Source organism: Dermacentor variabilis, chromosome 6, assembly GCF_050947875.1.
Source record: "Dermacentor variabilis isolate Ectoservices chromosome 6, ASM5094787v1, whole genome shotgun sequence".
NCBI classification, from domain to species: domain Eukaryota; kingdom Metazoa; phylum Arthropoda; class Arachnida; order Ixodida; family Ixodidae; genus Dermacentor; species Dermacentor variabilis.
The window spans coordinates 29,780,288-29,886,997 of record NC_134573.1 but is presented as its reverse complement, the minus strand read 5'-3'; the positions used below and the strand labels follow the sequence as shown (position 1 = coordinate 29,886,997).

The window sequence follows — 106,710 nt, the reverse complement described above, 5'->3', positions numbered from 1 at the left end:
GATTGGAATGTTCTCAAGTGCTTGCAAGTAGTACTTGCCCTGTTCTTTCCAAATATAAAATCGAACCCACCGCCGGTTCTCCTAGACAACCGGTAAAACTTAGTAGGTGTTTGACATAAGGTTTTTAAACAGAATGAAAACGGGGGCATAAGAAGTTTGATATAGCTCCTATTAACCCAGGCTTCAAAATTTCTTTGTATGTCACGCCAAACATCTTCCGTACTTCCGCTAAATAATAATAGGGCAATGAAGTAGATTTTTACTGCGCTATGAAAACCCTCATATAACGGTTTCAGCGCTTGCAGTAGCAATGGCAGCTTCAGTATAAATGCTACGATGGCCTGTACTATGCCGGAATATCATCCATGAAAACGCACACGGTAAATGCCGTCGCCTGGCATTTACACCCGAGTGTCTCACGAAAGTCAAATGACACAATTAAACCGAGCACATGTTCTCGTGCGCTTCTCTTCGCTGACATATTGACTCAGACGCATGTGTTCTTATCTTGGTCAAACCCTGCGTATATGTAAAGCGGAGGGAGCGGAAATTTATTAGGTATTTCAACTTACAGCACATTCTGCCAGCTATAACTTCCATGTCCGTGGTATTTGTCTGTGAAATGCTTTCATAAATGAAGTAAGCAGAAAGTGCCGCTTCAACATTTGGCATTGCTGTGCAGCAGTTTAGCCAACACCTGCTAGCTGTTAAATGGAATGGATATCAGTTCCCAATAGCTACATCTAACATACGATAGCCGTCTTGTGCACAATGCAGCGAATCAATGGTTTTGCCTTTGGCTTTGCCTTTACATTAGGGACTCTTGTACTAGCCAATATTTCTATTTACAAGAGCAAGATCGATGGATGGACGGTAAGTGAGAATTGTCCTATTAAAATATTAAACGTCGTCTTTGTCATTGTGCAAATATTACTGATCTTACTTCCAGCTATTACTTCGCGAGTATCTCTTGGTCTTCTATTGCACAAAAATTGAAATATTGAGGATCCGTTCGCACGTAACATTATGGCAAAAACTTTTACGTTGAGGCACTACATAAAGTGCTCTCAGGTCGATATGTCAGCGCTTGAGACACACACAGGACGAAAATCGGACGCGGAATAAGAACCACCCACTTTTCTGTTTGCCTTCGCTCGACCTACTGCTTGTGTTAAGCATTGACGTTTTGAAGATACTGTACAAACCAGCCTGCGAGTCTCCTAAGATTTCAGGTAACACATTCGTCTGCAGCTAATACAAACAGGTTTCTAAACATTCGTAGGAAACTAATCAATTTTAGCATTGTCTTCTCTGCTAAGCCTAGTACAAAGGCGCAGAGCTAACTAGTGGAGTATATTCTATGGCTACATGTAAGCATAGTTTCAGTGCGTAAGCAATGCAGTACAGAAAAGTATTTTAGGACGCTGAAGCCGGTAAGGTATCGTAATTGCATGCTGTATCATAATTAGTTAAGGTTAACGTAAACCATAAGTAAGGAGCGCTGGACGAGTTGGCTTGGCTCCATTATAAAGCAGCTCTAAGAAGAACGCACTTGGAAGCGATCACAGGAAGGAGCGCTCACTTTCAAAGTCGTCATCATCATCAACATCCTCAGCCTATTTGTGTGTCCACTGCAGGATGAAGGCGTCTCCCTGCTATCTCAAATTACCCCTGTCTTGCGCTAGCTGATTCCAACATGGGCCGGCAAATTTCCTAGTTTCGTCACCTCACCTAGTTTTTTTTTTCGTCCTTCACTGTGGTTCCCTTCCTTTGGCACCCATTCTGTAACTCTAATGGCCCACCGATTATCTTGCCTTAGTTTACACGGCCTGCCCAGCTCAATTCTTTTTCTTTTTATATCAATTAGAATAACTGCAATCACCGCTTGCTATCTGATCCACACAGCTTTCGTCTTGTCTCCTCATGTTACACCCAACATTTTTCGTTCGATCGTGCTTTCAGCTGAAGTTAAATAGGGAAAACTACATATAAACTTCAATCCTTAAAGGGACACTAAAGGTTACCAGAAAGTCAAGTTAAAGTGATAAAGCAATGCTCTAGAACGTCTAAGGCGTCAATATAATCGCGAACAGAGCTTTAGTAACCGAGAAATTGAGGTAAATGCATAACACGATTTGAGACCCCCCCAGCGACATTCCGGTACTAGCCCGATGACGAAAGCACTCCTCATCATAATTTATGTCACTAGTACTCAACTACTAGTATTAAAAAGATAATTTCATTAGATTATAAGACGGAAGAAAATGCTACTTGTCAACTTCTATTCGATTCTAAGAAAAAATAACATTTTGACGTTACCTCAGAGTAGTATGGGTTATGTAAAGGTTTCGTTTTCGCTCGACTCTGCGCGCTCGACCTTGCGCCGCGCGCGTTGGAGTTTCAGTTGTTTCTTTATCGCGTCGTGCTGCGGTTGTCCTGCTGGATCGCGAAACTTGCATTTGGAACAAGCAGCGAGAATGCCACGTCCATGTGGCATTCCAAGGGCAGTTGCAGCGGCGAATCCAACGTTATTTATCACTGTCTGCCAACGAGTGAACCTCACCGTTCGAAGTGGTTAAGTGCCATACCTCTGACACAGCGCGCTGGCAAAGAGCCGAAAAATGACGTAGGGTGCTCGCTGCACTTTCGTCCAGAGGATTACGAGTGTAACGCTGACTTACTGAAGTCGCGTGAAGTGTCTTTCAAAGCAGACCGTCGTCGTAGTAGTACGCAACGACGCCGCCAGGGCGAGCCCTCAACAGCAGGTCATGTTCATCAGTGCCTAAATCGCTGAACTCGAGCCCAGCATCGCGAGCTAATGTGTCGTTCTCAGGGTCATCCATTGCAACGAGCGTCGAAGCTGGCGTCATAAAATAATGAACCAGCGTATCGTCGTGCGCTTTCCCTTCCGCTAGCCACCATAGTTCCGCTTTCGCGCTGCTGTCGGCGCTGTCTTGGCTCTTTCTAGCCGCGCGTTTGCGTTTTGTGCAGAAAAGCCGCAGCGCCGTCTGCAGGAGCCGTTTTACTCACCGACGGCGCTACGTCACTATGAGACCATGACGTCAATACTCCTCGATCGGAGGGCAGGTGATTTGAACTGCGCTAGAGGTACGCGGACGCTTCAGAACGCATTTTCTCTTAAAATAAGTCTCTTCTTCGCACGAAACAAGCGTTTCGAGGTTTCTGGGATGGTATTTCAACAGTCCCCGTTGCCTTAATATTAACCTTTAGTGTCCCTTTAACTCATGATGCTTTGTGGAGAACAACAAACTTAACGTGACATTGAAAGCAAGTGGTGGCAAATTATCAAACAAAGCAAAGTAGTCGAAGCAAGCGGGAAGCAATCCAGCAGCATTCATCATCACTTGCCATCGAGATCGGCCCGCGCCAATGGAAAGATAATCCATTCCTACATAACTATTTCGGCGCATGTCACAGCCGGCTGGTTCCTATAGTCATATTGACGGTTAAAGATATGAAACGCTTCAATACTATCAGGTATCTTCATCTGAGTAGCACGCGAAAATAAATGTGCGAGAGGAAACAGGCGTATGGCCTCACTTTCTGCAACAGTGCGCTGGGCGAGTCAACTCTGGTAACATTAGTCCCGAAGCACATGTGCCAATTTGGGCGCCGTTTCAATGCAGCATTGCTTAGAGATGTCCGGTTTCAGGTTTAGAGACCAAGGCTGTTTCAATCTTCCCTGATGGTGCTTAGGTATCTGAGAGAAAAGAATATCGATATCTGGTGGTGACGTTCAGCTCGGTTAGTGGTCTGCCTGCTGCGCAAGAGACGAACATCTGTCAAGCGTCATGTAGAGCGCTAAATGTACTATGCCAGAGGAGTCGCTGACGTTGCAACCGTTTGCTATGACTAGTCTGTGAAATAACAATAAAAAATATGCAGATCCTTCAATGTAAGTGAAGCTTTGTCTGCTGTTTGCGTTCATTGGCGTTATTTGGCGGTGATATATTGACGGCATACGACAGTCGTGGCAAGGTGTGAAATCTTACCTTGCCTGCTCCGCTTGCGTTTGTTGTTCATGTTCCGCTCGACGTTTTATGCGAGCCTTCATTTCCTCGGCACTGAGTGCACGCTTCGGGGCCATTCTGGGTTGTAGCGTTGTAGCTCACAAAACTGCCCTCTCTCAATCTCTATTTCCTCCGTGATATTCTCCCCACCTCCTCCCTCCACGGTCGATTCTGTTGCGTGTGGGCACGGAAACAAGCGCTGCAGCTCCTGCACTGCATTTGTGGAGAGACACGCCTAGTTACGGCGTCCAGATGGCATTGTACACATGCGACGCGGCGCACATGTTGACACAATCTTCTCGGGTCGTCTTTCCTTTGTGCCGCACACTCCTGTCATGTACAAGCGCGATAGCGTTAAGGGCCACGCGTCGCGTAAAATCCGGTGTCGACGCCGCACGCATCGCTTTGCGAAGAATAATATTGAACCACGAGCGCGCAGACCCTCCACGTGGCGCATACCTTGTCTTACATAATTTACAACGTTATTCCTCGCAATTTTGCGAATGACAGCTCAACAACAAATCTCATGAAACGAAACACAGATAGCGCAAGCCTTTTTGTTACGTTTTTGTGGCATGGCCACGTCTCAACTACGGCCCGACGCGTCCGGTGTTAGCGTTGTGGAAGACCCCAGCAGCAGCAGCGGGAAGCTCGAAGAGGCCAAGAAAGCTTCGTTTTAAAATGTGTGGTCACGTCCCAGGTCTCGTATTCGCAAACTATCTGCTTTCCCTGATGCCCAACGCGTGGTAGTGACTTGAACAGCGCCAAAGCAATGTGGACTGACTACCTTTTGGCCGCCACGGGCTGGTAGCCGTTGAGGAAGTTCAAGGGCGTCTGGGCTGGGCCACTTAAGAAGTTTGTGACACAAAGAGCAAGCTGACATGCGAGGGCCGTTCACGCCTAAGGCACGACGAGAAATAGGCACGACGGTTTTCCAGGTGTACTACATGCCGCAAGACAACTTCGTTTAAGGACTTAGTGGAGCAACCCATGCACACCCTTCGCAGGAAGGGTTCTCTTACAAAACCAGCAAGCCAAGTTGATGAAATAATGGGCAAAAACTACTCAAGCCCAGGTATTCGAAGACTAGACTGTGCAGTGGCGGAATGCGATGGACCGCAAGTCGGCCCTTTGTGTCTATCGCAAAGCGAGAGTGGCATTTCTATGAAATGGCAGCACAATAATGACAGTTAAACTCGTGTGGTCCTTGAAGCACAGGCGGTGTACCGTCACTGCTTCAATGCATCTGCTGACGCCGTGGTGGCGCTGTGCAGGATCTCTGGGAAGGAGTGGAAGACAATCGATCATCTGGTGCTCAGCTGTGAAGCTTCGTGTCCACGGCATCCAAAGAGTACCGCCGCAATGGGGCCGCTGGGCTTTGCCGTCCATACTAAACATGTCACGAAGACGCATGGAGACACCGTGGCAGTGCCCCACATAACGAAGGGCAAGATTATAGCAGTGCTGTTATACGATACGTCGGTATCCAGTGCGGAAAGTGTGTATGATAGTCGAACAGCTGCAGAACATTGACTAAGGCTGCCGTATCGTGTTTTTCTTTTATTTATTTATATTTACTCCGCTATGCCAATTGCAATTTATGTGCTTGAAACAAATGGTACAGCAAAGGGTACAGTTTGCCACAGTATTGTCGCGTATACCCTGCTGGAGTATACACGCCGAATGAAGATCCATGTGGTTGCACTTTACGCAAACGTAAGCGGCGATGCGCGATGCCGAGACAAACTTCGTTCTCCTCTTCTTCAGTCCGTTTGCTGTGCCACACCATATGGCAACTCCCTCTTCAAAGAAAAAAGAAAGAAAACATACATAGGCTCGACGTGAGAGCGCCGAGATAGCGTAGAACGAACACATAGGCTATAGTCACAATCACTGTGGTGTGCGATATAGTCACAAGGCACTGAGGGACGAGCAACAACAAAAACTAACCGAAGCGGCTGAAAACATCGAATATTAGGGGCTATAGTACGGTTTCAACCGCACAACGTGCACAATGTCGGATTGCGGTTGTCGACGTCGGGGAGGCTGGCTTCCGTCATGAAGGGCTTCGTAGATCACATCACTAATTCGCTGCAACACTCTGCATCATCCGAAGTATCGAGTCAAAAGCTTCTCGGATAGTCCTTTTCGGCGCTCGGGAATCCAGACCAAAACTTGATCACTAGGTTGGAACTCGACTTCTCGATGGCGGAGATTGTAACGGTGCGCGCCGTTGCTCTGTTGTTTCTTTATGCGCACTCGGGCAAGCTGACGGGCCTCTCCCGTGCGTTGCACGAAAAGCTCTGCATGTTGGGCGAAGTCGAGATGATCGATGTTCTCGCACGGCAGCATTGCTTCTAACATAGTCTGCACTTCACGGCTGTAAACGAGGTAAAACGGCGTGAAGCGTGTCGTTTCTTGCGTAGCAGTATTATAGACAAACGTTACGTAAGGGAGTATCTCGACCCACGTCTTGTGCTGTACGTCTACGTACATAGAGAGCATGTCGCTCATCGTTTGGTTCAGTCGTTCGGTCAAGCCGTTTGTCTGCGAATGATAGGCAGTTGTCCTTCGATGGGTCGTGCAGCTGAGTTTAAAAACGTCTTCAATGAACTGTGCTGTAAAGGCTTTGCCTCGGTCTGTGATGACGTGCGATGAGGCGCCATGCCGTAGGACGATGCTCTTTGTGAAAAACTGGGCAACCTCGGAAGCTGTGCCTTGAGGCAGCGCCATTGTCTCAGAATACCGCGTTAAATAGTCCGTGGCAACGATTATCCACCTGTTGCCAGAAGATGACAGTGATAACGGGCCCAGAAGATCCATGCCGACCTGGTCGAAAGGTTTGCCAGGTGGGTCACTCGGAATCAGCAGTCCCGCAGGCTTCACAGCTGGCGACTTTTGGCGCTGACATTCATGGCAGGCTTGGACGTATCGCTTAACAGACTCGGCAAGTTTCGGCCAGTAGTGCGACTTGCGCACTCTATCAACCGTTCGCGTAAATGCCAAATGGCCAGACGGAGGCTCGTCATGGCAGGCGAACAAAACTTCGGCACGGAGGTCTGCTTGAACGACCAAAAGGTAGGTCTTGTTGATGGCAACGGAGTTCTTGCACAAGACGCCATGTCGTAAACAAAAAGACGACAATCCTCGAGCGATACGCCGCGGTATTGATGGGTTCCGCCCATCCAGATGTTCGAATATAGGCCATAGTGCGTCGTCTACGCGCTGCCGTGTGGGCAACTCATTAACGCTTACGGCCCGAAGGAAAGCGCAAGCGTTCTGAATGTCTCAGTCGGTAATGTCGATAGGGGTGCGCGAGTGTGTGTCAGCGTCTTCATGTATGCGGCCCGACTTATACACGATGGTCACGTCGCACTCCTGCAAACGTAGGCTCCACCGTGTCAGTCATCCAGAAGGGTCTCGGAGATTTGCAAGTCAGCATAACGAGTGATGATCGGTTATAACTTTGAATGGGCGGCCGGAGGTCGGAATTTTGCCAGCGCCCATACAACGGCAAGACACTCTTTCTCCGTTGTGGTGTAGATGGTATATGCACGTGATAGTGTGCGACTTGCGTAGGCGATCACTCTTTCAATACCCTCCTGCCGTTGTACAGGCACCGCACCAAGACCAACATTACAGGCGTCTGTATGAACTGTGTCCGCCTCCTCGTCAAAGTAGGCTAAAACTGATACTGACACCAGACGCTGTCGAAGCTCCTTGAAAGCAGTCACCTTCTTTGAGGCCCAGAGGAACGATACATCGTCCCTCGTGAGGCGAGTCAGCGGCTCCGCCATCTTCAAAAAATTTTCGATGAAACGCCGGTAGTATGCGCAAAGGCCCAGGAAGCGTCGGACATCTTTCTCGTCGGTCGGGGTTGGAAACGAGGCTACAGCGGCAGTTTTCGCAGGATCGAGGCTAAAGCCTTCCGCGCTGACCACGTGTACCAGAAACATCAGCTTCTTGTAGCCGAAATGACACTTCTGAGGCTTAAGGGTGAGGTTAGCCGATCGGATGGCTTCGAGAACTTGCCGCAGTCGTTTCAGGTTGTCGTCAAATGTCGCTGAAAAAACAACCACGTCGTCGAGGTAGACTAGGCAGCTTTGCCACTTCAGACCAGCGAGAACGGTGTCCATCATTCGCTGGAAAGTTGCTGGTGCCAAACAGAAAACGAAGGGAAGTACTCTGAATTCGTAAAGGCCATATGGAGTGACGAAAGCAGTTTTTTCGCGGTCTCGTTCATCTGCCTCAATTTGCCAGTAACCGCTCTATAGATCGAGAGACGAAAAATACTAAGCTCGCCGCAACCTGTCTAAAGAGTCATCGATACGTGGTAGTGGGTACACGTGCTTCTTGGTAACATCGTTGAGGAGTCGATAATGAACACATAAACGAAGCGGTCAGTCTTTTTTCTTCACTAGAACGACCGGGGAGGACGACGGACTGTGCGAAGGCTGAATGACACAATCATCTAGCCTCTCCGTCACTTGGGCTTGAATTGCCTCACGTTCTGCCAGTGAGACATGATAAAGCTGTTGTTTGATGGGGCGTGCGTCGGCGGATGTCGTTATTCAGTGCTGTGTGATTGGTGCTTGGCCCACCTCAGCAGCCCGAGCGAAGCACGCCGGAATTCGTTCAAGAGTTCCTGCACTGCGCTCTTTTGGTCGTCCATAAGCTCGGAATTTACATTGATGTCTCTGAGCGAACCGTCGTCTGTGTCCACCCACTTCAGAAGCAAAGCACACGACGATGTCCGTTGATGGCTCGGCGTAGGCGATGGCAATGCCACGAAAAATGCGCCGATTCTCAAAGGTAAAGTTCGTAACGAGGCCTGTTGTGGGGCTATCACGATGTTCCACAAGGCTTCGCGCTACACAAATACCTTGGGTCAGCATTATAGAAATGTTGCCTTCGACAATGGCTTCACCCTCTTGTAGCTCGTCGGAGTTAACCAGAACCATAACACTCGCACGCGGCGGTATCGTGATGCTGTCGTCCAAAACGCGAAGTGCGGATTTGTGTCCAATGGCGTCGGTCTGTGTTGTTGCCCTTTGTGTCGAGAAAGTGATGCAGCGCTCGCGGAGGTCAATAATGGCGCCATATTTCCGGAAAAAAGTCCATCCGAAAAAATTAAATCGCGGGAACACTTACGTAGAACCAAACAAGTGGCGAGAAAAGCAGCACCGCGAATTTCTACTCTGGCCGTGCATAGGCCAAGCGGTGTGACGACGTGGCCAACTGCCGTACGAACTGGGGCCACATTACAGGGCAATGTAATTATTTTTCAGAACGCTCGCTATTTTGCCACTAAGAATAATCGGCGCCGGTATCAACAACTGCACTCATTTTGCTGCCGTCGATCAACACAGGTATGTCCAGTGAAATCTTATTCGCGGGAGCTGGTTCTGGCGTCATCGTGTTTTCGTTGTTCGGCGGTTGGCACGATACGAGGTCTTCAGCGCGTCGAGTATCAGCGGCCCCGCCTCGGAAGGTCGCTGACGTCAGTATTCCGGGTGTGGATTTTGTGATCTCCCTTGCGTCGTCCTCGAGGTGGTATCACGAGCATGAAACGATCGTCGCGGTGAGGCTGAGTTTGAATGCCGCTTCGATGTGCCCGGCCTGCGCTGCTGTTCTAGGAATTCTGCAATGTCGGGTGGCCTTTGGCTGAACCTATGTCGAGGCGAATCGATAGAAAAACGCCGCAGTCCGAGTCGTCGGTAGGGGCACTCCTGATACCAATGACCAGCTTCGCCGCAGTGGTAGCGCAGCGGTCGTCGATCGGGTGCTCGCCAAGCCTCTGATTTCCTCGGGGGTGTTCGGCGGTCGTCCAAGTACGCTAGCGCAGCTGTCGGAGCGGCTTGAGCCGATTGCAACGCGACTGGCGGCGCAACATAAGTGTGGTGTTCTTCCAGGCAAGCAGGAACCAGGCGGTTGCAGGGAAAGTACGCAAAAGGAATTGCTTTATTCCATTGACAAGGTGACTGGCGAGCGCCAGCACAGCTGGGAAGAAGTGCGCCGGCTACGCTCGGCGCCGCGGTAGATAAGCTCTTATCAAAGGGGCGTGTCGCAGTAGCGCACGTGTAGGTTATCGGTAGACATGCCGCCACTACAATAAGTAGGTGCGAAAGCTTGGGCGGAGCTCAGTAATGTTTCTGCGTAAGTCTTGCGCCGGGACTCGCTTGGCAGAGGTGGTGCTTCACTGCTGGAAAGAGATTCCTGTAGTGCCTGCTGTACTTCGTTGCGTACGACGCTGGGGAGGGAGCCGACTGGAGGTGGCGGCGTACTGTGGTGCTTCTGCAGCTCGTCGCGAACCACTGAGCGAATCAGCTCGAAAGGCAAAGCGACGTCGCACCCGAAGCCTACCGGCGTATCCGGAGTGCAGGCTGCACTTACTTGTTGGTTGTGCATGTTCGACCGTCGCTGAACGGTCTTCTCCATCGCGGTGGCTTCGGTGAGGAGCTCCGGAACAGTCTTGGGCGTATTCTGAACCAGACCGCCAAAGAGCTGTTCCTTTACGCCTCTCATCTGATGACGCACCGTCTTCTCTTCCGAAACGCTCGGATCGATGTAGAAATGGAGAAAATCCGGCGGTGTCGTGCCGGGAAGAATTATAAGCAAATCTGACATAAGGAAGGGAAATGTCCCAGTCGTGGTGGTCCTTCGAAACGTACTTAGACAGCATGTCGGTAAGAGTACGGTTTAACCGCTCTGCCAGGCCATTGGTTTGAGGATGGTATGAGGTAGTCAGCTTGTGTTGAATAGAGCAGGAACGCACAATGTCGGCGATAACTTTCGAGAGGAAGTTAAGACCACCGTCAGTAAGCAGCTGTCGCGGGGCGCCATGCACTAAGATAATGTCACGCAAGAAAAAGTCCGCGACGTCAGTGGCGCAACTGGTAGGGAGAGCCCGCGTGATAGCGTATCGGGTGGCGTAATCAGTTGCGACGGCTACCCATTTGTTCCCAGAGGATGACGTGGGAAAGGGACCGAGGAGGTCTAATCCAACACGAAAGAACGGTTCCACAGGGACGGTGATCGGCTGGAGATGACCGGAAGGTAGCACCTGAGGTGTTTTCCGACGCTGGCAGGGATCACAGGCAGCAACATAGCGTGGGACGGAGCGAGCGAGACCAGGCCAATAGAAGCGGCGGCGGACGCGGTCGTACGTGCGGGTTACCCCAAGATGTCCTGCAGTGGGTGCGTCATGCATCTCAAAGAGCACAGTCTGTCGTAGATGTTTTGGCACGACAAGAAGAAGATCAGGGCCATCACGATGTCCTCCACGTAGTACATCGTGACGCTTTCGTTGGGCTTTTGAACGCGGGACTGAAGGGCCTGCTCCGCTTTTTCCCGGTGATTGGCGCTGGAGTAAGTCTTCAGTAGCTTGCGCTGTAACTATGGCAAGTATTACAGGGCACTTTCGCGGTTCATAAACCACGTGCGAGCACCATCCTGGAGGCTGAAGTAGACGTTCCTGAGTTTGGCGTGGTTGTCCCACTCGTTAAACGCAGCCACACGCTCGAACTCCGCCAGCCAGTCTTCCACGTCTTCAAATGTGTCGCCATGAAAAGCCGTCGGCACTTGGGGGTTCAGCAGCGTTAGGTAAGTCGGTGTCACCCTTTCCGTAGAAGTCGCAGTGGTCGCAGTCATCAGTTTTTCCTGGAGGTTTACAAATTGTGGGGCGAGGCCTCGGATTCGCCGGCTTGTGTGGTGAACTGGAGTCAACTCCAATTGTGGGGCGAGGTTTTTGCGGCCCATTGCATAAGTTGAGCGTACCCAGCAAGCTCCACCAAATTGTCGCGTATACCCTGCTGGATTATACACGCTGAATGAAGATCCAGGTGGTTGCACTTTACGAAAACGTAAGCGGCGACGTGTGATGCTAAGACGAACCTTGTTCTCCTCTTCGTCAGTCCCCTTGCTGTGCCACACCATGTGGCATACTACCTAGGGAGAAATCTGGCGCCACCGTCTATGGCAGTTTGCAAACGGGCGCTGTGCCGTTAAGTGAACGACAGTCTGTCGGTGTCGGTCTGTAGGCTTTTGTTGACTTCACTAGAGCGAAACCTCACCTAAAGCGTAGATATGGCTGCACCAGATTAAGTATTCCGTAGATAAATATTTTATAAAAGGTTTTCGTTGCTCCGTAGTACATCTTTCAATGAAGTTTACCGACATGGATTGCGCAATCAAGCGAACAAAACGAAGAACAGACGGGAAGCTATCGCAAAGCGGGCGTGGATCTTGTCTGTCCACTAATTTTAGCAGTCCGTCGATAGTTCTTACGTTTCATATTATTGCGATATCATCGAGCGATGTTCAAGGAACGAGCCGCCGCGAGAACGACGACGAAGTCTGTGCCCTTGGCGCGGGCGAGTGTCGGCCTGGTGGTCTGGCTCCAGTGTAAATACCTTGTATATAGCCTCTCATCTGTGCTTTTCCACACGTAACATTCTGGTGGAGGTCAGCGATTCCCGTCCTCACCATGCAACTCCAGAGTGGTCAGTACATCGAGCTCGTCACCATGCCTCCCGGTGACCAGACAGCCTCTGCAACGGCTTCGGCTTGTGCGACTGCTCCAATCATCACGGTTACCCAACATCGCGACCCTGGTGTGTTCTCTGGCCTGGAGGGAGAGGACGTTGACGAATGGATCAAGCTGTATGAACACGCCAGCGCTAATAACAGGTGGGATCCAACGATCATGCTCGCGAATGTCATCTTTTATCTCGGCGGCGCCCCACGCGTGTGGCACCAAACACATGACGACGAGATGAATAGTTGGGAGAGTTTCAAAGAAAAACTCAGGGAACTGCTCGGCGACCCCATTGGGCGCAAAGCTGCCGCAAGAAAGGCTCTTGCGTCTCCTGTTCAGACACCTATAGAGCCGTACGTTTCATGCATCCTCGACGTCTTGGCTCTATGCCGCAAAGCTGACGATGCTATGTCCGAAGGAGATAAAGTGTCACATCGTCTAAAAGGCATCGCCGACGACGCCTTCAATTTGCTTGTTTTCGGCCACGTCTCGACTATCGACGCCATCATCAAAGAATGCCGTCGCCTTGAACAAGCTAAGAGCCGCCGTATCGCATATCACATCACGCGGCTACCCAACACTGCTGCTACGTCGACATGTGAAGGTCGACCGCGTCAGACCACCCCCTGTGACGATGTAACCCGTATTGTTCGCCGCGAGCTCGAGGCCGCTAGTTTGCCAGCTTTCTCCGCGACGCCTCCCGATCCACCAGCAACCATGTTTGCGCTCATTCAGGCCGTCCTCTGACAGGGATTTGAGAACATGGATCTCAACTCCGTGTGCTCATCGTCTCCACCCACGGTTCCCCAGTTCTCAAGCAGCCCTCCTCGTCCCGGGCAGTCCTTTTCTGCCACATCTCGCCGCAACCCGTCCGAATGGCGTTCCCTATGCCACCCGCCATGAACCTATTGCCGCTGATGCTCCTGCCCCGAACCTTCGCTATAGCCGCTCTCCCTCACCTCGATGCCATCAGTCTCGTTCGCCCCAACTCCGTCGCTTCTCTCCGCCGCCTATCGCCTCCCTGATCCAGCCGGAAAACTAGGTACTGCAGCTTCTGGAGGTGAAGCTGCGTTGTCCACACTGCCCTCAAATCCTCTCCTAACGTTACACACGAACCAAAACGTTCTTCACGTTGACTTTGATGACTATCCTGTCACGGCACTCATCGATACAGGTGCGCATCTTTCTATTGTGAGTGCTGCCTTCCGACGACGACTGAAGAAGCTCCTCACCCCAACGTCGGCACGCGTCGTCCGCGTTGCGGATGGCGGTACTGGGCCTATCATCGGCACGTGTACGGCACGTGTCAGCATCGCCGGCCGCCACACTCCTGTCCTCTTCACCGTGATTGCTCATTGCCCCCACGACCTCATTCTCGGCCTCGATTTTCTCTCCGCGCGTTCTGCTCTTATTGACTGAGTTGCCGATTCTCGCAGAACCTTCCGACGCACCCCAGTGCCGCCTACACCTCACCGGCTTTATTCGCCTGCCGCCAACATCAATAGCCTATATTGAACTCTTGTCTTCCCCACCAGTCCCTGATGGCGAGTACCTCGTCACTCCTCTGCCCGATATTCCACTACAGTATGACGTTACCGTGCCTCACAGTATACTTACTATTACTGCGAAGCGCACTTTCATGCCTATGTTTAACTTTGGATTGGCAAAGGAAACTCTACCGCAAGGTATTTGCCTTGCCAACGTTGATTGTCTCGGCGGCCATCACGTGGCAACATTATCGACCGATGCTTCTTGCGAGCTTAGCAGGCCCATCGGGCCAGCCTCGGCCGCCGATACCAAAATACAGAAAATGGTTGCGACGGACCTGTCTTCTGCGCAGGCTGAAGACCTTTAGCAAGTATTATCGTCCTACAGAGATATTTTCGACTTCGGCGATCGCCCGTTAGGCCAGACGCTCGTGGTCAAGCATAGGATTCTTACTGGCGATGCTACTCTTATTCACCGACGACCGTATAGAGTTTCTGCGTCGGAACGCCGAGTAATGCGAAGTTAAGTCAACAAAATGCTAGACAAAAATATCATTGAGCCTTCTTCGAGTCCCTGCGCGTCACCTGTAGTGTTGGTCAAGAAGAAAGATGGCACGTGGCGCTTCTGTGTAGACTACCGCCATCTGAACAACATTACTAAGAAGGACGTCTACCCGCATCCACGTATAGACGACGCCCTTAACTGCCTCCACGGTTCCAGCGATTTCTCTTCTATTGATCTTCATTCGGGGTACTGGCAGATTACTGTTGATAATATGGAATAGAATAGAATAGCTTTATTTCCATCTACTTGATGTAGGAGGCTGCAAGTAAAAGCTGCTGCAGTAGAGGCAGCTTGACGAGGCCCGCAGCCCCCCCTACAGAATATTCGGCAACTGCATAGATGCATACATATATGCATCATATATATATATATATATATATATATATATATATATATATATATATATATATATATATATACTCTCATGAACCCACATTCTCGCATATGCACATGCACACCCATATCCATACAGAGCCACTGGTGACCAAATCAAAAATACCTAGGGCAGCTTGTGTGGTTCTCGTGGTGAATACAAATGAAACAAGACGCCGCTGAACATTATATACATATATATATATATGCACATGCATTCATATACCCGTATATGCATACACACTCGCATGCATACCTACATATATACATACACATATACATAAGAATAATACGCACTTTATATACATACTAGCCGAGAGGATGTACACTTAACCAGTAATTTAAAAATCCTGCATATACAAGTCTCTCAGTTGTTGGGCCGTTATTTGGGTGATATCAACGCCTAGATTATTATATTTATTCAGAAGCATCGGCATTGTGTGTGACAGCTTTTCCCTTAAATAATTTGTTCTGGGTGTGACCACCCGCCATATCTCTTTATGACGGGTAAGATAAAATTTGTCATTAAGTTCAAGGTTACAAAGTTCTCGTAGAAAGGAGCAGTTCTCTTTTACTTACCGCCTAAATGCAGTTGTTAATTTGTAGTGGTATAACTTTAACACAGAAATTCTGTTGGCTTCCTGAAATAAGTTTCTAGTATGCGATTTGTAGGGGACATTAAAGAGCAGCCGAACAAAATTCTTTTGCAAGACAAGTAGTTTATGCAAATTAGCAAAAGTAGTTGTACCCCATACCAATAAGCAATAATAGAGATGCGAATAAAAAAGCGAGTTATAAATTAGAAGTTTAACTTTAAACGGCAATAGTGATTTACGTTTCCTCGTCATGCCAATGACCCTAGATAATTAGATTGTGACTGCGTCAATGTGTTCGTCCCAAAGCATATTACTAGAAAACGTTACGCCAAGAGTTCTCATACTAGTAACCATTTCTATCGTTTTTCCCCGTACATAACGTTAATATTTGAATTCACTGGCTTATTTTTAGGCCTAAATAGCGCAGCTTTCGTTTTGTAAGTATTTATTTCTAATTGGTTCATTATTGACCAGTCCCTCAGCTTAGAGAGCATGAGGTTCGTTTCATACTCTATATCTGAACAGTTTGTTCCTGAAACAAATATACTGGCGTCATCAGCATACAAGACATATTTCGCGTTTAAGTAAATATTCGTTACATCATTGATATAGGCGTTAAAAAGAAGGGGCCCCAAAATACTTCCCTGCGGAACTCCTTTTGAAATAGGCTTCATACTTGAACAATGCATATCTATCTGAACAAATTGCTGTCTGCTTGCTAGGTAAGATTTAATTAGTTCTAAAGAATGACCTCGAATGCCATAGCTATGAAGTTTTTCAATCAATGTTAAATGGTGAATATTATCAAATGTTTTGCTAAAATCCGCATAGACGCCAAGCACAAGTCTTCTTTCTTCGAACTGGGATAAGATGAATTCCTTTTGTTCCAACAGTGCATATTCGGTGGACTTAAGCTTTCTGAAGCCGAATTGGGCAGGTGATATTATATTGACAGAGAAAAAACCGCGTTCATCACACCTGATGGCCTATACCAAATTAAAGTAATGCCGTTTGGATTATGCAACGCCCCTGCCACCTTTGAGCGTATGATGGACTCCTTGTTCCGTGGTTTCAAATGGTCCACATGTCTCTGCTACCTCGATGACGTCATCGTCTTCTCGCCCACGTTCGACACTCACCTTGAGCGTCTAACAGCTATATTTGATGTATCTCGAAAGGCGAAGCTGCAACTTAACTCGTCGAAATGTCGTTTCGGCCGCCGACAAATTACTGTTCTGGGCCACCTCGTTGACGCTTCCGGAGTACAGCCTCATCCCGACAAAACTCGCGCTGTCCGAGACTTTCCGGTTCTGAAGACAGCCGCAGTAGTTCGAAGTTTTGTCGGGCTATGCTCGTACTTTCGTCGTTTTGTTCAAGATTTCGCGGCAATTGCTAGACCCCTCACTAATCTTTTGAAGGAAGGCGTACAATCCCCATAGGGTACTGCAGAAGCCGCCGCCTTCTCTCATCTCTTCACTCTTCTAACCTCCCCACCCATTCTCGCCCACTTCGACCCTGATGCCCCTACATAATTGCGTACAGATACCAGCGGTCATGGCGTAGGTGCCGTCTTAGCCCAGCGTCAGCGTGGCCAGGATCGCGTTATTCCTTACGCGAGCCGCCTCCTAGCACCATCGGAGCGCAACTATTCCATTACGGAACGAGAATGCCTTGCTGTTGTCTAGGCGGTTGCGAAGTTCCGTCCTTACCTCTATGGTCGCCCTTTTTCCGTAGTCACTGACCATCATGCTTTCTGCAGGCTCTCATCCATAAAAGATCCTACAGGCCGGCTTGGTCAATAGGCTTTGAGACTACAAGAATTTTCGTATTCCATGTTCTACAAGCCTGGCCGCCTGCACCTATACGCTGACAGCTTGTCGCGTTAGCCTGTTGACGACCCTGACTCCTGCAATATTACCAGTGCTGCTTGTGCATTCTCTCTGTCGCAGCTGCTTCATTTCGCCGACGAGCAACGTCGTGACGCCTACATCAGAGCACTCGCCGACCGTTTTCAACACTCTCCGGCCGACGCCAATCTACGCCTCTTCGTCCTCCGCGATGGTACTCTGTACCGTCGTAACCTTCATCCGCACGGCTCTGAGTTCCTACTTGTCATACCTAAACACCTCCGCTCAACCGTTCTAGAAGAGCTCCACAACGCACCAACGGCTGGACACCTCGGCGTATCTCGAACCTGGCCGGGCCTTGCCCGTTCCGTACGACGTCACGTCGCCGCTTGTGAACTTTGCCAACGACGCAAGAAGCCTTCCCAGCTCCCCGCTGGTTACCTGCAGCCGCTTGACATCCCTGCCGAGCCCTTCCATCGTGTAGGCTTGGACCATCTCGGCCCATTTCCGGAATCTACTTCAGGAAACATGTTGGTTGCCGTCGCGGCGGACTACGCGACCCGCTACGCCGCAACCCGCGCTCTTCCGACCAGTTGCGCAACTGACGTTGCGGACTTCCTTCTACATGATATCGTTTTGATGTATTGTGCTCCGCGTCAATTGCTAACAGACCGTGGCCGTACGTTCTTAGCCAAAGTCATTCACGACATCATGCGTGCCTGCTCAATACAGCATAAATATACCACCTCCTACCACCTTCAAACGAACGGCCTCACTGAGCATTTGAACCGCACCCTTAAAACATGCTATCTAAATACGTTTCAGACGACCGCCATGACTGGGACCAGGCTCTACCGTACATTACATTTGCGTATAACTCTTCCCGTCTCGAAACTGCTGGCTTTTCGCCTTTTTACCTCTTGTATGGCCGTGAACCGACGCTACCACTGGACACTGTGCTCCCGTCCACCACAGCTTCAACTAGCGCTTACGCTCGTGATGCTATCGCCAGTGCTGACCATGCTCGCCAACTTGCGCGCACTCGTCTCTCAAGGCAAACAAAAGCAACGCTACGACCTCCGTCACCGTGATGTCCATTTCGTGCCCGGCACCCTCGTGTTGCTTTGGTCACCATCGCGTAAAGTTGGCCTTTGTGAAAAACGGCTTTCCTGCTACACATGCCCATAACGCGTGCTTCGCCAAGTAACCGATGTCACCTACGAAATCGCTCTAGCCACGCCCACTACGTCCCCCGCTGCGACAACCAGTGACATTGTCCACGTCGGCCGACTCAAACCCTACAACTCTCCACGCGCCTTGGATATTTAGCAGCACCGTGACGGCGCTTTTGCCGCCGTGGGGTAGTATTACGATATAATCGAGCGATGCTCAAGGGACGAGCCACCGCGAGAACGACGACGAAGTGGGTCTGTGCCCTCGGCGCCGGCGAGTGTCGGCCTGGTGGTCTGGCTCCAGTGTAAATACCCTGTATATAGCCCCTTTCGTCTGTGAATTTTTTCCACAAGTAACAATATAGTTGTACATCGAAGCAAAAATTCTCACAGTTAAATAAAACATGTTTTAATGCGGATCATTATATGGAATACCGGTCGAAAAGTTCCGTGTGAGTCCAGGAAATCTCTTTGCCAATACTGGGCGAGAATGCACAATTTAAGCCCATTGCGCGGGTGGTAAATGTAATGTGTAATAAGTAATACAATATGCAATACCCTCACAGTGAGGCCTTTAAGGTTATAAAGTGAAAGTGAAAGTAAATAACTACCATTCGCCGTACAGCAACAAATGACCCAGTGTCCGCGATAACAATAGGCACGCTGCCGCAAAGCATTCTACGAACCCGCCCATTTTCCTCCTTCCCCACACCCAATACATAGAAAGGAGGCGTTAAACCTAGACCAGAAATGCCTAAGCCTAAACCAAGAGGATGGCAAGCAGTCTGGACGCTCTGGTAAACACCCGAACAATGAGAATGGAAGAACTGGCACCGAAACGGGAGCATGCGCCACTCGTGCATTAATTACGCACGTGCGCGCAGCCATCTCCCCTCCACTGGTTGTGACGGCACTAATGCGTTGGTAATGCCGCGCTGTCCATCGGGCAAACAAATTGAACGAAACGTCCCTCAACGGGAACTGTCCAACATATGCGTAGCATCATATGCCAGTCGGCGTGGTTGTGAATTGTATATATTCGGCAATGTAAGCATGTGCATCTCACTGCTCGAACTCGGCACGCATGCATAAACAAGTAACGCATGGTACATCAGCATAACCCCCCGCCCCCAGGTACTTACCACGCAGAACACATTCCGTACCAGGCCGACAGCTATATAATTCCACAGATATCTTGGACAGTTCACTTCCCAATAAGAAAGGTTGTGATTAACTGATGCGCATAAAAAAAAGGTAAAACAGTTTTTACGTGCTGCTTTAGTCGGAAGTGAATCATTGTGACAGATGGAACGGTGTTAGCCGCGCAAATCGTCAGGTTATCTTGGCTCTCCGAGGACGATGCCAATTCGAAGCCTCCTGATGCTGTCACTCCCGCGCATTCTACAAGGTAGCAGCGCCAGATTTTCCTCTACGTGATATAGTGAAAAACTAAGCTGGAACAGCCTCATATCATCGTCATCCTCATCATAATTACTGAAACTAGATGACGAATACCTGTGCTCATTTAATGTCACATCACCACATCTGCCACAGTAACTGGATTAACATTGCCCTGCGGCAACGAGGGCTCGAAAGCAACAGCTAATATGCACGAAACAAATGACCTTATGGAACGAACGAAAGCTGAAGCCGGCCAGTCAACAATCTCTAGATCACTATTCGCAACCTTTAATACTTTTGACAGCTTCACCGCCAAACAAATTATTTTTGAATCTTATTTACGTGTGAAGCATTCTTGAATATCTCCGACAATTTGCGCACATAGGTGATTACAAGGGGCTCAATTACATAAATACACTCTTCCTTTCTTCTCTCTCTCCTTCTCTCTCTGTCTCTCTCTTTCTCTCTCTCTCTCTCTCTCTCTCTATATATATATATATATATATATATATATATATATATATATATATATATATATACTCTAAGCACTATTAACGTACTTCGTCGTTTTCATTTGTGCATAGCCATCATCTTCCCTGTTCTACTTCGCGCGTGAGCTCGGGCTTTCCCTTCAGAATAAAAAGCGCTGGACAGCTTGGTCGGTCTCGGCATTATAATGTGGTGGAGGTACGTCAAGACCCCGACGTCCTCTCGCATTCCCGTCCTCCCTGGAGCTACGTTCCGGTCGCCGCCTGCGCCCGGCTACCCCTACAACGATGGACACGTCCAAACCCGGCTCTTCCGGTGCCTCTAACCCTACCACACAGACGGCTCCGCCTGCGGCGCCCTATTGGACTGTGACCAGCCCTTAACGCGATCCCCCTGTCTTTGAGGGACTCCGCGGTGATGACGTCGACGACTGGATCGACCACTACGACCGCGCGAGTTCTTGCAACAAGTGAACGACACCCAGAAATTGAGGCACGTCGCATTCTACTTGACCGGTGTTGCAAAGACGTGGTATTTCTACCACGAATCCGACATCTCGGATTGGTCCATGTTTACCTCCAAGCTGCGGCAAATCTTCGCTTGCTCGTCTGGTCGTGCTGAAGTCGCCAAACAGAAGCTGGGCGCGCGCCTCCAACTTCGACAAGGGTCTTACACCTCATACATTGAGGATGTCTTGGCTCTGTGCCGCCGTGCGAACCCTAGCATGACGGAATCTGAACGCGTTCGACACATATTAGAAGGCTTGGGTCTGTCGCGTTCAACGCCTTAATCGTACCAAATCCGGCTTCTGTCCAAGACATCACTTCCACGTGTCAGCTCCTAGACGAGCTGCAGTCTCTTCGTCTTCAACATGACAGCAGCGATCCTGAGGTTCCCCATTCTCCAGATCTACGTGCTCTTATCCGCACCGTCATACTCGAAAAGCTTCAAATACAAGACCTCAGGCGTTCACCTGCTGTGCCGCAACCCCCACCTTCGACTTGCACGAGGTCGTAAAGCAAGAGTTGACAGGGATGACTACACCCACGATTCATCTTGCTCCGGTAGCGCACCCCACACGTACCTACGGGGATGCTGCTTCGCTACCCAACCCTACCGTGACCTCCGTGGCTACTGACGTTACCTATGACCATGTGGCTTCGATGGGAACCAAAGCACTTGCTGTGCCATCCTACCCTCAGTGGCGTCCACCCCGTCCAATTTGGTTTTACCGTGGTATACGCGGCCATATATGTCGGTTCTGCCACAGTCGCCAGCAGGATGAAAGACGAGGCTATGCTGAGCACAAGAGAGACCGCACTCGTCGACCAGACGCCTACTATCCCGGATCGTACTCGTTCCCTCAACAGCGTTCTCCGTCTCCTCCAGCTGCTCCCAATCTGCCTCATAGTTCCCGTTCGGCCAGACGTCGTTCGCCATCGCCTTACCGGCGCTCTACATCACCGCTTCGCCCCACATCCCGTCTTGTCGACCAGCACTCGGAATGCAGTTTTCGGAAGGGAAACTGCTTCCTATCGGTCTTCAAAAATTCCTCCTGTTCGTCTGGCCAGCATCCTTTCTGTAACTGTTGAAGGTGTTGCCGCGTCAGCTCTCATCGATACCGGTGCCGCCGTTTCTGTTCCTCGTAGTGATCTGGGGTCACGGCTCCGGAAAGTAAAAGCGCCTTATCTTGAACCTATTTTGCGTGGTGCTAATAATACATTTATTCACCCCGACGGACAGTGTACTGCTCGTGCTCTCATCGACGGCATACGCCACGACATTGAGTTTATCATCCTTCCAACGTGTATCCATGAAATTATACTGGGTTGTACTTTACATTCTGCTTCAGCCGTCATTTTATGTAGAGAGGAAGTTGTCCATATTACGGATACAGCGCTTGCAACTGTTGCGAACTCTTCACCTTCATGCATGAACTTGGCCATCGCTGTCGACTATGTCCTGCGTCCTGGTCACGATGACGTTGTAGCCGTAACATCCAGTCAGATCGCCGATGGAGACGCCCTAGTCGCCCCTTCTTCCCACTGTACTTCTCGTGGAATTCTCAGTGCCGCCTGTCTCGTCCGGTTTTCACGTCGCCGCGCCCTGCTGTCTGCTTGCACACGACCCCAGACCTGTGATGCTGGCCAAAGGGGTGACTGCGGCAACCCTCGCCGACACTCTACCTATCTCTATAGTCATGCTTTGCCCTTCTTCATCGCCAGCACCACCCTCAGGTTTGGATGATTATTTCCCTCTTCCAGCCGTTCTTGGTTCTGACCTAACAGCTGCACAGACCGAAGCCATACTGGTGGTATTGGCGAAGCACAAAGCCTGTTTCGATAGCTGTTCCTCTGTGTTGAGCCGAACTCCTGCGGCTACACACCACATCGAAACCAATGGTTCCGCTATAATACGACGACGCCCCTATCGTGTATTGCTGTCCGAACGAAAAGTCATTGAACAACGGGTTGCTGACATGCTTGCGCGGAAGATAATACGGCCTTCATCTAGAATCCGGGCTTCTCCCGTGGTTCTGGTAAAGAAAAGAGATGGCTCCGTTCGCTTTTCCGTCGATTATCGAGCGTTCAAAAATATCACACGCAAGGACGTATAGCCTATACCTCGAATTGACGACGCTTAGGACACACTACAGGGGGCGAAGTATTTCTCCAACCTTGATCTTCGATCAGTATAGTGGCAAATTCAGATGAACGAGACTGGCAAAGAAAAGATCGCATTCGCTACACCAGACGAACTTTATGAATTTAACGTGATGACTTTTGGCACTTGTAATGCTCCCGCCACATTTGAGCGCATGATAGACAACGTACTTTGTGGTCTAAAATGGAAGACCTGCCTTTGTTGTCTGGACGATATTGTCATCTTTTCGTCTGACATCAGCCAACATCTTCATTGATTAGACAAATTTCTCAAATGCCTTGCAAATACTGGTCTTCAGATCAATACAAAAAATGCAAATTTGCAAGCAAGACAATAAAAGTATTGGGCCACGTCGTCTAAAAAGATGGCATTGAGCCAGACCCCGAAGAGATTAGTGCTGTTCTCCAGTTTCCTCGCCCTCAGCAACAGAAAGATCTACGTAGTTTCCTCGGCTTGGCGTCATATTTTCGTCGATTTATGCGCAACTTCGCTGCAATAGCAGCTCCTCTACACAAGCTACTGGTTACCGGTGCCTCTTTCACATGGGCTAACGACTGCGAGTCGGCTTTTCAAGCTCTTAAGCAATAGCTTACTTCCGGACCAGTGCTTCGCCACTTCGATAATCGAGCCCTCACCATACTCCATACCGGCGCAAGCGCACAACTTATTAGCGCAGTACTTCTGCAACGTAATGCAGCCTCTAAAGAGCAAGTCATAGCATATGCCAGCCGAACACTTTCTCCAGCTGAGCGGAACTATACCATGACAGTACAAGAGTACCTGGCTATTGTTTGGTCGATTCAGACTTTCGCCTATGCCTTTACGGCCGCTACTTCACCATCGTCACCGACTATCATTCTCTGTCTTGGCTGTCATCAATGAAAAGCATGTCAGGACGCTTCGGACGCTGGATACTCCGCTTGCAGGAATATGACTTTACAATAACGTACAATTAAGTCTGGAAAAAGTCATCATGATGCAGGTGCGTTGTCTCGCTGCCCACTCTAGCTCTCTCCCTGTAACGCACCGTCGTCTTCCCCACCACGTCGTTTTGGTGCTACTCCTGCCTCACACCAGCTCTCAATAACGCCCCTGGACCAAGTTACGCTTTCATCATGATCTGATTTCCTCTTGTTCAGCGGGTTGGCTCCTACTGTCGAACTCTCATGGATCGCCCTAGTAGGTTCGCCGAACCACCCAACAGCCGCTTGCGACGCCAACTTTGACAATTCCGCCTTCAAGGTGGCGTGCTGCACCGCTACATATACCACCCAACAGGTCACCGGTGGGTCCCAGTTCTACCTCGCTGCCTTCGCCTGCCAGTATTAGAGGCACTTCACGACGACATATCGGCTGGCCACTTAGGCTTCCACAAGACTTACGACCGCATCAAGACCCGCTGCTTCTGACCTGGCCTATCCACAACGGTGGCCAAATAAGTAGCCTCTTGTGTGTCATGTCGGCACCACAAACGCTCGACATCCCCTCCTGCCTGTTTACTACAACTTCTCCCTTGGCCGGACGCACCTTCTGAATTTGTTGGTATTGATTTATATGGTCCCTTGCCATTGACAACCTCCGGTCGCCGTTGGATTGTCACTTCGGTCGACCATTTATCAAGATATGCCGAAACTGTCCCTCTGCGATCCGGTACCGTTTCTGAGGTCGCCGACTTCTTCTTGCGCGTCATCGTCTTGCGCTACGGGGCTCCTCGCGTTCTTCTCAGTGACCGTGTTAACGGGTTCGTTTCCCAAGTTCTCGATGAAGTTCTTCGGGCCGCTGATACCGTCCTCAAATCTACTTCTACCTATCATCCGCAAACCAGTGGTCTTACTGAGCGCTTCCACCGTACGCTGTCTGAAATGATTTCCATATACATCCGTCCTCACATTTGAATAGGCCGCTTTGGAGTTGGGCACCAGCTAAAGCTTCCTCTTAAGAGGAAGCTTTAGCTCAGGCATAACTCCGACGCGGCCTATTCAAATACATGTAAAACGCAAAAACGTTTTTCTGAGATAACCACTCGACCAAGTTTTATGAAATTTGTTGCATTTGAGAAAGAAAGTTAAATTCTAGTGACTGTTGGTAGCGGAATATTGATTTAGGTCCCGAATTTCGTTATAAAGATTTCCAAAAATTTGACAGTTTGAAAAAAATAGGAGCACGATGTTTACAGATTCATAGCTCTGCGCAAAAAACAGATATTGCGGTTCTGTAAACGGAATCCAATAGATCATTGAAAGCGGACAAATTTGATAGGTTATCTTATATCTTACATTAATTTGTTACGTTGGTTTCAAGGGTTCTGCAAAAGCTGTATTTCCATATTATAAAATTTTTTGACATTCATGCGTAACATATCAATTTTGTCCGCTTTGGATGTACTATTAGATGCAATTCACGCAACTGTATTATCAATTTTGGTTGTTGAGCTACGGAGTTGTAAACTTGATAGTTTCGTTTCTGGAAAATTTTCGATTTTTACCAATTTTTAATAAAAAATTTATGACCTAAATTAAAAATCCGAAACCAACAGTCACTAGATTTTAAACTTTTCTTTTAAATGCAACAAATCCTGTCAAATGTGATGCTGTGGTTGCCGAGAAAAACGAATTCTCTTTTTACATGTAATTAGATAGGAGCAACCGAGCTAAAGCTTCCTCTTAAGGAGAGGCCTTTAAACTAAACAGCACGACAGACAGGACATGGCTGGTAGCGAATGGACCACAGGTTGACCGATATATAAGCATTCATGACGAGTAGTTTAAGCCACTGCGGACGTCTTCTGTAGTTTCTACTACTGAAGTTTCTATTGTTTTTTTGCCTATAGTCACTTATCAAGATAACAGTCAGGCTGCAAACAAAAGAGAAAAACAGAACAGAAACTCTTAGGAAGCTCACAGGTGATCAAAACCATGCGAACAAAAACTACAAGTATGATTTGCTAGGAAAAGCAAAACTGTAAATAAAGTGTAAATACAGGAATACACACCGAAGTGTTACACATAAATTAGCACTATCTATCACTAAAATGCCTCCAATGCAATCAAAAATTTAAAACAAGTACTAAAAAGCAACATGCAGCACCAGCGAACCAACACGAGAAACTGCTTATCTGATAGAAGAGTACAAAAAAGGAAACGAGTTTCCAGATATGTCTTCCTAAAGCATGCCGAAAATGTGTTCATGCTGTTGTTATTTGAGAGCTTCCAAGCATGCATACGTATTTTGTTAAATAAGTAAGTATAACAAGCGTTAGAAAGTGTAACAAAGAAAGCGGAAGAACAAACAGCCTCAGTAAAGGCGCCAGTTTCCTTTTTAGATTGTTAGCTATGTCTCAATTTTTTTTTGTCAGAATAAAAGAAAACCTTCTGGCGGTGACTAGTGCATGTTCTGTTTTGCTTCCCTATTTTAACCTTTCAGCTTTTCTGGTAAAGTACCTTCTACAAGCTTACAACTGTTTCAGCAGGAATTCCAGATCATACTTCTATACAGTCAGGCCAATATAATGATAATGGTGTGCACGCATCTTTCACCATCGTGCTTAGCAGTTGTCACAGGTATAGTCATCCGGCTGAATTAGAGAGAAAACACGTTTTCTCAAAAGCTTAAAAATCCGCTCGTACCCACATCACGCGCTTGCATATCATGTGTGGCCTTGACTATTTCTCGTGGTGGCTTCGTTAATACTTGTTTAACGTTGTTTTGGTAAGTAGCCACATCGATTACAATGTGGCCGCCTGTATGTTATGTAGTCAAACGACAAGCAATCTTTCCTGTAGCCTTGGCCACTTCTCGCTTTTAGTCACGTTCTTGCGTGTCATCAACATCATTGAGAAGGAGACTGTGATCTGAAAGCTCAGTGTGTTAAGCTATTCTAGCTGATCCTTAGGACCGTCCTTACGTCGACCACTCTAAATAATTGTACTTGTAAGAGTGCATTGCACAACATTCAAGACACTGCGGCACGATACCTCGCTCCTTATTAACTCAGATTTAAGAGCCCCTCCCCAGGCCCCATAGCAAATTTTGGTTATACGCCGGAAGTTGTTACGTGTCCTCTAGGGAGCGTTGTGCCTCGAAAATTTATGAAATCGGCTCATTATTAGCCGAGATGCAAATATTTAAGTACCGCGAACCCACGATTTCTGCAAGCGGGCTCCACTGCGAAGCAAGACGCTCCCGCCACTCTCACCGTCTTGCCTTCGCAAGCGAAATTCCTTCCCTGCGTTCTCCCATACCGGACCTCGAGGATCGCGTGATGCATACGTCAAAGGCCCCGCCTTCATTTTATTTCTCTTCGCTTTTCCATCGGCGCTACACACTTCCACTGACGGCGTCGTGCGCGAGCTGTTGTCTCATCGCTCAGCGCACGATTTTGCGCGCTGTGTTCAAGGAAACATGACTAGCGGTATAATTCAGTGCTGCGCGAATACTAAGGAAGAACAAGCGGATCGCAGAGCATGATCACGGGCTCGAGCACGGTAGAAAATGGCATAGTTTCGGTACCTACGCACGTGACCGCACGACCGTTGGAACAAGCAGACGAAGCGGAAATATATCTCTGTTGCTTCGGTGCGAAGTAAAACAAAAACACGCAGACTTTCCGTTTCTGTGTTTTGTTATTTCTCTAAACTTCAATTCATCAATTCAGGCAACAGATCACACAAATGACAGATCTTGTCTTGATTAATTATTGGACACCAGTACGTAGGCGCAGGCACACGAGTACGTCATCCACCGGCTAGGAGCGTGGCGGCCGCGAGAAGGAAAAACGGCGTTAGCTTTGAGATTACTTATCTTTCCGCGGCACGTAGCGATGTGATACTTTGCAGACACGATCGTTATCCCTCAATGTATGCTCTGCGCTTGTCAGCTCAAAATGGCCAGATCTGGTGAGGGGACCTTTAAGGCGAAAGCCTTAGACAGTCCACGGGACGAAAAATACAATGTCCGGCGTTGTGGCACCAATATTTACAGGGAATCGAACTCTCGACCTTTGGACGGAGTTGAACCCACGAGCACTGGCGGGAGTCGAAGCCACCACTATTGGTGGGAGAAAACAAGTTAGGAAGCAACAACGCATTCGAATGCGAATGTCAAGTAAATTAATTAATCTGTCAGGAGTGCGCAAGCTTTCGCCTTCACCCTCTTTAGCTTACACTAATATGACTGCCAGCTTTTTCTGGCTTTCATTCCAGGTAGTTAAGGTAACTGTGCATTTCCGAAAATATGCAGGTATACTTCCTCAAATCCTCTCAGCCTCTGTAGCAAATGGCACTTCCACTTGATCAAACAGATTTTCGTAATATGCGAGGACGACATAGAGGCGTAGGTTAGGAGTATTCTGAAGCATCATTTGAAAAGGAAAAGAAGATTGCTAAAGTCTGGGCACGTTTGAAGCATCGAAACACGATCTGTTTGTTTTTTGCATGAAAACATTTATTATGCCGTGGGCACCAGAACAAGTGCCATTTAATTCTCTGCGATGAAAATCAATCGTGAACAGCATCTCAAGCTGCTGACCGCTCTACGTAGTACGTCTGTTGTCCTTCGAGATAGTCTTTAGGTCGACTGGGGAACCAGGCGTCCGCTTCTACAGAGAAGGGAGATCATTGAATGTCATGTCGAGTGCTAGAAATCGAGCGGTCAAAGCGATGCGTGAATGTTTAGCGACTTGTCGCAGTGCGTTGACCACCCCGTAACTTCTTTCATACCACGGAACGTGATGAGGTGGTGTATCACTCAGCAGTAAAAAAAAAAGAAACAATAATCGTCATCGTACACTCACATCATATCGTGTTATACACTTTATAATACGATAACTACATTCTGCTAATGCGCAACTTTCGCTTAGTGGTTACGTGACGGCCTGAGGTGTCCTGTTAATATGCGGCTTTGATGGCACGAGAGTGAACTTACTTTGACTCACAGATACACCGTGGGCGTTTTTTTTTACTTGCTACTGGCAAAATGAAAGCTAAAATATATGACTATCATCTGCGACAGCAGCCTCTAGACAGAGGACGTCATAACACAGAGTTGAAAGGCGGATGATGTAATTTAATTTCACTCTTCATTGTGGACTTGTTAGAGTGACCGAGAACAGCTGCGAGTTTTAACTGAAACTACCTTAAGATTTCATGCCGCCTAATGTCACGCACTCATGTTCTACATGGCATCTCAGCTAACCTTAGCCAGAGTTTTAAAATATATGAATTCCACGTAGCTGGATAGAACCAAGCTAATGTTGGTTGCCGTCGGTTGGAGATACTGAAATAAATTTTTTTCACTCGAATTGCTGATATTATCCGTCTTAAATAATTATTTAGCTCGAATATTATAATTAGTATAAAAATGTCAAAGAGAAACTTGTAGAGTGACATGAGAAACCCCAGGTTTAAATTTCTGTTGCTGAATACGTGCCACAATAAGGTGGTTTTCCCAGGGCAAAAAAGGCCCGCAAATGCACGCAAAATTGCCGCGCAACTGGCCGCTCAAGGCACTTTGCGCGTATTCGCGGGCTTCTTTCACGCTCGGAAGAATACTTTTATGTAGCACGTATTAAACATCAGAAAACTTTATCCAGTGTTTACTGTTGCTCTACGATATTACAATCGGCACTTTCCATTTAATTATAATACTTGAGATGTTTAAGACGAAATCTGCAATTAAACGAAATGCAAAAAATAATCTGAGTATCTCCAAGTGACCTCAAACAACATTACCTTGGTTCCGTTCAGCTACGCGGCATTGAAATATTTTTAAACTCTGACTAAAGTTAGCTGGGATACTCTATATAACATGAATGAGGCAATATTGTGACACCTACTCAGAAATCGCCTCCAATTTCTTAACAACACATGTCAAAGCAATCTCTTTTTTTTTTTTACCATGAGTTACATAAAGAAGCCGGAGTGCCACATCGGGACTGTAGAGCGTATGTGATCGTTGTGATGCTCCGCGAATAGTAAAAAAAACGCCGTTGCTTTGACATGGAACAAAACATGGAACAAGGCGTAGCTAACATATTGGAGGCGATTTTTAGGAATTTGGCATAGTGTGACTTCCCTCATGTTATCTAGGCTTGTTGGTAATTATGGAACGCCTGCATTTCACTTCCTGGGTTGCACATTAAAAAGCGGCAGTTTTGCCGGAAAGGCGAAGCATCGATTGCAATACCAAATCAGTGGACAGCTAGCTACATGAGGGGCACATCAAGAAGAACTGCTCGCAACATGGGTGCTGGCCGCTTTACAATGATACCACAGTTTTATCGCACTATAAGGATCAGCTAACCAAGGAGATAATCGAAGCCTTTCATATTCACAAGAGGGGAGAGGGTTGTATCTGTCAGCCGTCTGTACATCTAAGCCAGGGTGATGTTGCCTTCTTGGAAGTACACTAAAAGAAGAAAAAAATCTAAAGGAAATTGTGTAATAAAAGTGGTTGTTAGGGTTGCAAGAAATACGATAGGATTGCACACCATGATAAACAGGTGCCATATCTTTGTCGCCCGAGTATGCGCCGGCAAATGATTTTTAAAAAATTCCTTTAATCTTGCCTTGTTTTTCTTTGACGCCTGAGGGTGCGCAGGTATATAAATATGAAGTATGTGTTCTGAGATAACATAGTTGCGAGTGCAGCGAGTGTCGTCTTGTGTGTCTTCACTGTGTCCGTGTCAGTGCGCTGCTTCACCAGCAAGGTGTGATGATAGCTATATGACGTAATGATAGCAGTTTTATCGGCCGTGTAAACTTGTAAGCATAGGCACACTAATTAAATTAATAAGCGTAGGGCCACGCGTGCACAAGCAAATCTGAACACATATCACTCGATGACCGCAGAGACTCGCTGTCAAAACGCTGAAGCGAGGAAGCGCGGCCGCAGCAGCGAGCGAATTGTCCTTCGTGCCGCGTCTCGTAACAACGCAAACTAAGCCGTGAAAACACAGTGCGCTGCGGACTCTGTCCCAGGCGCAGGTGGCTTTCAAGATACAGCGGCCCAGGCTGGCGCGCGTTGCCGCCCCGCCCACCCAGAGTGGAACGCGCTCGCCTCCTCACCCTCCCGTCGGGTCCTAGTGCGCGAAGGAAGACGGGGCGCTCCTCCCGCTTTCCTCGCTTGTGTGGGCAAGATTGAGCCCCGATCGCCGGCTCCGCTCGGAAGCTTTCACTCGCACACATAGCACACGGCGTGGGGCTACGATTTTATCGCCCTTGGACTTTAGACGGAACCTAACGACGACAGTGACGCCGACGGCAGAAATGCTCCTGCGGTATCCATATAATTGCAATAAAAGGCATAAACGGGCTGATGAATAACATTTAAGAAGTAAGGAATTCGTAGCACCAGTTTTAGTGCTATTGAACAAGCCATGTATATCTATTGGTAAAAAGACCATCGTTTACCTTCTTCGTACGACTGTCAGCTTACGAAAGATATTGTACAGCAGTTTGAAATATGTCAACACAAATTTGTTGGGAGCAATATACGTCTGTGCATGGAAATAATGAGTAGTGACTGTTCACCGAATCTACAATATATTTTACATAATTTCAGTTTTTCAACCGGCCGCTCGACTTTGAAATGATAAAGCGGAATTACAATCCCCATTCGGGGCTCAATCAAACGCAATGCATAACAGCTGCTTTCAAGCCTAGCCAAATTGGTGCGCATGAAATAATGAAGGTATTTTTCTACAGAAATCTTTCTTCCACGGATTGGTAAGTCGCTATGCTTTTTATAACATAAACTTACGAAATATTACTTTCGTAGCGAAGAAGAAGAAAACGCTCCTGCGGCTGTCGCTGCGCGCGCGTAACGATCAGCATGCTACCGCAGATAAGAGGCAAAGCACACAGCATCATAACAAACATTTACAGCCCTCCCAAAAGCAAAGGTCTAGACCTACCCCAAATCTTATCGGACACTAAGACCATAGCGGGCACCAAAGACCAGATAGTGATATTGGATGATTCCAACGCGCCACATACTATGTGGGGCTACGCGTCCACATCCCCTAAAGGAGCCGAACTTGAGCAACCGGTTGAGAACCTCGGCATGCAGAAAGCAAACCACATAGGCACGCCCACACGCACAGGTAACAGCGTGAACAGGGACACAACACCCGATCACGCATACACGCTAAACATCAAAGACGCACAGTGGGCATCGCTAAGCGAAAACTTGGGGAGTTATCATGACCTGACTCGCATTTCACTCTCCACCCCCAAATTACGTAGAATGATTGGCACAACGAAATTAACCAACTGGTCAGAATACAGGGAGCTCCAGCGGAACCTCGACAGAGCGGACTCCCGACAACATACAAGAATGGACAAAACTCATCCGGTCAACACACAAGGACACTACCAAAACAATAAAGCGCACGTCGGAGGGCCCCGCGGTAGATTCCCACCTAGTAAACTTTTGGGACGAAAGACATAGATTAGTTAAACGATGGAAAAAACAACGCCTCAACAAACAGCTACGTGCCCGCATAGCACTTCTGGCGGAGCAAGCGCAACAACACGCAGACGAATCAGCGAAAAACGAGCGCGCTACGTTCTGCGGGTCCCTCTTGGGGACCTTGGGAATGGCTGGCCCGTCGTGCATCCTTCGCGGGATGCTTGACCCGGATAGCACACGCACGCAATACAACAAACGACTCCAAATCATATCGGACAGTTTCCCAGGTACAGACGCGGAACTACTAGAGAAACTGAAAAAACGATACATTGGACCACCATTAAACACAGGCACCCCAAACGAGACGCGACCATACCTTGGAATCATCATCATCATCATCATCATCATCATCATCAGCCTGGTCACGCCCACTGCAGGGCAAAGGCCTCTCCCATACTTCTCCAACAACCCCGGTCATGTACTAATTGCGTCCATGCCGTCCCTGCAAACTTCTTAATCTCATCCGCCCACCTAACTTTCTGCCGCCCCCTGCTACGCTTCCCTTCCCTTGGGATCCAGTCCGTAACCCTTAATGACCATCGGTTATCTTCCCTCCTTATTACATGTCCTGCCCATGCCCATTTCTTTTTCTTGATTTTAACTAGGATGTCATTAACTCGCGTTTGTTCCCTCACCCAATCTGCTCTTTTCTTATCCCTTAACGCTACACCTATCATTCTTCTTTCCATAGCTCGTTGTGTCGTCCTCAATTTGAGTAGAACCCTTTTAGTAAGCCTCCACGTTTCTGCCCCTTAGGTGAGTACTGGTAAGACACAGCTATTATATACTTTTCTCTTGAGGGATAATGGCAACCTGCTGTTCATGATTTGGGAATGCCTGCCAAACGCACCCCAGCCCATTATTATTCTTCTGATTATTTCCGTCTCATGATCCGGATCCGCCGTCACTACCTGCACTAAGTAGATGTATTCCCTTACGACTTCCAGTGCCTCGCTGCCTATTGTAAATTGCTGTTCTCTTCCGAGACTGTTAAGCATTACTTTAGTTTTCTGCAGATTAATTTTTAGACCCACTCTTCTGCTTTGCCTCTCCAGGTCAGTGAGCATGCATTGCAATTGGTCCCCTGAGTTACTAAGCAAGGCAATATCATCAGCGAATCGCAAGTTACTAAGGTATTCTCCATTAACTTTTATCCCCAATTCTTCCCAATCCAGGTCTCTGAATACCTCCGGTACACACGCTGTGAATAGCATTGGAGATATCGTATCTCCCTGCCTGACGCCTTTCTTTATTGGGATTTTGTTGCTTGCTTTATGGAGGACTACGGTGGCTGTGGAGCCGCTATATATATCTTCCAGTATTTTTACATATGGCTCATCTACACCCTGATTCCGTAATGCATCCATGACTGCTGAGGTTTCGACTGAATCAAACGCTTTCTCGTAATCAATGAAAGCTATATATAAGGGTTGGTTATATTCTGCACATTTCTCTATCACTTGATTGATAGTGTGAATATGGTCTATTGTTGAGTAGCCTTTACGGAATCCTGCCTGGTCCTTTGGTTGACAGAAGTCTAAGGTGTTCCTGATTCTATTTGCAATTACATTAGTAAATACTTTGTAGGCAACGGACAGTAAGCTGATCGGTCTATAATTTTTCAAGTCTTTGGCGTCCCCTTTCTTATGGATTAGGAGTATGTTAGCGTTCTTCCAAGATTCCGGTACGCTCGAGGTCATGAGGCATTGCGTATACAGGGTGGCCAGTTTCTCTAGAACAATCTGTCCACCATCCTTCAACAAATCTGCTGTTACCTGATCCTCCCCAGCTGCCTTCCCCCTTTGCATATTTCCTAAGGCTTTCTTTACTTCTTCCGGCGTTACCTTCGGGATTTCGAATTCCTCTAGACTATTTTCTCTTCCAGTATCGTCGTGGATGCCACTGGTACTGTATAAATCTCTATAGAACTCCTCAGCCACTTGAACTATCTCATCCATATTAGTAATGATATTGCCGGCTTTGTCTCTTAACGCATACATCTGATTCTTGCCAATTCCTAGTTTCTTCTGCACTGTTTTTAGGCTTCCTCCGTTCCTGAGAGCATGTTCAATTCTATCCATATTATACTTCCTTATGTCAGCTGTCTTACGCTTGTTGATTAACTTCGAAAGTTCTGCAAGTTCTATTCTAGCTGTAGAGTTAGATGCTTTCATACATTGGCGTTTCTTGATCAGATCTTTCGTCTCCTGCGATAGTTTGCTGGTATCCTGCCTAACGGAGTTACCACCGACTTCCATTGCACACTCCTTAATGATGCCCACAAGATTGTCGTTTATTGCTTCAACACTAAGGTCCTCTTTCTGAGTTAAAGCTGAATACCTGTTCTGTAGCTTGATCTGGAATTCCTCTATTTTCCCTCTTACCGCAAACTCATTGATCGGCTTCTTATGTACTAGTTTGGGAATGGCCAATTCCAAATACGGTGAACCTTTCACATATGCAGAAGTCTTTGACGCAGCTCAAGCAGCCACCAAAAACTCGGCTCCTGGCCCTGATGCCATCACGAACGCGATGCTTCGGAACCTGGACGCTAGATCCCTGACTAAAATCACAGAACTGTTCAATGGCGAGAATTGGCTCAAAGGCCAATTGCCCTCGGAATGGAAACACGTTAAAATTATCATGATCCACAAAGCTAAAAAGAGCCCCTCAATAGGCGCTCTGAGGCCCATTTCTCTGATGTCTTGCGTGCTTAAACTGTACGATCGAGTAGTACAAATGAGACTGCAGCGGTACCTTGAAGAAATAAGATGGTTTCCAAACACCATGATAAGGTTCCGTACGGGGCTATCCTGTCAAGACGCATTCTTACTGATCAGAGAAGTTACAGCTAACATCGCCTGCGGAGAGAAAAGACTAGTGCTCGCACTAGACCTCAAGTGAGCATTTGATAACGTTTCACACAAAACAATATCGGAGGACTCTAATTGACCGGATGCGGAGAACAAACGTACAACTATGTGCGGGCTTTTCTCGCCAACCGCACAGCCACAATTAGAATCGGGCAAATCACTTCCCAAAAGTTCAAGATGACCAGTAGAGGAACACCGCAAGGGGCAATAATCTCACCTTTGCTGTTCAATATAGCGGTGTGTCACCTGGCACGACAGCTGGACTAAATCCCCGATTTGGGTTACACACTGTACGCGGACGACATAATGCTGTGGGCAGCAAGAGGCCCTCTGGGACACAAGAACAAGTACTACAACAAGCAGCCGAGGCAGTAGACAAATTCTCAAGGAGCAGTGGCCTCAAATGTGCCCCCGAAAAATGGCAGGTCATTCGGGTACACTCGAGGGGCTACATATCCAACGGACCTATCAGCATCGTTGTGGAAGGATACACGGTCCAAGAAGTTAAGGCTATGCGGATCATGTGTTTCTGGCTCCAAAGTAGCGGGAATGCATACCACACCATCAAAACACTGAGAACCATTGCAAATAACATTGCACAAATGATCCGTCGCGTAACTTATCAGAAAGCGGGCATGTAAGAACACGACACGCTGAGGCTTGTTCGAGCACTACTGATAAGCCGAGTCACGTACGGCCTGCCCTACCACTTCCTTAGTCGTGAGGAGGAGGGGCAGGTCGACATCATAAGAGCAGCATACAAAGCGGCCCTCTAACTACCCAAGGGGTCGTCCACAGATCGCCTGCTAGTCTTAGGAGTACACAACACACTCGAAGAGCTAAAACAAGCCACACTAATCTCCCAGAGGGAACGCTTGAGCTACACTCACGCAGGACAAGCCCTACTGACACGGGCACGTATTTCCCCACACCCACAATTTATCAGCGAACACGTATTAACCCTACCGACCTCAACACGACTTCGAATAACAGTGGCCCCCGTACCCAGAAACATGCACCCTGTATACGATAAAGCAAGGCGAAAAGCACGGGCGCAACAGCTTAGAAGAATGTATGAAAATAATCCGATGTACAACACAATATATGCGGACGTAGCCACGTATTCGAACGTACACTCGAACGCCAGTGATGTAGAACAGAACATCCCGGGATGCACAGTGGCAATTGTCGACACGAAAGCACAGTAACAATTTATGGCATCCGTCAGGGTGGGTACTCCGGCGGCTGCCGAACCTTTCGCCGTGGCACTGGGCCTCGCTCACGCGGAACGCACGCGAAAGAGCGTCACCATAATAACAGGCTTACAAGAAGCATGTCGCCTGCTTCTCAGGGGCCATGTGACCAAAACATGTCACTAAATAATACCAACGAAATTCGCCCGTCATCACCGGATCGTATGGTGCCCAGGTCACACAGGCCTTGAGGGGAACGAACTGGCCCATTCGCTAGCCGGAAGTATTAACCGGGCCGACTCGACTGGGATGGTCCCAGGTAGCCATTGTAAAAACCCCGATCCAACGAATGCCCGGGAGATTCTCGCTCATCAGCGTGAAATGAGAAAAAAATACCCACCCTCACCCACAACTCAGTGGACAGGAAGCCGCCAGCTGGCGCAAAATTTAGACAAGGGTATTCCCCCACTTTATATTACAAAATGCCATGTTCCCCACACGCTACATGGCAGACTGCCCATGGTGCGGCGGCATACCAACGCTTCAACACATTACATGGGATTGTGAATCACACCCGTTTGCTAAAACATACCCCACAATGGAGCAATGGGAGGCACAGCTCACCTGCTCAGACGTAGCCGGACAACAGTCCTTCATAAGACAGGTCAAGCGGGCGGCCGAGGCCAACGGAGCCTTGGACTAAAGGGGCTCCGTCCATTGTACGTAAATAGTCTAAGACAACAAATGTTTCTCTCTCTCCCTATAAATACAGTAATAGCCACACATGCTTTTGTCAGTGAAGAGAAGGCAGGAGTGGGCATTTTTTCACCATCATTAGGTTGGTCTTTCTCTCTTCAACTGCCCGATTTCGCACCAATATTTCAGGCAGAGTTATTGCCTATCATTTTAGCTCCCCTAAAACTTCCCTCATCTGTTTATTCAGCCGTAATAATAACCCACACCTTATCCATTTGTACTCCTCTAACAGTGCCAAATTCATCTGCTATTCTCCAAGAATTATATTCATCTTGCCCCCAACATTTACGCCTCGTCCATTTGGCATGGGTACCAGTACACATGGCAGTCACTTTAGATGAGTCAGCGGGCGCACTAGCGGCGGTATCTCTTAGAGGCCCTGTACTGAGGATCCTGAAACCTTCGGCTTACATCACGGCTGAAAGATTTAGAAGATATTGTGTTCAAAAAGAACATGACAAATCATGTGTATTGACTAACATCGATTTCTAGCACTTTATATTCCCTTGGCACAGCAGCTGGTGTTCAACGAGAAAATTTGAAGTTTCATTCACGAGAATGCATTATTGAATACCAATGCTTAATTTTTATCCTCGTGGGTCTGGTGCTGCACGTTCCCCTCATTGTTTCTATTGCAATCAACCTGAAACTATGGAACATTTCTTTATAGAGTGTCGTAGGTTCAAGGTGCACACAAACCGACTTCTAGAAGGTCCCTTTCGCCAACTTGGATTGGGCATTACGCTCCCTGTGATAGTGTCTCTTGGGGCGTCGGCACTAGGACACTACAATAGGAACGTATTTGATGCCATATTTAATCTTGCAAGTGAATCAGAGATTATCATGTTAAATTCATTGTTTTACTTTCCTCAATATGAACACAATAATATTAACTTCAAATTTTAAAATAATACCGCCTGAAAAATTGATAACAACGATTGGTATTCATTTTATATGATTTATAAATTACAAATTTATATTTATAACTTATAATTTATAATTTTTTTTATAATTTATAATTATAATTTATAATTTATAAATTACAAATTTATATTCCATTAATTCTTCGTTTCTTTATTTCATTTATTAAGCACAAGTAATTTCCCCTATGTTGTCCTTGGTGTCAATGTTTGTTGGCTTCTTATGATATGACTAATAAAATCGGGACCCTCGGTTAACCACCTTTCTTCTCGTTTATTACATAACGAGGGTCTCGAATCCGGCTACATTGATGCCTTCAGGTAGCATATGTGGGTTTATTGACCAGTTGCCTTCACCCAAAAAGATCACGTTCTCGTGACGCCTGCGGCAAAAAGGACGTCCCACGTCCGCCGCCAAGGTCTGTGTGTGGTGGCGCTGGCTAACACTCCCATGGTTCTACTAGGACACATAAATACCCAAGAAAGTGGATGGGAAAACAGCGCCGCGGTAGCTCAATTGGTAGAGCATCGCACGCGAAATGCGAAGGTTGTGGGTTCGGTTCCCACCTGCGGCAAGTTGTTTTGTCATCCACTTTAATTTCCATTAATTCTTCGTTTCTTTATTTCATTTATTAAGCACAAGTAATTTCCCCTATGTTGTCCTTCGTGTCAATGTTTGTTGGCTTCTTATGATATGACTAATAAATCGGGACCCTCGGTTAACCCCCTTTCTTCAAATTTATATTTAGCTATTCTTCCTTTCTTACCTACTGCCACCGGATTCATGGCCTTTCCCCTGTAGTGGGTTGAACCATATCCGTAGGCACCAAACCTAGTTCGTGTACTGCCGGTGCGACTGCTATTGTGGGAGACATTAGTGTCTTATAATAAATCGTCATACTACATTTCGTAGAAGGTGCTGCAATCCCCGACTTCACCCTGGAACATCGCCGCCTAGGTCTGCCAGCCGCTCCAGCCGCTACCATGATCGACGCTACCAAACAATCCGCCTGGAGCATCCGCCGCTCCTATCATTTGCGGCACAGTCCAGCGGCGGCGGGACCTACCTCTCTTTAGCAGATCAAGTGAGACTGACGTGCATGATTGGCTCTCTACCTATGAGCGCGTCAGTGATCAAGTGGATGACCCGACGAAGCTACGTACCGTCATCTTCTATCTTGCTGACGTTGCGAACCTCCGGTTCCACAATAGTGAGCGGTAACTACAAACCTGGGGCGCTATAACGTAAAACTATGCCAAACTTTTCTATTCCAACTCTGCAAACAGCTCTCCGCGATTGGTCAAAAACTTTTTTGGACCAGCCCCACTTCACCTGTCTGTCACGCGTCGTCACGAAAACCGCGATAGCTCCCCATCTGATATGATGTGTACACATTGATTACACATAATTTGACCCAACGAAAGAAAAATATTATTGCTCATTCGACGCCTTTTCGCCATTAGCCCTCGGCTATTGGTCAAAAGTTTTCGGGCTGCGACCACTTCACCTGCCGGTGACACGACGTCACAAAACCGCAAAGACTCACGGCGTCAAAGTGACATGTACGAGTTAAAGGTGCATTAATATTCCGAACAAAACCGAATTTTCTTCTGAATAGCCGCAGGCTGCCCCGTTTCGACAGGAATAAAAGATGGCTGCTGCCAATCGCTGAGGCACTGGCTACTCACACCTGCCGGAGAGCATGGTTTTATTTACGTGTAATAAAATTTTTGCGCGGCCGTGTAACGTTTTGGAGAACTTTCGACACGTTTACGACCTCGTTCTGTGAACTCTTATTTGCTGAGGATCCGTTTTAGCGCCATTCCTAAGCTTCCATTGCATGCCGCCGCGATTGTCGACAAACCACCGCAAGCTAAGTAAGCGAAAGCGGACCAATCGCAGACGGCGGCACCGCCCTCTCCATCAGTTTATCTATTTTAAGTGCACTGGCTCGGCCATATCGAATCCCTCTACACTTGAGCATGCTCCTCGCCTCTTGTGGGCCAATTAGATCAGATAAGCCACTCAGTGTAGGCAATGTTATTCGTTTTTCAAGCAAACAAAAGTGACCTCCTATGAACGAGGAGAGCGTTTGATTGGTTTGTTCAGGCAACCCTTCGGGTGACTGCCCAATGCTTGCGTCGGTGGTTACGCAAATTTGATGTCAGGAGATTGGAACAAAACATAATGGAATAGTTTTACGTTATACGGCCCCAGGTACGCTTTCAAGACAGCATTCGCGGATGTCTTCAGCCGCCCGGCCTTGCGAAAACTGCGTGCTGAAGAGCGTGTACTCCAGAACGCTCAACAGCCCGGTGAGACTTACACAAGGTGGAGGATGTCGTTGATATTAGCGCCTGAGTCCATTCCGCCATGAATGAAGAGGTAAAGCATATTCTCGAGGGCATCGAGGACGACGCATTTCAAATGCTTCTTGCAGGAAACTCTACCTATGTCGCTGCTGTCGTCGCTCATTGCCAGAGCTTCGATGAGCTGCGTCGACAAAGGGTCCTAGCGCGCAGCGCCGTTTCACCTGGCAACTCTCTGTTGGGCTTCCTGCTTCCCTCGAACTCCACGCCCGCATAATCGCTCTCTGCTCAGATTAAGGATTTTATTCGCGAGGTGGTGGCGCGCCACCTGTCTATGCTGCCTCTTAGTGATCTCTCCAACCTGACACCTTTCCGGCTGCTCCCATTAGGTGGGCCATTGACGAGGAACTTGCTGAGTCGCTACCTTTGGCTCAACCATGTCCTCCCGTGGCTGCACCTCTGACCTATGCCGCAGTCGTAGCGCAACCTGCGCCTCCGACATTCGCGTTCCCTGCGTCAATTCGACCTCAAGCTGTGCCACTTCCCGCTTCGCCTCCAATTACGTCTCAAAGCCGAGTTCAGAACCCTTGGCGCACACGCAACAACCGGCCCATAGGTTTCGCTTGCGGTTTCGCCGGCCATGCCGTGCGCTTCTGCAATCGTCGCATGCCACCTGTTAACCCTGCTGTCGCAACGCCTGGATATGGCTGTTTCCATGACGCTACCTGGCATGCCACGCATCCCAACCCAGAGTTTTCGCCGCCTCCTCGACGCCCTGTCGGCACCCATCATTCTCCGTCACCACGTCGTCACTCGCTTTCCTCCTTACGTCTCCGCCAGTCACATACTAGCGAAACTAGTGGCTGCCATTCCTCCGACACGAACGGCAAGCTTCGCGACTTCTAAAAGGCCTGCACAGTCATCACGCAACATATTGGACATTCTGGTCGAAGGAACCGTCGCAACTGTGCTTATTGATACTGGGGCTGCCGTTTCGTTCATAGACTAGAAACTTTGTCGTAACCACCACAAGGTCACAACGCCGTTGTCTGGTATGCTTCTACGCACCGCGACTGCGCAGAATATAGCACCGCTTCGTCAACGTAACACAAGGGCGGTCATTGACAACACTGTATGTGTTAACTTTCTTTGTACTGTCTTCATGTTCACATGACAGCATTCTCGGCTGGGACTTCTTGTCTGACCATTGTGCCATCATCGACTTTGCCCGGGCCGAAGTGGCGCTTCTCCCTCTTGCCGATGCCCCACTGCCTGACCGTTCTGCAAATAAAGCCACCAAGCTCACCGTTGTATCTCATACGGGCACACCACTCGAAATGTCCGTTTTTGTGCCCGTCTCTTGGTCCACCACGCTAGACGCTACAGTACTTTTTACACCGTCGCCTATATTTGTACGTCGCAACGCTCTACCACTGCTGTTTGCTGTCCTCAACATTGTATCTGGATTATCCGCTATGCTTGTGTGTTACCCGTCTCAATGCCCTGTGACCTTACTGCGAGGAGAATCACTAGGTCGTGCTCAGCCCCTTGATCCGCTTCACATTCTCGATACTTCCAACTACACGGCCTGTTATCAGCTCGTCGCCCTCACTTTTGCCGTGCTGTGCCCATCGTCATGATCATCATCACTGTCACCCTCGTCATCAGGAACCTTCTTGAATCTGCCTTGGACGCCGATCTGCCACCCGCGTATTGCCAGCAAGTCCTCGCGCTTCTTCAGAATTTTTGCGCATTGTTTGATTGCGACCAACCATCCCTAGGGCGTACGGCAACCGTCACACACAGGTTCCACACTGGGACCCATCCTCGTTATGCCAGTGACACTACCACGTGTCGGTGGCTGAGTGACAGATAATTAACGAGCAAGTCGACGATATGGTGCACCGTGGCGTTATTCGCCATTTCCACAGTCCTTCGGCGTCTCCGGTGGTATTAGTACGCAAAAAGGACGGGTCAGTACGCCTCTGCGTGGATTACCGTCGACTCAGTAAGTTCACTCGTAAAGATGTCTATCCGCTGCCTAGGACAGATGGCACTCTCGACTAGTTACAAGGCGCGGACTACTTTTCATCTTTGGGTCTTCCATACGGCTATTGGCACGTGCCGATGGCCGAAGATAACTGTGAGAAGGCAGCTTTCGTCGCGCGCGACGGCTTGTACGAATTTAACGTAATACCATTCGGGCTCTGCAATGCGCCCTCTACTTTCGACCGTATGACGGGCACCATCTTTCGTAACTACAGGAAGAAAAAGATGTCTGTGCTACCTTGATGACATCGTCGTGTCTTCGCCAGATTCCGTCGAGCCGTTGGTCTTCAGCTCTCCACCTAATACCAAAGCGTAACCAGGGAAGTTGCGCCCGTGCAGCGACTACCGTTCCCTGCACGTGCTCACCGTCCCTGATAGCCGTCTATTCCCTCACATTCATGACTTCGCAGCCAACGTAGCTAGAACGGTCATATTCAGCAAGATAGATTTAGTGAAGGTCTATCGTCACATGCCTGTTGATTCAGCGGAGATCAAGGACTACAAATACGACACCATTGGGGCTACTATCTATATATATATTTTTTGTAAATACAATTTCCTATCCCTTTTGGCTGCTCTCATCCCCGTGGCATTTTGGTTGAGGTGATTTGGTGGAGATGGAGGTGAGGAATAATGATTTACCCGCTAAACTTTCTTCAAACATTCGCCTTTTTAAGCTCGCCGCTAGGGGGCCAAGCCGACAAGACGGGATACACATGGGCTCCGAAAACTTTCCATGATTGTAGCGAAAAAAGGCAGTTCTCGACTCTACAACTGCCACACCTAACACCGGAAGGTCGACGGACTACGCAGACATCGGGATTATCCAAGGTGGGCGATATGTTGAGCAACCAAAGCAGCCTTAACACACTGCCACGCCGGCGGCCTGGCTAACCCTAACTAGCTAGGTCTACGACGCCACTGTTCCCACCACTTCGGCGGGAGCGAGGCCTGACTCGGGTGCGGTCGGGCCGTCTCTTCGCCGCGAGACGCGAAGATGGACGTCGTAAAAGTGGAAGGGGAGACAATTTCCCCGGAAGAATATGACGACCAAGGCTGGATTGCGGCTCACGAACGCCGTAGTAACGCCAAGAGACGCCCAGACCTCGATGAACGATCCAAGAACATCGGAGACTCGTCGCTTTTAACGGCGTGGAAAACCATGAACGCTCGAATTCTACAGCGACCAAATGGCCCCGAGGAAACCGCAGCTACCGGAGGATGACTTCAAGATCGCGATCCGCCCGAGAGGTGGGCTCTACATGGCCCAACAACGCATTTGCGTACATAAAGGATGGCGTTCTGCTGGCAGCCGCACTGACACCAGAAAATGCCGGAGAAGATACGCTACGAATCAATCCAAGCCAAAACACCATGACCATGAGCACGCCGAAACTGGAGAATGCGAAACGCTACAGCAAGATACGGGACATCCAACTCGGATCGAACACCTACAGAACGGCCGATTACATTACTGCGCCGGAGAACACCTCCAAGGGATTCATAAACGGTACACCAGAATACGACACGCCCGAAGACGTTGAACTGCAGAAACCCGACTATACCACACGCAAGACGCATGGGATGCACCGATTCGGTTATAATAGAGTTTAAAGGTACATACGTACCACACTACGTGTACTACCGCGGAGCTGAATACCGATGCCTACCATATCGTAAGCAGCACGAAACATGTACCACCTGTGGCCGCCTCGGCCACCGAGCGGATGTCTGCCCGACACCGAACAGCAAAAAATGTCATGGGTGCGGAACTCTCAATCCACCCGAAGAGCATCAGTGCGAGACAAGATGCTTCATGAGAGGGAAGGGACACCTCACGGGAGGCAAAAAGTGCCGTGAACGATTCAAGACCCCATGTCTTCTTAGAAAGAAGCAGTGGAAGCAACAACGAAATGAACATCAACCGCAGAAAGCTATGGCGGACAATCGCCCGAGTCGGTCCAGGGAGCGGTCGGGCAGCACCGAATCGCACAAGGGATCGACATGGACCAAGAGCCACGGCAGCAGACGCCGCGACAGGAGCCGCTCTAGCTCCTTCCCGAGACTCCCCGGTGGAGGCGGTGGCGGCCGATCCAACGCCAAGTCTCGGTCCAGGTCCCGGCCCAGGTCCGAATCGAGATCGAGAGGATCGCCATTACACGGAACCCCTGAGGGCTCTGGTGGGGATGACAGCAGCAAAACGCAGGTGAGCTCGGCAGACACGGTTTCCGGCGCTGCTTCTCCGTCTAATATAACGCCTAAAATAGAAGGGTCTGCCCTGGAGCAGGAAATAATCCAAATTCGAAAATTACTAGCCCAAATTATTCTTGAAAACGGATAGCAGAGGGAGGAAATTCAACAATTAAGGCAAGAAAACGCTAGGCTTCAGCAGAATAGGACACACGAGCCAAGTCACACGCCTACCGCCAGTACGGCACAGACTTGGATACATCATTTGTGCGAGAGCCGCGAGTCAACGCCCGCTCTCGCACAAATGACAGGGACGCCGCCCCACAAAAGAAAAGCTGAACACGCTCCAGACGCGCAAAGCAACGTCTCAACGCAGTTAGAAAAGCAAGTAGAGGGAATGTTTGTGCAGTTAACTAAGACGCTATAACAACAATATGGCTGGGTTACAGGTACAGTTCGTGGAAATTCTACAAAGAATAGAAGGCATTGAAACCCGATTAACAGTTGTTGAAAACGCGCAAAAAGACTTGAAGCCCTCTGGAGTGGGACCCGTAAGAGCGACCACCAAACCATATAATCGACCCGTAGTGACAGAAACCAGTAAAGTCACCGGTGAGAATCAAACAATAAACATGGCTCCGCGTAATAAATACATAATATGGCAATGGAACTGTCGCGTGTATCGCCGGAAACGGGGACACCTACAGCAGTTCATAAGTAACAAGGAGACCCCAGACGTCATCGCCCTGCAAGAAACGAAGGGACTGGCTAAATTATGATGTTACAAAGCATACGGTGCTTCCGCCGAGAAGGCATCCGTTACAACTCTCGTAAATAGAAACCTTACGGTCATAGAACACAACACTGGCGTGACCGGTGTAGACCACGTCCTGATTGAAATCATTCCGACGCGCAAGGGAGAAAGAAGCCCTTTCATCTTCAATGAATACAGTAGCCTTCGACACAAGATGAAATTCGGCCCGCTTTTTCGTAAATCCTTAAATTTAGCAGAAAGACATGCAATGGTAATTGTAGGGGACTTTAATGCACCCCACGCGCCTTGGGGATACCGTTTGGAGAACGTCAAGGGTCCTAATCTATGGTTAGACGCTCAGCAGGAGGGCCATACTCTTGTAACGGATCCACAGGCGCCCACTAGAATGGGTAACAGTGTGAGCAATGACACGATAGCAGACCTAGCTTTTACAATGAACACACCTGATGCAAAATGGATAAACAAACAAGGAAATCTGGGTAGTGATCACTTCATTGTAACAACAACTGTACACGCAGGCCCATCAAGAAAGAAAGGCAGGAAAATAACGATTATCGAATGGGACTCCTTCCGCAAAATCCGGGAGGAGGAAGCTGATGAAGTCATACATGACATCGAGATTTGGGCTTCATAAAAGTGTGAAACGAGCCACTAAGACTATACCGAAAAAAGCGCGGATAGGGGAGGCGGACAGCAAATACTCCTACATATGTGGGAGGCAAAAAGCAGCATGCAGAAACGCTGGAAACAGAAATAACTTAATAGAAACCTGAGAAGGAAAATCGCCATGCTCAATAAGGAAATAGAGCACTATGCGCATAGATTAAGCCGTCAAAATTGGGAGGCCACGTGCAACGCCATGGAGGGACAGATAGGGCTACCTAAAACTTCGAATCTTCTTCGTTATCTTTTAGACCCGGAAAACAGCAAGTCCACAAAACGACACTGCCTGCACAAAATAACTCACAGAAACAAAGGCACAGAAGAAGAACTTTTACAGGAACTACAAAGGCTATACGTAGGAAATACAACCAAAAAACAACAACATCAGTTTAATGTTAAGGAAAACCCGGATCTTGACAGCCCCATAAACGAGGCTGAAGTTCGAGCGGAGCTCCGCAGGCTCAACACGAACTCCACGCAAGGCCCGGATGGAATCACCAACAAGATCCTGAGAAATCTCGATGATGAATTTATCTCTGCCCTCACCAAGTATATTAACAACTAATGGGAACAGGGTAATATTCCACGCCAATGGAAAACCGCCTAGGTTATAATGATTCCAAAGCCGGCAAAGAAACTTCAACTTGAGAACCTCAGGTCTATATCGTTAACGCCGTGTGCTGGCAAGCTCCTGGGGCACGTCATCCTCAAACGTCTAATTACATGGACGATAATGGCCTTTTCCCGCACACCATGATCGGGCTTAGACCAAAACTGTCTACACAAGACATTATGTTGGAAATAAAACACCAAATAATACATGCGGGACCTCAAACAATAGATACCAAAGCTATCCTTGGTCTTGGTCTTGGTCTTACGAAGGCCTTTGATAATATCACCCACAGGGCTATTTTAGAAAACTTACAAGGCCTAGGAATGGGGCAACGAACCCATGCATATGTTAAAGACTTTCTCTCTGACCGTATTGCGCAAATCGCAATCGGTGAAGTGAAATCCAAAGAGGTAAAACTCGAAAGCCGGGGCGCACCACGAGGATAAGTCTTATCTCCCTTTCTTTTCAATGTAGCTATGATTGGCCTGCCAGCAGAACTAGAAAATATAGAACGATTACAGCATAGCCTGTACGCCGATGATATCACCGTTTGGGTAACAGGTGGAAGTGATGGGCAGATTGAGGAAATTCTCCAAGCAGCCATACATACGGTTGAGAAATATGTCCTGGATAAAGGATTGAGATGCTCGCCGCAAAAATCAGAATTACTTCTATACCGACCGACACGCAGGGGCCGTGAGAGTTCTACGGATAAGCCAAAACATCGCGCTTTTTGTAAATGGCAACCAAATACCTATTGTCGACAGCATTAGAATCCTCGGACTCCACGTATCAGCGAACGGTCACAACGGGGAAACAATTAGAATACTAGAAAATAGCGCACAACAATGAGACTAATTAAGAGGATAGCTAATCGCCATTATGGAATGAAAGAGAACAATCTGGTACGACTAGTCCAGGCTTTTGTCATTAGCCGCATATTATATGTAACCCTTTACCTAAATCTCCAAGTAGCAGAAAAGACAAAAATCGAAGGCATCATTAGACGGTCATTCAAACAAGCCATAGGTTTGCCGATAAACACATCGAATGACAGGCTCCTAGCCTTAGGTGTACACAACACGCTCGAAGAACTCATAGAAGCACATACGATAGCGCAATACGAAAGACTCACACAAACACCTACTGGCAGACACATGCTTAACAAGCTTAGAGTAACATACGCATCACAGTATGGCACTAAAGTAGACATTCCCCGCGGCATAAGGAAGCAGCTTATTATCCCACCGCTACCCTAAAACATGCATCCCGAACACCACAAAGAAAGGGGGGAGGAAAGGGCAAGGGCTATACAGAGGAGATTCCAACGCTCTCAGGACGTGGTGTACGGCGACGCGGCAGAGTACGCGACTAATCAGAATATGTCTATCGTTGCAGTGAACTCGGAAGGTGACCTTAAGGTCAGGGGATCTATTAAAACCAACAGAGCCGAGGAGGCTGAGGCGCCTGCACATTCCTCCCTCCCCGGCAATGAGGCGGCCGACACCGTGGCTCGAGGACTCACAAGCCGAGCCACCGGGGCGCCGCGGCTGGGGCTCACAGGGGATGGTTGGTTACAGGGAGATAACTAACCATTACAGATTGGGGAGGGTGTATTTTCCTCCCGCACACCCATCACTTAATAAGCAGCGGGTGGTGGCGTGGCGCCTCCTTCAAAGAAATACATATGCAAATCCAGTGACATATAGTCATTATTACCCAGACCAATATTCGGCCAAATGTAAATTTTGTCAAGAAAGGGCGGACCTGGATCACATTATGTTGGCCTGCCCTCAGGCGCACCGACAGGGCCAAAAAATTAAGGATAGGAAGCAGTGGGAGACCGTGTTGCTCAGCTCGGCCCCCGAAGACCAACTTTTGGCCGTCCGGCAGGCCGAGGATGCCGCTAGAACTCAAGGGCTTCTGGCCGCCATCTAGGCGGGGTTGCCCCTCCCACCCCCCACCAATCTGCCGGCTATATAAGTAAAAGTTATTTCTCTCTCTTCGCCTTTTTGCTGACGATTGTGTCATATATCGCCCAATCCTTACTGGTACCAACAACCGCACGTTGCAAGATGATCTTGACAAAGTTACCACTTTGTGCAGTATGTGGCTATTGTCACTGAACTCTACAAAGACTTCACTAGTACCTTTTCATCGGCGAAAACTTCACCGTACTCCGAAGTGCGTTCTCTGCAACTTGGAAATATTCTCTCTGGAGTCATGCAAGTACCTTGGCCTTACACTTTCAAATAACCTTTCTTGACTTCTCATATGACAAACATCACTAACGAAGCCAATCGGACACCTAGTTAATCCCACCGTAACTTGCGCTTCGTACCGCCATCCTTGAAAATAGTAACTTATCAAACATTTGTCAGACCTAAGCTACAATACGCATGCTCTGTCTGGGATGCCCTACAAGCCACGCTTTATAAAACTCTAAAAGCAGTTCAAAGTCGTGTAGCTCGTTTTATTTATTCTGATTATTCATACCAAACTAGGGTCTCTTCGCTAAAATCAAAAGCAGGAATTTCCAATCTAGATATAAGGCGTCATGACTTTAGACTTGCCTTTATCCCAAATGTTATCATTCTGCTCCTAGTACTTCAGCATCATTCCAGCGCACCGTCATTCTTCCTGATTACGTCACGAAAAATCTGTCCACCCTCCACCTGCCCGGACCACTGCGCACATTCGTTCCTTTTTTGTGAACGCTGCCCGGGATCGAAATGACCTTTCCTCGGATTCCGTGCACCACTCCAATGCACATGATTTCAAGGCCGCCATTGAGTCGACGTTTCACTGAAGTTATTACCTATGCCTCATGTAATACCCAACATCGGGGCCTTTGAGATAATAATAATAATAATAATAATAATAATAATAATAATAATAATAATAATAATAATAATAACAATAATAATAATAATAATAATAAAAAACTTGCAAAGCAACTCCTATACTTGATCCGATTTCTTACATGTAAAACAAGAAAAAATGTTCCAAAAGCCAGGGGAACTGATACTTCAATATGTTGTTATCATTAGCGTTCCTCAACAGTAAAATATGACAAAAACATAGACGTTTCGCCACCTATTCGGGTGGCATCGTCAGTACGCAAATCAGCAGTACGGCAGTATCATACATAAATAGGATGCATTTTCTCATTTGTTGCCATTTGCGTACTGATGATGCCACCCGCGTAGGTGGCGAAACGTCTATGTTTTTCTTATATTTTATTGTTGAGTAAAGCCAGTATTAACAACACGTTAAACTATGAGTTCCCCTGGCTTTTGGAACATTTTTTCACGTATCCGATACATTTACAGATGTACCCTTCTTGGCCCTTTGAGGAAATACATCGACCACTCTACGAACACCGCACGCCCTGAATGCCACCTGTGTTTCAACTACAAGTGTCTAAACAGTAACGTTATTCCCAAAAGCCTTTACTGCTGGACACTGGTCAACACGCACTACACTATTAAAATTTTCGCACCTTTACGGGTGTAATGCGGGTGTATTTATCTTTTCACCTTATTGATAGCCTAGCGCTTTATTATAGCACTGAGCCCGGATGTGGTCACTATTTACGAAACGTGTCTCCACTCTAACGTCTCGGATAATGAAGTCGTTCCACCAGGTTATGCTATTCTACGCAAAGATCTAGAGGGATGATTTATCTTTAAAAAAAAGCATGCCTATGCCTGATGTACCGAACGTCGAAAGTATTTGGTGCAAATTAAACATAGAAGGATACGTCCTGCACGTAGGCGCAGTCTATAGGCCAAAACGCTGATCCAGAGTACCTGGTTCTCTTACTCGATTACATGCACCGGCACATATCAGGTGACAAAATTATTTTGGGTGGAGACTTTAATATTTCGGAATCGGACTGGAGCTCTCAAATCCCGAGATCAGTTTATGATAATATTCTCTCGGACATTATATTTGCATTTAACTTGAATCAACTTGTCCATACACCTATTCGCATTCAAGGGTCGTCTAGCTCGATACTCGATTTGATTTTCGTTATTGATTATTTTTCATCAACCGCAATAGACACTGAAATACAAGAAGGTTTGTCAGACACCATAAGCTTGTGTTCTGCACTCTGCCTTTCTCTGTTGCTGTGGCTGTCAAAAAAGTTAGTTCGCCGATATTAGCATTTGGAAAGTCAAATGATGAAGCCATTATAACTTATCTTGTTCATGAATACGCCAATTTTCTTGAACTGTGTATCGATGATTCGTCAACCATTGATCAGGTATGGGCATTTTTTAAAGTTAAAGTCAGGCATTGCATTGACAATTTTATTCCCACTGTAACAATATGCACAAAGAAAAAGAATCCACGGATAACACGTGATGCCATTCACCTCAAGCGTAACATCAAAAGACTGAGAAAATCAAACAAAATACTCCCGGTTCCAAACTCCCTTACTCGCCTTCACTCTCTAACTAGCCTATTAAAAAGTAAAATTAAGAGTGCTAAACAGACTTATTGTAATAGCGCACTTAACGGCTTCATTAAATCAGCACCCAGCAAATTCTGAAGATACCTAAGTTCCCAACGCACAAACAGCAAGACAAAATCAACCGAAGGGATTGACGCTCACACCTTTAAAACTCACTTTCAGTCAGTGTTCACACACGACAACGACTGCTCTGACCTTGCCCTCGAATTCTAATGTGAGACCACGCTGACAGGTACTCCATTAATATCCGAGGCGGGAGTGCTTATGATGTTGTTAAACATGGACGATAAGAAATGTGATGGACCAGATGGAATCCCGAACAAAGTTCTCAAACGGTATGCCGAGCCTATAAGTAAATACCTCTGCCTGATATATCAAAAATCAATCGGTGAGTGTAGCCTTCCTACTGAGTGGAAACAAGCGAAAACAATTCCGGTGTATAAATCTGGCAATGTTTTAACGGCAGCTAATTATCGACCAATATCATTCACATGTACATGCTGCAAATTACTGGAGCATATCATTTTGAAATTCCTGACAAATTTTGTCGAAGTCAATAACATACTCAACAGAAGCCAACATGAATTTCTTAGTGGCTTGTCAACCGTTACGCAACTAGTAGAAATTATGCATGATTTTGCAGAAAGCCTCGACAATCAGTCGCAAATCGATGCCCTTTTTCTGGGTCTATCGAAGGCTATTGAACGAGTCTCTCATACTAAACTCCACTTCAAAATTAAAACGATATTTGGCGATGGACCACTGGTACGATGGATTCATAATTACCTCTCTGATCGTTATCAATTTGTGCAATGCGACCATCATGCCTGCAAGTTAGTACCTGTTCTTTAAGGAGTACCTCAAGGTGCTGTTTTAGCCCCGCTGTTGTTTCTACTTTTTATTGACATATCAAATGAAACTGTTGTAAAAACTCGACTATTCGCGGATGACTGCGTGCTATACCAAGAAATAAAAGACTAATGACCAGGAAAAACTTAACAATGCTCTAGGAAAAATTGCAGAGTGGTGTAATAAATGGCAGATGGTAAATAATTTCGAAAAAAACGGTCTCTATGTCCATTACAAGGAAAAAGGGTAAATTAGATTATGTATACTCTTGCAATAACATGAATATCAGCACATATCGGTCCGCATATCGGACTGCATTTAGTGTGGGACTGCATATCGATACTTGGGTGTAGTCATTACTTCAGACTTAAACTGGACTACGCATGTTGAAAGCATAGATAGCAAAGCAATGAACAAGTTATTTTTTTCTTAAAAGGGCCATTCGTCATTCTACATCTGATACAAAACTTCTAGCTTACGTCACCTTCATCAGTCCGGTTTTAGAATACGCTAACATAGCTTGGTTCCCCCACACTAAAAACAACGTTAAAACACTCGAAATGGTTCAAAGGGAAGCCGTACGTTTTATCTTCAACTGCTATGGACGCATGCATTCAGCCACAGATCTGTTACGCACGGCTGGGCTTCACATGCTGTCCAGGAGTGCTAAATAACACCGCCTATAGTTTTTGTATTTGCTGCTTAATAATGCATTAAAGATGTCTCCCACAGACTTTGTTCCTTTAAACACTACAAGACTAACACGTCACAGCATGCACTCACCCTTGAAGAATATTTTTTGTCACAGTAATACTTTCCAATATTCTTTTTTTTTCACAAGTTATCCGAGATTGGAATCGCTTGGATCCATCAATCATGGCCCAGCGCACCATAGATAAACTTATGACCCTCGCTAAGAACAGCTCTGTGCTTACATTCCAGTTAGCATAAGCTTGTTCATAATATTATATTACAGTGTTCCTCTCAGTGTATACTTATTGTATTCAATTGCCATCAATTTTATTTATTATGGTAGTGTGTATTGCATGTTTTGCCTTTATTTTTGACTCCTAAATATATATATATATATATATATATATATATATATTAGCACTGAACCTGTATTTCTATGTTTCGCCCTCTCCTGTAAAAATCTCAAGATGGTATTGACAGTATTCCGAAATAGATAAAGGCTATACATGAAACGCGCGCTACCTGCGCTTGAATCAGGTAGCTGGAATGATTAGATCGGGGCATCTAGGCAGCAGCGCACTGACTACGAACAGCGACAACCATCCATCGTCGCATGTCATTCGTGTTGTCATGCATGCGCGTGATGCACGTTCTGATAGCTCGAGTGCGTCGATTGCGGAGGGGGGGTGGGGGGGTGAGTAGCGGCGTAGCCAAGGGGGGCACGCCGGGCACTTGTAACGCTTACTAACAGTAAAAATTTTGCTACTATGACACTGGCCCAGCTCCTTCCCCCTCCACGGTGAATTGGGACCCCCCCCCCCTCACACGAAAACTTTTCTGGCTAGGCCACTGTAGAGAGGGTGGTGTAAGGCTGCTCTAGACCCCTCTCCTAACTTGTCAACGGAAGCGCGAAAGGTGAGGGGAGCTGCCAGAAGGCCGCAAACCTTAGGCAGCCGAATTACCGGCCGTATTTCCTTTTGGGCGTGAATGATGCCCTAATGTCATTACATAGTAGGATTCGTGGCGGTTCGAGGACATGCGACAATAAAAAAAAAACATACAGCCATCAGCAACTCTTAGCTTGAGCAGGTCTTTGGGAGTTGGGCAAGGATCTCATAAAAAGAAAAGCTTCGCACCCCTCTTACATGCATTATCAGCTCTGGATCACCATCGACTACATCTTTCCGATAAAAAAAATCACACAAAAACTGCTCTGAGAGTTCTCTAAGTATGCGTAAGCATTGTGTCACTTGCTCATCTACACGCAGTCCAATGTCATTATCAATCCGACGGGTATAAGCGACAGCACTGCGGCGACACGAGCTGCTCTGGTTGGCGGCGCAAAATAAATGAAGCAAGCAAAGTACTGCAGGTGGCGGTGCCAGGTGCGCTGATCACGTTCCGTTCATTTTTAGCAGTTATCGCTCTTTAGCGCTTCACTCATCCGCGTCGAACCACTGTCAACCGTTCTCCGGCGGCGTCTGCTTGTGGCACGGTCGCGCGAATGGTATCTTGAAAGCGAACTGCAATGCGGACACAGTGTGCCCACTGCTGAAAACTTCACGCGCTGTGTTCTCGCCGTTTACTTCGCTTTGAAAACAGAGACGCGTACACCTACCTTGAAAGTGATCTGCGAAAAGTGCATAGTGCGGCATGTGCTCAGAGCTTCGTGAGCGCTGTGTTCTCGCCGCTTCGGTCACGTTGAAGCGAGAGCTAGCACAAAGGTGAATTCACTCGCTGTTGTGGGTTCTATTTTCAAAGGTATTATACGGTACGGACTGACGGACGGATGGTTTTTCTTGTTGGGTAATTATAGAAAAGCTTACGTAATTCAAAAATTGCAGGGCCCGGAATTTCGCGATAACAACCAACACCAACCTACTCCCCCGCTGAGCGATGCCGTCTTGGTCGCCCCCTCCCCACTTCCGGGAAAAGGGACACTACGCCTCTATCTTATAGTTGAGGAAACGACGATGAAACGCTAACAACGACAAAAACGGCGTTTCCTAACGCGTTGTCTCATGGCCTACGAGATGTGCGCGCGAACCTGCGAGGCCGTAATGGACCTTTTGCGATAAAGCCCCTTGATAATTTGAAAGTAGCGACACTCTCCTCCTCACGGCGCTTTCCTCCTCGATTCTCCTCGCCCGCCGGCTGCGCACGGCACGCTATTCCTCCTGGGCTCCCGCGGACGGGCCGCAGGATTCTATGGAGGCGCGTTATGTTGGGCCAGTTGCGCGCCCCAGTTGGGTTGAAAATTTTGAGAAATGCTAATAACAGCATCGATAATGCTGGAGGCAACGTTTATGAGGAGGTTGGTTTTTTCTTAAAGCCGTATGAACGGGGTATATTGATTTAAAGGGAGCTTTGAGGCGAGTTCTATACTCCAGACAATTTTTCTGCCACATGATCAGATGCTTTACTTCGTGCGTCTGGTTTAGTATTGCTTGTGACACATCCCTTTGTGTGTGGCTTATTAAGCGAAAGCCTTAGACCTCTGTTTCAAGGTCCCATTGTGAGCTACAGAAAATATCACGTGACCGAAGGAAGGCGGGAAGCGAACCAAAGCATGTGCGGCCGCGTATAAGAGATGATTAGTGATTACCAAAGTAATCATTGATTACTGATTGGATTGTTGTTCATGCACCCTAATCCACCCCAATCGGTCTTAATACCCTTTCATCGCCGACTGAAGTCATCGCAGCTGAAGGCGACGAAGGGACTACTTCGGTTTATGAAGGATACGGGCTTGGACAAGCGGCTGTGACAGTGATGTCACGTACCGCACAAGAGTGACAGACTGTAACCAACGATGTGTGTGCCGTGTTATGTGCCCTCATCTCTTCTCCCCATCTTTCATCCCCCCCATCCCGCTCCCATGTGTAGGGTAGCAAACCGGTCAGGCAAAACTGGTTAACCTCCCTGCCTTCCTTCTCCACTTTTTCCTTCCTTCCTTCATCAACACTTCACCTTAATCCACCATAATCCGCCTTAATTCTCCTCCACGCACCTAAATCTTTATTCATGCATCTTAATCCTTCGTAACGCACTCTAATCCACCTTAATCTTCTTTAATACACTCTAATCAACCTAATCCTCCCTAATCCACCTTATGTCAACCACTAATGATTCATTAATTAACTTGGGTAATCATTCTCTCATACAGGGGTGGACATGCTTTGGGTCCCCTCTGGCCTTCCTTGGGTCACGTGATACGTCCAGTTTAGAACGCGACCTTGAAACATAAAGATCTAAAGGCTTTCGCCTTAAAACTTAAAAAAAGCTCAATTTTGACTAGTGAACGCTCATCACCTACAATACTACGGGGATACTTGCCACCAATTTTTTCAGGGCGCAAAGCAGAATCAATAATACTGCGCTTCCGACTGAATAACAACAGTTAGCGACGTGCGAAGTGATGGAGCCACCCCAGAATATTAAGCATACTGAGGACAACCGCAACAAAAACGCTGGTGAGCAGGCCGGAAGAATGATAAAAAATGCAGCATTACGGGATGCTTTGCTACGAGCTATAAGAAAGACTCCTCAGCTCGCAAACAACGCTGTTCTTTGTCAGAACAAAGTTGCTTCGGCCAATGTCATGCAGCCACTGCTTCCTACGCAAGCCGTTACGCTTTCGTTGTGGTATTATAAAAACGGCATAACCATCTTCAGGCTTCTTGCTGCAGTTATATGCGCAACAGCCCAGCATAGCGCTAGCACATAGACCAGAAACACTGCGCACAACGTTCGCTACGCCGAGCTAAAGCACCGAGCCAGCCGTGCTCAGGAGGAAAATGGCGCGAACGAAAAAGAAAAACACAAGCAAAACGCAAGAACCGCGCGCTTCCAAGGGCAACGGCAGGGAGACCAATCGTCGTGCAGAAAGACGGGGGCAAAACTGGTTCCCGTGGAGGGGACACGCAAGGGGCGAGGAGGAGGCGAGGAGGTCGCGCGGCGGCGGCAGAGTTCAAAGAGTGGCGGTACTTTCAAATTATCAAGGGACTTTATTTTGCGATGCATTGTGGCGCCACCGTGTGGTGGCCACGAGAAACAATTTGGCAGGCGCCGCTCTCGTCGCGACAGACAGCCGCCGCACGCGAGGTTCGTTCGTGTGCAAGCAAGCAGTGTGTGAGAGAAGGCCACAACAACGTGTGCGCGCAGTTTGTTGCCGTCCGCTAGCCATGGAGCCCGCTGGTGACTGCTTTGTACCTGGAGGTTTCTTCAGCGTGACGAACGGCTGGAAAAAGCGCTTCGGCAACGTCAAAATACCCACGGAAGCGCAGCTCGAGGAACACATGGTGTCGAGAGGAGCGCGCTTCGCGCGGCAGAAAATGAAAAGAACGATGCTCCAAGAAGAAGGATACGTGCGCAACGTCATGTACAACGACGTTTCAGCAGAATCCACTGGCGGACTTTTGCGTGCTATCTGCCTTCCGTCAATGAAAGGCGGCTGTTACATCGTGCACGCCGCGATTTCCAAGGCGTCGGGCGCCATCCTGGCTGGTCATTGCCACTGCCCCGCAGGGTGAGCAAACTTTCTATTCTACATCTGGAGCGCGACCTGCATTAATCACGTGCAGGAAATTTAAGTCTGATGGGTTAAATTTTGCAATTCGTAACTATACCGGCCCTGCCGTTGTGGGCTAGCTGCTTGCTTATATAAAGGTACGGTTGCTTAAATGGTGAAAAAATACGCATGCTGTAATTGAAGAAGGCGGGGAGTTCTTGTTTTTGCGCATTTGCATGTATACCGATCAAAACGGTCGTGTAGCATACCAATTTGCGCTTGTCTGCGACCGTACACAGCCTTGGATTGCCGGTATCATGCGGTACACTATTTAGAGGCATATAACGAGAATGACTTCCAAGGTTGGCTGTTTACTGTAAAACCGCTAGTTGTACCTAACTTGGTGCCGGCATAGCTGTCTGACAAGCCGCATTGCATCGTTCAATGATGCTGTTAATGTGTGCACATGGTGTTACAACGCCGACGCGCGAGTGGTGGTGTGCGGTTCATTCTGACATTGGCGCATGTATTTCTCGTTGAGTGACATGAAATTAAACCCGTTCTCTTGAATTCGTAAACACCTGATTCCTTCCTTCCCTTCATGAATACCTGTTGAGCATGAAAACTCGTCTCCTCTTGCAGCCTGAGTGGCACGTGCCAACATTTTGTTGGGTTAAGCCTTCATGCCATTCACTTGGCGCAAAAGGATGCGGTAACGTGCACGAAAGTTCCATGTGCTTGGATTGTTCCTGCCCAAGGTAAGAATGCTGCTGCCTAGCGAGCATTAATTAACATGGGAGGCGGAAAAAGTGCCTCAAAATTCTATGATCACACTTCCGGTCCCTCTCTGCAAAAGGTTCTTTGTGGCACTGTGTTGACCCTTCAACGTGTTGGATTGTTTGCATTCGTAGTAGCAGCTTTTGACTATCAACTCATTCACACAGCTACATTGTTTACAGCGTACATGAGTATTGGTATGTGGACAAATATAGGCTACTGGTTTTAATTAAGAACACATATTGGTGTCGCTTCGCAAATTCTTAACTACAAGACTTGCATTGAGAAAAAATAATCGAAAACTGCAACATTTAATTCCCTTACATTGGATGTGTTCGTTGACTAAACATCACAGGAAGCGCTTAAAATTTCGTTATTGTACTTGTACAAAGAAAACTTATTTTTTAGCCAAAACGCCTGAGCCACCTCTGCCTCTGCAAGACATCAATTTTTACTCAAGGAAACATGAAGGTGCAAGAAGGCGGAGGTTTGACCTACTGCCAGGGCTCTCACCGAGTGACCCATCTCTGCTTGCTGCCGATCTCGAAAAGATGGCAGCAAACTGCCTGCTTCTCCGTTATATGAGCAAAGAAAACTCAGGAGAATCACTTGTAAGTGCTGCACTTAACTCTGCATGGTTGTGATCTGTTAAAATAAGAGTTAGCAGTGTTCTATCAGCATGTGACGACAGACAGGAACAGTTTGAGAGCCCCTTTTACTGTGCATTTATGCGAAATACAGTTTGCATCAGTATAACACTAATGTCAGTAGTGTTTATATATGGTGACGTTTTTTATCTTACTAAACAATCTGCAAGCTTAGCAGTGAGATGGTAATGCAGCAAACCTGTGATGTAAGTCTTGGTTAATTGAGGCAACTAGGCCTCTTAAAGCCAGTTATTTTAAAAATTCTGGCAGAACCCATCTCGTGATGACTGAAATATTGCGAGAGCATTTACGCACATATTCACTGTTAAACTGACACAAACATCTATTCAACTTCCATTCTATCGCTTGTGTGGTCCATAACAGCAATAAGGGGCTGTGAATTTCCAAAGTGTGATACATTTAAGGGCTTTCAAATGCTGTGTGCTTTTACAAAAGACGACCTTTGACGCTTCCTGTAATACTGTGGGTATCAAGTCGGTGATGGAGAACTCTCCAGTGCCTGCTTCATAAATTTTATAGCCATATGTGATTCACATAATTATCATGCGAGACTGTCCAATCACCTGCAACTTATGCATGAAAGCATGTGACTATGGCATGCTGGGCAAGTTTTATTAAATTATCCGTGCATAGTTTCCTTAGTTACGTGTATTAAGTGCCCCTTGGTTTTACATACCATGCTTTATAACTGAATGGAATAACTTCTCTACACAGAGCTGCTGAACTTATTTTTAAAAATTTTAAATATTGCGTTGGCATATCTGATGTGCAATGATTCCTGTTTACCTCTAGGCATGGCTTGAGTTTTTTCTATCCCCTTCTGCAACATGCACATTGCACTTTCATATTTACATTTGCTCTTGATTTACAGCACATGTTAGCACGAGTTCATGTCACTGCATCGAAATGTTTTTTTTTTATTTTCTGATGCTAGTAAGTTTGTAGTTTGCTTACTTTCAAAACTGTTCTTTGCTCACCCTGAAAGAAGGCATTTAGAGTACGAATAAATAAAATGTGAAAACTGATTTAGAAGTACAATACTGAGTTTGCTTGTATAACAACCATGCGCAATAAGGCGCGCCAGGTATGATAACACAATCTGAATCTATTTTTTGCGCTTCTCACCACCGGAGCAATATGATGCTGTCAAAGACCTGTTTACAAAATCCTCACATCTTTACTATGCTGCTTCGTATATTTCAAGCTGCACTACTATTCAAGGTAGTCACTAAGCTAACATTTGCATGTCGCCTGCACTGTCTAATGCAAAGCACTGTATTCCAGGATGAACACAGTCCCAGTAAAGTGACACCAGAAGCTTCAGACGCTCCCCTGGTCCCGTACATTGAAGACATCCACAGTGAGACCTGTCAGAGACTCATACAAGAGAGGTTTGATGGTAAGAAAGTCCACTTCCTTGTTTATTACTTTTCTCTCAACTTCTTGTCTTGGCATGTGTCATTCTGAGGCTGTCTCATTTATGTAAAATTGCCCACCTATGTCTCTGGGCGTCACCTTCATAAGTATCCCACTGAGCAGCAGATAATGGAGCAGTCACTTTTAGACTTAGTGTCTTGTCATTTCTGTAACTTTTGCAGGGCTGTCACATAACTCGACGTGTGTGAGCACCCACAGGGTCCTCAAACATATCTGCTTCATCTATGGCATGTTTGTGAAGCACTGTGTAAACATATGATGGATGTTCCTTTAGCGTGAGTCCATCACCTGGATTCATGCACGGAATTTGCCATATATATATGTTGACTGTGTTTCAGCAGAGCATGGAGTTGAAAGCATGCACAACCTGTGTCTTGCTTTTTGCTTTTAGGCATGTTTAAATACTTGCAATATAGAACCAACTCTAGGATTTAGCTATGTTGACCAGCATTATTAGCGAAAAAATACAACGACATAATGAGCACATGCAAGTTACAAGCTACGGGAAAGTTCTTATGTTTGTGTGAAAGTAAGCTGTACAATGTTGTAGTAGATTGGTATCTACCTACATTTTAATCGTTGCAATATGCAGTTGTGTCATTTGACACAACTTAAGTACTTTAGCCTATTTGTGTAGGCCTGTAGGAGTTTCTTTGTAGAAGTAAATAAAAGCTAGCATAATGGCATTAAGTTTCTGACAAGTGATTCATCATAAAAGAAAGTAAGGCGTGCAAACACAAACAAGAGAACTAAACATGGCATTTGCGCAGTTTGGTTCTCTTGTATCCATGTTTGCTTGCGTTACTTTCTTTTGCTGTGATTCCCTACCAACTAACTGAAATTTCTTTCATTTTAGGCTTCATTTCTAGCACGCTTAGCTCCTATATGCAGCGTTGCTGTTGTCTGGTTCTCTTGTGTCCGCGTTTGCACCCCTTACTTCCTTCCACCATGAATCCCCACCTAATAGCTCAACATTTCCATGGCAAGGGATGCTTTGTTAACGTCATGTTACTTCTGATTGCTTTAATACAATGTAATGCTTGCTGTACGACTTGTAAAACGAATTCTAAACCCATAAATTAACAATAGTGTTTTTTTCAGCTATACAGGCCCTCTCGGTGGACAGCAGAGCTGTTGTTCTTGAGTCAACGATTGAACAGGCCACAAATCCAACCTGGCACATGGAGCGGATTGGTCGACTAACTGCCTCAATGTTTAAAAGAATTGTGCGGTGCCGGAAACCTGACAGTATTGTTAAAGAGATACTTTACCCGCGGAGCTATAAAACCGAAGTCATGCACTATGGAAGTGTGCACGAGCCAGATGCCGTTCAGGCATATGAACAGCTAATGGCCTGCATGGACAAGACCATAACCGTGGGATATACAGGCCTGCACGTGCATACTGAGCATCCGTTTATTGCCGCATCCCCAGATAGACTGGTATATGAGGGCAGTGACATGTGGCTGCTAGAAGTTAAATGCCCGTTTTCCTTCAAAGGAAAAAGTATCGAAGAAGCTGCAGCTTCTCCAAACTTTTGTTGTAGGGAAAAATATAATGAAATTACGTTGAAAAGGGAGCATGAATACAATTATCAGTTGCAGGACCAAATGGCAGTGACAGCACCTAGCTGGCGGGACTTCGTTGTGTGGACTAATTCAGCATCCATTGCATCCTTACACGTCAAAAGGATTTTCTTTGACGAGGCCATGTGGTCTCAGGAAATAGTGCCAGCACTGCTGCATTTTTATAGGAATGCTGTGCTAGCTGAGGAGTTGACCCAGCGACTTAGAAGAGGGCTTCCCCTGTATAGTTCTGCCAGGTATGTTGGCACCGCCAAAAGAAATCTGAAAACCTGCAGAAAGCAGGAGCCCCCTACTACAGAAATATGTGCACCGCAAAGAGAATGACGTCATTGTCAAGGAGGTGGGACAAAACAATGGCCACACTTAGATGTTGAGGGTAATGCTGAACCACTCATACCAGCTTCATTCACGCAAACAGCCAGCAGCAATGATAAACCGAAAATAGCGTGGCCTAAGCAAATTGTGTAGCATTGGTGATAACTATAGCCGTTATGTCTATAGACATAACAAAATAGAATATCTGCAATGTGCATGGAAGATAACTGGAAAAGCAGTATCATGTATTCATAGAGATGGAAGATACAAATTGCCTCGGAAGGTAGCACAGTAGACAGCGTCGTAAGCACACGTGATATAGTATGAGAGTATACTGTTGTTACAGTCTTGTCTCTTGTGGTCATAAGCATTGTAAAGGAGGCTCACTTCTTTTTTCAGAATCAGAATTTATTGTTAGAATTTGGATCAAATTACATGTATTTAGTATGCAGGAGGAGGTCCCATAGTCAAAGACTGTATCGGGACCTCCTGTACAAGAATAGTTATGATAATTGACATCGCAAAGCAATAGTAGCATATAATAAGGTATTATACAAGCAACAGTAAATGGACGTTAACAGAGCAAAATACAGAATTCATTACAAATAATAACAAGGTTTAGCTTATCTCACAGTAACATAAAAAATTGCATGTAAAAAATATACCAGTAGTTTATTTACAAGGACAAAAACAATCAAAAAAAGGCAAAAAAAAGCGAGAAAGAACGAAAAAAACGGTTACAGTAAATTTTCTGATTAGTTTGTCAATAATAAATGCATTTTGAGTTCCCTTTTGAATTGGTGTAAAGATCTTCCATTTTTCATAATGAGAGGAAGAGTGTTCCATACAGATATGGAAGTGAATTCCACGGTTTGTTTACCGTAGTTAGTGCGGACTCGTGGTAAAAGAAAATTGTTATTTAACGCGAATCTGGTGGTACTATTAGTTGTCTGGTTAGATTGTGAAAATGTGATCGACGGTAGCTCATTATGTAGAAGTCTGTAGAAAAATATACCTAGGTTGTATGTAGTGAGCCCGGAAATAGTAAGGATGTTATTCTCGTGTAGTAGGGAAGTGGCATTAAAAAACCATGAACTATATGTAATTATTCTGATGGCTCGGTTCTGAATTGTTTGTAAAAACTTAATATGAGTATTATAGGTGTTTCCCCAACATATGATCCCATAAGTAATGTGAGAGTGGACGAAAGAGTGGTAAAGTGAGAGCAACGTGGTACGTGTGAAGTAAGGGCGTGCTTTAATTAAGATGCGTATACCATAAGCTATTTTCTTTTTTATGTGAGCAATATGACTGTGATATTTCAGATTACAGTCAAGTAGAACGCCAAGGGAAGATGAACATGAACTTGGATGAAGGCAGTGGGGACCAAGACTGATAGATGGAATGGACGCTATGTTTCGCTGATGTGAAGAGAATACAACAAATTTAGTCTTAGTTTCATTAATAGATAACATGTTAACGTTACACCACCTCCGAATATATTCTAAGTCAGCATTTAGTTTGTTAACGAGAGATGAGATATCTCTATGAAAAGTAAATATAGTGGTATCATCAGCGTACAGAATGCATTTTGTCGAAGAAAGACAATTAGGCAAATCATTAATATAAACTAAAAATAGGAGTGGCACCAGGATGGAGCCCTGAGGCACACCGATGTTAGTAGTTCGCTGTCGAGAATAAGCACTGGAAACTGAAACAACTTGAACCCGGTTATATAAGTAGCTTTTTAGTATCGAAAGGGCGGGACCGCAAATGCCAATTGCTTCGAGCTTAGAAAATAGGATATTATGATTGATGCTATCAAATGCTTGCGTTAGATCAATGAAAACTGAGGCGGCCAGAAATCCATCGTCAATAAATTTTTTTAGTTGGTCCGTAAGATGAATAAGTGCCAGCTCTGTGGAATACCCAGGGCGAAAACCGAACTGAAATGGAGAGATGATATTAAATTTAGAGAGATATTTTGTTAGCTGTACTTCAATTAGTTTCTCAATAACTTTCCCAAAGAACGGCAGAATGGAAATAGGTCTGTAATTGTGCAGTAGTGAGTTGTCGCCTTTTTTAAAAACTGGGATAACTTTGCCACGCTTCAGTTCAGAGGGAAATAAACCAGTCCTGAATAATAAATTAACAATAAATGAAAGTATGTCTGAAATTAGGTGCGAGATAAGTTTAATGTTAGCAGGGTGGACCTCATCAATTCCAGCGCTTGTCACTTTTAGGTTATTTATAACGGCAGTTGTTTCTTCTGGCGTTGTAGGAAATAAAAAGAATGAAGGAGGTAGACGGTTCATGTTAATGTTTTCTGCAGGATTAGGTGGATTGTTAGGAAAGAAAAAACTACTAAAAGCCTCAGCAATTTCAGCAGGGGAATCGAGCTCTACTCCATCCTTTAAAATTCTGGCTACCTGGTTTAGTCCTGTGTTATTTAAAAAGGAGTTGACAACCTCCCATTTCTTTTTAGTGTTATTAGCTGCCTGTAAAATTCCTTGCTCGAAATACAAACGTTTAGCTGCTTTTATTTTACAGTTAACAGTGTTACAGAAGTTTTTATATCTGGCACGTAAGTTCATGTTAAATGGTTGCCTTTTAGTTTTCCTATATAAGTTATCCCGTTTGCGCATTTGTGCTAATAACTTCTGTGAGAGCCATGGATTGTGAACAAATGACACTTCTTTTTCATTTCTTTTTGGAGGTGAACTTACGGAAGTATGATGTAATTAGAGAAAAAAATTTTGAAAAAGCGTTCTGTGGGTCATGTAGTGATTTAATTTCAGACCAGTTTGTATTAGCAACAGCAGTTATGAAGCCATCTTTATGAAGAACGTCTTTAGTGTGTGAAAGTGGGTAAGGTCGTATATTAGAATTGAAACGTAAAAGCAGGGGGTAATGATCACTGATGTCGATGTGCAAAACGTTTGCCTCTGGTGAATGAAGCAGGTTAGAAAAAGCATGATCAATAAGTGAGCCTGTACCACAAGAGACTTCGCGTTTGGGCACATTGATTAAGCAATCATTCCGTAGCTATGGAATAAACTAGTGTAGTTAATACAGATGGGTGATGTTTCAAAGAGTAAATTAATGTTTATATCACCTATTATAGCAACATTTTTATTTTCTAGAGATATAGTATGTAAAATATGATCGAGATTGGTACAGAATTCATTGACTGACGATGAGGGAGAACGGTAAATGCAGCCAAATATGAAGTTCTTGTTTTCTTGAGTAAAAAAGCGGTTACTGATTTCAATCCAAACAGATTCGCACTTAGTAACGGTTAAAGATAGATCATGCCTTCTTTGATAAGCAATATTAGGAGAAACATATAAGGCAGCACCACCGTGATTAGTCGTCAATCTGTTGCAGTATTCTACTTTATAGTTAGGGAAGCAATACAAATTTTTATCATCGTCAGATAACCAGGTTTCAGTAATGGCAATTAGTGAAAACGGATTAGTTAGTGATGCGAGGAAGTTATCGATAGCGTCGAAGTGTTTACGAAGACTCCTAGCATTAAAATGAATGATGTAATGAAATCCATTTAAGAAAGAATTCAATTGATCGGTTTCCAGTGTAGAAGCCATGTTTGTTGTGTCAATTGGTTAAACAATTTATGCCTAGTCTAATTTGGTTAAGTCGGATTCGTCACGAATACGCAGAACTTTGCTGCTATTGGTCTTCCTAGCCTTAATTTGGCAGTTGTCCGTCCAAAGGAACATCCATTTTCTTTCTTTCTTCAAAGTTAGAGCCTTGGAGAAGAGAGCCTTGTTAGATGGGGTCAAATGCTCATTTACAAAAACGGGAGCGTTGGAAGAGCCGGAAAATCCAATGTCACCAAGACAGAGTTTAGCTTTACGTGCTTTACGAACAAAGTCAGCTTTCTTCGTTCTAGAATGAAAACGAGCGATGATGTTTTTCTGGTCATTAGATCTGGTGGGAACGCGATGAACAATGTCCAGATCGCTAGGCGATACTGGACAGCCAATTCTGTCCCCTACCGTTTGCATAATTGTAACGCAGTCCTCTCCTTGGGAACAGGGAACGCCTTTGACCTCGACATTGCTAAGGCGAGAGTACTGTTCTAGTTCCTCAACCTTGCGAGTCAATGACTGGTTCTGAGATTTCAGCTTGGTGTTCTCAACGATTAGTGTAGCATTTTGGCTACGTAGTTCTTCTATAAGTCCATTGAAGTGTTCAGTGCTTGTACTTAAGGAATCAACTTCCTTTTTTAGTTCCACAACATCAATACCAGACTCCTTCATTCTCAACAAGCTCTTGCCAAAGACGAGTTCATGCGTGTTTTTAGCCATGTTGTTAATCTTTAGTTCCAGCTCCTCAATTTTTTTCGATAGTTCTGCATTCGTCGGCATGGTATGCGTGTTAAAAACAGGCTCAGATAGAAAAAAAAAGAAAAAAGAAGAAACGCGATTGATGGCAGCAGCAGCAGTGGAGAGAAAAAAGAAAAAAAAAGAAAGGATCAAAGTCTGAATACCTGCGCAAACAGAAGATTCTGGTTTAAATTTGGCTCATGCAATGCCGCTGCTGCCAATGAAGAGCAGGCGTCGATGTCGGCTCGTTTATAGGGCGCCCTGCGATCGCAGCGAACTCCAGTGGTGATCTTGCCGATGCTGGGCGCAGGCCCCGATGAGGCTACGCAGTCGCAGATTCACCCCGTGTGGATGATGCAGCGCCTTCCAGGAAGCAAAGCGGTGGGACAGCACCACGCAGATGATCGCCGAAGAAACAGAGGCCGACAAGGAGAGCTGCGCAAACAGAAGATTCTGGCTTAGATTTGGGTCATGCAATGCCGCTGCTGCCAAAAATGATGAAGTAGAGATGTGTAAGCTGGCTACTTGTTCTCATTATTGACTGAAATGATTGGCGGTAGAAAATTGCACAAAAAGGCGCAAGTTCTAAAAACGCTGTCAGCAATGTCGAGCATGTTGATTGGCAGTGGTTTGTCTAAAAAATGAAATTCTTTGATACGTCTTATGACTCGCTCAGCATGGATCCTAGCGCCAGCTATTTTTCGGGTGGCAATCAAATCACTAGCTGACAATTGGTTCCCCGTTTTAAAGGGTGGCACGTGGATTTGAATAGATGGTGGCAAAACGCCTTCCAACCTAAAGCCTTTGTCGACCATCACACCGCCCCCGCATCTAATAAACCCAGTAGGCCCGATTAGTCGACAACTTCGCTATCACTATCATGCCCACCCCACAAATCTGGCACAAATGAAACATAGCCATTTGGTGTTACGCCAAGTGCTTTGAACGTGTTATATTGCTTGAACGAGGTGAAAGTATGCCGCTGTGCCTGTAGTTTTTAAGGTCTTTGGATTGTCACCTCCGTGCAATCAAGGATGACTCTACTGTTTGAGAAGTCACTGAATGCCATCGGCATGTGCCTTTTGATCTCGTCTAATGTGGGAAACCTTGTCAATGCTGAAAGTTCTTTATCGAGAAAAATTACCCATGTACAAAGGTGCGACTAAAGCGTGACTGAGAAATTGCAAACATTCGAGCCACTTCCTTGGTGCAAACACCAGTCCTAAGCCTATACAGCACCATGAAAAGTTCTTCGCGCTTGGAGAGCCGTCTTTCCTTTGCTTGTGTTTTTCCTCATCCCAATAAACCATGCGGTCTCCATTTTTTTCTGTGTGCTTAAAAAGTTCTTCAAACTGTTCCTTACTTTGCAGTCCGGTATAAAACTTTAAAGGACGATTTGTGAATAGTATTCACAGAAAAAGGGCAGCGTTTTAGCTTTCTACATTGCAGTTCTAGATCCCTGACTGTCCGTTCTAATGCCACATTTTCAGTTAATAGGTGGCCAGTGTTCTCTCTACTTAAGGACGTTGGCTCTAGGACCTCCTGTGGCTCAGTGAGCATTGGGGATGTTGCAAGCAGCAAGGGTGCATGAGCTGCTCCTTCCTCGTCGAATGAAGAGTCTGTAACTGCGTTTGCATCAACAGATGCAATAAGTGACACTATTACTTGTAGACACAATTCATTGAAGACTGACATTTACTCTGAGCATTCACACTTTGTGCGGAGTGCAATACCCTAATGACCTGGTCCCCTGAAAAGAAGTTATGGATAATTCATATGTTGCAAACATGCAAGACTCGCAATGAGAAACAAGGTGAGCCTCAGAAAACATTTCCAGCTGCATAATGTGACAGTGTGCCTGCCATTAATTCAAAAGCCACTGCTCACCCTGAACACAGGATGTGTCTGCTTCTCCATCACTGTGACCTTTACAAGTTCCTGCTTGACCTGAAACCTCTGTACCTGTGACGTAAAGGGAATAAGTAATAAAATAGTATGAGTACACACAGAAACGCATGACTCGGATAGGGCATGAAGTGTAGTCCTTAGGGCAAATATCACGTTTCACCACTGCATATCTTCCTTTATAGTGTGCCGTAGCGCTTGGCGTACATACACAGGCAATGGGGAGGCCAACAGAATGTCGGTTTGCATACGTTATTTACCCACATAAAGTATATGTACACCTTCAAAAATGCCAAAAAATTGTCAGAATGCCCAGAACCGGTGATACCTGCTGTTAGTGGAGCGCCTGTTTTCCTCTTAAAATGCGCCGCGGTACGAACATGGCGGCCGACCGCGTCCTTTTTTCTGAACCGGTCTGTGTACACAAACAGAGAACGACGGTATGAAGTCCGGATGCCTGGGTGACAGTGAAGGCGCCCCTGAAATGCGTCAGTTACACAATAAGACGCGCCACTCGTCTCCAGAAAGCGCAGAACGGGAAAATGAGCCTTAGTACAAACCTTACTACATGGCTATTCGCTAAACGAACATAAGCTTACTTCAAGAAATAATACTATACTCAGTGCCGACAAGAATGACGAAACGACAACTAGCAGCGATTGCTAACTAGCACTATCAGCTACTTCCACCGTGCACGCCGTTTCTAAATCTGCCCGACAGTGCAGGCGCGCTTGGCTCCGACGGATAACTACGCCTACATCACGAGCATTCGCTGAGCGCTTATAAAGTAGTAAATGTGTGCACGATGTAAAGTTGCTAAATGACGGCGTTCTAGCGGCGGCCGCACAGAGATGACAGAAAAAAAAAAGCACAACGCGGCGGCCGCACAAAGATGACGGAAAAAAAAGCCCACCGTGTTTCACTCGGCCGGCTCGCGCGAGCAAGAGATCGTTTGTTTCGCTAGCTCAAACACACATTTGCGCCTTTCTCGAGATTATTCGTATGAGTCAGTAACGACAAAAACAGAGAAGTTAAGTATGTGGGTGCATACCTGTCACAAAGTGCGTCCCGCAGAGTCGAGATGCTGCAGACAGCAGCCATGGACGCCCTTGCGCATCTTGCCGCTTCACAGCCCCAATCCAGGCTTCACGGCGCTGTAGATCCCGTTTTACCGATGGAAATTGGAAAAACCGCACTGTCCTGCTGGGACTGTCACGTGAAGTGCAGCCGTACGCGTCACACGACATTGGCATCGCGCCAAATTTCGATGCCAATATGTTAGAAACGCGTGCCGTGCGCGCAGCCAGCAGACAAATGCAGCGCCTGCCATGGCCGTCCGCTCGTGCGCCTGCCAAATGGCTTCGGTCCTCAGCCGATAGGGCGCTGCGCATGCGCAGTTCGGCGTCGCAAAAGGCCCATTTACCTGTTAATAGCATAAAAAGACAAAAAAATAATGCCAAGCAACACAGTAAAAGAATGCTAAGAACTCATCTTTACCATACTGTTTGGGGAAAATAAATAAAAAAATAGACACACGCCACTAAAGCCACCACTACCGGCATAACGTCGGAACCAACAGTTGGCAACATCCATTCGCGCTTTTCCGCTACACCACTGCTAGGGTGGCTAGCCACCCTACCACTTCTTCGTCTGCGCTACGAGAGCCGCCATCTTTTCGCGCCTATCGTTTGTTTTTCTGCAAGTCCGCGCACGCAGCTCATCGGTGGATGCGCGGGTGCACGGCGTCGCATTGCGACCTGCGTCATTTTTTCGTGTTCGCACAGTGGGTGTGAGACATGTCGCATGTGAAATGTTTGATAGAAGTGCCTCACGTCCAAGTGAAGCGGCCGTACGGGCGCTATGGCGGTGTGCCTCGTTCTTGGAAGCGTCGGCGGGTCCTCGGCATGCGGATTTCAGGTACGTGCAAATGCGTTTCGCCCTCCTATGGAGCTACGGAGAAAAGCGAGCAATATTTCATGTGAAAGATGCAGTGCCCGTCAGCGTGGTGTGAATTTTGAGCGGCAAACGAGAACTGCGGCACTTAGCGCACACTGCGGCTGCTAAGTCAGCGGGGAAATTGTTTTAAGTTGCCGTAATATATTGCTGTCAGTCTGACCTGCGGCTTGTGGACAGCTAGCCCATTGAATTTTGCTTGTGGCAGCGATAGGTATGTAAATGGAACCGGCAATAATTTTAGAGAGCAGGCAGTTTCGCTCGATGTTTCGTCGTGTTCATGGCGTTATGAAGGCCACAAAACTGGCTTGATGGTGCTTAGTTCCGACTTCAAGGGGCGTAACGTTGGGGTTGTATGTATTTATTTTCCGCGCCGCGAGTACCACTTTCATGTTTCGCTGCATGACAGCGGTAGCTGCTACATGCCGCCTGGATAGAATAAAATAAAAGCAATTTGCTCACTTTCATACGTATGCAACGGGATGTAACAAAATTTCCAGCGTTTTATTCGGAGCGTAAATATCATATCAAGTATGGTTTAGTAGGAAACTCAAATTCTATCTTAGTTTCGTAGGAGTGAAACAAGTGAAACTCGCATTCCTTTTTGAATTGTTCGCTCAAACCGCACCGGCCGCAGATGCGTCATCGGGTATTTGACAGTAGCTTCGCTGCGTGAGTTGTTTTCTGCGCAAATATTGCCCGGCTAAGTATCCTGTGAACTTATGCCGACGCTCGTTCATCTTAATTTTAAGTGATTACCATCCGCGAGTACCGGATGATGCCAAAGTTGTTGTGAGATGTAGCAAACGCGGGAAATTCAATGTGGCGTGGCTGCAAATTCCTGTTTTTACGTTTCTTGTATTCGAAGCCAACGCACACATTATCGCAGATTTATTTCCATTTCTTCTGTACTTGATCCATCTAATGTGACACCTGTGTCTGCTCGTTAATCTTCTCCCTTTATTGCGTATTCAGCTTGGCTTCCGAAAAATGCTAGCATTTTTTTCTCTATCCAAGTGGCGGAATATTTCATTGACGGCCGTGTGTGAAACACGCAGGATGACAAAACTGATAGAAGTAGATGAGATGTTTCCTTTATAGAGCTTGGACTCAACTTTTGGTGAGGATGCTGATCGACCTTGGGCCTGGTGTGAGCACGCTCGACATAGCCAAAGTGCAGCCTGTCAGTTAAGTGCTCCCGAATGGACCATCAACATCAGAAAATGGAGCAGAGCAGGTAGGGCCAATTTTCACTTTGGAAGAGAATACTGACAGCTGCCTTTTTTAAGGACTAAATAACATATTTACAAAAACAATCCTTTCTCTTTGTGCAGCCTACATATAATTTTGTTTGCTTCTTTACAGATCTTCAGAAAGCACTCCTCCTCAACCCTTTTCGCGTGCACAAACAAATAAAGAGGTGGGCACTTTCTCAAAAAAATTGATGCACTGAAATGTGCATTCGGCACACACACAGATGCAAAATAGTCAAAAACTTTCAAGCCATAAAAAGGAAAATACAGGTTTGAAAGATGTTCTAGCATACTAACCCACCTTGGCATATGGAACTAAATATGACAGCAAGACAGGTGAATGCAGAGAAGGGTTTGTAAATGTTTGCAAGATATAGACATTGTCTAAGAAATTGTTTTTATCTACTCGGAGCTTCTTGGAGCCATGGCAGTGCAGTAAAAGCTCAAGATGATGTCCTGCTCCCAATAAAGCACCTTTAGATTTTAAAATTACATTCTGGGGTTTTACATGCCACAGTCACAACCTGAAGTTTTGGCCACCTGGCCTTCTTTAATGTGCAACTGAATCTAAGTGCGTAAGCGTTATTGCATTTTACCGTCATTGGAGGGCAGCTGCCATAGCCTAGATTGAAGCTGCGACCATCGTGACTCAGCAGCATGGTACCCTAGAACTGGGCTATAATACTAGGTCAGGCTGAGAAATACTGCTTCGAACTGCCAACTTTTTGGCTCACAAGCACTTTGCGCTAGGTTAAAGGAGTAAAGGCTACTGACAGCGACCGTTTATGTACCTATTTCTTTTTAGGCTGTCGACTCCATTTTAGGGTACGAAGCTTCAATTAGTCAAAACCACCGTAAATTACGCAACCAGCTCAGAACACACACCATTTATAGCAGGATTTGGACGGACTTGAATATGGAGGCAATTCATTTCACCAAAACTGGAGGTGGCAGTCAAACTATTTCATGCATTTTGCCTAAAACATAGTCAATAATTATTAATTAATTTCTGAAATATTCTTTTCCAAAAGTGTTTTTTTCGAGCCTGGAAGAAGGAACCAAATAGTGTTCAGGTGCGCGAGCGGTTAGTTGCGCGGCACTTCCTGCATGTATTCACGGGCTTCTTTCAAGCTTGAAAAAAAAATCATTGGTATTGCACCTACTGAGCAGTAGGAAGCTGGACTGGGAATTTTTCAGGATGCTCTACAATTTTCTCAATCACACTTTTGCTTTCAATATAATATTTAACAGTTAAATCACTGTTAATGACTAATTAGGCAAAATGCAAATATTGGTTTGACTTGCTCAAAACGATGTCACACAATGTTACCCCACTTCTGTCTAGCTAAGTGGCACTCGTATATATTTAAAGCTTGCACAAGTCACACAGGCCACATGGTACTTACAAGGCATATATAGAAGCGGCTAAGTTGTGTGAGCCAGCCTTGTGTTGGGAATCATGAGAAAGAGCTATGTTTTTTTTTACTTAAGGGCACAATGAAATTTACCTACTCGACACCTTGTATCAGTGTGTTCTAGGCCTGTTCGTAGTTTAGCTCCTACATAAACGATTTTTCTGCACAGTAAGCTCATATGCATCTTTCAAGTATATTGCCTCGTGTTTACAAATTAAACCATCCTCGCACTTCCTTCATTATGTCTTCATCAGTTGCTGCGCTATATTTTCAGCATGCAACCGCACGAATTTTCACCTAGTTTTTATACTTCCTCGTTGTTTGATAGCTTTATTTCTGAACAGGTTTTCTTTAAACCAGGTTGCACACAGCAGTGCTGTCTTGAGTGGGAATTGTTTTTTTTAATCGACATTAATGCGCCTTGCCTGTGCAATCTAACGCTTTCTATTTAACGCGGCCCTGCAATAAAGTTTTATGTTTCATTCCAGCATCGTGCAAAAGCTGTTTACTTACCAGATGAGAATATGTATATGTATGGGAAGTAGCAGAACTGGAAGAAGCCAGCAGGTAATTAGGCCAAGGAAAGCACATGTTTAAGAACATGTTTTAAGTTTCTTTATATGAAGTATAGAAATGATAAATTCAAGGGAAATGAAAGTGGATAAGAAGACATCCAGCTGTGGATGGGGAACGAACCCATAGCGTTCACATTACGCATGTGATATACTAACCACTGTGGTATTACGGCCGCGTTCCAGCATCGACAATCTAAGGGACCATTGTGGACGGTTCAATGCTTCCTGGTAGCACAGTGGTTAGTGCATCGCATGCCTAATGCAAAGGTGGTAGGTTCATTCTCCACCCATGGCTGGAATTTTTCACCATTTTCATTTCCCTTTATCAATTCTACATTTCAATAAAAATTACAAATAAGTTTCCATGTGCCTTCTCTGGCTTCCGTCTCTGGCTTCCGGCTATAGTTAAGAAAAATCAGGACCCACAGTTCCCTTTCTTCTTGCTTGGAAGAACAGGAGCTTCATTTTAAAGATAATGAATTAACCTTGCGCAGCAACTCAATGTGGTGGTCTCACAAAGAAGTCTTATCACAGCATGTGTATTACTAAGTTGTTAAAATGATGTATAGCGTGGGACCTAATTAGTAGCCTTTGTGTACAGAGACATCACTAGTCTAATAAATAGGAGTACTTTAAGGACTTCTAACATGGTCTGATCACGTGTTTAAAAAAAACTTAAATCCAACATCATTTCAGGAGTAACTGTTCCCCTGAAAAACATTTGGATCATCTGCATTGGCATTGTTTTTAGAGAGCACCAATACTGCTTCGATTGAAGTAGCCTTGTGGCACATAAGGCATCATTTCTTGCTCATTCACGGAAATCTGATCTGCATATCTGAGGTGCATGTGTCTTATGCTCAAATGCTGTTTAAAGGCTGCTAACCAAAAAATTAATTCACTAACCTTCCAGAGATTGCCGAGATTGCTTCAGAAGTCTGTGCTACTCGATCATAACCAATTTAACAGAGTGAACGTTCATCACAGTTGGCTTTGAAATGTTTATACAAAATACCACAATTGCCTACTAGGCATGTGACTGCAGTAAATTAATGACCAGTGAGATTCATGGGACAGCAAAATTAACACCAAAATAAAAGCTGCTCTTGAGGGCAGCTTTCCCTCAATGCCGACCGTAACTCATTTTTGACAGTCAGAGCAGCGTCACATCGGCTAGAACGAGTGTGACTCGTCATTGGCGGTATTGGTGCGACCTCCAGTCACTAGTACAGCCCGGGATAAGGGGTTGAAGGTGACTTCGTTGCTGCCCAATTTTAATTCTGCAGCTGGTACACTTGGGTGTAGCGTATGTAAGTACGTGTTCATTCATCAAAATGACTTCATGCTAGAGCAAAGCAACTGTAGTGCAGAGAGGCATCAGGCATTTTATATACTTGCTTTCTAAAGATGCGCCAAGTTTATCTGTTGCAGTATAGATTTGTAGCCGTTTGGCCAAAGATGCCCTTGTGCTATTAAAACCTCTTAATTATCTTTTTTTGCAGTAGCAGGTGCTTATCTTGCTTTTTTCGGGATCAGTACGCTAGTATTAATTTGTTTTTCTTGAACCGTGCATTTCCCACTCACTAGACTACATGTCACCTGAGGTGTTCCTTTTTCAATAAAAATGTTGAGGTTGTCTTTGTCAAACTCGATTTCTTGCTTCAAACGAGCTTGTACAAACTTACTAAGCTGATAATTCTACCTGCTTATATATGAAATATGTTGCGGTTATGAATCCTTATAATGAATGACACACAGCAAAAAATTTTTAAGTAATAAAACAATTTCATGAAATGTTTAAAGATCATCTAAACCTAACCATGCTTTTTTACCACAATGCAGGGAGAAAAAGTCCCGGTAACACCATGCACTCAGTATGGTGGCCCAGACGTTGTGTACCCAAGCAACCTCCTTCATGTGCACTAAGCACTACTCTTCAGTGTCTCGCAAAGACTTCCCGGCGAAGCCCTCAACATTCTCGTCTTAGTGGAATGGCTGCTCATCTAGCAGTGTGTCCATCGCCAAGACTGCCAGTGTTAAAGCTTCTGAACCCCTTATGAAAGCTTAATGATTTTTTATTTACTTTGCATGGTCAGCCGTAGAAGCTGAGCATTTTTATGTTTATTTTTACCTGGCACAGAGTGGCGCAATAACTTTTATACCAGTGTTTAATGTACTTACGTGATGTTCACTCTAATGCCTGTCTGTATTTGTTAGTGTTTAGGAAATTTGAATGTCTGACGAGGTAACAGCATTTGAATTTGTCATCGTGGCTCGTTTCAATGAGCTCCTAGGAAATAAGACGTAAAATTCACCACACGCCAGTTGTAGCATTTTTGTTTTCATGACTACAGTCTACTTGTTTCAAAAGATTGAAAGTGGGAAAAAAGCCTGGAGAACATAATCATCCTAGACGTCCCATGTCCGAGTAAAAAAGAGCTTTAGTAAACAATAAGCGCATCTTCACTTGAGCTTGAAGGTACAGTCATTCATTACTAGTCACTCCATATGAAATCATGCTGACAGCTTACAGCTCTGCAATGAGTAATGCCTCATACATCTTGGGAGCACATTGGCCACAATGTCTGCAGGTATATTTGATAACACAATATCTTGCACCCAAATTTCCCGCACGGTCGATGGCTGATTGCTTTTTTTGTCGTCTTCATGTTAGTACCATGTATTCAATAGTCATTTAGATGTAAAAGACACTACAGGAATTGAAATACCAAATGGCACTTACATTTCAGGAGACAAATTGTCCAGCACGCCTGTCACAAAACGTGTTCTAGGGGCTACCTTGCCTCTATAGGTAAATGGACACCAGTTGCTCTGTGCACACGTAATCGGTTTACTTGTCTGGAGTGCTTGAAAGATGTGCTACCGGCTGTACTGGCACTGTCTGCTGATAATGCATGGTTCTACAAAGCTTGCAGCTGAGCATCTACCACTACACTGAAGGAACTGTCCTAATTTATTTGGTCGATGTGGTTGAAGCTTTAGGAGCTGCAATGAACAATTCTGAGTGTGGCAGTGCCGCCGAACTAAAGCACAAATTACACACCTCGACTCACACAGTGCACTCTGAAAGTTTTGCCATGTGGTATCAGTTTGCTACCTGACCTTATGGCACCTTTACGAGCAGTCTCAGGTGATTACAGCTGCTGAAGCTTTGTCAACTGGCAAGGTGAAAAAAGAATGCTGTGTCATCAGTGTGGCTGCACACTCCGAGATGCAAGCTAGCTTGAACCAGGTGTTCGGTAGACTGTACCTGTGCAGCCAAAACATATTGTCTGAGCCCTATAGACAACTGCGTTCACAACTGTACACAAGTGTGCTGTCACAACAGGAAGTTGAGAACAAGCAGCATTATTAACGGTATTTCTTCAAAACATTAGTGCAAGTGATTCTTTCACCAAGGCTGGTTATCATGCATAGGTATTGGGAACAGGGCATTTGTGACACGCAAGGGGTGATGTGTCTAAAGTTTAATTAGACCCAGTAATCTATGAGATGGATTGATAAAAGGCAAACCTTTTGTTCCTCAGTGGTGTCTCTTGCAAAACATGAGTTTCCGGCACTTTAGTTTTGACTTCTTATGTCTAGACTTAGTGTGTATATTGGAACTATAACTAACGGTGCTCTGTCCTTCCCAGTTCTTGTGCTGTTTTTGTGATATTTGCAATATTTTGCAGTTCAGCTGAGTGAAGTATGTCTTTACTGTTACTAGTTTTCACGTTCAACATTTATGCAGTGTTGTTACTGGTCATGTTTCGTTCACATAGACACACTCAGACTTGTTCTTTCTTATGTAATAGGTTATTTTCGTACTTCATGAAGAGGCAGTGATTTTCAAATGAAAACATGTGATAGTTTGTAGTGAGGTTATTTAAACAATCTTTTCTGCTTAAAATTTCATTGAACAAGCCTGTGCCATTATTGGGTGCTTATGTCTTTGTATTGGTATGGTTTTACTCCTTATCTTTCATTTTACTTTTAAAATGTGCAAAGATTATTAAGCCATTTCTCTTTTATGAAGTAATAAATACTTTTCTTCTGACATTTCGTCGCAAATTTTACAATTACTCTGTTCAGTTAGGTAACCTTAGACTAGCTGATTGTCATTTTGATAGTTTAACTTAGAGTGCCTGTGGGATATTCAGTGCAAGCGCAGGTTGAAAAATAAATTATTGGGTATAAGCAGGTCACTGGCAGTAAATAGAGCATTCAGAAATTTGAGGAAATAGTACATGCTTATATATTAAACAGCATGCACAACTACACATGCAGTTTTGTTTGTACATGCTGAAACATTATCCTAAGTGGAAGCGCTTTGTTGCACTTAGTTCTTTGGCTTTCAGTGCTACCGTTAAGTCGTTATATATGTGAAGGTACTAGTAGAACCATCCCGGAAGATAATTGACAACTTTGATGAATAGAGGTATAAAAGTTGTGCGTCAAACAGGGAAAAAACTGTCTGCTTGAAAAGCAAATGTGTGCTTCTTTTGCACTGGTTATCGTTGCCAATACATGCATTGCATGTGCTCTATTGGATTCAGTATGAGCTACAACGAGCTGTGGTGGTCTTCCGTTCTGGTCGAGCTGGTGTTGCCGCCAAAATTTTTGACGAAGTGGAGGTTTTTATTATTTCAGAAGTGCATGTAACATCATGCTTGTGGTAGTGCGCTTTTTCCATAGAGTGATAAGTACTGGTGCACAAGGAGTGGGACATCCTGTGTCCTTAATGCAGCATGCTTTCTCATTGCACTCTGCATCTGCCGGTGGTGTACTAATCCTGCAGAGGAAGATGACGAAAAGCATGTGGTGTGTGCATTGCTGTGATCGTAAAACGTATATGTTTTACCTGAAAGGGTCGCAAATTATGTATACTACCACTTCATCGACCAGAAGCGCAATTTCGCGACGCCTCACAGATTCTGGCTCATACTGAACCAGATAGTACCATAGCCAAGGCTAGGCAGCATTCACAACAGCTAGTCTGTCCATTAACCACATGCCTGTAGCGAACGCTAAAATACTTGCAGGGATAACATCCTTTTGGAAGCATGTTGTCCATCCTACACCCAAATTGAAAGGGTGACGTCTATGTTACACCCATATGGGATGGTAGTTGTCTGTTTTACACCCATATCTTAAAGAGTGCTTATTATTTAACACCCATAGGCAAGGTATCGTCATTTTAACACCCTCTGCTTTGTGGGTTGTTACTTAGCGCGCTTTGCTTGGGGTGTAGCAATACACCAAAAAAGGTGTCACCTGTAGGACAAGTAATTTACATCCTTAAGGGTGTTAAACATTTTAGAGTGTACGGACGCAAGCTTGCAAAAGACTTAAGCCGGAATCGCTTAAAAGCCCGCATTCAGGAAAACAAGCATCAAATTAACCAGGCAAGACGTCAAATCTGTATGCTTACTGCATGTCTTCGTGGAAAACTGCACGTTGCAGACTTCAGTGAGGTTCTTGAAGCAAGAGCGAAGGCGGAACTTCTCGAAAGGGAAAAGTACACGCATGTCGACAACAAAGCATTGACTACCTTGCTCGCTAGCCTACCGCAAGAAAATTTTGAGGCTACAAGTGTGGACAACCTTTCTGAGACATGGCTATCACGAAACTAAGTGAGTGTTCTGTCGAAAGAGATGAACTTTGCTTTCACAACGCGCTTTATTCCGACACGCGATAATATAGTAGAAACGGAAGAATGTTTCCGTCACATGAAAGATACTGCAGCTGTAAGCCTTGCTCGTAGCCTCATTGTGAACATTTTGGCAAATACCCAGACAGCTCAGTCGAATTTAACTAGTAAAGAAGGCGCTGCGCTTGATGACCTGAATTCTCGTGCATCTGTCGTGGTGCTCGAAGGTGATAAGGGCAGATGTATTGTAATAATGAACCGCAAGGACTATGATAGAAAAATGCAACTGCTTTTGGATGGTCATCTGCACTTTCAGAAGATGCAGCACGACCCCATTTCCAATATTGCGAAAGGCAGTTGGTCGACTATTTACGCAAGTTAAAAATGAAAGGAAGGGTCGACCAGACACTATACCGTCGACTCTGTCTGACGGAGCGACGCAAAGAGTGACGGGTTGCCAGAAGTTCACAAAGACGGCTGCCCCCTACGCCCTATTGTTTCTTTTGGTTGGAATTTCGAAACCACTTGCGGAAGAGAGCACGTTCACGGTCAAGAATTCTAAAGAATTTGTTACCGCGGTACGTAAGCAGCAGCGTCGGGATGAGGATGTTATGATATCTTACGATGTCCTGTCCTTGTTCACGAATGTTTCGATAGCGGTAGCTACGGATATTATTGAGAAACGCCTGCAGGATGAATATACGTGAGAAATCAGCACTTCTCTGACTGTCGATGACATCATGATTCTCCCTAGGTTCGGCTTGAAGCAAACATATTTCACGTTTTCCGAAACCATATATCACCAGATAGAAGGCGTGGGCAGTCCTGTTTCTGCAATCGTGGCTGATCTGTTAATGCAGCACGTGGAAACGGCTGTGATGACGTCCTTGCCCTTCCCTGTCAAAATTTACTGTCGCTATATAGATGACACTTTTGTCATTGTCGAATAGAAAACCTGCAAGCCATGCATGATGCGCTTAATGCCGTCCATCATTGCATTCGATTTACATGTGACACGGAGCATAGTGGCAGCCTAGCCTTTCTAGATGTTCTGGTACATCGGAGCGAAAAGGGTTCAGTGGAGACAGCCCGTATATTGCAAATCTTGCGATAGCGGGAGATTGCCTGAGTTATGACTCTCACCACTCCACAGGACACACACATGCCGTGGTACGCACGCTCCTGTCTCGTTGCGATGCACTGTCGTCAACGCAGACATTGATGGAGCGAGATTTAATTAATGTAGCCACTTTTTTGCATAAACGTAGTTACCCTCAGCGCTTTGTCAATGATACGCGACGCCGCATGCAGAGACCCCGTGCGAGCAAGGCCGAAAGGCCGGCTTCCTTTGTGTGCATTCCGCATGTCCGCGGTGTATTAAACGCAGTGCGCGGGGCTTTACGGCCTTTGGGTGTTCGAACTGTGTTCAAACCCTCGTACACATTGGCAAACGTGTTTCCGAAGCCAAAGGACCGCGCACCTCCGGACGAAAAAAGTGGCGTCGTCTACAAGGTTGACTGGTCGAACTGTGGTGCCACCTATATTGGCGAGACGGGGCGGCGACGTCGCACTCGACTCAAGGAGCACTTAAGGGACGCTGCGAAAGCCACCCGTGCCACACGTGCAAAGACGGAACTGGTGGATCGATGTTTAACAAAAGGGCACATGTTCGACTTTGACAATGTAGCCACGTTAGCACGGGAAGACCGATAGGGCCCACGAAAATTTGCGGAATCATGATTTATCGGTCGCAATCAATCTGCATGCAATGCAAACATTGGCCCCCCTCCAGATATTTACAGCTGCATCATATATAAATAGGATGTATTTTCTCATTTGTTGCCATTTGCGTACTGACGATGCCACCCTCATAGGTGGAGAAACGTTTATGTTTGTTATATTTTATTGTTGAGTAAAGCCGGTGATAACAACGCGTTGAAAGATACAAAACAAGATTAAAAGATAACGACCGTAGGAAGGCATTTTTTGCGACCATTAATATTTTACAAAAGTTATTGAAATTTTCTGAATTCTAGAAAAAGCATGAAGTTTACCATATTACTTTAAAACAGCGCCACCAATACAGGACAAGGAGAGCAGGCACACACAGCGTTGTTTTTAACATGTTTACGTAATACATTTACATTTTTTTACACTGTTACCTTTCTTACATTTTGAAGTAACATGTAAAGCCACAAACTCACCCAATCTGCCGTTCTTGATGAAGTTCACACCTCTGTAACTCCGCAATAATAAAATCACAATTCTGTAAGCTGCGCCTATTGCGACATCAAAAACGGTCCAAAATAACGTATTATGCAGCGCTCAGATATGCACTACTTATTTGGTAGCAGTTCTTGCAAGACACTTGCAAACATTCTGACAAGTTCAAAATAACTATAAAATCACATAACTATATCTATTTAAAGTGCTCCGGTAGATGTAGTTTAAAATTTGCGAGATCTTTTTTTTTTGGGGGGGGTGCAGCGATATCGATTTGTACACATTGCACCTCAGTATTTAGGACTAACTTGCGGCTATTTTCTTACGAACTATAACATTTCGAACGAAAATTTCCGCTTGCTACAATTGGTAGAACGTAGCTTTCTCTCTGAAGTGCAAGAAATTTTATTCGACTCGGTTCAGCAATTGTTCTTCAGAGTATTTCCATGTACCTCGGAATTGCCACGAGGTTACACTTCTTCGTAATAGCGATATGTTACTCTTTTAAACAGTAGAAAGAAATGTGAGTGGTTAACCAAGGAAATTCGAAAGGAATATATGTTTGTTGCCAACATTTACGAAATGCGTAAACCAACTAATATGCAGCGGCTAGCAGCACAGCTGTAATGAATTAAAATGTATCTAAGTATCGTAAGAGGCAATTGGCAATTATTGCATCAGATATAGTTGAACGTGTGGTACCTCGCATCTCCACATCAAATACCTGTTGTCTTAGTGTCGTATATCTGTATCGCGACACAATTCCAAGGCACATTTGTAATGCTCACTGGTAGAGCTGCGCAAATACGTGAAAGGGGAACTCTCGCACGCTGGCCGAGAGTTCACGTCATTGTAAGGTCGTCGTAAATCGGCGTCACATGAATGCTCTCCAACGCTTCTATTTCAATTTTGATTGAGAGTAAATCACATTCTCAGTATCATGCCCATAATATTGCCCTTACTAAGCCTAAAAAAATTCTTTTTCTACGCAGGCCTATTGCTAACGTCACCATGACATTTGTGAGCATGGCAAATACCACTCGGTACAATACAGTGCATTCCAGAATAAATATGAGTGAGTATACAGATTCAGTGCCACGAATAAACCTAACAAAGCATTAATGACGTTACAATGCCATCATGCCTTTCGCCATCACATAAGTGCGGAAAGATAGGCTTGGCCTGGAGAGCGGCAGATTTCGTCAGTGGTCAATGCCACTCATTTCAATGCAAAGTCAATGCAACCTCTTAATTAGAAGAGTGTCATTCCAATCTTATGCAAACTGCAATTTAGCTGCAGAAAGCTCTACAGCCACGCGCAATTCAATCATGGCGCCCAACCTTTGATAATACAGGAAGTTAATCATTAGAGTTTCTTCAAGGAGAGGGTGATGGTCGTTCCCCAGGCAAATACGAATAAAGCCCGTCCCGAAAAAGCTAAACAGTTCAGGCCTCGAGGAAAGAAAACAAATATATCGCGGTCGACGAAATTTATTAATTTCAAAAAAAAATCATTGTTTATTTTACCCAATACGCGTGGCCAAGCGCGTATTAATCAATAAGAGTGGCCAAGCGTTACATTAGTCTGCGCAGCATTACTACATAGAAGCTAAATTACATATCTGCCGAGTCGTACAAATCACTAACAGGTGTTGGTAACGAAAAACAAGCTTCCCTGTTCCGTTGATCGTGAAGGAGCGGCCGCCGCTACGGAAATTCTTGATTCTTTAGGTGCTAAAGCATGTTGCCTCTGTTTCTTTTACTTTTATGCTTACAGTATTCCATGCTACACTTTGGAAGCACGATTGCCGCACTCTGCTCTCCGGAGCATAGCTAAATTGATGTGATGGCAAAACATCTCAAATATCACTTAAAGATGTGGCTTTGCATGAGCGAATGCATACTCCTTTTCTTTAGAAACAACAAGAAACACTTGTCCTCCAATATGATGCAGGTGGAATATATTAGGAGCCCCGCTTTGGGAAAGAACACCGCTACATTAAGGTAGACTCCATTAAGAGCGTTAAAATCCCGCCGAAGTTTGTTCTAAATGCATTCGCAAACCATAAAGCATCATATCTATGTATGCAATGGCTTGCTTTAGCCCGAACGCATTCTTGAGGCAAAGACCTGCGTCATTTTTGCAGCGAGGTGGGCGAAATGCACACATGATGGTGTACTGTTTTCATGTGCTCGTTAAAGAATCCCAGGCCATCAGAAGTAATCCGTAGTTTCCTACTACAGCGTGTACTTTTCGTGTCCGTTAAAAAATGTGCGCTTAACATCTGCTTCACCTACGCCGCGGGTATTTTACTATCTTCGGTATCCGCCCACATTTGGGGGTTTCTTAACGCCTGCTTCGTCTCCGCCGCTGGTCGGCCCGCACTGCACTATCTTCGGGATCGGGCCCATGTAAGGGGTGTTTATCGCCTGCTTCCCCTCCGCCTCGGGTCGGGCCGGTACTGCTCTTACTTCGGGATCGGCACACGTATAGGGAGTGCTTTTTTATTTTTAATTTCATTTTCATTTTATTTGGGCCCATTTACAAGCAAATGGATGGGGCCAAGGTAAAAATTGCTTATTGGCAGCTTGAGTGGTCCCTCGACCCCTTTACGTGTTGGAAGACTGATGGCAAAGAACGATTTCAGAAATGAAAAACAAATAACAGTGGGTCACATCAATCGAGGGGAGTAATTACGTTTCTTTCACTGCGAATACACGTGGTTTCACTGTACCATGGTGACTTAAATCGTAGTTTTCGCCAGACAGATGAGCTCCGATGGTGTCAAGGTATGGATGTAAATGCCGGCTTCTAGATAAGACTGTAGTAGCCGTCGCAATATGTTTGCGATCATTTGATGGCCGTAATTTGTTCTCGAAAAGGTGTGAGCCATTATTCATGGCTGCGCGTGTCACATGTGGGTGTATTCTTATTTAAGTTTGCTATATGTGTTAAGTTGCTTCTATCTTTTACCAGAAAGTAATAGGTGCGTAGGATAGTTTCTTTGTAGAGATGATGACTTTTTGTTATGTTGTACTTGGTGAAAAGACCTTCAGTGTCTTAGTTGTACGGCATATTTACGATAGAGCGTATTATTTTTTTTTGCATCAGTAGTATTTTAGAGAGATTGGAAGATAATGTTGTGCCCCATACAAGACGGCAATAATTTACATGCGAGGCAAACATTGCATTATAGATGATCAATTTAGCTGACGTTGGCAAAAGATACCGATTTCGATGTAGTATACCTGTTATGCGGCTCAGTTTCTGGAGTATAAAATCCGCGTGAGCGTGCCATGGCAATGTGTCGGTAAAGTATACGCCAAGTAGTTTTACCGCGTCAACAATCTCTATATTCTCAGTGTTCTAAAATATGTTCTAGGTCAACGGAGCACGCGTATTTTTTTGTTTTAAAGATGACTGCTTCTGTTTTATGAAGTTCACTTTTAAAAAGTTGTCCTGGCTCCATTTTCAGATATTGGTTAAGAGATTGTTCGCTGCACCAACGAGGCCTGTATAAGTGTTGTTTGATAAAAAAACACTTGTATCATCTGAGTAGTTATGAATTTTGCTTCTCTGTGAATAAGAACTTTGTCGTTTATGTAGATGTTAAATAGAAATAGACTAAGAATGCTTTCCTGGGGGACACCTGTTTGTATTTGTTGTGTAGATGATATGCTAGTGTTTATAGACACATATTTCCGCCGATTTCTAAGGTTGGATGTCAGTAACTGAAGAGGAAGGCCCCTGATGCCATATTTTTCGAGCTTAAGTAACAGGTGGTCATGATTTATGCAGTCGAACGCCTTTGTGAAGTCTATGAATAGACCAGTTACAAGTAACTTATTTTAGAGCTTGTGCAGTATATATTCTTTCTCTGATACAAGTGCTAGTTGTGTTGATTTACCTTGTTGAAAACCATATTGAGCGTCTGTTGTTAGTTTGTTTCTTGCTGAAAGATGTGGATTGGTCAAGAATGATTTTTTCAAGACCTTTGGAAAACTGCGGGAGAATAGATATTGGACGGTAATTTTTTATATCGAGCTTGTCACCTTTCTTATAGAATACAATTACTTTTGCAATTTTCATTTTTTCAGGAAAAGTACCTGATGTTATGCTTCAGTTATAGATATAAGCTAACACAGGTGCAATGTCAAAAATGACGTGTTTGATAGGTCTCATTTGGAGGCTATCAGCATCGCAGCCAGATGAATCTTTCAGTTTGAGAAAAACTGAACAAACCTCGATAGGAGTTGTTGCTTGAAAAAAAAATAGTGTCCATAGTTGCAGGGAACTGAAATGTATATGGTGGGCTTTGTGATGAATGGGAATCAGTGTCTGTAAAGTAATCATTAAATGCGTTAACTAAAGGATCTCCGGTTAAAGGGCATCCGTTTACAGAAACATTTTTTATAGGTTCAGTGTTCCGTTTGCGTCCCATTAGCTCATTTAACTTGTTCCACATCTTCTATGTATGTGCCTCGCATGAAGAAAAAGTACGTAAATAATAGCGATTTCTTGTATTTCTTAGCTCTTTATTTAATTTATTTCTACAAATTTTGAGGCATTTTAGATCCTCGCCGTTCCGAGATTTTACAAACCTGCAGCATAAAATTTATCGCTTTTCTTGAATTTCTTTAGAAGCTCTTTGGTGATCCAAGGTTTCCGATAAGCTTTGTGGTTTACTTTCTTGTGTATGACACATAAACAGCTGAGAATTTCTTTAAGAAAATGTTGTAGGTTAGCTCAGCCTCGTTTTGTTGAAAAACCTCCTTCCAAGATACTTGTCTCAGGATACTTGTACCTTTCTCTTGAAAGGAAGTTAATGTGTACTCGTTTATTGTCTGAAATGTTTTTTCAGTGTTATCTTTTTAGGTTTCGTTTGCTCTTGTGCGGGGAAACATGACTATGGGCACGTGGTCACTTGGAGGATAGTTTAAAACTCCCCTAGTTACTAATAATGGATTACAGTTCCTTGTAAAAAGGTCAAGAGTAGTATTCGTGGTTTCTGTTATTCTCGTGAAAGTTTCAACTGCATTGATACATCCTCTTGACACAACAATTCCTTGAAATATCGTTTTCCTAGCACCCTCGGAACTCATATCATTGCTGAAGTCTCCTCCTAAGACCACTTTATATTTGTTTTCTGATGCAAATTCTAGCATACGCTCTAAAAAAATGAAAAGAAGGTTCCTATAAACCATCCGACGGGCGGTAACATACTGTAAAGAGTTTCACAGTTTTCTGTCATACAAGAATACTCGGCTTACAGTTCATATGTTACAGAATCATCTATCAAAACAGGTGCCCCTCCAGCGCGACGTGAGGTTAGGTTTTTATGAAATACTTTTTTGCGAGGCAGGCGAAAGACATCATCAGAGCAATACCATGTTTGCTTAGCATGACTATATTGCACTGATTATTTTTATCAGAAAAGAAAGTTTATAATTCAGGTAGCTTGCTGGAGACTGATTAAATGTTCATTTGTATGAAAGACAGTCCCTTCTTTTGAGTGGCCAAGGACGTGAACCAATCCTCCTTGCCAATATATCCAATATGATTAATTTCGCCAAAGAGTCAAATGATAGCAACAAAAAGTTGGCATTCATTCCAATAGAGCACGGAGATCATTTTCACCCTTAACGACAATTGCCGATTCACCGTGTGCCCTACGCACGAGCACTTTTCCATTTCAGTGCCACGCGAACTTGTATCCGGCCTCTTTTGCCCATTCTTTGGCAGTGGCAAGGAGCTTCCTCGAGCGAGAGCGAGAGGTGAAGCAGGTTAACACCTGCTTCACTTCCGCCTCGCCCGGCATTGCACTAGCTTCGAAATCGGTCCACATATGGGGACTGCTTAACGCCTACTTCACCTCTGCGGCGGGTCGGCCCGGCATTACACTGTCTGTGGGATCGGCCCACGTATGAGGAGTTTTTTGCTTACGACACGAAAATTTCTTTGAACGGAAGAGGTATACAGCTTCGCTGTGGAAGGTACATGGTTAAGATTTACCAAACAGCTGCAAATATCGGAGTACACTATGGTAGCGTCTTAGCACGTCCGAATCTCACACTGTTTCCCAGTGCCCTCCTTTTTCCACAACCGTCTGGACCCGCTCTTTATGCCTGCGTCGTCATTGTTCGTGGGTTCTACCAATCCGCAGTCACGTATTGCACGGAGGGTGTCTGGAGACCACTCACAGCGTCGGGAAAACGACGGGATAGTAATACCGATGGCGTCGGTACACCGAGGCCATCTGGCCACCGAGTGTGTCGGGCCAACTATAGGGTCAGGAGGTCGGTTGCCCCGTTCCACCGAAGGGAACTTGGTCGGAAACTCACGCACCTCACTTGGCATAAACAGGGAAAGATGGGCAACGTCCGCTGACTCCGATTCCGGCATGGTCGTGCCAATTTGGGCTGCTACAGCTGTGAAGAACCGTAGCGTGAAGCATGGCAACTGCATGTCGTCGGGGTGGCATACACCCCCCCCCCCTGAACGGCCGACGGGCACAACAGCACCACCGCCGCCAGATGGTGCACCGGGAGGTCGACTTGTTCGATGCAGCTCAGCCGGCTTGATGCCTGCATTGTTCAAGGGCATGGGCCGCAGCTTCTGAGAATGAAGATCTCTGGTCCAAGACCTCTTGGCAGGTGGGCTCTGAGTGAACTGCAAGGGGACAAGCGCCAAGGAGTGACCGTTGTCAGGCACACAGAATGCCTCAAGCGCCACGTGCACGTCACTCTCCTCGCCATACTGTAGGTATTCACTGTACAAATTCAAGATAATCTGACAACCCCTTACTGAAAAGAAAACCCTGAAACGCATGGTTCACGTGCACTTGGACAAGCCCTCTCACATAGACACAAACGGGTTTACGTAATCAAGCTAAGTATGCATCAGAGCTTCCTCAGGTCAGGTAGGTGAAGGGAGAACTGGCCTTAATTACTTCATGTCCGTATCACTGTGCACCAGATAGTTACATGATTACATAACGACATAATGCAAAATCAACAAAAGGGAAAACCATTTAAAAACCTTATCACGTTCCGAAATTGGCTCAGACGGGTCACTTATTCCGCTTTTCTCCTAGCAAACTTCTAAATGATGCTAATAGGACGCAGAGTGATTAGCATAAATGACCAAATCTAACCCATGATAACATAACTTCAAAAAAAATTGTGCGGATTGTCTAAAAGAAGTCGCTATTAAATTTACATTGAGGCTCTTTATCTTCAGCCTTGATCTCCGTGTAAGGAACGAAACTAAACCACTGACGCTTTCCCTTCTCCAGCATTTAGCTGTCACGTTATTATGGAGGTAATCAAACTAGAACAAAAAAAACCCTGCCATACCATGAGCAGGAAAGAATAATGATGCCTTCTGCCTAACAAAAGCTTCTTAAACTTAAACGTTCAAAAATACAATGTCATCGAAGAAATTAAAGCTCATGAACGCAAACTACAAAACGTGCCTCCAAAAGCACTCTTACCAAAGCAAACATGACTCGTTGTGAACTCCCACTAAAGCACAACTTAACAAAACTTGCGCAACTTGCGCGTGACCTTCCAAACTGTATGCAACACGGACCCTGTTTGCCTTGCAGTTCTACACGTGTCCTCACGTAAACTGTCCACTTCAAACTACGGAACTAACCTGAGGTGAAAATGCTAATAACCTAAAAAAAAGATTATGGTGTTCCTTACGCCTTGTCAAACGTTCAGCGCTCAACTAATCTCCTACAAAATGAACCCAAAATAACAGAACGTTTTGCAACGCTTCTTCCTGATTTTTTCTTCAGACCTTAACAAATCCTTTCAGACGAGCTCGAGAGGGTCGCGCCTTCTTGGGTTCACGCAAATTGCGCTCGCGAAGGCAAAACTCGTTCATTTGCCCGACAAACCTCGTAGCTACGACTTTAGAACACGAGCCTCCGCTTACTAGGGCCTCCGCGAGCCTCCGAGATTTGCAAAACGGCTCCAGCTATCGGAGCACACCATGGTAGCGTCTTTGCATATCCGAGTCTCACACTGTTTTACAGCATCCTCCTCCTTTTTCCACAGCCGTCTAGATCCGCCCTTTATGCATGCGTCGCCATTGTTCATGGTTTCCACCAATCCGGCGTCAGGACACACATGGCGTCAGGAAACCGACCCCGGCGTCCGGGAAACAATGGGGTCGGGCCACCGATAGCGTCAGGAGTTTGGTTGTCCTTTTCCTCCGAAGGGAGCTTAGTTGGAAACGCGCGCACCTCACTTGGCACAAACAGGGAAACATGGGGAACGTCCGCTGGCTCCCATTCCGGCATGGTTGTGCCATACTTGGGCTGCTTACAGGTGCGAAGAATCGTAGCGTGAAGCGTAACAACTGCATGTCGCCGGGGTGGCATACCCTTCCCTGAACGGCCGCCGAGCATAACAGCGTCGTAGACACCAAAGGCGGATGTCGTAGCGTCTACGTTACATCCAAAATAAAATTTGCACTGCGCGCCATGTTGACAGAAGGCGGAACGTTGTGGGCACGCCCCACTGCGCCGCAGCCTTCGTAGTGCAAGCCATTGAAGAACGAACGGGAGCGCAGTGGAGGCCGTGTTTCATTGCCAATAACCCCGCTTCTGATGAACGCAATGAACTACTTTCTCCGGCAAAGTATTTCTGAAATGGCCTATTTTCACTTCGAGTACATTTCGCCACTTCCATGTAAAGTGGTTCAGGGCCCCATTAATAGAACATCCTCTCAACTCAGGCTCTAAAAAATGGCACCTTATTCTTTATTGCAACAAACATTTTTACCATTCTTTATCTTATCAAGTACCCACTATATGAACAAACTTAACACCCACATCACTATATGCACCACACTATCGCCTCCTTATTTTTGAAATTTGTTTCTTGACAACACATTTTAAACTTGGTAATGACTATCTTTTCCTACGTGATTATCAATAACTAAGTGTTTACTGTACGTCTTCGTGCACTTCAGATAAAACGTCCCTTCTATCATTGCTTTCTTTGCCCAACCCGCACAAAATTTTTAGAGCCTATGAAGTGTTTCCATTTTTTATGCACTCATCAAATTATTTTTCTTGATTATAACAGCGTTATTCACGAACGTTGTTCTGTGGACAAATTCCATAGCGATGGCTCAATCATGGTCCATGTCATATTATTAACGTCCCCACTGTATTTTATTATTCCTTTGTTCTGCCGCCTGCCAGTGGCTCCTTGGCCCCGTCAAGCTGTGACACAGCTTTCTTGCCATTTATATTTCAATAGAATTATATTATGTCAACCTCAGAAGATTGTAAAAGGGGTCATATTTTATTGGCCCATTGTTTTTAAGAGCGCAATATCGCCTTCAAATCCCGGCGGTTTTCAAACAAGCTCATACTTCGAACTTCAAACATAAATTTCAATGATTTTCGAGCTTTTAAGGGCAGAATACCGCTTATGTAGGACGTCAGCCTAGTAGCATAGTGCCGATGTTCTCTGGTAATTTCTTGATTCCCTATATCGTGCACTATTCGCCAGAAACGACGCTTTCAGATAGAAACAGTTGCTGTTTCTTCGTCATCGTGCATTGATGGCAATCTAATATAGCGGTTACCCAACGCATCAAATAAAGTTTTCAAGTCTCAGGCAATTCTCAGGTTCGAATATTCGGCCTCAGCATCCCAGCTGCTATCCATCACAATGTATGTTGCAACGTCAAAATGAAGTACACAATAGCGTGTTATTGAATTGTTCACATTACAAAGCAGTAAAGAAACCTGCCTGACTCTTTCATCGAGCATAGATGCCCATTTCCTATAGATATATCGAACAGTGCAGGCAAGTTTGTTGTCTATCGCTACTGTAATATATAAAACCGTACTACACGCAATAAAAATAAATGATAACCTCCTTCATCGAAAAGCAAATACCTGCAATTGGTAAAATGAGATAACTACAATTGAACGTAAAAGACTACGTATACAGGAAGACTATTTTCGGAAAGCAAAATCGACGGATGGCTATCTACGTCAGGCATAAAGTTATTCTGTTATCTCCCACGTTTCTTGACCTATACAAGAAAACATGTCTTGTGTGTTTGAGTGCATTCACTAACATCGGTCCGCAAACAACGCTAAGAACTCAATTACTGTGGTTGTGGAGTACACGATACTTGAAATAAAATATGTACTGTTTGGCATAATCTTGTACTCCACAGGTCTTCATGGTTACTCATTACCACCACCACATTGGAGATTTCTCTACACAGAAGAAAACTGTACGGTAGTAAAAGTACTACACGAGAAGCCAAGTCCCTCCGAAAGATCCAGCGGAAAGAGTAAGACATATTCGAGCTGTCAAGCGTCAAACAGACATCTGAAACACTATTGTGTATGTTGGATAGAGATGTTCAGCGGAAACGGATATGTTTACCTAGCTTTTCGTCAACAGTCAGGTTACTCGCAATTTTATATGATGCGAATACTCACAACACTTTTTTTATGTTGCTGTGCTTACCAAGCGTTGACATATGGAGAGCATGTGAGGCGATTTTCCTTGGACAGTGTTTTAGAGAAGCCATTAATCGGCATACAGTTTAGTGCTGTTGTCAGTTAGCTACTGGCCACAATGTCGCAGATTCAATTCGAGGCCTTGACAGCGAGATCCGTAAAGGGCGAGTGGTAGGCGAAAACGTTCATTCACAGAGTTTAGGACCACTTAGGGAGACGTTGCTGATAAAATAAATGTTTCACTACAGCGTGTAGCGAAGCAAGTGTGTTGCTTTTAAGCGTGATATGGATCAATACAACAAACAGGGGACTTGTAAAACGTATTATTTCGCCTTTCGTTACAACAGTATATTGTTGAGACTCGGGGTAGCTTTCCGGCAAGGAATCCTTCGTGCCGTATAGATGTGTACGTCCGGGTGTAGGAGTGAAAGATAAGGGATTTATTTTACATTATTTACATATTAAAACAAGTCGTCAGATTCTAGGCAGAGCTCACACAAGTTTGCAGATGTCAGCACACGTCAGCACACCTCTCACTGCACCGAAGACCCGCTTTTAAAATGTTCTTAAAATGTTCATAACATTATTCTAGTGGAAAAATCTTGCTTCACACATGTGGAACAGTCTTTTCCGCTGCCATATGGGACTCGTTATTTTGAAAGAGACAAGGCATTTCCAATGTATAGATCCCTAGTCCCCTACAAAACGAAATTCGATTACCGTGTTGCGGCCAATCAGAGGTGTCGTACAGTTCACAGAACTCCGCCTCCTATATCTAGCCTTCTAAGCAAGAACGAGGCAATGCCGAAACCGATATCGTACGCCTACTTTCACGGAACAGGTCCCGCTCCCTCCACGAAAGTCGTCGACTGGGTTCCTAGCTCTCAGTGACACTTTTGTCAAGGTCAGGAGTTTAGTCTTCTCGCTCGTTACCACTTCCACGAAGGGTGGCGGACGCTGTCGATTCTAAGTGAGTCTCTTTGTTCGCACATCACAGTCAGTGTCGCGCACTGTCGCCATCTCGGCGGCGCTGATCAAAGGGGCTGCCTACAGGAAGCGCCCAGAGTGCTCACTGCCGATTTGGGGTGCAACAATATACTCTGCGGATGGTCACTGAGTGCCTGCGGATAGGCCGTTTAGTGCATAGACACTGCACAGGCTATCTCGAGCAAAAAAGGGCCTCTATCTTGGATAGTAGCTCAGACATCTGGGACCTCCACCACGCTGTAGCTCAGATATCTGGGACCTTCACCACGCTACAGCGAAGAACGCAAGCGGCTCTCGAGGTGCCTCCGCTCATCCGCTCACTAGCGCCATGCCCTCTCAACACCATGGCAATGCAGTACAACAGCGGTGACTTGGCGGCCAACCCGTCGGCCGTTGTCTGGAAGGGCTACAGCACCGGTCAAGGCACCCACGCACTATGCCTTTGTCGTCAGCTGCCGAGGGACAAGGAAGACGAGATCCCCCCCCCCCAAAGCACTGCAGCGTGGCTTGTTTGTAGTGTATTACTTGTTTGCGTAGTGTATTAGAAACGTACTTCAGCATTACTTCCGCACGTGCCACCAACAATTCTTCATCTCTCTCCGCCACATCAGAGTCTAAAGTGGGCTATCATGTGCAGGATAGCTCTCAGCTAACTGAAAACATCATGTGAAAATATACCAGGATAAGCATTCCTCAAGGCTGCGACACGTCTCCTTTCCTAGTGTGGCACTTTTAAGCGGCTATCAACGCGGTGTTATACCCGTTGTCTTTGCACACTTTCTTTATATGGCGATCCGCTACGCATCCTAAACTTAAAACCTCCGATTACCTACCAAATCAATTCAGTGATGCCTTTGTACCATACATGATGACATACATGCCTGCCTATGCATATCATCATCATCATTCATCTTTTATTATTCCCTTAAGGGTCCCTTGAGGGACATTACATAAGGGTGAGAGACAGCGATGGGAAAGTGCCATACATCAGCTAAAAAAACAAAGGTAACAGAAAAATAAATAATAACCGGTGTAGAAAACATCAGGTATAAACAGAACAATGAAAATATATCGAACTGAGTAGCAATAAATGAAAAGAAATCTGTACACGTAAATTTGAAAAACGCTAAACATAAGTGGCAAAAAGGAGAGAAGGGAAAATATGCGATGACACAAGCAAGTCGGATTGCTGGAAGAGGAAACGTGAGGAAAAGTTGCTATTTTGGGTTGAAATGGTCTGATAGTAATTGTCTAAATTCTGAGGGATTTGACTCTAAAACCACGACTTCGGGAAGATTGTTCCATTCTGTTAGAGCGATGGGGAGGAAGGATTTCTTGATGGCGTTGGAAGAAGCATGCAAACGCTGTATGCTAAGGGAGTTAAACAAACGGTCTAATGTAATAAGTTCTTGCGCAGTGCAGGAAAGTTAAAGTATAATTTATGAAAAAGACAGAGCATTGCAAGTTTCCGGCGGAGAGCTAGGGGTTCGAGCCCGAGAGACAATTTCATGTCAGTTACGCTGTGCCAAGGTGAGTACTGGGAAGTTATGAAGCGGGCTGCCCGGTTCTGAATGGCTTCGAGCGACTGAATCAAGTAAACCTGGTGAGTGGTCCAACGTATTAGGTCATATCGCTAAACACATGGTTCCCCCGATTCCCCAAGATGGCCATCTTCACGCGAAGGCTGTTATAAACCTGTCGGAAAGCTTACTTCACTGGATTGTTGTCAACGAACACTGCGGTATTTCCTCAGCCTGTGTGCGCAAGCATATTATCACACACGTGTACGGCGTCCCTTCACATCCGGTACAAAACTCTGCCTCTTCGTCTATCTGTAATTTATTCTACAATGGAATGTTCGCGCACGTCTACAGCATAGCCTAACTTAAGTGAAACTAAACGCGTGCATCATTTCAGAGTAAAACATCACTAATGCACATAAGATGTCACTGCAGGTTCGTAGAGACGATTTCGTAAACGTGTAAAATGTTCACAACAGAAGTCTTGACTTTTGTGGCATCAGATTATCAGTGTTTGTCTCTATAAAAAAGAATACGACCACGGAGAAGACAAAACACAGGACAGATTGCTAACTTCAACTGGTCATATCACGCCGCATGTAACAAGTTAAACGAGCTTGTTATAACAAGTTATAACAAGCTGTTTCCTCTGTATATTGCCTTGCCGGTTGTTTTTTATCGCGTTTGTGTTTGTACTAGCGTCCTAAAACTCAGCAAAATACCCAAGGTTCCTTTTCTAGCAATCCGACCAAATCATTACACTATCATAAAGTGGGTGCGTGAGTGCACGCGAGCTGAAGCTGGATTGGCATGTGCAAGAACTTCGAAATAAGCAAACTTATATTGAGAAATGACCGAGCTTGTGCTAATTTTCTTGGTTTTCTTACAGAAGAATCAACACAGATATCCAAATATTGTGAACTGTGGGCTGTGCAATGGAATCAATGGAAAAGTGATTCATACAAACCGGCAGAAAGTAGCAGCCTTTGTGAGGAAGCCTTCAGCAGCATGTGCGAAAATAAGAGCGTCTACACAGTGTTAGATAGCAGATTTTGCTGACCGAAGCAAATAAATGTAATGAATTTCTTAATTGTTTTCAGTTTCGTATTTTATTCACGAATACCATTGCCTGGTGGGTATATTATTGAAGATGAGAAACAGGAAAAAGATGGTGCAGTGGCATATCGATGTAGAGATCAGATGAGAAGGGTGTTCCATAAGAGAAGGAGCACTTGGGGTAGAAACTTACCTATGGCTAATTTTCATATATTGCATAGCATTCTTTCGAATTATCAATTATGAAGCTTACATTCTACCCTTAAAAGCAAGACAACAATATTTTAAGACATAGGCAACTCCGTGGAATACAACGCACACTAGGACAATCTCCCCATAAACTTGTTTTGCCATCAATCCTGTGTTCTGTAAATGAAGGAAATTTCGTTCTAACATATTCTGCTTCTGGCCTCATTTGCCCGTCGACGCCCTCGCCAGCTTTTTAACGTGTCCTCTTTATAAGCTGTTCTCTCTTGGAGACGCAATTATCTCGCTGCTTGCGCTTTCCGCGCGTGCCTTGCTCACGCCTGTTTTTTGAACTGTGCCTTCGTAAGGCCTGCGTTTCGCATACGTTTCCCCGCTCCATTTAGACGTCTCCGTTTCTAGTCACTGAGCAGTTTCTTCGGGCACGCCATAGTCGCAAAATTTTAGAGCACACCCCTTATTGCCGAAACACAGTCAATCCGCCCGTCCGTTCCGCCCTCGTCCGCGTGCGTGCGGTCGCTCTCTAGTCACATGGCCCACAGACGCACGACCGTTCGCTACGTTGTCATGCGCACGCCTGCTTGTCTCTCATCGGTTGGTCCCAGGTGGACGGCTTCGGCCGTCGTTACGGCAAACATGGCGCTTGCTCGAAGCGAAGCGGGGACGCGAGGCCTAAGCAACAGCCGCGTCAGAAACAGTAATTTTTTTCTATTTCTTCTGATTTTCACTAAAGTTATGCAACACCGACGGAGATAGTCATCGAAGGCAGCAAACCGCTGTACTCTTTCAGGTCTGATCAGTGCGTGCGATCACCGACAGAAACAGACGGAGCGCAGGAAGTGGTTTGTTCACGAAAGCGTCGGAAGAAATATTTTAAGCCATCGACTTCCTAATTTCTTCTGCCGTGCTTCGAGAGTTCATTGAAAACGAGAAGTCCATCACATACACGTGCATTCTGAGCACGAGACAAGGTCAGGGTGTGGCGAAATAAAAGTTTCCGATTGGCGCACCCAGCGCACGCGACTCGTATGTGTTCTGCGTGTGCGGGCGGTTCGCTGCCGGGAAGTGGTGAACGCCAGTCCTTTACAACTTTCTGAAGTTATCACACGATGTAGGGACAAGTTTTTTATTGCTTCGTTATCGCTGTCATTCCGCGTGTGCTACACTGCGTGTGAGCCGTTTTGCCGGCTGCAATGCGCCTTGGTGACCGCGAAGTTCCAGCTATTTTCTCACTGTTTCGAGTTTGTTCGCAAGATAAAAATCGTTATGTATATGTGCGATGTGTTGCAGAGTTACTGGGTCTAAAGTATTCGTTTCATGCAATGTGCATTTGCGCAGAAGTGAACTGTGCATCAGTGTTGCCGATCGCGTTTTCTTATGTAGTACACGGATATACAAGCTCTATCACACTGGCCTTTTCTGCTTCGTACATGGGTCGTTTGATTCAAATGTTGTTACTGCACTCTTGATGACTCTTCTATCATTAAGGGGAATTTAGGGAACATCATAGTAGTTACATATGTCAACACATGCTGTGGTGTCCTGAAATGTGGACACGCCTGAGCACTAGTGCCATGAAGGAAAATTTCGGGCAGCTTTGAATTTTATCTAGTTGACGTTGGTGTAAATACCCAGAATTTCTAGATTGCACGAAGTGAATAGCTTTATATTTGGTGGAGGCAAGTGTCTTGCATACGGTAGAGCCTAAACTGTTTGCTGTTTGATGGTTCCCGAGCATACAAGCTGTCTGTGCAAACACCCGCGACATGGCAGCAGGCCATATTGTGGATGAGAGCCATATGTTTCATTAGGAATCTTTACAAGTTTGCGTTTGCTAATAGATGACATGCATGTAAAGAGAAATAAGAATCACCAATAAACTGTGATAATTAGAATTTCGTATCGGTTCGCGTGCCAGAAGCAATATTTGAAGTCCTCTGCAAGATGCGCAATGATCCTTACAAGAAAATTATCCTCCTCCTTGTCATATACACGCAGGTCTTACTAATATGTTTCTTCAGAGTTTCGCATGTATACCCTAGTGTAACTCTATCTTTTCCAGAACACAGTGACACGGTGGGAAATGTCGCTGTTGTTCCAGAAACATGCGCACGTATAGAAAAAGAAGACATGCTATTTTGCTCACCATAAAATTTCTTTGGATATAGTGGAAAATCACAAATGTACAGGGACGACATGGCACAGGTAATAACTTCCAAGAAATGGGTAATTGTAAATGTGGCACACACACGTGAACACTATATATTCTGCTCAATCTAAGGACGCCATGTGCGAGCTTGACATGGTGAATGATAAACACTTTTCTTGTAGAGATGGCACGCTTTCTTGCATGATGAGGACCCATGTTTGCTGTTTCTTTCTGCCAGAATGATCATCCGTGTAATATTTGTGCTAAGACACAAGGTATGTCTGAAACATACGTCACAGTGCAGAGCCAGTCAACAAAGACATCCTCTTTTCACACGTTCACAATGCTCCCCGACTGCTATTTTGACAGTACGCATCATGCCTGTGTAATATTTTGCCACACGAAAGAACAATTCCATAGGCATGAGCTGGTATGCATTGTGCAAAAAGAAGTAGTCCTGTCTATAATGAGCACATAGATTACTAATCTTCAAAAACTTAGACAAATTGCATGGTGTGGAAAAGAGTGCCTTAACGTTCTAGATGTTACGTAAATATGGCACCGCTGCTCTTATTTTGTGGTGATCAGGGGAGGCTGTTATGTCACTGCATGATTTCATTTTGTTCAACCCTTTATTACCCAGTGGCAGGATATATTGCTATTGTAGTGTACCACAGCTCTTGTACATTAGTTGGAACTGTTTTACTCAGTCTAACTGTATGCTTGATTAGAGTTTTGGGGTACCCCACATAGATGACACAACCTACAGAGCAGACACGAGTAGACCTTTCTGAGGCAATCTCGCAGTGCCCCGCAGGCATGCTGTGCAATATGGAGAAAGAGGTTACGTAGAGCTCGCCCGGGCACTCGCCGCCTGTTTGCAGAGTTGGTGCGGCGACATTATGAAACGAAGACAGCAAGGCACCGCTTCTTTTTTATGCATGTTTGGCTCAGAGGTCGACCCTCTGTTGCCCCTTCAAATTTCTGTGCTCTCTATCATAGTGCTCATGGGAGTACCATTAATTTGGCTACTCGAATAATGAATAGACAATGGAGCACAAGAACTTTGCAGTTTTACGCAGAACACCTTGCGCATTTTTCACGAAGCTGAACCCAAGGAACTATCCGTTGGTTTGCTGTGAAAACAAAAAAAAATGGGCAATAGACGTTCCCTCACTTATTGTGCGGGCCTGCCTTCAGCCATGTGAGCCTTCATTTCATTGTCATGTGCATGTTAAAGCAGCAGCTAATTAAGAAAGAAAACGCGATGGAACCACTTACTACATCAACATTGTCACACCATGAAAGATCACTGAGCTCATTCAAAGTTAGCTCACTTGATAATGCTGGTTTGCTGTCAACTAAAACGCAGGTACTGGCCAGCTGTTTGTTACGCTATGCATTTCTTAATTTGCCTAAAATATGGCTGTGCATCAACTAGCTAGGTTTTTGATACATAAACAGATAAACAACACGCAGCCCATGCCCAACTCACTCAAATAACTTGAGTAGAGCTTACAATAATTCACTTGTCATGTGAACCTAGTGTGAGCTTATTTTGTTATATGTAGAGTAATCAAAATAAAGCACGCATGGGTGATGCTGATAGTATCAAACGCTCGCAAGTCGACCAACCTTGTTTCCTGCCATGGCTGGGAGAGGGAGTATACCTGTCCTGGTACAGCTTTATGTTTTGCGCCCTTCGGTAATTTGTTGTGCATTGTTTAAGTAATGAATTAGGCATAATCGCTGTATAATAGGTAATTAAAAGGTGGATGAGGCAGCCCGCATAGGACACAATCACATAAAACTGATAAAACTGTTCTCCAGTAAAAGTGAGGTTTCAGCTTTGGCGAAGCGATATGTGCTCAGTGAACGGCGTAGAAGATGGTCTTCACCTTCAGGCAATTGAAAGTTTTTGTTCAGCGTCAACCTAAAACGCCAATCAAGGTTACCACAGTGCGTATCACGGCATCTGTAGAACCTCAGTAAGCGGTTTCGACTGAACGATGCACACACAAACAATCTTCCTTTGAGCAATGGCCAGACCACAAATCCATGATGGGACAACTGTGGCGCCGTGAAATCTATAGAGCACATCTTGCTTATAAAGTGAGATATAAGAAGAAAAAAAGAAAGCATGTGCTTGCTGCGGTAAATCTAGGCAAACTATGGAGCATGGTTTACTAAAACGTCAAGCTATCTGCGCAGCGGTCGATATAGGCATCTCTGGCCTCCTTGAAGCCCTTGGGTTCAGCGAGAGCAGCGGGAAAGTAAACATGTCCGCAGTAGAGATTAGTAAGCGGCGGTTGGAAGATTGGTGGAAGAAAAGTAGGGAAACGACAAACAATGGAGGCGTGCGAAGACAAAGTTCACAATAGGGGGTTCAGAATGCTTGATTATGATCATTCATCGTGTGGTCTTTTTTTTTCTCTTTTAGCATAGGTAGGACATCAAGCAATACAATAACAAGAGCTTGGTGGCGCAACCCACCACCCCGTTCCAAAGGGAACGCTCATAGCATCCATCCATTCCGTCCAAGTCGTCATTGCAGGACGTATGGGCTTCTATGGCACCTTGACTACCATGTGTGCATAAATAAGCCTTGGCCGTTATCTCCGATAAGTCGGGGAGCTCGCACCGAGTTAGTCGTGCCGGTAGAAAGAGCCTAGAAGAAGAAACAGTGGACTTGGCGCGCATGCTCTTGCTGATTCCGCTCCTTCGCACTGTTAGAAGGCGCTGACCGGCCAGCCAGTCGATGCTCGCGCGGTACTCTTAAATAATCGGTCTACTGTACATCATAGGCGCCAGTGGGGACAAAGGGCACCCCTGTCTCAGTCCTTTGGTGATCTTTTGCCTGGCTCCTCGTGACTTTCTATTCAGCGCAAATTACGTTTTCTAGTTAAATCTCCCTCAAAAGCTGTGTACAGTCGTTGCCTAAGACTTCCCATTACAGAATACCCCATAAAATGTTGCGGTCCACGTTATCATACGATCTGGTAATGCCTCAAAAAGCCACACATCACTGTCTTCTTTCATCGCTGCATATTTTAAAACATTGAGTAACAAAAAGTGCCTGCGGCTTAGCTCAGCTAACCCTGGATATACAAAGCGAAAGCTTGGTTTAGCCTGGTTAAGTCTTGGTTTCACTTGGTTAACCTTTGATTAAGCTGTAATTATTGTACTTAGGCATAACACCATCGTTAAGCCGCCTATAACAGCTGTGCCTAGGTCGGTAGCTAGACATGACTGTGATTGATGATGAACATATTGTTACGGTTACAAAACTGTTACGGTTAACGTTAAACTGGCTTTATTGAAAGGAAGAGATTGATGGTGAAGTAAAGATGGCGTCCCGAGGCTGCACCAGCTAACGTCTTCTTTCTCTTCTGCTCGCCCGGTTCATGCCGTAGCAATTCCCGGTGGCCAGACGAAGCCCGCTGGGCAAGTCCAAATCACTCGGAAAGCGCAGGGTGAAACCGCTTAAGACGGGCAACATGTACTAACTGGGTCCGGCTAGACCGACGACCAGCGGACGTCAAGCGTGCCACCACGTACGTCAAGTTACTCAAGCGATCTACAATGATGAATGGGCCTGTGTACTGGGGTAAAAACTTTTCGCATAAGCCACGTTTACGTTCCGGAGTCCACAACCACACAAAGTCTCCTTTAGCGTACGAGACAGACTGGTTTCGGCTGTCATAGCGCTCTTTCGATCGGTGTTGCGATGCCACAGTACGAACACGAGCGATACGCCGGGCTTCTTCGGCAAGACAAAGCGTCTTGGCAACAGAGTGCTCGCTGTGAAAGTCAAACGGTAGTATAGTGTCAATGCAGCTTAGCGGTGAACGTGCGTAAAGGAGATAAATAGGACTGTAATCGGTCGTCTCATGCTTTGCAGTATTATAAGCATAGGTTATGAAGGGGAGTACGTCATCCCAGTCCTTGTGGTCGGAAGATACGCACATGGCCAGCATGTTAGTTAGGGTTCTGTTCGTACGTTCTACAAGCCCATTTGTCTGAGGGTGGTAAGGCGTTGAATGACGGAACTGCGAACTGCAGAGACGAAGCAGTACTTCTACGGCGTCCGCAACGAACTGGCGACCTCGATCGCTAATGATGACACGGGGAGGACCCCGTCGAAGAATATTGAATCGAAGCAAAAACGTCGCAACAGACGCAGCTGTTGAAGATGGTACGGCCGCCGTTTCTGCGTAACGGGTCAGATGGTCGACACATGCGATCACCCATCGGTTGTCGTTAGATGATCGGGGAAAGGGGCCCAGAAGATCGATACCCACTTGTTCAAATGGCAGGCGAGGCAGCGGCAGAGGTTGGAGAAGACCTGGCGGAGCGCTCGTAGGGCGCTTGTAGCGTTGACATTGTTCGCAACTGGCGCCGTACTGCTTGACTGTGTCCCGCATTCTGGGCCAGTAAAAACGCTCGTGTGTCCGGTTCAAAGTTCTGATGAATCCTAGATGGCCAGAGGTCACATCGTCGTGCATGGCTCTCAGTATGTCCGTTCGCAGACTCTGCGGCACCACCAGAAGGAAGCGTGCGCCTTTAGCCGAATAATTGGTCTTGTACTTGTAAAGCAGGCCGTCACGGACACAAAATCGACCAGTGGCTCCCGGACGCGATGCGGCTACAAATAGCGGTTCCAAACTAATATTATTTTCCTGCTCTGCTTTGAAAGGCATCGAGTCTGGGAATGTAGAAGAAATAGGAGCAAAACAGTCATCAAAATTGCCTTCGTCACACTCCGTCGTCGTCAGAGGAAGGCGGGAGAGACAGTCCGCATCTGCGTGGCGACGCCCGGACTTGTAGGAAATAACGAAGTCGTACTCCTGCAGTCGAAGAGCCCAACGGGCCAGTCGTCCACTCGGGTCACGGAGATTCATTAACCAGCATAACGCGTGGTAGTCAGTAACGATAGTGAACGGGCATCCGTAGATATAGGGCCGATATTTGTGGACATCGAAAACAGCTGACAAGCATTCTTCCTCGGCCACAGTGTAATTGCGTTCCGCCTTAGTCAAAGAGCGACTAGCATAAGCCACAACGTGTTCAGCTCCTTGATGACGTTGCACTAGTACGGCACCGATGCGGATGCCACTGGCATCAGCATGCACTTCCGTAGGTGCGGATGCGTCGAAGTGACGCAATATGGGCCCTGACGTCAGCAGAAAGTTTAGCTGGCGGAACGCGTCGTCGCAAGCCGATGTCCAGTTCAAAGTGACGGCTTTTTGGAGAACACATGTTAGGGGGTACACCACGTCGGCGAATCTTGGGACGAAGCGACGATAATACAAGCACAGTCACAAGAAACTCCACAACTTCCGCACTGACTTCGGTGCTTCGAAGGAACTGACTGCCTCACTCTTCCGTGGATCTGGCCTCACACAGTTTTTGTCGACCAGATGCCCAGGTACTAACGTCTCGGTTTCCCCGAAACGACATTTCTTGGAATTTAGGATCAAGCCGGCTTGTTTGACACAATCCAGAACAAGGCTGAGACGGCTGTTATGCTCACTCAATGTGCTGCCAAAAATCACCACATCGTCAAGGTAGCACAAACAAATTTCCCATTTAAGTCCTCGGAGGATAGTATCCATGAATCATTCGAATGTTGCTGGCGTGGTAGAAAGGCCGAACGGCATAACGTTAAATTCATAAAGACCGTCTGGTGTCACGAAGGCCGTTTTCTCGTTATCCTCTGGGTGCATGGGTAACTGCCAATACGCTGTTCGCAAATCAAGTGATGAAAAGTAGGCATCGGAATGTAAACAATCGATGGCATCATCAATTCTAGGAAGTGGATGCACATCCTTTTTGGTGACCGCGTTCAGTTTCCTGTAATCAACGCAAAACCGCCACGATCCATCCTTCTTCTTTACTAAGATCATTGGTGCTGCCCACGGACTAGAGGGCTCTTGAACAACACTTTACCGCAGCCAGTCTTTCACCTGTTCGGCAATAACTCTCCTCTCTGTTGAAGAAACGCGGTAAGGCTTTTGCCGAATGGGGTGCGCAGATCCGGTGTCAATTCTGTGGCGAGCACGCGAACGCGGAAGTGAAGCCTGCTTGTCGCCTTGTGTGAAATCGAATACAGAAAGATGTGCCCACAAAACTTGCGAGAGCGTGGCGCTCATGTGAGGGCAGCGCCTTGTTGATCATCCATAGGATCTGCTCTTCAGAAGTGCTTTGGTGAGGACCGCTAGTATGAGACTGCTCCTCCTCGCTTAGAACTGTAATGGAGCTTTAAGTAATCTCGTCAAATTCAGCGAGCTTCATATCACGTAGAAGAACAGCAGGGACGCAAGAACAATTGAAAGCCCACAAATGTGAGGCGCCATTCACTACTCTCACCAAAGAGCGCGTTACAAGTACATCTTTCTTTGCGCAGCTCGACGTAAGTGGCTGGACTTGCGCGTCAAACGATGAAAGGTCGGCAGCAGCGAAGTTGACAGGAACACGTGACAGCGACCACGGCGGTAGCAGCAAATCGTTCGAAACAACACAATAGTTTTTCACTGGTAAGGATGTGTCGGCAAGGGTGGCGAGAAGCGCGCTATTCAATGTAATTTCGCCTGTGCCACAGTTAACGAATGCACCACAATCCTGAAGAAAGTCAATCCCGAGAATCACATCATGAGTGCACCGCGTTAGTACGAGAAATTCTGTTTTAAGATCTTCTCCTCCGAACAAAACACTTGCAACACAAATACCAAGGGGAACTAGGCACTCTCCACTGAAACCACGAAACGTCACATCACCATTCCACGGGAACATAACTTTCCGACCCGACCTCTCTTTGAAAGTCACACTCATGACGGAAACGGTAGCACCAGTATCCACTAATGCTGTTGCAGGCATACTATCAATTAACACACGCACTTTGTTCTTCACCATCATAATAGGCAGAGGAGTACTTCGCAGAGACGCAGACTGTCCGGCGACCTTACCTCGATCGGCCGCGCCGGCTAGTTTCCCGACGGCGGTGGTGACGTAGCACGTCGCCGTGGGGACGGTGAACGGCGTTGGCGACTGGTTGGGGGCGTCAGGCTGCGTTCTGAAGCTGGCGAGCCACTCCTTCTACTATATTGACGGAAGGTATTCCGGGGTGGCGCGCCTGTGGTGTTTGCAGTATCAGGATCTGTCGGCCAACGGTCGTCATAACTGTCACGTTCAAAATTAGGCCAACTTGGTGGTGGGCCATATGTTGTTGTCTGTCGGCGCCGGCGACAAAAACGAGCAATGTGTCCTGAGGCACCACAGCTGTAACACACAGGCGATGCACGACCGACGTTATAAATCTTGGGGTCAACCCTGGGACGCTGCGAATAATAAACGCGATCTTCCGAATTCCGATTCGTGGTGGTAGCTCGACGAGTTCGTTGATCGTGCGTCATGTCGCCGGGAAAGGTACGTCGGTGCTGTCGCAGCTGATCGACTCGACACTCTGCAACACCTGGCATGGCAGACAATGCGGACACAGCAGATGCACGTTCTTGAGGTTGGTTGCAAGCGCAGCCAAGCTGTTCGACATCCGCCCCTTTGGTGTGGCGTTCAAGTTCTTCGCGGACAATTTGCCTTACAGTTGCCTCAAGGTCAAATTGAAAACTGTAGTTGTCATTTTCGTCAACGCTTGCCACCGTTGTGACATTTGCTAACCTGTCGAACTTTGGCGTGATACGGCGCAGCTTCAAGGCCTCAAGTGTGCGGCAATGCTTGATGAGGTCGGTGACCGAGGCGAGACTCTCCTTTCCGATTAAATAATTGTACACATCCTCAGCTATACCTTTAAGAAGGTGTCCAACCTCGTCCTCTTCGGACATTCGAGGATTGACCATTCTGCAAAGCTTCAGGATTGCCTCTATGTACGTAGTAGAGGTCTCACCTGGGACTTGAGCGCGCTGAAGCAATGTCTGCTCCGCCTGCTTCCTTTTCGTGGTGGAATCGCCGAAGCACTCTGTGAGGTGAGTAACAAAGCTGTCCCACGTTGTGCAGGTATCTTTATGGTTCTCCAACCAAACTAGCGCAGTGTCTGTGAGGAACAGAACCACGTTGTCGAGCTGAGCCGTGGAGTTCCAGCCGTTGTACTTGCTCACACGCTTGTAGTGGGTTAGCCATTCCTCCACGTCCTCGCCGAATTTTCCTGAGAAAGGGCGGGGCTCCATTTGATGCATCCAGGCGCCGGTTGTTCGCACTGGAGCAGCCAGAGAAGGCTCTTGGTCGCCGCTGTGGGACATCGGGATCTCAAGTGGTGTTGGAGGCAGTCGAGCGAGGCGTCGGCTCCGGCGTGGCACTTGCTGCAGCAGCTCCGTCGTCTTGGTCGAAGTACCAGCACCTCCACCACAAAACTGTTACGGTTAATGTTAAACTGGCTTTATTTAAGGGACGAGATTGATGGTAAAGTCAAGATGGCCATAAACACTCGAGATCGTCATAAACACTCCCTAGCAGTAACCCCGTTAACACCGCACAACAACTGTTTCAAATACTCTTATTTTACAAGAACAATAGTTGATTGGAATAAACTTCCTGATAAAGTCGTTACACAAAATTCTTAATCTCGTTTTCAGGCGCACCTGCATTCATGAATCAACCGCACATACTTTATTTGCTCCTTTCTTCATGCATTTTGTCCTTTTGCCATTTTGAATTCAAGCGTCGGCATG

General features: G+C 45.9%; 1 protein-coding gene across 7 annotated transcripts; it reads left to right on the top strand.

Annotated features, from left to right (window-relative positions):
• Positions 1-592: 592 nt before the first annotated feature.
• LOC142584713 (uncharacterized) lies at positions 593-95,710 on the top strand. 7 transcript variants are annotated; one of them, XR_012828902.1, is made up of 5 exons: positions 593-873; positions 31,720-31,883; positions 82,604-82,686; positions 91,822-91,941; positions 95,513-95,710. XR_012828902.1 is itself a non-coding variant. In XM_075694922.1 (4 exons), exons 1-4 carry the CDS (start codon positions 863-865, stop codon positions 95,677-95,679), a joined length of 384 nt encoding a protein of 127 aa, XP_075551037.1. In that variant the 5' UTR covers positions 612-862; the 3' UTR covers positions 95,680-95,710. The 7 variants fall into 7 exon arrangements, 1 of the variants encoding a protein (XP_075551037.1); XR_012828896.1 differs by having other exon boundaries at positions 618-873; positions 95,510-95,710; XR_012828897.1 differs by lacking the exon at positions 593-873 and adding an exon at positions 1,060-1,232 and having other exon boundaries at positions 95,510-95,710.
• Positions 95,711-106,710: the final 11,000 nt, after the last annotated feature.

Excerpts from the sequence above, each read along its gene's own strand:
- LOC142584713 (XM_075694922.1), top strand. Across the intron at positions 82,687-91,821 it reads GCATTCCAGAATAAATATGA|GTCTTCATGGTTACTCATTA; the intron begins GTGAGTATACAG and ends TGTACTCCACAG. Across the intron at positions 91,942-95,509 it reads CGAAAGATCCAGCGGAAAGA|AAGAATCAACACAGATATCC; the intron begins GTAAGACATATT and ends GTTTTCTTACAG.